Source organism: Eutrigla gurnardus (assembly GCF_963514095.1).
Source record: "Eutrigla gurnardus genome assembly, chromosome: 13".
NCBI lineage: Eukaryota > Metazoa > Chordata > Actinopteri > Perciformes > Triglidae > Eutrigla > Eutrigla gurnardus.
The window spans coordinates 23765730-23903894 of NC_139936.1; the positions used below are offsets into that span (position 1 = coordinate 23765730).

At 41.9% G+C, this 138165-nt stretch overlaps 3 protein-coding genes across 3 annotated transcripts in view; 2 read left to right on the plus strand and 1 right to left on the minus strand.

The window, feature by feature from the left end:
* Positions 1–9384: 9384 nt before the first annotated feature.
* tacr1a (tachykinin receptor 1a) lies at positions 9385–63049 on the minus strand. The gene is made up of 5 exons (XM_084025939.1): positions 62390–63049; positions 40504–40698; positions 19918–20068; positions 16555–16751; positions 9385–11127 (listed from the first exon to the last, which is right to left on the minus strand). The coding sequence occupies exons 1-5, from the start codon at positions 62791–62793 to the stop codon at positions 10782–10784; spliced, it is 1293 nt and encodes a 430-aa protein (XP_083882065.1). The 5' UTR covers positions 62794–63049; the 3' UTR covers positions 9385–10781.
* Positions 63050–77659: 14610 nt separating this feature from the next.
* LOC311023050 (tetraspanin-15) lies at positions 77660–88599 on the plus strand. Its single transcript, XM_084024706.1, has 8 exons — positions 77660–77972; positions 80355–80540; positions 81272–81346; positions 81508–81603; positions 83035–83151; positions 84282–84332; positions 84887–85003; positions 87410–88599. Exons 1-8 carry the CDS (start codon positions 77874–77876, stop codon positions 87743–87745), a joined length of 1077 nt encoding a protein of 358 aa, XP_083880832.1. The 5' UTR covers positions 77660–77873; the 3' UTR covers positions 87746–88599.
* Positions 88600–117599: 29000 nt separating this feature from the next.
* The window catches only part of slc4a5a (solute carrier family 4 member 5a), a 33715-nt gene continuing 13149 nt past the window's right edge, over positions 117600–138165 (plus strand). The window contains exons 1-16 of the mRNA XM_084024850.1: positions 117600–117641; positions 117680–117865; positions 123593–123651; positions 124437–124649; positions 126240–126369; positions 126991–127151; positions 129371–129523; positions 130472–130567; positions 132274–132329; positions 133823–133980; positions 134072–134159; positions 134634–134788; positions 134989–135117; positions 135375–135549; positions 136838–136971; positions 137630–137901. Coding sequence (XP_083880976.1) covers positions 123594–123651; positions 124437–124649; positions 126240–126369; positions 126991–127151; positions 129371–129523; positions 130472–130567; positions 132274–132329; positions 133823–133980; positions 134072–134159; positions 134634–134788; positions 134989–135117; positions 135375–135549; positions 136838–136971; positions 137630–137901 — 1978 coding nt within the window. The 5' untranslated portion in view covers positions 117600–117641; positions 117680–117865; position 123593. The remainder of the gene's footprint in view (positions 117642–117679; positions 117866–123592; positions 123652–124436; positions 124650–126239; positions 126370–126990; positions 127152–129370; positions 129524–130471; positions 130568–132273; positions 132330–133822; positions 133981–134071; positions 134160–134633; positions 134789–134988; positions 135118–135374; positions 135550–136837; positions 136972–137629; positions 137902–138165) is intronic.

The window sequence follows — 138165 nt, forward strand, 5'->3', positions numbered from 1 at the left end:
AGTTTGTGATGTGTTTTATATTAATTTCTAAATCAATTAGACTTGATGTGTTTGAGCTGTCTAATCCATCACAGTGAACATTTACTCTGCATTCATTTTTGTCAAAGTTAAATAACATAAAACAGTGAGGATTTTTCATATTGATCGGCTCTTTTTGGGAAATACGCTAATTTGCCTTGATTTAGATGGGATCAATACCACTCTCATGTCTGTGTGGTAAATCGCTGAAGCCAACAGCTAGTTAGCTTAGTTTAGCATATTTCCAAAAAAAAGGAAGAATATTTGCTTTAAAATGCATCATAAGACAATTATGATAATTCAATTAATAAATTCATGCAGATTTGATGTTCCGTGTTGGAAAATTAATCTGCAGAATGATTTTTATACTGTAGCTCTACAGAGGTTTCTTGAAACCATACACAATCTGAAAACAGTCACAAAACATGTTAATTTGATGATAAATGAAAAGTGAAAAGTTGATTGATGTTGAAGACTGATACTACTTCTGTTTCATACAGCAAATATGAAGCTAGAGCCAGAAGATGGTTAGCTTAGCTTAGCATAAAGACTGCTGCCATCTTGGCATTCTTTTCAACCAGTGAAAGGAAGCCAGGCGGCAACCTCCTTTCTGAAAAGTGAAACCAATGCTCACCTGCCTTAAACTTGCATTATCTCTACTGGCCATCAGGGGGCGACCGCGGGCATCGCTACCACACTACCAATGCAGTTCGCTAGTTAGATGACACTTTTATCAGACATCAGCAACACACACAGCCTCTTGTTGTTTTTAGTCCATTTACACACACACACACTGAGGCTCCTCTCATCTCGGTGCACTCGTGCCACAGGTCAGGCTTCACAAAGACAGAGAGTGAGCCGCAGACACATCTACAAAGTGAATTGTTGTTTGTTCTGTTCTCTGAACATTATGCCTGTGCCAGATGTTTGCTTCCATTCCAGTGCAACTGTTGTTTGATGTGGAGAAGAAAAACACACACACCTTGTGTTACTTTAAATTAATACTGTAATATTCATTTTCTTTAATAGAAGACATTAAAATTGATTTTGGCAAAGATCACAGATAAAAAACACCCATTGTACAGGAAAAGTGACATCACAAATAGTCATTAACAATGGAGGCAATAACCATCACCAAACAGCAGCGAAAAGATACACAAGATTAACAATGTTTTTCTTTTCAAATAGCAAAAGCATGATTTTGGAGAAACAGAGACATTTAAAATGCTACCTCAACATAAATCACGTTCTGGAATAAGTAAGAAACAAGCAAAACAGATACAGCACAATAACAGCATAGAACTCAGACTGGCACACATGGCTGTGTCTTAAAAGTGCCTGATAACTAGTGTACATTTCACATTTCTATTTGTCATCCATGTACAGTATTCAGTCACATATATGATCAGAAATATAGCTTCACAGACTGCACAGTATCAGTTAGCTCCATATTCCAGCACACTGAACCTCGAATGAAAGTTTAAGTGCTGATTTACAGCTTTCAGGGTATTTGAGGGATTTAAAAGAAAGTCTTGGGGAAACTCTAACTCCATACCCATGGGGGATATGCATCCAAAGCCATTCACGGTTGAATGGATGTCAGTGTAATCACCCTGAAAATAAAGCTGAGAGTCAGCACTTTAAAGGATGAGGCTGTATTGTAGTTTTCTTATTGTCAACAAATGTCGACCATATGAGACCAAAATCAACAATGCATTAATCCTTGTTGCATTACTCTCTGCCTTCCCGAACCTGTGAGGAGACTCAGTCAGCCGTGAGCCTATTTGTTCTGACAGCAGACACAAATTAAAAATACATGGTTTCATTTATTAAAAGGGCTTTTTAAATGTATGAAAACAGCTGGACACTAGGGTTCAGGGAATGTTACTCAGGCAGGAGGAATTTGTTTGTTGGGGACTATATTCAACTTCCAATTAAGACACACTTGCACTAATATATATTTGTATATTATTAGTAGAGTATTACCAACCCAGTTACCAGAATACAATGCTGGCATTTTGGTTTTCTGCAAACTACAGATATGTTGAACCTTGACGTTTCTTAACTACAAATATGCATTATATCATCATTTGTAGATGTGTTAATCAACGTCATGGTGTTTTAACCACTCTTGCTTGACCCATCCACCGACCCTGACCTCCTCTCTAAACGGATTTACTTGGACTTTGATTAGAAATGGATTTGTGATACGTCAAAAGCAAACAACAAGACCTTGTGATGGACAGGTTGCCCTCACAGTCTTGCTGTCATCGCTTCGAATGCAATGTTTTTCACAGTACCACAGACTTATTCTTTTTATTATAGAAATTTGATCAATTAAGTTGAGTAAAATGTAAGCCTGGAACGTGATTTCAGGTTGAATGATATGAAACAAAATAGTAATCGGGCTAGAGATTTGTTGACAATAAGAACAATATACAATATTTACAGCCTCACTCGTTAACTTGATGATTCAATTGAATGCACAGAGCCAATATAAAACTCTCTGGATATTTAATTAAAACCAGACTCTCAACCTTCAGGTTAAAGTTAGGAAGTCATTGTCAATAAAGTTGTAGACAACATGTCCCTTATGTGACAGGTTCAATCAAAGTGGTGGAATCCAGTTTTCAGATGCAGCCAAAAACATGGACAAAGAGAGGTATAAGAACATTTGTTTTTGGAACAGGCACTAGAACTGTAAGAAGATGTCTCTTCATGGCACAGTTGGTGTCCAATCACTTTTCCCTCAAGGATATACACTATATTGTACTGCACATCTCTCCTTGTGTTAATTCATTTTACAACACAACACATACAGATATTTGTATATCATGATTCAAAGTGTCAAAATGTCACATTCAAAGCACAGTAGATTCACAAAAGAGACCACTGAAAAGGTTGGATTCTGTCCAAGGTAAGAGATTATTTTCACAAAGCAATGATACTGAGCAATCTTTACATAGATCATGATGCAGATGCTCTTTTTCACTTCAATCTACTTAGCTGATATTTGCAGGGTGCTGTGGTTTTGACGCTGGAAACAAACAATTAATATATATATAACACATAAGATGCAATTTTCTCTGGGCAAAGCCTAATCCATATTCTTATAAATAGCGTATGTTTTTCTCAATGAAGTGCGCTGAGAGAAATGCACCAGTGAATGTAAGGACACTGAATGACTACCTGTGTGTGTGGCACTCTCAACTCTAGCTAAGTCCCTGTAGGTAATAAGTGAACTCATCTGTTCTCTATCCGTTCACATATATGCTTGAGCACCCAAGACACATGTGGCAATCTTTATATGTAAATCAAAATAAATCAACTTTTTGTTATTGTGAGCATTGGGAAGCTACTAGACTTGGTCCGTGTGGAGACTTGAGCCAGCAACTAGGGATGGGACGATATAGGATTTTATCACGAATTGCAATCAAATACACTCACAATATGTTGATCGTTGTGAATTTGCATTATCGGGATAAACATAAATGGTCAGGACTGACTCAGAAAAGCTGTCTAGCTCGCTATCATGGTAGACGAGTGGAAAGCCTGATTAAAAAAAAACATAGGAGACGAAATGATTTATAATTCATGATCATGTGTGTGTGTGTGTGTGTGTGTGTTTGTTTGTGTGTGTACGAGGTATGCTTCTGTGTGTCTCTGTGCACTTTGTTGCTGTAATTTGCATGATTGGAGAGTGAAGGATGGATCGAAACACAGGATGAGTCGGTGCTGATGAGGCTATTCACCCTGCTGTGCAGCCTGGCCGGCGCCTCTCCTCAGCAACAAGCTGGCATCTTCTGTGTCCATCCCTGCAGCCCTCGCCAGCCACGGCCGTGTGCGTGTTTGTGTGTTGTGTTAGAGAGGGAGACGCTGCGCTCATTTGAAGAGCACTCCAACAAAGTTGATTACACATTCATTAAAGCCCCGGCTTCGCGTTCACTGCTCCACTTGACCTGTCCAAGTGATGGGCGGATGAGGGAACGTGCTGCATTCAGGACACAAAAGGTGGTTTATTACCTACTTGGTGGCTATGATTAGAGTGCCGTGGTCAATTGAAAAATAAACACGGTGAGATGATATTGGAGTATACATTCATAGTGCTCACTCCTCTTCTACATCCCTCTCAATAACTCGGACAGCCGACGCTACATTATAATGGATACTATGGCTATGTCATGTCATACCAGGTCTGTCATTTGTCCCTGTGATTACATTTGATGGGCTTGGTTGGGATTTAAATTCAAGATGATTTTGAAACATTGCACTGACAAAATCCCATCAAGGTTCATTTGACTTTAAAGTGACGGTTCGGAGTAAAATGCACCCGAGGTAATTTCCACCAAGACATCCAGCCAAATACCCCCTCGGAAGCATTTTTAGCGATGGTCAGCATTGGTCAAGATAGCCGCTATCAGCCGAATGGCTTAGTACTAGCGCTATGGTACAGGGGGTATATCTCGTAAATTACCCCACTAATAATGCATGGAATGTACCCAAACTTCTGCAGTAGTACACATAGGGTCTGTACTCACAAAACGAGGCATTTGAAAGTTTGTAAGTACACCAGGACTTTATTTAAAAGAACACTTGCCTGATAGCTTCTATCCTCGGCTGCTATGCTACCGCGGCGTAGACGCCACTTCTGTGTTTACCCAGCCCAGAGTATGAAAAGGTTTTGCTAAATGTTTATAAATGCTTGTATTATCAGGTCACTTGTCAACACTTGTTGACCTGATAATACAAGCATTTATAAAAACTCAGTGAAACGTTTTCATACTCTGGCGTGAAACCGCGTCACGGCATCAGCTGGGTAAACACGGAAGTGGCGTCTACGCTGCGGTAGCATAGCAGCTGAGGATAGAAGCTATCAGGCAAGTGTTCTTTTAATTTACCTCCTGGGGCCCATTTCACAAAGCAGGTTCAACAAACTCTGAACCTAACCCTGAACTCTGAGTTGACCAACTCTGAGATGGGCAACTCTGAGTTTTCAGTTTCAGAACAGCGGTTTTGAATTAGTTCATTCAACTCTGAGTATGTAAACTCTGAGTTACGCGCGTGCCTGCCGACTCTATAAAGCCATCATCAATGGAGCTCCGATACTACGATTCACCATGGCAACGGGGAGAGCGTCATTAGATATTACTGAGTGTTTATGTAGAAAACGAGCTCATCCTGAGAAAGCGGAGCAACGTAACTGCAGCAAAGTAGCGATAGTTGGCGTGGCAGACAATTACTGCCGGATCTAATGTGTATAACTGAATGAAACAGTCGATTGATCTAAAGGTAATAAGTCTTAAATAAGTTCCGGCCTTGCACAGCGACACTGTGGTGTAACGGTTAGCAACACCTCCCACGGCGCAGACGACAGGGGTTCAACTCCCGTAGTTCAACTCCCGTAGTTCACAACGTAGCGCAATTAATAAATTATAATTTTCATTGGGTGTAATCCCCCCAGGCACAGAAAGAAAGTGGTGTCAGTTGAAAATTAAGCATAAGAATATTGCGCAAATACGTTGACTAAGGCATATGATTTTAATCATATTTCACATATTAAACAGTAAATATAAGCAGGTATGTCAACACAGAAATGTACTTAAACATTTCATAAATCTCCCGTTCGCAAAAACACTACCTCCGCAAAGAATCTGGTTGCGGATTATGTCCGCGATATGAAATGTTGAAAATGTCGGAGAATATTGTTTAGATCATATCTAATGTGATTGGAAGGAAAGGTAATCAAAATTGTCTCCCAACGCAAAGCTGCTAGAATCACTTTTATTTAGATTAGGTTGACGATGAAAGGACGGCACAATTTTTTCAGAGTTGGTTCAGATTCCGGAAAAAGGCAGAGATATGTAGGGAGAAACTCAGGGTTTGTTGAAGCAAACCTGCTAGCGAGCAGGTTAGGTTCACGGAGTATGTTACCCGGGTAACTGACTCAGATTTATGCTGAACTGGTTTTGTAAAACTGAAAAAACAGAGTTTCCCTCATCTCAGGGTTAACTAACTCAAGGTTTTCACTAAACCTGCTTTGTGAAACGGACCCCTGGTGTACTTACAAACTTTCAAATGCCTCGTTTTGTGAGTACAGACCCTATGTGTACTACTGCAGAAGTTTGGTAACATTCCATGCATTATTAGTGGGGTAATTTACGAGATATACCCTCTGTACCATAGCGCTAGTACTAAGCCATTCGGCTGATCGCCCTATCTTGACCAATGCTGACCATCGCTAAAAATGCTTCCGAGGGGGTATTTGGCTGGATGTCATGGTGGAAATAACCTAGTGTGCATTTTACTCCGAACCATCACTTTAACAAGGTTGGTTTGCGTGACTGGATCTTCCTCTGCCTGCAGGTTAGAAGACAACTGTTGCTACACACTTACAGGAAGTACACACGCATGCACATCATTTGTATTACTCTACTTGTGAGGAGCTTCCATCAATTACAGCAGTGAAGGCCTCAGGGGCCGCTTCACATGCCAGGTTTTTTGTGTTGCGCAAATCTATTATTGTCAACAATGGTTCATGAAGAAGTTAATAATACAGTGCCGGAGCGTTCCAATCCGTCCCGCAGACTATTTGACTTCTTCCTTTCTGTCCAAGGAATGAACTTTGTTTAGTTTAATCAGTGAGGCTTACATGGTGGACATGGATATGAGCATTGCTGGTAATTTTACATGTTACACATGCTGGTGAAGTGAATTAAAATTGGCCGAGTGCTGAAGGTTTTTTAAACTCCTGTGATGTATTGGTAAAACCATCTGTCATTTCTGAAAGTAGCCAGATTCAGATTCTGGCATGAACCTCTGGCTTTACAGCTGGCTTGGTCAATGGAACTATTTTAGAAAAAAACACAGTTCTAGTGACACACAGGAGTTAAAGTGGGGTCTGGCAGGTGGGATAACTTGGTTAGGGGGTGCAGGGTTAATATTATGGGGACACTGGGTCCCCCTTAGAACTGTCATTCAGAGCCTGTTATCCATGGAGAATTATATCTGCAGAGACACACAACCATCCCGCTGTATGTTTTGAGTTATTTACTGTATCTTCATTGATTGATCAAGGCTCCCAGTCTGATTTGTTGGGTGAGTCTCTCACTGGCTGAAAACTGTCAATAAAATGAATTTACTTATTAATATCAGGTGCCCGCTATAACCCCTAGTGATACAGCCATAGCCATAGTGATTTTTGCACTGTGATATAGTGTAGTATAGTTTTAATAAATAGTGACAGATACAAATAGTACCTGTCCCACCCTGTGCAGGATCTGACACAAATTCAAACCAGGTCGTAACCTTGGATGTGAGCCAGTACAGAGGAAGATGGAGGATGGTCTTCATCTCACTGTCCTTGACAGGCTTGTTGGTTCCGATACAGAAACCACAAACAAACTCATTTGTACTTTTGGACATTTACTGTATGAGCTCATTTACTTGCAGACAAGGAACATTTTCTCCAGCTGACTGTCTGCAAATCATCCAATCAGAACGGGAGGCCTCAAGGATCCAGGTCTCGTTCATACTCTAATCAAATAAAGTTATGTTCTAATAACATCAACATCAACCGCTATGCTCTCGTTCTTTCCCTGCTCACTCTCTTTGTGGTTGAACCCGGATACCCAGAAGGTCTGCTTCCTTTGCTACTTTGGATGCTTCTGGCCAAAAAACACAAACAAAAGAAAGCTATTGCTTGAAGGTCGAGTGCTCGGCTGTCACTGCTGTTGCCAGGAGAAGCAGGTTTCCATGCTTTTAAATAAATTGGTCGTTTGGCTGGATTTGGGATATTTGAAAGTGATCCAGGGGATATCGTTCATCATTCATGTCTAAGGAAAACCCACCATGTTTATTACAATTGTAGTAAACGTTCTACTTCCCTAAATCTTGTCTTTAAATGGATGTCCACACACTATCACTCAATATGGTGTTTGTTAATGCGTTAGCAAGCAGCGCCAGAGCCAGAGATCTAGGATTTTGATGTTCACATCACTGAACTGATGACGTGGCCAAGACATTAATCACCTGAAAGCTCTGGAAGATGTCTCACTCTTATATTCTAGCCTCTAGAGTGGAATGTCATGATGACAGGACAATTTCAAAACACCGTCTGTTGTATGTCCTTTTTTTTGTCCCTGCACCGTGTTCCTACAGTCATGTTAGATATGTGTCCGTTTCACCAATAAAACCTTTGTTAGGTTTATACTTCATATCGTATACTGATTTCATTATGATTCCAATAAAGTGTTGCTTCACGGTTTCATGTCAGCAGACACTGGAATTTAAAACAATAGAATTTGTGTGCTGAGAATAGACCAGGAGTCAGGGGGTGACTGTGTGTGTGTGTGTGTGTGTGTGTGTGTGTGTGTGTGTGTGTGTGTGGGAGCAGAATGATGGGTGACAACAGGTGATCCCTCTCTGCTTGTGTCTGTGTACGTGTTGTGAATGCACACTGCAAAGAATATCAGTCTTGATACAAGGATTGATTCCTATTTTGCACACATGTTTCAGTAAAATATTTGATTTTTCATCTTCACTCAGACTGGGTTGCACTAAAAAGGATACATATTTTTTTTAATATAAATTACATATAATTATAAATAATAAAGAAAGGTTACATTTATAGCTTTCTTTAAAGGCAGGTTTGTTTTTATTCTAAACCTAGATTGAATTGAATTCTGTTGCTCCAGAACTGTTCACACCCATTTAAAATGCAAACCAGTATTTACCTTAAACTTTAAGCATTTTTTAAAATATTTTTGATCAAAAATCATTTCCTCGAGGGTCATCAAAGAAAAACTGTTCTGAAAGATTGGCCAACAGGTACTCTTATTTAATTCCTTTGATTTTTACCTCACTTTTTAATCTTCTGTTATTTGGCCATACGCTCCATTAATTAATTAAGACAATAAGTTTTACTCAAAGGAGGAGAAATTAGAGCTTCTCTGCTGAGTCATCATGATTAACACTAGGCTAAACTACTACTCTGCCAGCAAAGATATGTATCTATTTATTTAAATTTGGGTAAGCAAGGATCATATATATATATATATATATATATGATCCTTGCTTACCCAAATTTTAAAACAATTTAATTTTGGTTTTAACTTGGATTTACTTAATGGATATTAGTTTTTTAATAGTGCAACAAAGCATTGTTTAAACCCAATGTAGGTATTTTCTGATTAGAATCCTCGGCCTAAGATTTATTATAATGCATTGTGTTTGTTTCTTGCATTGTGGATGTGGATTCTACAGCTTCACTATTTGTCAGATGTGAGTGGTTAAAGCCTGTGCAACACATCAAAAATATGTACATGTACGGGTCCATTTACCATTGACATCTTGGGGAGATATTAGTAGTAAAGAATATTCTGCCTTCCATTAAACCGTTGCAAACATGAAATCATGAAAGTTTGATAATCATGAAATCTGTTGAAAGTAATAAAGCTATCTGCCACTGTTAGCAGTTTGACTGATAATATTGTGTGACAAGCTTCACACATGCCAAACCTGTCATTTTTTACAGCGGTCGTATGTGTGTGTATTGAGGTTAAGACAGTTTGTCCCTGTGGGCTTCCGTAGCTCCAGTTACCTAACCAACCTTTTCCTGGACCCCAGCAGAGAGAGTGGCGTCTCTGCTCCCCTCGCCCTTTTACAGACATTATGCTACGCAGCAAGGCACACCGCTGCACATTACAGAGCTACTGAGCACATTCTAGACGCGACGTCCGGCCAGAGTGCACGCTGCTGCCAGGTGGAAGAATGCGACACCTAATGAGAGTCATGGAAACATTTCCCAGTTTGAAAGTGGTGCCTTGCATTCACATCACATCTCAGTTTCACGTGTGTTATAAAGGCGGAGTGAGTTACAGACAGGAGCCGAGGCCACGTTATTACAGTGAAACTGTATTGATCCTGTAGGGACCTCCGTTGGGGATCGATCCCTCTCGTCTACGCACCACTGTTGCTCGGGCTTAGCGGCGTCACAGAGGACTGAATCTGGGATTGAGGTGAATGCGTCAGCAGTCGAAGCACCTCTCCGGTGCAGAGATGCTCCCAGCTGATGTTTAGACAGATGAAAGCTGAGCCGGGGCGCGTTTCAGGTGATTGCTCCAACTATTCAGCACGTCTGCAGGGGATCGTTCGAGCGGCCCTTCAGCCAGACAGGCACGCATCTCGCACACTGGATTGCTCAGGAAGTCCTGCTCGGGGAGATGGAGGAGCAGGTTTTCTCCATTAGAGGCGTTGAGGTCTCCACACCCAGTCTCGTCGCAAAGAACACTCTGTCAAAACGGTGGAGCTGCTGTGTTTACAGTGTTGTCATAACTCCGCTCCGAAATAGATATGTGAAGTCACGCAGCATGTGTGATTGAGGATGTGCGAATCTTCACTCCGCACCGAGAGAAGGCTGGTGTGACAAGCAGTGGCTCTGAAGATTGGAGGCGCTGGAGTCTGCTTCGGTTTAGCCTTTGAACTGGAATGCTCTTATATATGAAGAAGCTTTCTAATGGGAGTTGATCATTAAGTGTGAGCGGCATGAGTACTGTACACGACGGCGTTGGGCGGTAGGACGGCGCTCAGTGAACAGAGAGTTATGAGCAACACGACATTCCAGTGAACACACTAGAAATGTCTTCATTAAAAACTCACTGGCGGACACACATTCAGGCTGGACTTTCACATGAACACAGACGATGTGATCAATCAACTCACTATCTCTCTCTCTCTCTCTGACTCTCCCTGTCTGTGTTTGAGGTCTATTCCTGCAGGTTGTTACTGGAGTAGAAACTGGACGTCTCTGATACGGTTTTGGAGACGCTCCGGGATGACGATCCATTGGAGGTGAGGTCCAGGGAGGAGCTGTACGGTCTGGCCCCGGCCACGGTCACACCGGGCCGTGGACCCGCCGGCGCCTTGATCTTGGGCTGCTCTATGTCATCCCCAACCTGGAGAACAGTGGACACGGTGGTCTCCATCCGGCTGGCCTTGTAAACGCTTGTATGGGTCTGAAGGTAGCGAGTGGACTTGAGTTCCAGGCCCTCGTAAGAGCCTTGAGGGACGCAGGGACAGAAGCGGAAGGCTTGTTTAAAACCAGCCCGGAACCTGTTCAAGAAAAGCAAAGATTAGTCCCATCTAGTTTGGTTCATGTGCACATAATGTAAAAGAGGTGTCAGTTTAGAGGCTCAACTATACCCAGCAAGGAAAGAGTCTTGTGTAACTTTTGCTAAACAGCCATTGTGGCTATGTCAGTAACATAGCAATTGTTATCTTAAGTTTGCTAACATTAGCCATCATAAGCTTCTGGCATTACCGGAGCAAGGAAGCCTTCATTTAAAGGTGTTTTGTTGCAAGATAATTAAACTCATTCACTTGAAGAAGAATGTGGCATTTTGTCTGTGTACTTGAAAGCTGCAGTAATTCATATCTTTGTATTAATAATAGATCAAATGCCTACAAGTAATGTGAAGGGGGTCGCTTGTACTGACAAACCCACAAAGAGTTATCACTGGATTCGGCAGTTCCCCCTCAGCTCTCAGGGTGTTTTTCAGCCAATTGTTTCGGTTTTGTGGCGTGGAATATTCCTCTCCACATGCAGCAGGCAGCTCTCTTCAGGGTAAAAACGCCCATAACACCCCTGTACGCTACCTGGCCAGCACAAACAGCACACCCTTGGAGATGAGCTGGTGAACATAGTGGAGCATGTAGCAGCTAGGTAGTCTGGTGTGATTAAAACACAGCGATTACTTATGCTTGGGTGCATACAGTGGAAGGCTTCTTTGAAATCACTCCTGCGTTATGATTCACATTTTAATTATGATTCATGACGTACTGGTTATCATCTTGCATTAGTACACAACCAGTCATGATGGTATTTTAACGGACTGACGAGTCGATGATTCACTCTCCTCAGCCAAATTATTGACAGCTTCTGCAGGATGCAAACATTGTGAACATTTCATCCAGTGCCATCGCTGCAGCGCTATTATATGGGTTTATTTTTCCCAGTTCACTTTGAAAAGCAGCCGCTGCCTCTGTCAGACCATTACTGATCTGTTACTATGAATAAGCCACACAATTTCCATTCATAACACCTTATAGGTTTTCTCATGTATACTGTCCTCATGTTGTGCTAACATTAGCACATTTAGCCAATGATCTTGGCAAACTCACAAGGTTAGTATAAGTGATATGTTGCTTAACGTTAACTTACTTTATACATTCATACGTTACATAAATTATTAGTGATATCGAAATATTAAGGTAGTAAATGTATAATATTATTTTGTTTTCATCCTTAAAGAACATGTTATAGAGTAGTTTGCCAATATGGATCCAATTTGAGACTACCTGGCATATTGTGTGTGTGTATATATATATATATACACTCAACAAAAATATAAACGCAACACTTTTGTTTTTGCTCCCATTTTTCATGAGATGGACTTAAAGATCTAAAATTCATTCCAGATACACAATATTACCATTTCTCTCAAACATTGTTCACAAATCTGTCTAAATGTGTGATAGTGAGCACTTCTGCTTTGCTGAGATAATCCATCCCACCTCACAGGTCTGCCACATCAAGATGCTGATCTGACATCATGATTAGTGCACAGGTGTACCTTATACTGCCCACAATAAAAGGCCACTCTGAAATGTGCAGTTTTGTCTCACAGCAAAATGCCACAGATGCCACAAGCATTGAGGGAGCGTGCAATTGGCATGCTGACAGCAGGAATGTACACCAGATCTGTTGCTCGTGCATTGAATGTTCATTTCTCCACCATAAGCCGTCTCCAAAGGCGTTTCAGAGAATATGGCAGTACATCCAACCGGCCTCACAACCGCAGACCACGTGTAACCACACCAGCCCAGGACCTCCACATCCAGCAGGTTCACCTCCAAGATCGTCTGAGACCAGCCACTCAGACAGCTGCTGAAACAATTGGTTTGCATAACCAAACAATTTCTGCACAAACTGTCAGAAACCGTCTCAGGGAAGCTCAACTGCATGCTCGTCGTCCTCATCGGGGTCTTGACCTGACTCCAGCTCGTCGCCGTAACAGACTTGAGTGGGCAAATGCTCACATTCGATGGCGTCTGGCACGTTGGAGAGGTATTCTCTTCATGGATGAATCTCGGTTTACATTGTTCAGGGCAGATGGCAGACAGCGTGTGTGGCGTCGTGTGGGTGAGCGCTTTGCTGATCAATGTTGTGGATCGAGTGGCCCATGGTGGTGGTGGGGTTATGGTATGGGCAGGCATCTGTTATGGACGAAGAACACAGGTGCATTTTATTGATGGCATTTTGAATGCACAGAGATACCGTGATGAGATCCTGAGGCCCATTGTTGTGCCATACATCCATGAACATCACCTCATGTTTCAGCAAGATAATGCATGGCCCCATGTTGCAAGGATCTGTACACAATTCTTGGAAGCTGAAAATGTCCCAGTTCTTGCATGGCCAGCATACTCACCGGACATGTCACCCATTGAGCATGTTTGGGATGTGCTTGACCGGCGTATACGACAGCGTGTACCGGTTCCCACTAATATCCAGCAACTTCGCACAGCCATTGAAGAGGAGTGGACCAACATTCCACAGGAAACAATTGACAATCTGATAAACTCTATGCGAAGATGATGTGTTGCACTGCATGAGGCAAATGGTGGTCACACCAGATACTGACTGGTTCTGAGTCCCCAGACCCCCAATAAAGCAAAAAAATGCACATTTCAGGGTGGCCTTTTATTGTGGACAGTCTAAGGCACACCTGTGCACTAATCATGATGTCAGATCAGCATCTTGATGTGGCACACCTGTGAGGTGGGATGGATTATCTCAGCAAAGCAGAAGTGCTCACTATCACACATTTAGACTGATTTGTGAACAATGTTTGAGAGAAATGGTAATATTGTGTATCTGGAATGAATTTTAGATCTTTAAGTCCATCTCATGAAAAATGGGAGCAAAAACAAAAGTGTTGCGTTTATATTTTTGTTGAGTGTATATACATACACATGATGTGTCCGAGTCTGCTTCTCATTCTGACAAGATAATTTATTATGCTCCAGCTTGATGTTAGAACCAGAGTAACAGACAGTTTGACAGAAGACTGATACAGTCGGTCTACAGGGGCTAACAGAGATGTAATGTAAAAAAGGCAAAGGGCAAAGACTGTGTATAATTCTGTTAATTAACACTAAATGTTGCATGTGATATTTACTGCTGACCTTCATTGAAACACTAATTTTACCAGCAGCGTGATATTTAGCATGACATTAACCAAAACAGCAAGAGATGACAAAATGATCAAAAGCACTGGGCGGTTGAAAAAAAGGAAATCAATCAAGTGGCTTGCTTTTTTTCAAGAGCCCATCTCAGGAAATACGCAGACAGAGGAGCGAAGGAAGTGCGAAAAGGAAAAATCCTTAACCGCTGAGAGCAGAAGAGAGATGAGAAGAGATTGCTTGAAAATCAAAGAGGGCCATCGTCAGTCACACATTTGAATTTAAATCTGCGGGGCTGATAGAGACAAAAGCCTGCCGGCATCCTGTCGAGAATAATGACTCAACCTCAACCCACCTATCTTCATTTCTAGGACTATTATAGGAGGCAAAACACCCAAATGTGAACCTCAATACAAAGTAAAAGTACAAAATAGAAAAGTAACAAGTAACAGGTTGCCATCATGTGAGACAATGGGAGATAATTGAGTCCACCATCTGCCTTTATTTTTTAACCAACTTTATTTTAATATTTGTTGACAAAACGCCACAGTTTTGATGGTGTTCACTGTGGGATTTCGGCAGTTTCAGAGATGGTTTTTAAAGTTTGTTCTAACTTCGGTTGTCTTTGAGGTGCAGAGAGTTTCTCTCCAGAGAATAGTTGTCAACTGCTTGTCACTAAGGCAGTAGTGGGATGTTGTTGTTTGATTAGTGTACCTAAGCTGGTAAACAAGTAATACATGTTTTCCCAAGAACATAATGCAGCAGCTCTCAGTCATTCAGTATTTAAGACTGAAACTAATTAAAAACACCTCTGATCAGATTAAATCTCACTATTGTCCAGAGGTGACAAATACTTCGTTACTGTACTTTAGTCGATTTTTCAGGTATCTGTACTTTACTTGAGTATTTATTTTTCTGGTGACTTTTTACTTTTACTCCCTACATTTATACACAAAAATATGTACTTTCTACTCCTTACATCGTAAAAACAGACTCGTTACAGCATATGTAAAAGACGTGACGAACACAAGAGGTAAAGAGGGAGAAGAAGAGGGGGGGGACAGGTTACCGCGGGAAGAAGTCGAATGAGTGAGGGGACGGTAGAGAACTTGCACTGTAGCAGTGACATGGAGGAAGGAAGCAAAGCGGGGTCCGGGAGTATTGCCGACGGCGACGCTTCAGAAGATTCAGAGAAGCAAGACATTCCCCGTCCATGACCCTATTTAGTTATTCGTTGTTGTCAGCTCCAAAAAGGACTCATGGCGTATGCGCTGTGTCCTGTGTCAACCGAAAAACCACGAGCTGCTGGCATTCAAAAATTCATTTTTACTTTTTACTTTTACTTTGAAAGTACATTTCGGAGCCTGTACTTTCTTACTTTTACTTGAGTAAAGGAGTTGAATCAGTACTTCTACTTTTACCAGAGTATTCTTTTACACATGAATCTGTACTTCTACTTAAGTACAGAATATGAGTACTTTTGCCACCTCTGCTATTGTCCATCTTGTTTGTCTACACAAATGTTTACTTCAAGTGCCGGCTAGATCCACTTTTCATCCAAACTAGTGCCAAGATGCAAGTATTTTGTCCCTGCTGCCATTGGTCTTGTAAAAAAAGTTGTAGTATCATGGACGAAAGTCCTGTGTCCATCTAAACCGTCCACTAATGCTGCAGGAGGGTTTAGTTGAAGTACTTACAGTACGTTTTGTGATTAGAATACACAGCTCTTTAAATGACCTCAGTATCAAAATGCTCTGCCTCCTCAATATATTTCAACATCTTTTATCCCTGTATGACCCCACTCATGCTGGGATCCTCTAGCAGGGGCCTCATATCTATTCTCTCGAATGAAGACTAATGTTGGCAGAGCTTTGAGATAACACCCTGCCCGAGGAAACAAGGCAGGTTGAGTGGTGGCTTCTTTTACATTTAAATTCAAAATATACTTTTATCGCACTGCCTTCCTTCAGTTTAGCTTTCATTCAATTTTATGAAGGTTATGCAATTTTAATGTGTACGTTGCTCTTTCAGTACTTTTATTTAGTATTTTTTTTCCGTAAAGCACTTTGTAACTTGGTTTCGATGAGTGCTATATAAATAAGGATATTAACAAATGTCGAAATTAAGTAATTCGTGAGAACAGTATTTCTGCTAAAACAACACAGTGATTATAAATGTACATATTCCAATTGGAGTAGAAAGTATACTGTAAGTGGATGCCTGCTAGTAAATCTTTGAAAATACACAGTTAGTGTATTACACGGTGTATATTTGTGGGCGTGGGTGCTGACTGACCTGTCGTTGAGGCAGCAGTAGATGATGGGGTTGTACATGGTGGAGCTCATAGCCAGCCACATGATAGCCAGGTAAACCTGCTGGATGAACCTTTCCTCAAACATGTCAGGGAAGAACTGGTGCAGCAGGAAGAAGACGTGGTAGGGCAGCCAGCAGATGGCAAACGTACACACCACCACGATCATCATCTTCACCACCTGTTGGACACATGACAGCACCGTCTTCAGTTGTGCTTCCCTGTACATTCTGGATTTCACCAGTGGCGATGGATCAGAACGGCTGACGGGTCTGGGAATTACAAATGAGCCCCTCCGGTGTTTTTTTTTAATATTACAAAAAGCCTTCAGGCTGTAGGAAATGTTACAGGTTGTCATAACACCAGCGACCTCAGTAGAAGGATCCTGTTGTAAAAAAGTTCAACAGAATACGTGCATCATAATTCATTTATAATACATAGAAAAGCCTGTGCAGGAAAACCATCTATCTCCCTCGACAATGTTGAAGCAGGAATTGTCCATTATCTGCTTGGTGTTGATTTTACCAAGAGTTTGGACCAAAGACAAAGACAAACTTTGTTTTGTATGAAACAGGAAGTGATTTATTTTTTCGAAGCATAGGGATGTTGGGGTTTTCGAGGCGTCCAGGGGTTCCAGCTGAGATGTCGGAGGAAGGGACGTTGCCGAGTCTGTGGATGGAGACGGGATCTGTAGACGAACGGAGCACAGGTCATTATCAAAACAGAGGCAAGCAACAACCAAGATCATCAAAAGTGAGTCAGAACTTGCACAGAGAGAGAGAGAGAGAGAGAGAGAGAGAGTGCACTGTACCACTGAGTGGACGGTTAGTCCAGCGAAGAGTGATTGCAGCAACCGGAGCTCAGAAACTGAGGCTGATGAGTCGCAGGTGAGTCTCATTAGGCGGCGAACAGGGGAAGAAGAGAGAGAGAGGGAGTAGCCACGCCCACAAGACTGACAGCAAGGAGAGCAGTGGGGGGGGACAAAGCTCTGGGGGAAATGACCACTGTCATAGAGGATCATAAAGCCTGGTTCTGTGGTCTTTTGATGATGAGGTATGCTGCACTCCATTGATTGTCTCCCCTGAGGACTTCTCCTTTATTTAACGAGCCACAGCTCAGCAGCTTTGACCATTCTGTCCAAATGGAAATTTAATACTCCCAGGCACATCATTGGTGCTGTCAATAAAAGGCAGAGCGTACTGGCAATGGATTGAAAATGATGGACACGGCTGGATGTTTCAGGTCCGTGCGGCTGCCTCACCAGGAGGTCGACTGGTGTCCTGCAATGTAACACGATCATGAGATTTGTACAGTCAATAAGGACGACTGAAAGTTTTTGTGTTTGCAGTTTATTCATTTTAAAATGCTAAGATTTCTGTTCTCCATAGCTAACAAGAAATGTCACGAATTCAGTTTTCTCCCATACAAGTCTCCATCATGAGTAATGAGTAATTTGTGTGTGTGTAGGTGCTGACCGACCTGTTGTTGAGACAGCGGTCGATGCCTCAACAACAGTGATCATCAACTGTCTGCCCGCGGGACACACGACCTGCCAAAGCTTGCCTGGCCACAAAATCACTGTATAGTCCTATAGTGTTGTAAAGTAGTGTACAACTGATGGTCACTAACCAAGCATTATAGACCATCATGCATTGCACTGAAGGAAACATGTCAGGAGACGAGAGCAGAGTGATTGAGACACATGTATGAAAATAGTATATTTACACTAGCCCTGCGATAGACTGGCGTCCTGTCCAGGGTGAACCCTGCCTTCGCCTAATGATAGCAGCCCCCCCCCCCCCCCGCGACCCTGAAGACAGGATAAGCGGTAGACAATGGATGGATGGATGGATGGATGGTATATTTACACTAATTGCCTCCATATTGACAACAGCAGTGAGTACCGTTCCTTTCATTCTTACATAATGTATATCTGCCATCACCGCTTACCAGAGGTGATTAACTTCCCTCACCCTTTTCTGTCAATACACTTTTAACAGCAAAAAAACATTTAATTCATGACATCATCACCCGAATGAGTTGATGAACAGAAACAAAAGTAAAAAAACAACCGGACAGTTCACTGCTGTGTTTGTAACGACATTAAATTGTAGATGATACTGAATAAAAAACGTATTGTGCTTCAGCTACACTACAGTGTGCCTTGACGTGTGTATTTTAGTCCGTCCATTGTGCCTGCCCTGTATAAATGAGTACAAGCTGTAATTCATGAATTATTCTCAATTCTGCAATTATATTTCCATGACTACAGATTCTAACCATCGCTCCTCATCTTCACATGCTTCCTTGGCAGAGGGCTGAGAATATTATAATGAATTTCCCATGTGTTTAAGAGTCTGTATTCACACTGATATAGGCTCATGCAAGTAGGAATAATTGTGATGAACAGTGAAAATATTAAACAATTATAGGCTAATTAGGCCTAAATAAATTCTGGCCAAATGCAGTAGATGACCCCTGGTATATGGTGACAGGAGAAGACACATGGCATACTAACATTTGCTAATTAACACTAAACACGCAATATACAGCAGAGGGTGATTGGATTGTCGTTGATATCGCAGTTATTTGATCCTAGAGGTTGAAGTTTTGACCAGACGATGCCAGTCAATGACAAATCAGAGGATCACAGAAATGACAATATAATTCATCATGACGGAGCCACGATATCTACCACATTTCATGACAATGCCTTGAGATATTTCACTCAAAGCCATAAATGTCAACTTCATTATCAAAGTCATTTCAATACATTTCCTGGTGGAACACACTGATCGACCCACATTGTCATGCATAGAACACCGTCACCACCGGATGGGTTATTAAAATGATTAATCAAAGCAAGACATGAAGTGAATGAGAAGTCTAAAATATAGAGAGCTTAAATTAAATAGAATTTAATGCAGTACTTGAAAATAATCTATCCAATATGTTCATAGACAAAGCTGCAGGGAGCGATCACATCGGTGCAGAAACACCTTCGTAAATATGCCGTGTGTAGGATACTCATTTTATGATGTGGGGTAGGAAAAGCAAGTCTTTCATTTGGAGTGTATTGTCTAAGAAGCTGCTTCACTGAACAGAGAGTGAACAAACCTGACAGGTGTCAGAAGATTAAGAGACTGTGGTGGGTTGAAGAGACAACAGGTAGGCTGGGAAACCACGAGAGGATGAAAGGAGAGAGGTGCTGTGATGATACTTTCATCACTGGTGGAATAATGCAGGCAGACATGAACATTGCTGCCCCATCCTGTTCAGGGCTGCATAATGTCGATGAATCTAGTCTCTAATCCAAAAACTGTAGGTAGGTCTAAAGTGCAGGTTACCTTGCGTTTGGCGGTCAGCTGCTCCTTGTAGCGGTCAGAAGAGTCTCCGGGGATTTCGCTGGCCCAGAGGGTCATTCCCACCACCAGATAAGCACAACCCATCACCAAGAGAGGAAGGAAGTAGATCAGGATGGCGACGCACACGTGGTACCTACAACAAGACATACATCTTAATCACATTTAAATCATATTAAATGAAGAAACAAGTTAAACCCCGATCCATCTGGATTCTGGAGTGAAGCTGTTAACTAAGTGAGCTTCAATAATTCAAGGTGAACTGTACAGCTAAGCATTAAAGTCATCTTAGTAGCTAACTGTATTAGTAGCATGGTAGGGACAAGCGAGGCCATTTTTTCAGCTCTATCCCATTTCGGTTTTTCTCCTTTGTACATTTGTTACCTCCTTATCTCCTTCATTTCTTTTGACTCAACTGTCACTGGTGATACCATTTGGCTCAACGGCTCTCTTGGCTCTGTTGTGATCGACAGCTCAGAGGGCGGAACTAAAGTATAGAGGAGGTAGACGATTGGCTCAAAGTTCCACCTGACTTGTGTAAATACATATGTTGTTTTTTTTTTGTTGTTTTTTTTTACCGCTTACTGGTTACAAAGTTCAATCAGAGTCAGCCAGAGAACATTTGACCAATGGGATGCAGCCAAGGGAAAGGTGTTCCTTGTGAAGAGAGAGTGTGCTTGTTTTTGAGGTTGGCGTACGCCGAAATGAGACTCTCTAGAACTTGATACCCGTCAATCAGTTATCTCTCTTGACTCTGGTATGAAACTCCAGTGATGTTGAGATGTATCAGATTAGTCTGATCAGCTGCAGTGTCCAATCAATTATTGACATCTAATGAGGGGAGAGAGAATCATTGTTTTTATGCCTCCTAATTCACCCTAACTCTGAAACACTGAGGCAGTAAAGCAGTAAAAGTTACTTATTGATATTGAGTGGTGAATCAATCATCATTAGTATGTTTGCCAGAAGACTGATATATAGTTTGGCTTTATAACAAAATTAAAGACATGAGGGGCATAAGTTAGACTTCTGCTCCAATAACTGTCCAAAGAGTTTAAACCCTTAATGAAATAATACATTATGACAGTTTCAGTATTTAGCTAATGATTTGGTAATTGATCACAGCCGCACTGTTTGATCCTGTTGATTCCCTGTTAAGCGTGTGTGCAGGTTAATGGAGGTTGTTATGTAAGTGTGTGTGTGTGTGTGTGTGTGTGTGTGTGTGTGTGCATTTATGTCCATTAAAATGTGGCAAATTGTATTATATCCCTATCAGCCGTGTGGAACGAGTTCGATGTGGCATTTAAATATGTTCAGTGAGGGGAGACCCCTGACTCCAGCATCCACACAGTCCGTGAAGACTGCAGATGAGACTCACAGGCCATTTTATTAGCAATTACCTACAATTATGTTAATCCCACTGAATACCTTCTGATCACAGGAGCTTTCATCGGAGTATAAGTGACCACACATTGACACCCACACATACAGATACACTGCAAAAGATGTGTTACCCAGTCAATGGAGAACACAGCTGAGATAGCTGATATTTCAGGCAGGTTTAATCTTTGGCCTGAGGACTTTTGAGATTTAGATTTTTGCAGACTAGCCTGCCTAACTGAGCCGTACATTTTTAAATGCAATTCAATGCAATGACAGCCAAAATTCAAATTAGGTCTGCAATATTTTTGCATTAATATGCATAGTTTGGTTTGTGCTGGTTACAAATTGTGAGCCTCATAGCATAATTGCCTAAGTAATTTTTTGGCCAAATTGTTATATCTGCCTAACTTTATTCTCCTACCACTGCTGCATCATCCTGGATTTCTGCCTATATCCTTGGCCAATCACAACACTTATTAGAATTCAAAAACACTACCTGCCTAAGTCATCTCAAGGGTAGAGCTATGCAGGGATTTCATAATGCATAGACATTATGTATTATGATAAAGGTGTAAGTAGGCCTGCCCTGGAGGCTTTAGAAAGTGCAACAACAATTGGGTAAAACTATTACACTGTAAAAATTCACAAATAAACACATTTTATTTTGAGGTTTAATTTAACACCATCTGTCCTGAGCTGTCTCTTCACCTTCTGCAATTAGTTTGAATGTTTTCAGCTGTGGGCTAGTATCATACATCAAAACACAAAATGCAACTTTTATTTTAAACACGCACGCTCGTGAGTATTCTTCGTTTTGTCACAGTTCGGCCACATACTCAGTCTGCTTCAAACGGCCATGTAATTGCGGTTTTGCTCTGATCATGGCTGTGCCTGTCGGCTCACTGGCAAGGGACATGGTTCATGTTAATAGTAACACCTGTGCTTCTCCCACCCTCTCTTTTCATGTGCACTCTGGAAAGGTCCATATGAGTAAAAATGAGCCAGTGTACCATCTTAATATGATGGCATTTTCTGTATTTTGATATCTTACAGGTTTACCCATATTTTTTAATTACACATTAAATTGTGGGAGCATAACCTTGACTAGCCCTATGAAAACTTTTAATTGGTTTTCAGACTTGAAGAAACTTTCCTCACACTTCAGTAGAATTGAAAAAAGAATGCTCATCTTAAGTGATTTATGTTATGGATTTAACTTTAGCTCAGTATCGTTTTAGTTGGAAACAGATGTTCAGCTTTTGTTAACCTGTGTGAACCCTTGACGTTCTAATATGCCAGGACTATTTTGCAGATCCATTTTTTAACTCTAAAGTTTGAAAGTGTAATTGAGAGTGTAACTTATCTTAAGTGTCTGTGAACGGTACAGATGCAGTTTTAGGGTTAAAAGACATGTCTGTAAACTTTCTTACAGTGTGAGTGAAGAACAGAAACACGGCAAAATCTAAACTTGTCTTTAATTAAACCAAGACGCCAGGCATTTTGCCACACTGATGCGATGTAACACTATTTAAAGTATACTAACTAAAGACAACACCTGCAGCAGGTTACACGTGGCGTGTTAACGTTAACCATGAGGCAGAGGAAAATCAAATCTGAGAAAATGGAAGCTGCTATAATCCAATTACTAGCAGGAAAGGTATTTGTATGCACATGGTAGACAACATACTGTGCATTACATCTGTTGTTTGCTGAACACAAGCTCCATTTTTGGAAAATGTGGTAACCAGATTAAATTTATCCTTCACCAGATTTGTTGTCGGAGTGGTGTGAAATTGGCTTTAACAGTTGTAGCGACCTGAAGACAGTGGAGGAGGAGAAGGAAGGTGTCTTAATACCTAAAAGAAGGCGATGACGCTTCAAACGTGCATGCTATTCTCAGCTCTCTCCGTCTTGTTTTTATTTAAAGACGTTGTCATAAGCAACCTTCCTTTCTTCCTTTGAGAGTCAGCCATGTCATGTGACTGTGAGATCGGGCCCTGCTCCCCAACATTTACAGTATTTTGTGTTTGTTTAATTGTTTAATTAAGGCCATGTCCACACGTACCAAAACAACCTTTCAACAAATCTGCGTCCTAATGAATCCATTGTAAACAACTCAGCATGCTGTAGTAATGCTGTAGTACATATTCAAGGCTGTGGTGCTGTTTCTGCTACAAAAATACACCCAAAACGGAGAAGAAGAGACAGAGAATGCGCATACAGCTTGAACATTGTATACAAACATCGACAGTAGAAGAAGAAACCGAACACAACAAGAACAACACCACGGCAAAAGGGTCGGGGGGTGGGGCGATGACATCATCACACTGGGACCTGGTCTCAAAAATGTGCGTTTACAGGCACCAAAAACACGGTCGGCCCAAACATGCAAGACGTCTGCATTTACACACAAACATTGCCTTGTGGACAGGGCCTAAGTGTGTTGGTTAATTTAACACCTTATCTGTTGGGTGTGATGGGAATTTTTCATTTAGTAGTTCATTATAGTATAATTAGTAGTTTGAGTAGTTTTAACTCATACTATTCCAAGTGTCATGGGGTAACCTGTATTCTGCACTTATGTCATGTCATGTGTTACATGAGTTGTAAAATGCATCTTGTGACATCAGCACAGCTGGCAAGTCAATATGGATCTATGGACACTGATGAGTGGTTCAAACACCACATTCTGGACAAAGTTCTCCGTCTACACAAACAACGGAACAATGCTTTTCTGATGACACATCACAAACAACTGTATAAAAAGGCCTTCTCAAGACTGAAGACTTGGTCAGACTCTTAAGGAGTCTGCCCCTATCTGGCCAGATAGTTTGCTCTGAAGCTGTATGTCGGTGATGCGGTCCGCTTGGACACCCTGTTTGCGAGGGCTTTGACTTATTAGACTTTGTCTGTTTACAGTCTGTCTGTAGCGACTGCTAGCCTGTTTTGGACTCTTTATAGAATAAATGACTAAAAGTGCTGTTAGGAGTTGTATTCTTATTTCTCATCAGGTGATCATAAACTGATTTCCACCACATTGGGCTGTGTTGTTGATTGGTCTATGGGTACATGGGGTTTTTACTGTTGATGTTCTGCCTGAGATGATGGGGTGGTTCAGCAGAAAATTACATTCTACAGTATTTTGGTGTGTTCATTTGATAAATGAGTTCTATATTGCAATGTCAGCTGTAATGTAGGGCGCACTCACACGAAGGCCAGTTGCTCCATAACGCGCCGAAGCATGATTGCATGGCTTTATAAATGCTGAAAATGACAGACTGGCCCCAGATGTCGTGTCCATGTCCACTCTTTCTGAAGTGCTCCTTCTCATAGGTCCTCCAGACAGTGAATCATGAAAGTGTAAACCATGCAGTGACAAATGATGGATTAATTTACTGATCCTACTGATTTGCATGATTTAAGTGTCTTTGTAGGCATTCAAATCTCTGGTACCACATCCAACATCACTGTGTTGTTAAAACAGTTGTTGATAGAGTTTTGGCCCTATTGCCAATAGTAAAATAAGAAAAATGAATCCAGGAAGCAAAATGTGTTGTTGAAGTGAGGTCAGAGAGGTTGGCAAGCTCCTGTAACAGATGAGCTACAACTAAAATTTAAATAAGCTTTTTAAAAACAAATTACCTCAGAATGAAAACAGTTTTCAGTACCCCCTTTGGGAGCTGAGCACCAGCTGAAGAAGAGTCTGATGAGACCAAAATGGAGCCTTTAGCCCATTCAGACATGATCGGTGTACATACCACAAAAATACACTAAAGTCAATGCAGAGCACAGGATCTTAAAACAAAGCCATATTATATCTACTTCAAGTCAATGTTGCATGACAATAAAATACAAAACATTATATACGAATAATTTTTCTCTCCTTTTGATGGGTGTGACAAAAAAAGCCAGCGTTCAAACAGTATATCTGGATAATAACAATTCCATGAGCACAAAATGCTGGAAGTATGGCGGTATTTTGAGAATCACTTCATTGTTTGGAAAATATAATAATGATGTTAGAGGTTGCTGAGTATGCATTCAACAGCAGAAAACAAGTAAGACAAGGATACCAGTGTCTTTTGATTTTCCTGCGATTGGCTTCAAATGCTTACTGTTGACCAGTTCGTCGAAAAAATGAAAGATGTGCCTGTGCCAACATTTCTTGTCACACAGACGTTTCCTGTGCTGATGCCCACATCACATGACATGACATAACACACATTATTATGGAAATCATCTAAAGCTATTTGGTGATATAAATTGCTGTTATTATGACAGCAGGTAGGCCTATGTATTGTTAAGGATCAAAGTTGTGGTTAGTGGTTAAAATCTTGGTGCAGCAAGCTGCCACGGCAACAGTCTGCAAAGATAAAGTGATGCTTTTCAGAATGGTTAAGCAAAAGCTCCTTTTATATTATAATGACTGAGTCATCTTGCTTCTTTCTCATCTCTGTTGAGAGTTATACATGATGTCTACATCATTTGAACACAAAATACCATTTTGAGAAGACAAAGCATTGTTTTGAAAGCAAAGTGTATGACATACGTTGCTCTCAGAGGGGTCATTCCTTTGTTCCATCATCCCTATGTTCCCTCAACCTTATGTTCGCACAGCCCTATGTTCCCTCATCCCTATGTTCCATCAACCCTATGTTCCCTCAACCTTATGCTCCCTCAACCTAGGTTTAGCCAGGTTCAGGTCTGAGTCCATGACTACACCAACGTTTTGGGCTTTGTTTGTGTTTTTTAGCATTAGCGCTTGAAGCTGGGTGCTAACTTTTGACAGTTCTTCCTTGGCTCCATTCAGTTTTGTCTTTGTTTAATTGGAGAAAATTCTGCTCCATCCAATTATTGATTTGCTCAATGCATCTAATTAGTGCTGGTAGTGATATTGTTATGTAAACTTGTGTATCGTCTGCATAGTTATGGTAACATATTTTGTTGTTTTTCATGATCTGAGCCAGTGGAAGCATGTAGATATTGAACAGAAGAGGCCCCAGAATGGAGCCTTGGGGAACTCCACATGTAATTTTGCCCGCTCAGATGTGTAATTATCTATAAACACAAAGTAGGCCCTGTCCTTCAAATAGGATTCAAACCAATTTAATACTGTGCCAGAAAGTCTCATCCAATATCCCCGACGATCTAGGAGCATGTTGTGATCGACTGTGTTGAATGCAGCACTGAGAGCCAGTAATACTAAGACTTAGATTCTACCACTGTCTGTGTTTAAGTAGATGTCACTGAAGGCCTTAACATGAGCCATCTTGGTGCTGTGTCTAAGTCCTGACTGGAAGACATCAAAATACTTGTTCAGTACCATGAAGTTGTTCAGCTGCTTAAAAACTGCTTTTTCAATGAATTTGAATGGGAGGTTTGATATTGGTCTATAATTGTTCATTAGTGAAGTGTCTAAATTGTTCTTTTTTAAGAGAGGCTTCATAACAGCCGTTTTCAAGGCCTGTGGGAAGACACCTAACAGAAGCGACGTGTTTACAATCTGTAAAAGATCTGGGGTCATGCAGTTTGATGCATTTTTTAAAAGGCCTGTTGGCAGAATATCAAGGCGGCAGGAGGAGGATTTCAGATGTTGTATGATGTCCTTCAAGGTTTTATGGTTAATCACATGAAATTGTGCTATGGTTTTTGAATTGACTTTGAGTGGACACATGGACAAGAAAATATCCTGCCCCTGATGTGGAGGTGCTGACTGCTTGCCTAATTTTCAGATTTTTTTCTGTGAAGAAGGAGGCAAAGTCATTGCAGGCCCTGGTGGAAAGCAGCTCAGGGGCTACTGACACAGGAGGGTTTGTTAGCCTGTCGACAGTAGCAAACAAGGTTTGGCGTTATTATTGTTTTTGGAAATGATGTCAGGGAAAAGGATTGTCTTGCATTTCTCAGTTCGAAGTCTTTCTTTATAGATATTATACTGAACCTGGAGATTTGTTTTCTGACAGTCTCTTTTTTTGTTATTACCAGCATGGTATTTCTCCATGGAGACCTTTTTTGCCAGGGACCACTTTCAGCTTAATGGGCGCAATGCAATCAATAATATTTGTGATTTTCACATTGAAATAGTCAACAAGCTCATTTACTGAGACCCAAGGGAGGGTGGGTGTGGTAAATGGCCTCATTTATATAGCGCTTTTCTCCAAAGCGCTTTACAGCAATGACTGACATTCACCCACACATTCACACACCGACGGCGGAGTCAACCACGCAGGGCAACAGCCAGCTCGTCAGGAGCAATTAGGGTGTCTTGCTCAGGGACACCAGGCACTCAGCTAGGAGGAGCCGGGGATCGAACCGGCAATCTTGCGGTTACCAGCCAACCCGCTCTACCTCCTGAGCTAAACCCCCCGGTGTGGAGGAGAACACCTGAATAAATGTTTCTCAGGTGTTTTCTGTGATATACCGTTTTGTGATTCTTTGAACATTTGTCCGCACAGAGATAGCACTCTCAAAGAAAACACAGGAACACACAAACTGAGGAAGCTACCAACATATTGGGCCCCGACTTAACCTGGAAAAAGTCATGAGTGCGATCCGTCCTGTAGCTTGAGCCCAGCACATATCAGTTAGAGCTTGCTGCATTTTGTGCGCAAGTAACTGGACATGCTGTACTGTTATCAGCCTGTGGAGACAGAAGATAATCCTACCATTGTTGTAGAGGTGGGGGTGGTGTAGGTCGTGCCTTTGGTGATTTTGCCAGAACTGGATGAGGACTTAGTACCAGTGGTGGAAGAGGAGGTGGGGGAGGATGCAGTGGGGCATTTGAGGGATAGAACCTTGGAGTAGGGCGGGGTGTGAACCTGGTCCCAGCAGTGACCAGCTCTTTCATTTGGTCAGTGAACTCCATGAGAGGGGAGGAGGGGGAAAGGGTGGCTGTAGAGAAGGGTGACCTGGAAGGGGTTTGGGGAGGGGAGGAAGGTGAATTTGTTGGTGAGGTGGGGACACTTCCTCTCGGCACTGATGACTGACATGGTCAAAGCTCTCTTCACGCGGGGGGCGAACAGGCTCTCTTTCAGGGCTTGTGTCATGTTTTGTTTTCACTTCTTCATGTTTAGATTTAAGTTGCGATAGACTGGCGTCCTGTCCAGGGTGTACCCTGCCTTCGCCCAATGATAGCTGGGATCGCCCCCAGCCCCCCGTGACCCTGAATACAGGATAAGCGGTAGACAATGGATGGATGGATGGATGTTTCGATTTAAATTCCTCCTGTCTCGTGTCCTTGGCAGATGGAACAGATGGGTGACACAGGAGATAAAATAGGTTAGAGATGAAAAATGTTATTCCCAGCCTATTAAGGCACAGTCCATCTGCTTTAAAAAGATGTCGGCAATCCAAGAAAAAGTTGAAATTGTCAATAAAATGAACTGAACTGACAGCACATGCAGTTGAAAGCCATGTGTTGAGACTCAAAAGTCTCGAGAATTTCTCGACTCCTTTTCCGACTGGTGGCAGAGGCCCACTGATGGACACGCTGACTGTGTTTAGCAGATCAGTAAAGTCTTGCTTCAGTACTTCAGACTGCTGTTTCACAATATCATTTGACCCTATGTGCAGCATGATGTATTTCACCCTTGGATGCTCAGTCACAATATCCATGGGTTTTTCTCTCATGTCAGACACCATGTCCTGCATAAAACTTTGGTGTTTTCACTACAAAAGTTTCTCACATCTTTAACAGCAGAGTCACCCACAATCATCATCAGTCATTAGTTTTTCCTGTAGCCTTTTACTCAGTAAACTTGTAGATTTATTACCTTGCACACGGCCCTCCTATTTATCTGTAGTGCTAACTAGCAGTGTGTTAGCATTATCCTGTCCACTGTTTTGGATCCATGGTAAAGTGATGTCGTTCCCACAATGTCCATTTACTTCCACATTCACTTCTAACCATTTTAGTTTCCAGTACTGCAATCTTCTGTAGAAATTAGTGGTAGTCGTCTGCAGAGGAGGGAGGCATCTTGCTACTAATTAGCTTTAGCTTGTCACGTCTCCCCACGTCTCAGTGCAGGCTTGTGCTATCGGTAAGCCAAGTTTGCACAATACCAAGCTGTAAAAATGAAGGTTGTAAAATGTTAAATTTTGGCAACTATCTACAAAAATGTATAGTTCCAGTAACGTAAGTGTCCAGGAGCCGCTACTCGTAATTTATCACAAAAGAAAAGCAAAAATATCAGCATAAAATTGCAAGCAGAGGTGAGAGCAAAGAGGAAAATGTCTGCAATGTAAGAAAGCCGGAAGCACATACATATTATGTCTATTTGTTCCCTCAACCCTATATGTTCACTTAGACCTGTGTTCCCTCGGCTCTTTGTACCCTCAACCCTTTCTTCCCCCAGACCTATGTTCCCTAAACCCTATATGTTCCCTCAACCCTTTCTTCCCCCAGACCTATGTTCCCTAAACCCTATATGTTCCCTCAACCCTTTGTTCCCCCAACCATTTGTTCCCTCAGCCCTATATTCCCCCAGCACTATGTTCCTTCAGCCCTATGCCACTATACCTTGTTTGGTTTGCATGCAAATACTTGTAAATCATTCATCATTCTCCCTCCCTCCAATAAACCTTTCTCTCCCCTCCTCCCCCTTGGAGTTCCAAGAGCTACCCCCACCTACCCCCCGCCCTTCTCAGATTATCAACAACGTCGAAGGAGGACTGAATGTGGATCCCTCCCCCACCCCTCCCAAATCCCAATCCAGGTCTTCGTCATTCTCCCTCCCTCCAATAAACCTTTCTCTCCCCTCCTCCCCCTTGGAATTCCAGGAGCTACCCCCACCTACCCCCCGCCCTACTCAGACCCCCTCTCCCAAGGCTGCAACTAAGTCACCAAAACCCAAGACCCCCTCTTCCAAGGCTGCAACGAAGTCACCAAAATCCAAGACCCCCTCTTCCAAAGCTGCAACTAAGTCACTAAAACCCAAGACCCCCTCTTCCAAAGCTGCAACTAAGTCACTAAAATCCAAGACCCCCTCCTCCAAAACTCTTCCCTTATGGCCACCTCTTCCCTTTTGGCCACCCCCTCCCCACCCTGACAGCAGCCCTGAATATTACTGAGACAGAAAAGGGTTCAGCAGTAGACCGCATTATCAGCTGGACCCAAGGTCGCCTACATCAAAACATGGCACCTTCTGCATTCCTGTTGTGACTACTAAGAGAGTAAACATTGGGAAACTTGAACACACTGCTAACCTAAACAATCTCATTCCTGTTCTCTCAAAATCAAAGTCAACCTCAAAGCCTGTCAATAACACCATCAGGATGGGTCTGCTAAATGTAAGGTCTCTTAATAACAAATCATTTTTAGTCAATGATTTTATTACCACTTCTAAACTTGATTTTATGCTTTTAACTGAAACATGGCTAGAACAAAATAACAGTGCAAGCATTCTGATCGAGACAGCACCCCCCAACTATAATTTTATTGATGTCTGTAGATCTGGGAAAAGAGGTGGAGGGGTTGCTGCTATATTTAAAAATACATTTCAGGGGAAACAGATGTCACTTGGTGTTTTTCCATCATTCGAATATCTTTGTGCTGTGTTGAAATGCTCTCCCAGAGTTCTCCTGTTAATTATTTACAGGCCACCTAAATATTCGTCAAATTTTTTCGATGATTTTACTGAATTATTGTCTAGCATCTCCACTGATTTTGACTGCCTAGTTATAACTGGTGACTTTAATTTTCATATTGATGATTTGAATGACAAGGGTGCAAAAGAACTTTTTAATATTCTAGACACATTTGACCTTTCTCAACATGTGAAAGAGGCTACTGATTGTAAGGGACACACCCTGGACCTGATTATCACAAAAGGTCTCCATGTTTCTGATGTTTTTGTGACTGATCCTTCATTGTCTGATCACTTCTGTGTTTTCTTTAATATTTCTTTCATTCCTGACACACAAACAGAATCAAATAAGGTCAAAAAGTGGTACATCAATGAACATGCCAATGTACTCTTTAAAAATGCCATCTCCTCGTTACCACCTCTAAACCCATGTCATGCTGATGATCTTGTAAACATCTTTAATTCCAAAATTCTGAATGTCATAGATGTCATTGCACCTGCTACGGTTAAAACAATTTCTGGTAAGCAAAAGGCACCCTGGAGAAAAGCTGCTGTTGTGACAGCCCAGAGAAGAGAGTGCAGGAAGGCTGAACGAATCTGGCGGAGTACTAAACTTCATATTCACCATGACATCTATAAAGAGAGCCTCCGGGCCTACAATTTAGTCTTAAAAAGTGCGAGAGAAACATACTTCTCCAATATCATAAACAACAACACTAATAAGGCGAAAACCCTATTTGCAACTGTTGACAGACTGACCAACCCCCCAACACAAATACCAGCTAAACTCCACTCCACGCAGAAATGCAATGAGTTTGCATTCTTTTATACTAATAAAATTGAAGGCATCAGACGCGCCATCAATATCTCAAACAAAAAAGTTGGATCACCACCCTGTTCAGGCAAAAGTAACACAGCAATGATGGCAAGCTTTAATGCCATAGACTCTAAAACTCTAGTGGAAACGGTGACAAATCTAAAATCATCCACCTGCTGCCTTGATGCTTTACCTACCAACTTTTTTAAGAATGTTTTTGACTGCCTATTCAATAGACGTATTGCAAATAGTTAATAACTCCATTGAATCAGGCAATTTCCCAAAGGCCTTCAAAACTGCAGTCATTAAACCTCTTCTAAAAAAGCGGAGCCTAGATGCCTCTATTATCAACAACTACAGACCAATTTCAAATCTACCCTTCATAAGTAAAATAATTGAGAAAGTTGTCCTCCAACAACTAAATCACTTCCTGGCTTCAACTGGCTGCCAGAACAACTTCCAGTCAGGATTTCGACCTTTTCATAGCACCGAGACGGCCCTTATTAAAGTTGTAAATGACATCCGTCTTAACACAGACTCTGGCAAAACTTCAATATTAATGCTATTAGACCTCAGTGCTGCATTTGACACTGTCGACCACTCAATACTCCTGGACAGGTTGGAAAACTGGGTGGGGCTCTCAGGCACAGTCTTAAACTGGTTCAAGTCATATCTACAAGATAGGAACTATTTTGTTTCCATTGGCGACTTTGTATCAGAACCTACCAATGTAACGTGTGGAGTCCCCCAAGGTTCAATCTTGGGGCCGACTTTATTCAACATCTACATGCTCCCACTAGGACAAATCATGCAAAATAATAACATTGACCACCATTGCTATGCCGATGACACCCAAATCTATGTAGCACTATCACCAAACGACTATCGCCCCATAGATCTTCTGTGCCAGTGCATTGAGCAAGTCAAAGACTGGATGTGCCAAAACTTCCTACAACTAAATGAGGTTAAAACTGAGATAATTGTTTTTGGTGCTAAAAAAGAAAGGTTTAAAGTAATTCAACACCTTCACTCTCTGTCCCTGAAAACCTCAAACAAAGCCAGAAATCTTGGGGTTATTATGGATTCTGATTTACATTTCGACAGTCACGTTAAATCAGTAACAAAATCAGCCTACTATTACCTAAAAAATGTAGCAAGACTTAGAGGGCTCATGTCAGCTCAAGACTTAGAAAAACTTGTACATGCCTTTATTACTAGTAGGCTAGACTACTGTAATGGTCTCCTTGCAGGTCTTCCGAAAAAAACTGTCAGGCAGCTACAGCTTGTTCAGAACGCTGCTGCTAGAGTTCTTACAAAGACCAAAAAATGTGAGCACATTACACCAATTCTTAAATCCTTACATTGGCTCCCTGTATGTCAGAGGATTGATTTCAAAATCCTCCTGCTCACATATAAATCACTACATGGTCTAGGACCGAAGTATATCACTGATATGCTCCCACTACATAAGACTTCTAGACCACTAAGATCTTCTGAGACCAATCTGTTAGTGATTCCCAGAGTAAACAACAATCACGGGAGAGCATCATTTAGTCACTATGCAACAAATGGCTGGAATAAACTTCCTGAAGATGTAAGACTTGCCCCAACTCTGACCACTTTTAAAACTAGACTGAAAACTTTTATGTTCACCATAGCTTTCTGCTAAATCTTTTAATGTCTGCACTGTTTTTAATTATTGCAAATATGTTTTTATTCTCTTTTCTTTCTGTAATGCATTTTTTAATTTTTTTATTATTTTCTTTTTAATTCTTCAATTTTTTTGTTCTTTTTTTCTCACTTTGTTTTATGATGTGAAGCACTTTGAGTCTGCCTTGTGTATGAAATGTGCTATACAAATAAAGTTGCCTTGCCTTGCCTTGCCTTGCCTAAAGTGACTAGTATACATGAATATATATATTGGATTAAAAAGTAAAATATTTCTCTCTGAATTGTAGTGAAGTCAAAGTATAAAGTGGTATGAAGTGGCAATAGTCAACTAGCATTCCACCACTGTTACTATTACCAGAGGTGGATCTTGGCCCACACGCAATGGAAAACTGCACAGGTCTATGCATTCATTTTTTCAATGTTTCTTCATTTAGAACAAATACACTGTAGTCACAAAAGTATTACCATGTAAGAGCAGAGGCACTGCCTGACCAAGGACGTCTCCCTAGAGGGCCCCAGTAGACCCTTAGCTCCCACTGATGGATGATGCTTTAGGGAATAGAAGCTGTACTATGTCACCTTGCTGTCTTACAAGCTGAATCAATAAACCACCTTCAACGGAGGCCACATGCACACTGACAAATTATACACACAGTAACTTATGTATATATTTTTAATTGCTGGTCCTCTTCTCTCCCCCAGCGGACTGATATGCTTCAGATGTCTTTATTTCCTGGCTGTTGGTGTGTGTGTGTGTGTGTGTGTGTGTGTGTGGATGCAATAGCAGTGGCTGGCTGAGCCCATAAAACAAACTATATCTACATCAATTCTACAGTATGAGCCTTTGTGCGGGTTGTTTGAATGAAAAGCATGCTTACATGCATAATTAAATTGCTACTGCTTATTTAAGCATGTGGATGTTTGTATCAGGATACATAATTCATGAATGTGTGTGTTGGGAGGAAGGGCAGCTGTTATTTTGACTTTGCCTGCCAGCAGAGGAATACTGGAGGTAACAGGACGCCTCGCTCCACGCTGCCTTCCCGTCACTAAGCCCAGGTTCATGTTGCGTGAAGCCCAATTTAGTGGAGAGAGATCACAGAGGACAAGGTATGCTCAGACTGTTTTCCACTCTGTGTGTGTGTTGTACTTTGTGTCTAATAACATGTAAGTGTGTCCAATTAGTGTGTCTGTGTGTGTTTCTTCCAGGTAACATCAATCTATTTTGAATTTTTGTATTTCTTTTCTTATGAGAAGCAAATATTTGAGGAAGTGATGAGGAAGATTCTACCTAATGAGCACATTAAGCTAATTCTCACTTTCACAAGGTAATGTGGCATGAAAATGCTGTTAACAATAGGACCAATGACTGTATATAACAAGCTGACTTAGCCATGAGGTCACACATTGGTTTGTGGACTATTGGTTAGTAGCATCTTGCAAGCAATCTTATTTTTTTACAACCAGTGAAGGAGGTGACCATATTTGGACTGCAGAGGAGCGACGGGTGGATTTGACGAACACAGGCAGCAGAGCGGCACCCTGAGCAGCAACCTTACTGGATCTGGATCCTTCTGGATTCTGGTGTGAAGCCGCTAACAAAGTCAGCTTCATAAGTCAAGGTCAACTTTACAGCTAAGTGTTAAAATCTTCTTGGCTACACTGGTAGCGTACTTCGTACAAACCCACTTCAAAACATTCAAACTATTCCTTTAAGAGAACTTTTACATTATTACGATTATGCCATTTTTAATTGTTCTTTACATTAACGTTTTAGTAATGAGTTTACAGACAAAGCAAGTGTGGAAATTAAGTTACGTTGCAGGTGCAAATGTAAAAGGAGGACATGGGAGCTCATGATGCAGAAGAGGATGTGTCTGTTTGTGTAGGTGTGAGCGGTTTGTGTGGCGGTGTGCAACAGTTATCTACGTGCACTCACAAACAAAGGCATCTATTAATACTTCCATATAAGACCTCACTCATTCCCACTGACTGCACAGGCAGCAGGCAGGGCGACTGCGATAGCGGCAACGCCCACAAAGAATGTGGGATCTGACCCAGGGTCCGTCTTAATCCGATGTGTCATTTACAGCTTCAGTAACTGAGACGAATGACAACTGCGTTCTCACTCAGCTACTTTGTGTCACTAATTACAGTTTCATTAAAAAAAAAAGTGATAAGTGCAGCTGGCTCCCCTTAATGAACAATGAAATTGCTGTTGCACTGTTCATAACAAACTATATTTCCATGGAGGCTGGCAGCAGGCGGGGAAAACACTGCTGCTGATGAGTTGAGATGGCGCCATCAGTGGAGCCGTGATCAGAGCCGCGTTGCTGAGTGCTTGCATATGTGCGTCATTGCGTGGGTGTTTTTCTCTATGCTCACTGAACTACTCTGGTGTGCCATTTGTAGGACTGTACCTGTGTGTGTGTGTGTGCCTTTGTGTGTGTGTTGGCCACTTATTCCAGGGGGATTACAAAAAGACACACAGAAGAAATTGGAGTTACTGGGGTGGTGCAAACTGTGAATAAATCACTTTCAGGCATGCTGCATTTATCCTGCTTTTTAAAGCAGCTTCCGGAGTTTGTCTGGCACAGCAAGGTTTCAGTGTGTGCAAGGGGAAGATTAACACCAGCGTTTGCACCACGATACATTTCTCCGCTTTATGTTCGAGCGTAAATCCTGGGGAGAGGGGACATGGAATTGGTATGTTTCATCAGCAATGACAGCTTTTACTATTTCTAGTACTGTTTAAATAATTCCCATGTATGTTTAATCACTGGTATGATGTGCACGGCCTTTGGTTCTATTTTAGCAGCCCAAAGAAAGGTGATATCTGGAGGAAAGGTGACTTGCTAGCCAGACCGGGGTCATGCAGTCCTTTTAAATCTTTCTTCATGCTTGTTTTAACCTTCTCCAACCTGCTGCATCACAGTGATTTAAATGGTCTATCACAAAGCAGGGTCAGGGTGCACAGCAGTAGACATAATAGCAAGCCGGCCGGGCCATACATCATCATCATCACCGTCTTCATCATCTGCGCTCCACAGCTGCACCGGATTCCCCGTCCAACACCAGAACGGCGGGACACCGGGACCTCGCGTGCCGCTCAGACCAGCTGCAGCCCCAAATCCGGTTACAGCTCACGGCAAAGTTGCGCGTCTCTCCACGGACAACAGGCTGCCGAGGCGTGAGACCAGGCATGAGCTGCTGTATTTTTTTTTAAAGATTTTTTTAGACGCATTTTATTAGCAGTGGATAGATATGAAAAACAGGAGAGAGAGAGGGAGATGTTTTGGTCCGAGACGCTGAGTTTCCGTTATGCATGCAATCCGCCTTTGATCTGACGTCAGATGTGACGGGACAATCTATATAGATATAAATTCACGTGTTGATTCAATTAGTTGCATTAAATAGTGTTTGTTGTGATTATTTATTGCATTTAAATGTGCCTGGAACTGTGGAAACCTGCCTGTGAGGTCTTGATGACGTGTACACACTGCGCGCCGGTCAGCCAAACTGCCACTCCGCCATCTGTAATTCGCCTTACGCCAAGAGTAGACCAGGTTGGAGCTGGCGAGCTTTCGGCGCAGTCTCGGCGAAGCTTTTTGCCACGAAACTTCCGCTGCACCAAGCTGAATCTGTGACACCTCCCCCTGCTGCGCCGCCACACCCATCTTGGCGCAGGCGATCCACCAAACTGCCAAATTGACCGTGCGCAAGGCTGCGCTGGTCGAAACTTGCATTACGCCGGCTCCGCCACCCTGCGCCACCCTGCACTGCGCCACGAAAGAGTGCCCACAGTGTCTAAAATGACATGCAAATTCTCTGGGATAGACAATACTAAACGTGCATGTATTTGGCCTTGCAGAGTTCCCTTTCTGGCGGTAACTGCCTGGCTAAAGCCAATAGATCGATAGATATCCTTTACTATCCACAAGGGAGATTAATTTTGTTCAGGTCAGTATCATTCATGTCAGACAAACAAAACAGCACATAATTAAAATGAGTCTCACAATACAAATAAGATTTTCAAAAGAACAGCAATTCCTGCTACTGATTCTGTGCATAAATGTGTGTGCATGTGTGCCTGCATGGGGTCCAGTTCAGTCAAGTGGAGAGGGGGGGTTATGTTTGTTGAGGAGCCTAACAACTGAGGGGATGAGATTGTTCCTGCCTGATTATTTTTTAATACAGGGGCCACATATCTCCAGGATCTGGATTTGGCTGTAACAGTGTGAAAGTGATAGGATCCTCAAAGATTTGCCCCATTAGCACTATCCTGCTCCCATGTGCAGTGGTGGACAGTAACGGAGTAAATTTACTTAAGTACTGTACTTAAGTACATATCCAGAGGATTTGTACTTTACTTGAGTATTATATTTCTTTGGTACTTATTACTCTTACTTGAATACATTTCCAAGACAAATACTTTTACTTTTACTCAAGTTAATTTCTAGAAAGGCTGAAAAGTACTCGTTACTTTCAGGACTGCTCTTTTTTTTTCTTTCTTTTTAAAAAAAAAATACTATTGGACACAAGCTCTTTACTTTCAGAAAATGTTAGAGCTATGTTCGATGCAGCATCGGTGCACATAGCACTCCGTCTAGGAATATTATATCTTTTCTAAGAAAGCACTCACCAGAGCAGGTAGGCACCCGTATCCACCCGGGAACGATCCCAGAGGGGTTTTTTTATAATTCGGCATGAGTTCGGCTATAGTTTGGTGCAGTAGTTTCCACTGTTAGAATTAGTTTATGTTTATGCGTAACCGCCGCGGCGAGCGCGCCCGTCCTGTTGGCTGGTGCGCAAGCACGTTAATTGTGCACCTGTGTCAAATTAAGCAGGACAGGAGGAAACGCCAACGGAGAGCAGATCAGGTCAGTTCGGGTTTCTCATTGAGCTATCGACAGAGCTGTGCGTGTACCAAAAATCCAAGAGCTGAACGGACAGCCCGTAGGATCACGCTTATTTCTTTGCGTCTGTGCTGGTGAGGCGGTGAGACATGGGGGAGAAATGTTTGTGATTGTGCTGGATCCCTGGCTGCTAGTGAGGACATGGGAGAAAATGGGCATTTTTCTACCTGCATACAGCACGGTTAAACTGTGTAGGCCCTATTTCACTGCTAACACAGTAATGTGGTTTTATAGTGAATATTGCTTTGTAAATATGTATATTTAGAATTGTTGGATAATTGGTTAGTTGTCTGGTAATTTGTGGATTGGATTTAGAAACTGCTTAAACAATCATGCCTCCTGTAGTTAAAAATGTAACTTATATTTTGACTGAAACAATCCATTTAAAACCTCGTTTAACTTAAAGGTAAAAAGTTAGTTTATTTTCATACACATATTTGATGGTTAAGGCTTTTGATTATAAATTGTGGTATGGTAATTATATTTATTATTAGTGTTAAGGGTTTGATAATAATTAATTGTGTTATAATAATTATTAAGGGTTTAATAATTTGATTTGTGAGTACCTGGTTTTACAGAATGGTAATGGTGTTTGTTTGTCTTTAAGGTTTTCACCTGTAAAAAGAGGCTGTAAAAAGAGGCTGTAAAAAAGGAAAAAAGGCTGTTTCACCTGTTCCCAAGGACTTCTGCAAAATTCTGGGCAACAAATGGAGAAAAAATAAAAGGGAAAAGAAGGAACAATGGTCCGGTCTTTTGAGTGAAAACCTGTTTAATGTTCAGCGTTGGTGCACCTGTCAAGTGTGGGATTAAGCACAGCAAAGAAGCAAAACACTTGACAATGTTAATCTAGTCATACTAGTTAAAGGTATATGTATTGTATTATATTTTACTTATCTTGTGTGACTGTATAGCGCATAGCAGTGGTTGGTATTTCCTGGTGGTGCAGGAAGACATGAACCCCCAAAGACTTTTTTACACAAATATTTATTAACTATGTTAAGCCTAGAACCATTCATTTTATTTGAAATTTACTCTTACTCTTACTTTTACTTAAAGTAAATTTAAAAGCATGTACTTTTGGATACTTAAGTACATTTAAAAGCAAGTACTTTTTTACTCTTACTCGAGTACCATGTCGACTGAGCTACTTTTACTTGTAACGGAGTAAATTTTGACCAGTAGTATTTGTACTCTTACTACTAGTACTGGGGTCGAGTACTCTGTCCATCTCTGCCCATGTGTGACACGACACAATCAAGGGGTCCGAACTCATCTCGTAAAATATCTCAGCAATAGGACTTGCTTTCTTTGCTGTCTGGTAAGCAGCGTTATGAGCGGTGTATACAGCGGCTGCAATAAGCTTTCTGACCAATGAGTCACTTAGCAGTTACTATTACCACGGCAACCTTTGATTGCTGCTAGACGGACCCAGGTGATTAAGATGAGACACAAAGGCAGAAACGCACTCAGGACTTGCACAATTTCTCCACAAAAACTCAATTTAAACCTCACAATGTTCCACATCTTTCAGTTTTTCTTCTCATTATTAGTATTTTAAAACTTTTTAAGTAAGCAATAGCATTTAAAGTCTTCAAAGTCAGAATGATGATACTAGAATCTTAACTTATGTGTTTATACCTAAAGTAAAGTGCACTAAACCTAAACCGGCATGAATTTGAGTCTATTTGTGTATTTGCAATTGCATTACACAAAAGTAAAACTTTTTATAAAGGATTTCTTATAAAGAAGTTAAAAACAAGATAATTTCTTTACCTGCATATAATGCCTTTTCATTCCTTAAAATTGCTTTTTTAATTCTCAATTTTCCATCAAGGTTTTATGTCATGAAATGTTTTGCTGTGTAAAGCACCTGGTACCTGTCCCTGCCATTCATTCATGTAGTTGCAGTAGTAAAAATTACGAACTGAAAATGATTGATGGAGTAGGGTTTCAATCCCATTTAATTGTTCTTTTCTTCTGTCCGACTCGACTCGCTTGCCTTTCAGCAGAGGGAGAGCACAAATCCACTGATGATGTGCCTTCAATTTCGTCCCTACAAAGCACACAAAGCTTCCGTGCGTTTGTGCAGCCCTCTCTCATTTGCACTTAATACAAACAACATCCTCCCACATTTGCCGTGAATTCAAATGTAATTAACGGCGCTTGTTGACGATGTGAATAGATGTTCCAGAGCGAGACTCACATCTTTTTGAAGTCGCAGACGGCGTACTCGGGCCAGTCGATGTAACACACCACCCGGCCGGGAAGCTGGTCCGTGTTGGAGTAGTAGTACTGAGGGAAGGCCAAGAGCAGAGCCAGCACCCAGATGACTCCCACCACCACCTTGGTCTCTGTGGAGGACATGCGCTGCTGCAGAGGGTGGATGATGGCCATGTACCTGCAGGGGTGAAGCAGAGGAGATACAGTGAAGCTGAGCACCTGAGCCTCCTTGACCCCGGCTGAAGTCATACAGTATATTTATCACTCTGACATGTGCATGTTTGGATGATCACCTTTGCTCTATGATTACTTCACTTAAAATATGGAAAGTAATAAGCTGAACCGGTGCTAATGAAAATGTATCAATAGCATCTAAAATAATCAGATGAATAAAGCAATACTTTAAATGTTTTGTCATAGATTTGTTATATTCAATGCACATGACATGAAAGTAGTATCGATCTTCTCTTCTAATTGTCAGCTAAGGATTTCCTGAAACGTTGAATCAAAAGTTATGTGATATTATTTTGAGTTTGAAATTTACATCGATTGTACAGTTAACGTAATGTCTTTCAACTTTTTTTTTTAAATATGATTTATTTATTGAGTTTTCAATAAAAAGAACAGACACAGACCCTTACATCCATCTGAGTGAGTAAGATACAGCAGACCATTGAATGAGGTGAGGTAAGCACTAATAACAGAAAGTGCACTTATTAAAACAAGAGGAGAACACTCACACAGAATCACAAACCTGGAAACAAAATACCAATAGGGAAAAAAACGAAAACAAAACAGGACAAAAACAACAAGACAAAGGGGAAAGGAGAAGAAAATAACTGAATGTGAGACGTGTTTCAACTTTAAGGGTGGTTTGAAGGTTTTCACATCCATATTTGGTGAACAAACTTAAGACAATGCAGCAGGAGCTAATCTGACCTTCATTCAAAGTGCTTGACCTGCTGAAGACCAGACTAAAAACACAAATCCCTTAAAACAAGCACGCAGGGAGGCTGTCTGGGTCAGCTGAAACATTACCAGTAGAGTTATCCAGTGTCTGCTGCCTGGCTGTGACTCAGACCCTCATCGACTACAAAGGATTTGACACCATTAAATATGATGACATATGAAGTTATAATTATCCAATAGCTTTCTGTTGACTAAATGCAGGGACTGTATATAAAAGGGCTATGAATGTCACATCAGACACCGACGTAAACCATAAATCAAATTCATCCACATTGTCACACATTTTAATTCTGCCGTACAAATCCAACGTGACATATACATTAAGCTCCTTGTAATAATTGTAAGTTAATAGGTAAGAGTGCCTTATACGTACTTACATGCTGCTTATTTACAGTATTCTGTGTTAATAAGACTATGAAGCATCATAGACATGTTTATTGATAGAAGACATTCACAAGCACTTACAAGATACATTTACTGTGTTTTAATTGACCTTTATTGTTAGTCAGTTAACTATAAACTTATTAACAGTTATGTGTGCTTTTGCAGTTTATCTGGAGTGATCACAAATGCTCAGAAATCTATTAAATGGAAATATGAGAAATGTGATCCAGGGCTGCACATTGCAAACCAAAATAAATTAGATTTGTATGCAAGTGTGATTAGTTGTTTGGATACAGACTCGTCACTTTATTCCATGTATGAAAACAAGTTATTCAGGCCCTTGATGTGGGCAAAGTGTGAAAACTGCTCATTTGTGTAAGCTTTGAACTATAGTGTTCTTGAAGGGTAAATCACACTTCACACTGAAACATAACCTGTAGGAAACACACACACACACACACACGCCTGATCATAGACTGTATAAGAAGTGGACGTAGTCATCATGCCACATCCATTGGTCTGGAAGTGACCATATTTGGACTACGAAGAAGGGACGGGTGGATCTGACGAACACAAGCGGCAGAGCGGCACCCTGGGCGGGGACCTTACGATCCCAATCTGCTTTCTGGTGCAAAGCAGTGCGCACACGTCACCAAGACCTCACAGGCAGGTTTCCACAGTTCCAGGCACATTTAAATGCAATAAATAATCACGACAAACACTATTTAATGCAACTAATTGAATCAACACGTTAATTTATATCTATATAGATTGTCCCGTCACATCTGACGTCAGATCAAAGGCGGATGGCATGCGTAACGGAAACTCAGCCTGACTGAATTAACACAGCTGAAACTTGGACCTCTCGGACCAAAACATCTCCCTCTATCTCTCCTGTTTTTCATATCTATCCACTGCTAATAAAATGTGTCTATGCCTGAAAAAATGCCACGCGAGGTCCCAGTGTCCCGCCGTTCTGGTGTTGGACGGGGAATCCGGTGCAGCTGTGGAGCACAGATGATGAAGACGGTGATGATGATGATGAATGGCCCGGCGGCTCATGCAATCACTGGGTTCTCGCCACCATTATGTCTACTGCTGTGCCCCCTGACCCTGTTTTGTGATAGACATGCCTAAAATGTGCCTACAATTTCTATAGCGATATAATATCGGCATTATAATTATTATGACTATACGCACGAACAGCGTGTGATGCGCGTGGTGGGAGCGCCGGCGCTGCTTCTGTCATTGGGTTGTCAAGTGACGAAACTTGCACTGCACCTCGCCTGGTGCATTAAAGGTGAAGAGAGGAGCTCATTTGATTGGTGAAGATCTGAATCGGCTGTGTTAATCCCAGTCCACGCCTCGTCTCCTCCTCGTCTCTCACTCACGCCTTCTTCTCCTCCCTCTTTCCCACTTGCCTGCGCGAGCCTGCACGGTGCACGAAACTTGCAAAGTCCAGGCGGACACACCCCGTAAGTGTGGCGCAGGTGCGCTGCACGCTGATAGCGCCTGGTCTACGAAACTAGGGCCCTAAATGTTCTTAGTAGGTAATTGCACTGGTAGCTCAGGTAACGACGGCCTGGTAGCGACCTGTCAATCACAAGATAGCCACACCCTAAAGCATACCCTGTTTTATGGTCTATTTGACTCTAAATGGACCAACATTATTAAATGAAGGAGGGTGATTTTCTCATAGACTACCATGCAATCAGAATTTATTTTTTTTACCAGAGGCGCCCCCTGATGGCCAGCAGAGAGAATGAAAGTTTAAGGCATTTCAGCCTTGGCTTTTGCCAACCAGAGTAAGCTTTGATTTCTCAACGGCAAAATCCATTTTTTCTGTATACAATTTTTGTTGTTGTTTTTGATGGGGATGAGAAAACAAATGTGTGCTTCTGGAAAGAGAGTCTCATTAGAAAGAGTGTATGCTGTGTTACGGTTCTGTGTTTGTGTCACTCGGGTGGTTGTTGTATTGTGTTTTCTGGCTCTGGTGTTGTGGGTTGGGCACTGTGTTTTTCCCTGCAGGGCTGTTCAGGCTGTAGGCGTGGTCACTCTCCTCTCACTCTCTCGTGATACTATTTTGGATTACTTGCTACTCACCAGTCTCTCCTCCTTTACAGTTTCCTAGTGTGCCGCCAGCTTCCCACATTTTTTAACTTTGTCTCGTGAGAGAATAAACATTGTTACTTCCTTCCTAACCTGGACTTGTGTCAGTCTCTGCTCTGGGGTCCGAACTCACTTCGCCCACCATAACATGCTATGATGTACAATTCAAGTCAAATGATTTCCACCTGCATTTGAGTAATAACATTGTATTGTCCTAATCAGGCTACTAATCAGAGAGATGGTGGAGTCCATGATTAACTTTAACATGACATAGAATAAAATTAGCACTTAGCCTCATCAGGACTTTAAACACTTTTGCTGGCAGAACCATTTCCTCAATAAAAATATAGCACTTCAGGGTGCGAGGGGGACATTTTAACTAATTAACTGTTTTTATCCTCTGCATTGATTTGACTTTCTCCAAGATTTAGTCAAACCAGCTTACTTTCATTAAAATCCCTAAAACATGCTGAGCTCTTCTTAATTATTCAAGAATGTGGAAGCTATATTTATCCATTAAAGTGCTGATTTAAAATTTCTCGGGGACACACAGTTTTATTTCTATACTTCGTCCTGAACTTAAATATTGTTATACTGGGCATACTGTATATTAATGTCTACAGAGTATTAACCTCAGTGTTATTATTTATTTGGCCCCGTTTTAAGTAAAGCTCTCCAGTGAAATGCCAGTTCTAATTAAAAGCTTAATCCCACTAATAACCCAAATGAATCCGCTAAATGGACGTTAACTTCTCTCTCTAATTATATCAGCGACAAGAGGCGGCCTTTGAAATCAAACGCTCCCAGCGGTCTGCTGAAAATGGGAGATCACAGCCGTTGTTTTACTTTGGCTCGGTCTCAAACGCCGGCAGCCATGTGGCTTTTCTTCATAGGCGTGTTGTTGATAACAGAATCAAACACACACCTGCAGCGGCCTGCTCGCTTCACAGCCCACCATCATCATCATCCCTGCTGGTGACCAGCGCTGAGATCTAATGCATCCCAGAAAACCTGACCAGACAACACTCGGGTGAAGACTGAAGTTCATCACGAATGACAGAAGAATGCTCTTCACATGTAGACAAATTCACAAATAGAGATACAAACATAAATGTTCCTAGAAGAAAGTGAGAACTCTAACCTTATTACCAACTAAAATAAGTTTTGCACCAGCAAAACGTGTTCGGGTTGGGAATTTGATAGATTTTCAGCAAAATTGGATCCACTACCAATCTGCTTATTGAATCCAAATCCTTTAAAATCCCTTATGAAGCTAATTAGGTTCAGCTTTTTGAGATTTGCAGCTAGTTAAACATAACAAGAACTCAAAGATTTGAAATAATTACATAATCAAATGTTGGCGGGAAGCCAAAAGCACTGCAGAGTTAAATTGAAGATTGCAACCACTATTATTGTACAGTACTGTAAATAATACTAGCAGGAACCAGCAACCGGTTAGCTTAGCTTAGCAAAAAGACTAGAAATGGGGAACAATTCTCTGTCCAAAGGAAACAATTCATGTATAAAATGCAACACAAAGTACTTAATGTAAAAGCAAACACCCATAGAATAAAAAAAATTAAAACAAAGAAATTCAAATACATTTGAATTAAAACAACAGAGTAAGACAAGATAAAACAACCATCAGACAGAAACATTTAAGCAGAAACCAAGCATACCAGTATCCATGTGTGTGTGTGGCATTAAGTCATAGGCTTTCTTGTAAACAATCCAGGCTGTGTCTGGTCTCTTACCTGTAGCTGGTATTTGGAACCTTTCTGAGCCCAGCTCATGTATTGATCCATGTACCTATACTCATCTTAGTCACATGATGCCTGCATGACAATTCCCCCCTCCTCCAGGGGTCTTTCATTTCATCAGGACTGACTGACCTTGAGTTAAGGGTTGGTCCCATCCAGCAGCAGCTGGTTAATTTGTGCTAGGCTTAATATATATATACTGTATATACACTCAACAAAAATATAAACGCAACACTTTTGTTTTTGCTCCCATTTTTCATGAGATGGACTTAAAGATCTAAAATTCATTCCAGATACACAATATTACCATTTCTCTCAAACATTGTTCACAAATCTGTCTAAATGTGTGATAGTGAGCACTTCTGCTTTGCTGAGATAATCCATCCCACCTCACAGGTGTGCCACATCAAGATGCTGATCTGACATCATGATTAGTGCACAGGTGTACCTTATACTGCCCACAATAAAAGGCCACTCTGAAATGTGAAGTTTTGTCTCACAGCAAAATGCCACAGATGCCACAAGCATTGAGGGAGCGTGCAATTGGCATGCTGACAGCAGGAATGTCAACCAGATCTGTTGCTCGTGCATTGAATGTTCATTTCTCCACCATAAGCCGTCTCCAAAGGCGTTTCAGAGAATATGGCAGTTAGGGGTGGGCGATACACCGAAAATGTACCGATACCGAAATTTACGACGACAACCGACGTCATTTTGCCCATGTCGGTATATTCGGTTTAAAAAAAAAAAAAAGAAAAGTCGTTTTTTTCTTGTTTGGCTGTGTGTGTAGGTAGGCTACCAGTATGTTCATGTCCCTTTAAGACGCTCGGCTGTACTGTACTACGTATACAGCGTGTGCAGTCACGTGACTCCACCCCATCCAGTCTGTAACAAGAAGGGAAAGTGTGGGTGAAGGTGCGTGTCCACAGGCAGCGGTGTTTCCCCGCGTCCCATTCATTGGGCGCGTTTCGGATAGCATGCATTTGCGCCGATGCATGCACGAGACTTGAGAGGATCCGCCGGAACTCATCATAAACACGCCAAGTTCCCACCACGTCAAGTCGGACACAGGTGCACTTCACGGACTTTTTTTTATTTTTTTTTTATTAAAACTTTATTAATAATTGTATACATAACACAAACTTTCGCGCCAGGGGAAACTTCACGGACTTTGCACAAAGAATATGGCCTGCCCAGTGGCGCTGGCTTTCTTCGTCGCTGACGAACTCGAGCCGAGGCATTTGAACTCCCCTTGTTGATGGAGGCTGAGGAATTTTCTCACGTGGGAAATACCACGTGATAATTCTAACCAACTAGGGCATTGAGGGGAGTGTCTTATGTCCGCACTTATTTCAGACCATCTGCAGAGAAAAGCATGCGAAGGGAGGTACCCTGGAGATACCGCAAGTTTTTAAAGTCATGTGACATGTCGCAAAGGGAAGTTATCACCAGCATTTGTGACGTTTTTTTCCCAGAATGCCTTGTTTTGCGAGGCAAATGCATGCGCATGCTTGATTCGAAACAAGCCTAAAGTCTATGTGAAAAGCTGTGCAATGCATTCTGGTAGCGTCGCGGCGAATGTCGAGAGACGGCGCGCGAGTTGGCCGCTCCTCATTTGCCTAAAGTTGAAGTCGAATCTACTTTATGCTAATCAGAGGCGCCGGGCTCGACTCGCCGCCTCGCGAACGCTCGCAAAAATTTGTTGTTTAAAGGAGAGCGCCTGTCAATCATCCTCTGGTGGCAGCCTGCCAAGCGTGCAATACTGGGAAGCGGCGCGTCCACACGCGTTTAAAATCCCCCCTGTGGACACGTACCTTGAGACGAAAATGGAGCCCGCCGGTTTAAACGATGAAGTGGCTGCTGCCGCGGCAGCCGAAGTAAATCTGGCCGAGGAGGAAGAGCACCTCGTTCCCAAAAGAAATGCGTCATCGATCGTTTGGCAACATTTTGGGTTCAGCGAGGACGATGTCGATCAGAAAAATGTGAAATGTAAACTTGTTTCTCCCGTTATAGAGAACCTGATTACTTGACAACTCCATATTTTGAATTTGTTTATAGAGACTGTATTTTTAATACTTTGTTATTTTATACTACCAAATAAATAATATAAATCTTAACTACAGTTTAGTTTTACAGTCCTTTAAAGTGGCATTTTTTTTAGGCGCGGGGGGGGGGGGTTACTTATCGTTCATTTATCGTTATCGAGGTGAGTTCCTCAATATATCGTGATATTGATTTGAGGTCATATCGCCCAGCCCTAATGGCAGTACATCCAACCGGCCTCACAACCGCAGACCACGTGTAACCACACCAGCCCAGGACCTCCACATCCAGCAGGTTCACCTCCAAGATCGTCTGAGACCAGCCACTCAGACAGCTGCTGAAACAATTGGTTTGCATAACCAAACAATTTCTGCACAAACTGTCAGAAACCGTCTCAGGGAAGCTCAACTGCATGCTCGTCGTCCTCATCGGGGTCTTGACCTGACTCCAGCTCGTCGCCGTAACAGACTTGAGTGGGCAAATGCTCACATTCGATGGCGTCTGGCACGTTGGAGAGGTGTTCTCTTCACGGATAAATCTCGGTTTACATTGTTCAGGGCAGATGGCAGACAGCGTGTGTGGCATCGTGTGGGTGAGCGCTTTGCTGATGTCAATGTTGTGGATCGAGTGGCCCATGGTGGTGGTGGGGTTATGGTATGGGCAGGCATCTGTTATGGACGAAGAACACAGGTGCATTTTATTGATGGCATTTTGAATGCACAGAGATACCATGATGAGATCCTGAGGCCCATTGTTGTGCCATAACATCCATGAACATCACCTCATGTTTCAGCAAGATAATGCACGGCCCCATGTTGCAAGGATCTGTACACAATTCTTGGAAGCTGAAAATGTCCCAGTTCTTGCATGGCCAGCATACTCACCGGACATGTCACCCATTGAGCATGTTTGGGATGTGCTTGACCGGCGTATACGACAGCGTGTACCAGTTCCCACTAATATCCAGCAACTTCGCACAGCCATTGAAGAGGAGTGGACCAACATTCCACAGGCCACAATTGACAATCTGATAAACTCTATGCGAAGAAGATGTGTTGCACTGCATGAGGCAAATGGTGGTCACACCAGATACTGACTGGTTCTGAGTCCCCAGACCCCCAATAAAGCAAAAAAATGCACATTTCAGGGTGGCCTTTTATTGTGGACAGTCTAAGGCACACCTGTGCACTAATCATGATGTCAGATCAGCATCTTGATGTGGCACACCTGTGAGGTGGGATGGATTATCTCAGCAAAGCAGAAGTGCTCACTATCACACATTTAGACTGATTTGTGAACAATGTTTGAGAGAAATGGTAATATTGTGTATCTGGAATGAATTTTAGATCTTTATGTCCATCTCATGAAAAATGGGAGCAAAAACAAAATTGTTGCGTTTATATTTTTGTTGAGTGTATATATATATATTCTTAACCTAATGTAAAATGATACCAGAATGTTTAAGTGTCATTTTTAAGCATATTTTGATGATTATGAGTATAATATTGTGAATCGCAATTATTTTGGCAATTTTGGTCTTCAAATGGTGTGCAGCTGCTGATTTGGGATGCACCAATTGTGTGTGTGTGTGTGTGAGTGTGTGTGTGTGTGTGTGTGTCCGGACGGACGTGGATTCCTGAGCTCTGCTTATTGCTGGCACACCTGTGACTCATCCTCCTCATCAACCTCAGCTGTATAGAAACCCGGCTTTTCGCTCCACTCGTCACCAGATGGTCCCGTCGTTCTGAGTAGAATCTTGTTGGTGCAATACTGCCTCTTCGGTTCGCTCGTATCAGCTTGGGTTTTGTTTGCTCCATTTACCTGCCTGGGTCTGTGTCTCACGATCTCTACCTGGCACCACCTGCTGTCCGGCCTCAGCGAGCCCACACAGAAAATCCTTTTCCACCTTGAACATTCTCAACCAGGTGTTTAAAATAAACTGTTAAACATCCCTCTGTCTCCAGCGTGTAAGTGACTTTGAATATTCAAATCGTACACCCCTTTTCATCCGATTTCAATCTGTTTCAGTTTGTGCAGTTCTTCTCCCAGCAAATAGAGAATAATCTAATGCACTGCCACGACACAGATAAGCAGATGAAAATGGATGGCTGTATTCTAATGTCCCACAGCTCAGAGGTATTCAATATTTGTCTATAGAGAGTACTGCTCCTCCTGTTTTCTCCTGCCTTATATTTCGCATCTTGGAAAGCACACCTTGGAGACTTGATGTTCCAACTATCCGTCTGGGGGCAATATCTGATTTCCACAATAGGACACCTTCTCACGAGGTGGCAGGCAGCATGGGCAGCCTGTGTTAGATTGTGAGGGTGACATACACCTCCAATTATCCACAAATAGCACCTAAACTGCCATGGCAATGCAACAGTTCGATATAAACACCATGAGGCTGCAGCACTGTTTTCCTGAAGAAAAGGAAGTGATTAAGAAGGAAGTTGCTAAAGCGACAGATGAAATTACCTGCCTTCAAGCCTGCCAGTGATTTTTATCCTTTTTTTTTTCAAATTACATTTGAAAGTAGGCTGTGGTAATTTAATCATTGATTTGCTTCCTCTATTGGCCTTTCATGGGGTTATTGTTGTTTTGCAGAAGGTTACGTAAAACAGAGGGTGAAGGTGGCCGAGCCTTGGCTGTCTGTCTGTGTGTGCATGTGTGTGTGTGTGTGCGTTGGGTAATTTGAAAGATTGTCACTGTTGTTTCCGTCATTGTCCACATGCATATGAATCTTATGGCCTCATAAATAACCAGCACACTCCCGTGTCCTGTAAAAAAAAACAATATCCATCTGCACACCACAGCATCCCCTTTTCCCCAGTGGAGTGTGGAGCCAATGTGTGTGTGTGTGTAGAAAAGCAGTGTGTGTCTACTGAGGGAGAAGATGAGCTTGCTTGTTGAGGTCAACCTAATCTAGAAAATCCAATTCTCTCAGCATTTAGAAAACATGCTGCACAAATACAGAATGCAAAAAATACAACACTGCATCATGCACAGTACACAAGAGAGAATTACAAACTAAAATGAATTAAATATGATTAATTTATAAAACATTTTGAGTTCTAACCAGGCGGCAACCTCCAGCTCTCAAAAGTGAAGGCCATGCTGCCCTAAACTTTTATCTCTCTTCTGGCCATCAGGGGGCGATGTCAATGATATTGTAAACATGAGTTTATGGTCTGGGCTGCACTGTCACGTCACAGCGAGAGGGTCCTGGGTTCGATTCCCGGGTCGGGTTCGGGTTCCTTTCGGGTTTGCATGTTCTCCCCGTGTGAGTGGGTTCTCTCTGGGTTCTCCAGCTTCCTCCCACAGTCCAAAGACATGCAGGATGGGGATAGGTTAATTGATGACTCTAAATTGCCCGTAGGTGTGAATGTGAGTGTGAATGGTTGTCTGTCTCTACATGTCGGCCCTGTGATAGACTGGTTATCTGTCCAGGTGTACCCTGCCGTAACCCAATGACAGCTGGGATCGGCTCCAGCCCCCCCGCGACCCTGAATACAGGATAAGAGGTATGGATGGATGGATGGATGGATGGAGTTTTTGGGCTTTCTAGTTTCAAGTCTTCTTCAATACAGCATGATGGTCATTTAGTCAATGATGGGCCATTTAGAGTGAAATAGACCATAAAACTGAAGATGCTTTAGGGCGGGGCTACCTTGTGATTGACAGGTCTCTACTATCGCTGCTATTGCTGCCGCTTACCAATGCAATAAGCTACTAAGACACACTTTTGGTATGTCTTATCCAACACATTTATTCAGCATATTTAGTTTTCAGGATCAGCCTACTACACAACTTAACAGGTTCAAATAAGAACAAATGATCCAAATCCAGCATCCGCCCATTGCCATTAAGCCAGGCATTTCAAACCTCAAGGCCAATTTTTCAAGCTGTAATCAGAGTGGATTTTTTTCGTGACAGGAGATGACAAGTGTTGGATTGAAGTGTGACTGGAGTGTTGTTTATTCACTCAGAGGCGACACAGCTTCATGGCAGCTGTTCAGAGTAAGTAAATGTGTGACACTGACTGGGAAAGGGCCTCAGCCAGGGTTCAATAAGAAAAACATAGGAAATCGTAGGATTTGGGAATCAATGTCAGCAAGAATTGAGGCAAATCCGTATACACATTGACATTTTCTAGTATTTCATACCTTTGTTATATTATTTCCTGTTAGTCGTCATGTCACATAGTTCTTTCGTGGAGGGAAAACACACTGTTCCCACATTTCATGGACAGAAAACCAGAAAGAGAAGGTTGAGCTGAATCACTTCCCATGATGAGCCCTCAGTGGACAAACTACAGCAGAGGGAGAGGAGGGACAGGAAATTGGAGGACGAAGGTGAACGCACTGGAGAGGAGGCTGTCATTGGTATGCTTTGCAGAAAGTCAGCAGTCAGCTGCTGCTGTGACCAGGGTCTGTCTGGGACCAGCTGGCTGTGTGCTGCAGCTTGGTGATTGTAAAAGTTCCAGCACGGTCCATCCTCAGACAATCACTCTTTAATGTGTTAATGTATTAGCTCCTCAGCTGTGTGAAGGGCAGAATGGAGGAGTTTGGCATTCAGAAAGGAAGGCGCAAAGTGGTCACAAAGCTGGCAGGTTGTGAATGGAAAACACTCTTTAACAAAACAACTCCCACTGAAGTTGTAACTAACGCCATTGTCAAAAAAACAAACAAAAAACGAATAACTAACTAATGCTTCATAGATGAAGTATTAACCATGAACATGTGCGGGTAGGACTTTGTCTGTTTAGCTCTTGAATTCATCAGGTAGAGCCTCCAATGGCACATAACAAAAGCTTTAACCTCTCGTTACGTCAGCGACCCGTATGCGGGCCGTTTTGCACTAGTTTCGCTTCATTCCCTTTAATCGCATATTATTTTAAATGCGTCTGCGTCATATTACACATCATTTGAAAGCTACGAGTCTCGCAAATCGAACAAAGTAAGCTGTGTGCAAGGAGTGCACAGAAACAAGACCAGCGTTCCCTACCTTTCGAGCTGTCTGGAAGTCCAAAATCAACATATAGCATGCTAATCCTTATATCCAGAGAACGGTAAGAGTCCAACGAACAAAAGTAGCCACTTAATTTAGTCCCACGAGCACGCTAACTCCGGTAGTCATCCATAACACGCCATGTGTTGACGTTGTGAGTTTCTGAACAAAATATTGTTTATAGCTAGTTATCGCTCTTCGATGACGGGCGAACAACAAAGCTTCAATTTCCGCATTCGCTAGCTTCTTGGCGACAAAACAAGCCCCCTTCCACGATGCTGCGATCCGAATTGGCTGAAAAATCTGTCCATCAAGAGAGCCAGTGCTTCACTGGCTCTCGGCTGACCAACCACGAGAATCCCCAGCAGAGAGCCAATAGGCAGAGGAGTACATTTTTGACTGACAGGTCTTATAGCCAATGAGCTTACGATTCCAGCGGTATGTTACATGGGGGGAGGGGGCTTGAGGGTGAGAGTGCAGCAGCTCAGAAAGGTCAGACTGTGACCTGCAGATATGATAGTTATGCAGCGTCTCATTACAGAAGGCTGTTATGTAAAAAAACATTAAAAAAATGTTGGTTTTATTAGTAGTAGTTGTAGAACTGGTGAAATAAACAAAAAAAAGTAGAATTATATACCTAAAAATACCCATAATCTCATCTGGAACACTTGTTCCAGATGCAGCTCCGTCTGACATTGCCCTACAACACTGCACTTGCAAAGCTCATTTTTGGGTGTCTTTTTATCTACTTTCTACCAGTTTTTGGTCAGGCTTGTGACTCTGGCTTCATTCAACTTTTAGGCCTATCTATAACAGCCACAGCGAACTTGTTTCATTCAAAAAGAAAAATAATTTAGGCGAGGCAAAAAAATTGCAATTTCCACTATGTTTGAGCTGCAGTAACTCAGTGTCAGTAACACTTAGAGTAAATCTGACACTTGCAGACGAAAATTCAAAGGGTTATCTTTCAGGAATGCTCAGCTTCGTGCCTGTAGTCATAGGGGTTCAAAAACAGTAACCGTTTTACTTTGGGTATGTCGTTTTCAGCCTTTTCTTCAAAACTAGGACGGCAAAGTAACGGGTTGCATATTATACTGATTTTCATCAATTCCACACAGCTGTAAGAGGTCCAACAACACTGGATTCGATATGCATTCCTATATTCGGCCTATCAGGACACACCAAACTTCACCTCGGTGATGAACGCCCCCTCTCGGATATCTCCTATCATCAGAGGAGTTTGGCCTATGCAAATGACTCCCTTCGTTACGTAACGACGGGAGCTGAATCTGAACAGCCTGTAAGAATTATAATACATTTTATTTAACAGCACCTTTCTAAAGACTCAAGGTCCCTTTACAGTTAAAACAGGCCATGTGTAATGGGATGCTGGCAAGGGTACATTCACAGCATTATCTGCTGAAAACAGCTGTTAAACATGATGAGAGTGAAAAGAAATATAGAGGGCCAAAAAATCAAAACAACATCAATAATATGAGCTAACAGATTAAATCCACCATAAAGATGAGAGGGAGTCTGTTTATAAGAAGTGGACGGCATTTTGGCCATTGTCATTTTGGAATTTTTACAACCAGGAAACAAAAGTCGTATTTGAAGGACTGTGGAGAAGCAACGGGTGGATCTGACGGACGGAAGCAGCATAGAAGAAATAGCGACCATTAATAAAAATGGGGTCTGATTGTATCTGAAGGATTATAATGTATTGAGTTGGTTTGAATAAACGTTTAAAGCTTGGGGCCAGACTTTATGTGTGTTAGATTATTTTGCACCCTGCTGTCATTTTGAGTAGACTTGTGCAGAGCAGGCTGCCAGACTGCATGGTGCAGCTTTCTGTTGCTGTGATTATATCGGTGCGTTTCATTTGGGTTGTCTTCATTGCTGAAACACAACAATGTAAAATCAGGCGTTGTGTTAGTAGTTGTACGAGGTGCGATAACCTTCGCTTTTATGTTGTCACAACTGCAGCACTCTACGCATTTTAGCGCCACTATAGGACCTTTGAAATGAAATAAAAGATGCCACCATTGTTTCTGACATGTCAAAACAAAAATATCCTCAGAGGAGCTACAATCTGATAGTTTTTGTGTTTTTTTATTTATTCAAAACTCACTGTGTCTGCATAGTAGTAGCTGTTTTTTACACTTCAGGTAACCTAATACAATCTTACAATGTCTCCTACAAAATATCATTCACATAAACAAATAAATACTATGATTACATTTTGAGGGAAAACTTTTTTTCCTGGATTATGCTCACAATTTCAAACAAAAGCTTACCAATGCAACTTGAAACCAACCAGAACAGAACAACAGCTAAGCTACATGGTTTGGTTTTGTTAAGCATCATGGTTTGGCTTAAATGTGTATGTTTGTTATGTAATTTAAGTAAATTCCAATAAAAAAAAAACATTGGCTTTTTGTTTCACATGGGAGTCGGGACACAAACAGTGGCCTCCTGGGTGAAAAAGTCTAATTGCATGGAAGTCTGTGAGAAAATGACGGTACTTCTCACTTGATTTATTACCTCACTGCGCATTGTGAAGATTTGTTGGTCTCAATCTATAGTTTCATGAATTATTCAATAGATAATGATGTTCATTTAGTACATTATGGTCCATTTAGAGTCAAATAGACCATAAAGCAGGGGATGTTTTAGGGCTGGGCTACATTGTGATTGACAGGTCACTAAAACGGCCTTGATACCGTGACCTTGCTACCGTCGATACAAATTAAATGATCTACTAAGATGACTTCAACACTTAGCTGAAAAGTTGACCTTGAACTATGAAGCTAACTTTGTTAACAGCTTCACTCCAGATGGATCCAGATCCAGTAAGGGTGCTGTTTGGGGTGCTGCTCTGCCGCTTGTGTTCATCAAATCCACTCATCGCTCCATCGCTGTACATGACATATACTAATTTGCATATATGTCTCACTCATCCTGTCTAATCAAGAGTAGCATTACTCAGATGTGTACTTGAATAAGCAGACTCTCTGCTTCCCTGTCTGCAATTTCAATCTCTCCTTGCCGAGGAAACCAGGGATTAATCAAGTCAAGCATTGACTAAACATGGGTGAAAGTGATCATCAGTTGCACAAAGGGCCAAGAGCAGCTATCGGTAGTTGCATTTCTATCAAACTGTTTTTGCACATTTTCCATTTGTGCATGAACAAATCTGGGCCCGGTTTCCCGATAACGTCCACTCTTAGCGCGCTACGAAGACTCCTACGTTATGACTTACCAAAGTTGTTTAGCTCTATAGTCGTGGTTCCCGAATGGTCTCTTAGGAGTCTTCTTAAGGACCACTCCTTACGTCGTTCGTACTAGGGTTGTCACAAGAACCGATACTTCGGTACCAATTCGATGCCGACACGAAAAAAATAATTTGATACTTGCTTTTTTCTGGTAACGTCAGAACCGAATATACAACTTTTCACTCGGCGAGCCTGACGGGGGCAGTATACGCGTGTGAGCAGCACAGAGCAGTAAGCGGCGCTGAAGAAGAAAACTTGCCGTCTTCGAAAAAAATGGCTTCAGCAGGTGGGAGCGGAAGCACAACACGTCGGCTCGTCGACAAGACAGGTGCGAAGAGTCGCGTGTGGAAATATTTTGCATTCGAGGCGGATGAATCCGGAGCAATTCTTGATTCAAACAAGCCGACATGCAAAAAGTGCCTCAGAAGTTTTCAGACCAAAGGAGGAAGCACGTCAAACCTGGCTATAGGCCACTGCTGTTCTTTTTTTAATGTAAAATAGTTGACTATTGTTATTTATGACCATATTTATAAGCACAGTATTGTTTGTTTTTATACTGGATGGCTATAGGTCTGTTGGCAGCTGGTACTGCAATTTAAATTCTGTGCAAAAAGATCTTAAAGCACAGTGGTGTTAAATACTTGACAGTTTGAAGCAGTTTTCAATAAATTAGTGACTTAAAAGTACATGGGTCCTGTTGTTTGTTTTTTTAAATTGTGGTATCGAATTAGTATCGAGAATCGTGGAAATTCACAGGTATTGGTATCGACTACTGAAATTCTGGTATCGTGACAACCCTAGTTCGTACACGGCGCTGTCCATAAAGAAAGTGCTGAAATCGATTGCTCAGAGTTCGATTTTCCATTTCATGCGCAGGTGCATGACAGCAGTATATTATAAAATGTAGGCTATTGCAGTGTTTGCGAATAAAAAATGGCTAGACATTCTTCTAGGACTAAACATTTATTTAACCATGGTCGAACATACTACCATATACTGATTTTAAAAAAGATATAGAAAATATAGAAACAGCGGAGGAGATTGAGCCAATTACAGCCTTAATTACATGCGTATTTGTTGCCGTTGTAGTCGAAACTTATGCAATATAGCCGCGTCGGTCAATATATCCATGGGATTGAAGTTGATCCTTATGAAATTATGTATTCCAACGGCTCCGAGGACGGCGACGTCTTTGGTTCAGCACAAGGATACGTTGTATCGCTGCCACAGTTTTGCCACCGTTCACAACCGTCACCGGCGTCCATTTATGACATTTTTTAATTGTTTGACGATGTGCCAATTTCCCAAATTGCTTGCAGGATTGTGCATGCCTTGACTTTGACACTGTAATATACCTAGGCTACTTTTGAGGTTGAGGTAAAGCTTAGCCTTGTGATGAAATGCATGCGTATTTTATTTTTATTTTCTTCATGAATGACTTAAAACCACTGGTGAAACACAACACTGGCAATGTGCAGTTCCATGCGCAGCGGGGATTTCTGGGTTACTGTACAGTGGCGGAGACTAGCGTCAGGAGCTGAAACATCACTACGGTAGAGCTAAGAAGGCTCTAAGAGCGCTCCAGACCACTCTTACCAACGTATGACGTAGGAAAGAGATTCGTAGCAAAGAACGTTTCGGGAAACACGCAAAATGTTAAGTAGGAACTCTAAGTAGGGGTTACGAATGACGTAGCGTTAGGAAGGCTTTAAGAAGGCTTCGGGAAACCGGGCCCAGAGCAGAAATGGTACAAGTGAATTTCTGTTTTAAATATTGCAGTGAAGCATGTGAAAAGAAACAACGTCCACTGAAGCTTCTGCAGAAGAGACGAAGAATAGATGTCCACACAGATCTGATGTTACCTTCCTCACATTAATACAATAAGAGGTATACACACAGTATATACACCACTTCCCTGCCAGATGGTTAAAGAACTTAATGTCGAGCTTTCCAGCCTTCTTTCCTCGTGTAGTTATCCCGTCTAAGACCACTGCCTGTTTCTGAGACTGCTACGGCCCTTCAAGGTTTCCTGTCCTGTTTACACGTTTTGCTTGTTTTGGGATTTTGTGATTTTTGCTGTGGATTCCCTGTTACCCTTTTATTGCTGACTGGCTTCCTGTGTATGAACTTTGCCTACATTAAACCTGTGGCTGTTGGTTTGAACTTTGGGCTTTGCCAGATTCCTGCACATGAGCCTCAGTCCAGTTATCACAGTGTGGTTAAGCATCTATTTTACTCTAAACGGGACAATATAGAACATCATGCGGTATCGAAGAAACTGGCCATGAGTGAGTCCATAAACTGTTAATAATGTTTACAATGTGTACTGAGATAATAAATCGAATGTGAAGTAGGGTTATTTTTTCATAGACTTCCATGCAGTGTCACATTCCTTCTGGTGATCTATGGATACTGTAGTGCAAGAACACCACATGAATGACAATTGTAATGTAGATTAAATAAGTCTTATCAACTGCAGCAAAGGGCTCCATCCCCTCTGTTAAGATGCTGCAGAGTTGCTCTATTTGCTAAAAATGATTTCATGTTCAGCAACTAATGGGAGCTTTTCAGCTCACACAGGAAGTGGGGAATGAACATTAAGGAGTGAAATATTAACTGAAACAGCAGTGGGAGATGTCTGACACATGGCAGAATGATGGGTCACAGCGGGTGAACTGCCTTGAATTTTTCAGATATTCCTACAACAACTACAAAAACATAAATGCTTCTCTCTCAGGTTTTAATAACATCTTTGTGTTACATGGTCAAGGGAATGTAACCACATTTCTGCATGTCATCTCCTCATTCTGAATGTGTGTTGCTCGTTGCCGTTTGAATCTGCCTTTTTTGTCCTCACTTCCTCTCGCTCTAAGAGTTCATCTTCATTTTTGAAAAGGTCAAGTTCAAGGCTTTTGTGCTGAAAGAGATCTATACGGAGGAATTACAGGCCACTATCTCGAGAGATGTAGAGGTATGAAAGACACTCATGGAGACTTGATACGCATCAGAAAGGATGTATGCAGCTTTAAGGGTGCACTCACACTACCCCAGCCATACTGCATCCATGCATGCTTGAGTCTAAAGTCTGCATTGTGAGATTCTGTTCCGTACTTAAGAACGGTACGCTTGGAAGAGGTGGATTTGAGTACGGTATGGTTCATGCACGAGCACATGCATGGGTACGCAACATGGACATGATGTATGCTTTAATTGATAGGCCGTCCCTCTCATTATCTCTCAGTGTTCTACTCAGATCTCCCCCCGTTATTTATGACTGAAAATACTGTTGATGACTCTGTCTGACACAGCGGGATTCCGAGTCAGGTTTGGGGCTTCAGACTTGTGGTGTGAACGGTACCGGAGCAGAACTGGACCGGTACTTTTATAATAAAAATGCAGCTCTGCTCTCTGTCCAAAATCTGCTGTCCGCTGAGGCCCGGTTGGTCTTGGAGCAGTGTGAGTGGAAACCGGCGGAGGACAGGGGAGGGAGGACGATTGGGCCGAGGCACAGTACGGATCAAATGGCCCTGGTGTGAGTGCACCCTCAGTGAAGAAATAGTAGCAGTATAGTTGGAGATGAACTGCTCCTCGTCTGGAAAGTTCAGATCATTTTGATAAGTGCTAAATAAAGTACTTTTATCATAGTGATGGTTTTGGTTTTTTATTGTAGGTTTTGTTTTTGTGTTCACCTAAAAGGATCAGCCAAGGTTTGCCCCTGGACTGCCAGATCTCCAGGGCTCCAGTGGGGACACGCATCGTCAATCCCAGTTTTGTTGACTAAAGCTACCAATCTTCATGTGTCACTTCTCAAGCCAGTCTAAACCAGTGCTCTAAGAGCCAATTTCTCTTTGATCAGGTGACAGCCAGGTGTTTTCCACCATGCCTGGGTCTTTGCATTTGGAGGAGAGCAACTGCTGTGACTGGCTCCAAAAACCTTGGCTGCCGCAATCTCGTAATGTGATCGTTGCTTACGTGTCCGTGACGTTGGAGCAAGTTGGGATCTCTGACAAGTCTGACACAAAGCTAACCAGCATGCATTGTGTGGTGATAGCCAGTGATCGATTCTACGCTGGCCAGTCTCATCTCCAATGAGCCCAGTATCAGTACGCCACATGGATGCATACCAACGGGATTACACTTGCATGTGAAGACAAAAACAACATTCACAGACACAGATACACACATATAGTGTGTGCACAGCCACACACACACACTCACATGCATCTAATTTCCACTCTGTCTCATCGTTGCAAGGAGCGTCACCATTGATGAATAGAACCCCCTCACACATCACATCATGTTCATTGAGAGGAAGAGAAGTCTCCCAACCCCCATATTTTCTCAGCACAGTCACTGCAGTTTAAAGCCTGACACGGGCAGATAAAACCTGGCCTACAGCTGGTACAATTATCAGCCGCATTTAACAAAGGCTTTATTTTTACCCTGGCTTCATCCAGAGGGCAATGAACAATCTACCACAACTGTGTTGCTGAGCTTCTCCACACAATGAGCTGCACACAGCTTGCTTCCACATATGACAATAAGAAGGGGTCCTCTGATAAAATAAGAAGGCTCCCCAATGCTTTTTTTTGTAATAAAAGTGACACGCATTTCTCAGCACTGAGGTCACTTCATCATGTCTCCATGCAAACTGTGGATGACTTTTCATTTATTTCACACATATTGCATTCAAATTAAAATCTGTCTGTCTCTGTCCTTCTGTCTCTCTGTCCATCTGTCTGTCTCTCTGTCCGTCTGTCCGCAATGTTTAATAATAATAAACTTTGAATACACCAGATGGTTAAGGTAATAACAATACACTGCTTCACTTCCCTGGAATCACGGAGGACAAGCGGATACAGGACTGCCATCGCAACTCAAATTGTGTAAGTTTTTGCCATAATAACTGCTAACGTTATCACTAGAAAATGCCTCCACTCTCTAAATCCATGCTATAACTGCTGTGGTTATATGAAAGGACGTTTATGCCTGTTTGGAAATGAATACCTCTAGTTTTTCACCTATGTTGATGCTAGCACTGGTTGCACGACTCGGGTGCATTTTTACCCCATGAGTAAATGTCCCTGCCGTAAAACCCAGGTAAGAAAAGGGGACGTATTGTAATGGTGAAACATGGTGGCATTTCACAGCTCTCTTCCAGTCAGAGTGGTTTCCAGCCCATCTCAGGGTGGAGTCATTTTCCTTTCACCTTATCTCAACATCCCTCAGCACCACAGAGGATTTATTTCCCTTACGGAGGTGGAGACTTTATGACCATCAGATATCCCCCGGATATAATGAACATGTGCAGAAGATTGCCAGGGATGGATCAGACGTGCAAAAAGATTCAAGAGAAGGGTGTACAGTGACGGAACGATGCAGGATCATGGTGAATTTCCATAATCAGCTTTATCATCAATATCATCATGAAAAATAGAGCCTGTTTTAAAAAAAACACAATACTAAAATGTTCCAAGTATGTATCCTTTATTCATAGGGAGAACTTATGATTTATGATAATTTCATTTAAAATGATTTGATTTTTGTTTCTTATCTGTGAAGCAATTCAAATATTTGTTCCTTCACAAAATGTAACGTGACTCCAGTATGTTTAAGTGCCATTTTAATTTGGATGATTATCCATCCACTATTATTGTGAATTTACATTCTTTTGGCAGGATAATCACGACATGAAATCTCCATAATGTCCGATGCCTCGTAAAGTGGAATGTGGAAGGGAACACTTGCAAAATATGACAAACAGCAAAAAGCATAATGCAGCATTTCTGATTCATTTCATCATCATCATCATCATCATCATTGTGCTTTCAACTTGTCAGCTGAAGCACAATCCATGCCCCTTTTGTTATAATGGTTTATGCTAAATAAATAAACAATTAACAGATTCCCTCCCTGCTGTTAGGGGATTGTGTTGATTTACAATGCTTTACTCTTGAGACAAATGTTTTCATTGTTCATAGTAGATCCTGGGATGTGTTTTTTTTTTTTTTTTTGGCATTAGTGCATTCTGCTGTGAGATTAATTTTTGTGCTGAGCTGCATTTTGGTAAAAGCAAAAACTCTAAATATAGGTATTTTTATTCAAAGAGCGCTCAGCCTTAACAACCTCTTACTTGAGAAGTAAATCATGTTCTCTACCATCTGGTCTGATGAGAATGAAGGATAAACTAAAAAAATATCAAGTAAATATTGAAATAGGAAATCATGAGAGGGGTTGAAGGAGAATTCAACAAGCAATGAATGCATGTTTTCTGTCAACTATTGACATCTCCACGGTGCGCCTTCCCCACAGAGCTTACCTGTCCAACGCGATGGCGGTCATCGAGTAGATGCTGGCGAAGACCGCCGCGATGGGGAAGAAGTTGTGGAAGCGGCAGTAGACCAGCCCGAAGTACCACTCGTTGTGCACGGCGTACGTGAAGTTGACGACCGTGTTGAAGGCGGACATGGAGGCTTCGGCGAACGCCAGGTTCAGCAGGAAATAATTGGTGACGGTCCTCATGCGTTTGTGCGCCATGATAATCCAGATGACCGTCAGATTGCCCACCACGGACACGACAACTATACAGCTGTACGCGATGGCCCAGAGGACGATTCTCCAGACCGGCTGCACGAACTGGTTCCAGTACGCGGTGCCGTTACCGGTGTCGTTGGAGCCGCCGGTCCAATTTTGCGCATCGGTGAAATTGAATAAAGGATCCATTTTTTTTCTTTCCGTTTAACACCACTAGAGATGAAGCCAACTCACTTGCATGGAAAAGTGGCGAACGCAAAGTGAAGAATAGAAAGTTTGAGACCGCCGCGGTTCTGTTGGAATGTTCACTTAAAGGCTGGAAACAATCAACTCAAGTCATTCTAACAGTCAGAACTCATTTCTGCCTGCCTACTCTTCAACATGTGCCGCTATGCAGGACCAGAACAAGTCTGTGATTCTGGTCTGACATATCTGAGCGCGCTCTCTCTCTCTCTCTCTCTCTCTCTCTCTCTCTCTCTCTCTCTCTCTCTCTCTCTCTGTCTCTGTCTCTCTCTGTCTCTCTGTCTCTCTCTCTATTTCTCTCTCCACCGCCTCTCTGCTCAAACTGAGCGGCTGTACAGCAATTTATGCAGCGAGTCGCCGCGCACCCGTCCAGAAGGCGGTCTCTATAATAATAATGATAATGGTATTTATTCCGCACGGGTACTGCAGCGGGATTATTATGCCTAAATACCTCTCATCCGATTATATTTGCTCATAATTGATTTGTAGGCAATAACATACAGCACACGCAGGAGAATGGAGGAGCGAGTTTAGGTACATCATGGTCATATGCTAATGTTTCTTCTGAATGAGTGTGTATTGTGGTGAGGTACTGTCCCCGTCGTCCCACTCACTGCCCCCTCTTGTGGACTCACAGTCTGGACTGTGGATTTGGGGATCAGCTGCTTCATAGTATGTGAAACATACTGAAGGCAGAGATCAATCGCAGTAATAGATCATGCTTTGGAAGGCTTCTACACATTTTCACAGTAAACGTAAAAGTCCAATTAACTGATAAACACGAACAGCAATTATTTATAATAAATGGGGGTCGTCCAGGATATTTTTAACTGCAGATATCACTTTTTTTTATTGCTCACGATATCAAGGTTTATATTTGATCATAGCCTTATTCCCAGCTGAGACGTTGAATGAACCCAACTCGTCCTTCTCTGTGTGACTGTGGAGTAGAAGAGCTTTTACGGCCACAGGTTTTAATGCTGTGCATCTGAAAGGTGTGCTTTCATTGATATTTTTGTTGGATATATGCTATTAATATACTAGAATATGAATAGCCATGCCGCTAGAATTTTAAGGCATGATCAGCGTTAGTCTGATGGTCCCTTGTATGGGACCATCAGACTGTGTTCCACACCAAAATAATGCATTGCAATGAACATTCATGGTTCCAGAGGATGAATCCCCTGAGGTTTCCTCTTGCGTCACCATGAGGTTGACGCTTGTGGTTTTGAGTGAAAAGTGTCATCAACTATTTAAAGGATTTCTTTGAAATTTGGTAGACATGCATGTCACCCGAAGGATGAACTATAATCCACAGTGATCCTCTGATTCTCTCCTTTTCAATTTAGTATCAATATTGCTTTTTTATCTCATGCTTTGGTTTACAACTTATTTAGTGCTAATAAACAAATATCTTCAAAATATCTGCATGTTAGGTCATTGTGAGCATGTTGGCTTGCTAGACTAGCTACTAGAATTTAGCTCAACGCACCACCACAGCAATGTGACATTGCTTTAAATGTACCGTTGGAAATACAGAAAATCAGACAAACTGTACGGCTCTATTGGAATAATATTAGGAAAAGAACAGGCAGGTTCTTTGTTATGCACTGAGGCCATAATTTACTACGTCAAAGAGCGCAGACAATCATGCAGTTCCCATCTTTGACACTCCCCTTTCTTCACAGCTCTCATTTCCATTGCACTGCAGGCTATTGCTTTCATGCAGGCTTGTTCTGCGTTAAATGGCAGAGCACCCAGAACCTTGCGTACCTCTTACATGATCCCTTTGTGGGTTGCCATCTTGAAGCTTCACTGGAAAAAAAAGAGGAAGCAACGCTATGAGTGCTGTGATTAAATGAAAAAAAGGCAGACATGCAGTCGGTTAGTCCATTTCTCCATCAGTTTTTCAAACACTTTGGCCCGCAGAAACCACTCTTGACCAGGTTGCTATGACATTTTGCATGATTTTGTGCTTCTTCTTTTTCTCCCTAGTGTTATTAAGTCAAAATTACCCCTTGACAGTCTGTGACATCTCTAACAGATTAAAGTCCATGGATGTTTCTGTGAAGTATAGTCCCCAGTGTAACCGCCAAACATTTCTTAGTGTCAGGCTACAGGATTTCTAACCCCTACTAACATAGTTGTTTAAAAAAATGAATTTGCTGATGTGTGATAGAGATGTCTTAATGCTTATGAATCATGTGGGGGGTTGTGACAGTACCCTCTGATATGAAGCGCTGGCTGGTCTCCTCTCCTGTAATTTACTGCAAATGTCAGCTTTTCACATAATGCCTGATGTATGCCCTACCAGGTCAACCGTTTCCCAATGACCCCAAGCAACGTACAAACCAAAAAAAAGATCTCCTCCAAAGATAATTCCTTTCCTTGGTTCCCAGTCATGGCAATTCTGTTCCTCTAGCACAAGGACATTTCTTTTCTCCTGGGAGAAGCTTCGATCCACTCTGGACCATCCTGTCCATCACTGTCAGTGCTCCATGGTGGAGTCTAAGCTGATTGGAAGGAATTGGTGAGTATGCACACACACACACACACACACACACACACACACACACACACAGACACACACACACACACACAAACACACACACACACACACACACACACACACACACACACACACTGCTAAGATATTTCTCCTCATTTCACAGTGTTTACTGCTGCATCCCGGTTGAGCTGCACAGCTTTAGCAATGAAAATATCACGTCAGTCACAATAACCTGTACGTCGATGCCATCCATGCTATACAAAGATATTTCCTCTTATTTTGTTTGCATCCAAGATGTGTTCGTATTTTGTCATTACCCACTGATTTCTGAGATTCTTATTATTTCTTGTTTTAGAATAATAATAATAATAATAATTGTATTTGTACAATTTATGGGCTAAAAAATACTATTAATCCACTTATCCCTATTAAAGCAACACTAAAGACTATTTAGTGCCTTAAAATAATGTTTCCAAAATAGTTTCAGTGGTTCATCACCTCAAAACCGGGTGAACAGCACTTCAGCATTCGCTCTGCAGCCTTCTATGGGCTGTAACCGCACTATGTAACTTTGCCTCGTCGGGTAGCGGTTTTGTAGTTCTAATGAGACTACGAATTTGACCTGCTTTACGGCAAGTGTTACAAAGGCCGGTAGGTGGAGGCTCTGCATGGAGATCAGTGGGAGAACACCCGGCAGGTACGTGGAAGATACTTTGCAGGTAGGTAGTTTTTAAATTGGCGTCATGGCAGAGCCTGCAAAGAAAAGGTGGAGTATAATGTCCAATGAGGCGAAGAAAAGAAAACGGGAGCATGACAAAGAAAGAGCTCGTACAAGAGTCTACCGGTAGGCTGCGGTAGGCTAAATTATTAACGACGGCAGTAATGAACAATTCCCTTCCAACCTGTAGGGGGGCCAAAGAGGAAAAGTTCTTAAGTGTTGCTTTAAGAGATAAAAAACCATTAGATGATATTTCTTTGATTTTAGCTTCAGAATTGCTCTTTGATGCTATGTGATTTTCCTGTAATGTCAGTAGTGGAAAATCACACAAGTTCATCCAACGGCAACTCAATTGCCTCTGAAATTCCTCTTGTTTCAGCCTTTTTAGTGGCACCTCTCCCATTCTTGGGCATGTGCCAGTATTTGCATGCAGCACACCTTCCTCATATAGGCAGTGTTTATGGGCACTACATATGCAAATAATAAACAATCAGCCGCATGCCTTCAATTTATGATACATTGGAATTCAGCATTCAGCACACCTGGGTAAGAGCAGATTTGGATGGTTCAAATGTTCAGTCACCTGGAGTTGATTATTTTTCTCTGAACAGCAAATGAAGGGATAATATAGGAGACATTTAAGGGAATGTTACGGCATAGTGATGTCACAGTTATAGAGCCCTGGAATCTCTTAATTAGGCTGTAAATGAACAAAACCTGTTATTGTATAAAATTGAATATACATTTCATTAGCACGTTAGTTAGTTCTCTAATCCAGATCACTTCTGCACATTTTCCCTACAGAGATTCAGTTTGTATTGTTTTATTACTGTATGTATAAATAAATAAAAATGACTTCAATTCAAGGAATTGTTCAAATCCAAAAGTCTACAGCCACGCTAACAGTGATGATGCATAACACTGACTAGCAGTAGAACTTTATGCTAAATGCCACCAACTTCTTCCAAACATTTTTACATTGACGGTGCACGCTGATGTTTAGCAGATATAATGTTTGCAGCTGTGAAAAGGCTGCTTGTTCCCCCTTTTCCCCTAGTCAGTGTTTAGTATCTATTTAATCATTGTGTTCAGTACAATGTTTCAGTTTAGTATATAAATGATTGATTTGGATAAATTATACAGGCCTGTATTTATTTATGGGTTGATAGTTTTTGTATTTTGGTACCTGTGATTGGGGTTTAGAACCGCTGCTCACCAGCAACATCAAGGAGAGTGCCTGCAGGTTTGCCTAATTAGATCATCTCAGCAGGGAAGAGCTGGGAATTTCCAATGTGAATGGGAAGAGGTAAGATAGTTCTGCAGTGAATGACATTTTGTTATATTTGGGTTCATTTTTGTTCGGTGTGTCCATAAATATATATATTAAGATAGTAATGTCAGCAGTAATTTATCTTTGTGCATAACCTGTTTCCCAAATCAAATATCAAATTACTACTAAATGTTTCATCAGAATAAACTAAACTAAGCTTCTAGTTAGCGATGTTCAACCTACATAGCAGTCCAATTCTGAAACAGGTGCTACCAAGTTCTTATGTATGAAAGAATTTTGTTAATAGCTTTTTAAGACAGGATTGTGAGTTTTATTTTATTTTCACAGATGATTTATTAATGAAGTGAATGTCCAAATTAAAATGTACAGATAAAAACAAACTTCCCTTCTCTTGGGGTTCTGGTACTTATCCATCCATCGTCTACCACTTATCCTGTATTCAGGGTCGCGGGGGGGGGGAGCCGATCTCAGCTGTCATTGGGTGAAGGCAGGGTTCACCTGGACAGGACGCCAGTCTATCACAGGGCCGACATGTAGAGACAGACAGGTAACCAGTCTATCACAGGGCCGACATGTAGAGACAGACAGGTAACCAGTCTATCACAGGGCCGACATGTAGAGACAGACAGGTAACCAGTCTATCACAGGGCTGACATGTAGAGACAGACAGGTAACCAGTCTATCACAGGGAGACATGTAGAGACAGACAGGTAACCAGTCTATCACAGGGCTGACATGTAGAGACAGACAGGTAACCAGTCTATCACAGGGCCGACATGTAGAGACAGACAGGTAACCAGTCTATCACAGGCATACATGTAGAGACAGACAGGTAACCAGTCTATCACAGGGCCGACATGTAGAGACAGACAGGTAACCAGTCTATCACAGGCATACATGTAGAGACAGACAGGTAACCAGTCTATCACAGGGCTGACGTGTAGAGACAGACAGGTAACCAGTCTATCACAGGGCCGACATGTAGAGACAGACAGGTAACCAGTCTATCACAGCGCTGACGTGTAGAGACAGACAGGTAACCAGTCTATCACAGGGCTGACATGTAGAGACAGACAGGTAACCAGTCTATCACAGGGTCGACGTGTAGAGACAGACAGGTAACCAGTCTATCACAGGGAGACGTGTAGAGACGGACAGGTAACCAGTCTCTCACAGGGAGACATGTAGAGACAGACAGGTAACAAGTCTATCACAGGGAGACATGTAGAGACAGACAGGTAACCAGTCCATCACAGGGCTGACATGTAGAGACAGACAGGTAACCAGTCTATCACAGGGAGACATGTAGAGACAGACAGGTAACCAGTCTATCACAGGGAGACATGTAGAGACAGACAGGTAACCAGTCTATCACAGGGCTGACGTGTAGAGACAGACAGGTAACCAGTCTATCACAGGGAGACATGTAGAGACAGACAGGTAACCAGTCTCTCACAGGGAGACATGTAGAGACAGACAGGTAACCAGTCTATCAAAGGGCTGACATGTAGAGACAGACAGGTAACCAGTCTATCACAGGGAGACATGTAGAGACAGACAGGTAACCAGTCTATCACAGGGCTGACACGTAGAGACAGACAGGTAACCAGTCTATCACAGGGCTGACATGTAGAGACAGACAGGTAACCAGTCTATCACAGGGCTGACATGTAGAGACAGACAGGTAACCAGTCTATCACAGGGAGACATGTAGATACAGACAGGTAACCAGTCTATCACAGGGAGACATGTAGAGACAGACAGGTAACCAGTCTATCACAGGGCCGACGTGTAGAGACAGACAGGTAACCAGTCTATCACAGGGTCGACGTGTAGAGACAGACAGGTAACCAGTCTATCACAGGGAGACGTGTAGAGACGGACAGGTAACCAGTCTCTCACATGGAGACATGTAGAGACAGACAGGTAACCAGTCTATCACAGGGCTGACGTGTAGAGACAGACAGGTAACCAGTCTATCACAGGGAGACATGTAGAGACAGACAGGTAACCAGTCTCTCACAGGGAGACATGTAGAGACAGACAGGTAACCAGTCTATCACAGGGAGACATGTAGAGACAGACAGGTAACCAGTCTATCACAGGGCTGACATGTAGAGACAGACAGGTAACCAGTCTATCACAGGGCTGACATGTAGAGACAGACAGGTAACCAGTCTATCACAGGGCTGACATGTAGAGACAGACAGGTAACCAGTCTATCACAGGGAGACATGTAGAGACAGACAGAAAACAACCATTCACGCTCACATTCACACCTACGGGCAATTTAGAGTTACCGCTTACACAGGGAGAACATGCAAACTCCACACAGAAGGAACCCGACCCAGGAATCGAACCCGGGACCCTCTGGCTGTGAGGCAACAGTGCTACCCACTACACCACCGTGCAGCCTCTAATACTTATGTTCTCTTCACTACAACGTTCAAGATTAAAGACACCAGCAAGAGCCAACTGATTCTCATGGATGTCAATGATTCTGCCCCACTGAATCTTGCTGGAATGAACCTGTGAGTCTGCAGGAGACATACACACCTCACACCAAAGCCTGGCACATATTATATAATTTATATCAATAGGTTTCAATGAAGTTCAATGAGAGTCAGAGCAACTACGATGATAAAGCCCTTTCAGGCATGACGGGAGGGCATCCAAGAAAGAGATTCAGTAAAAGTGATGACTTTCAGAATGTCTATAGCTATATACATTCATTATTTGGCAGATAATTGCACCACTTTTAAATAAGTCAGGTGTCTATTCTCATTGTGAGTTGATTAACTGAAATCAGTTTGCTACTGAAGAATGTGAAAGATGATGGACAAGCTTTAACAGTTAGACCCACCTCTGTAGTGGGTAGAGGCTTCAACAATGTCAAAGAATCTCAGCTAGAAATTAAGGCATTAGTCAACATATTCCACTTAAAATGTGTGAACAAGCTAAGTCTACCCACAACAGTGCTGTTGCTGTTATTATTCCATATTATCAAGTGTAATGAATAGGACAAATCTGATCTCAGTAACAGCAACAGAAAGAAAAGAAAGCACCATAGCTTTGAGACAATGATTGCCTTGAAGGAATCTCAGTGAAGGGACATGGAACGACATTAGTCATACATTTAGGCACACAGACTACACACAAAAACCTAAAGTCAACACATATGGATCAAAATAGATGCAGCAGAGCTCTTTTTTGCCACCACTGCTGCAGACCAACAGGGCCTCTTCTCAGTGGCAGCGCCAGAGTATTTTTTCTGGTTCAACTACGGTGGGGCTAACTCATACAGCGGTGGGGCTCAAATCAATGCCAGAATTTCAGCCCATGCCTCCATGGCGAACTTGTGTGCCGCACTTGCGTTATGTTTTTTGAAGGCTGCTGTTGCGTGTTTCCAGTTCTTATATCCATTAGAAAAGGCCGGCTCTGAATGGAACCGGTGCCCACCACCACCCAAAAAATGTCGGCAGGCGAAGCAGAAAGTTGCGTCCATCTCAACCGAATATTCAAGCCAGCTGTATGTGTCAAACCAGGCAGCATTGAAAGATCTCTGCTGGTTACCTATTAGCCTTGAAGGGTAATTTTTCCTGATGGGGCGCCACGGTCCATCCCCGGGTCGTGGGCTAATGTCAGCGGTAGCATTAGCATCATGGCCAGTGTCCGTGCCCGCAGTGGTTGGCTGTGGCTGGCCAGCCCCTTTCCTCGTCCTCCTGCTCCTGCTGCTGCTCCATCTCCTCCTCTTCTTGCTCACCTTTGTCCGGCCGAGCCTTGCACAGGAAAGACGCGGGACCCGAGTGGTCATCTTCCCCTGCAGGTGTCAACGGTGCGGCCGTAGTTTTATCCAACACGCCTGTCACCGCCATCTGTTGTTCCGTCCGACGACGTTTAAAAACAAATTTATCCATGATAAATTTTGACCAGCTTACTAACGTTAACTTAATGTGAGTGACTATAAGCTGCTAACGCTAACTGCTAGAGCCAGGTAGCTTACAAACTAGTAGCCTGCTGTCTCTGTGTCGAGCGTACACTAAAAGCGGGCTCACATGAGTGACGTTGACGTACGGACAGTACAGTCTGTTAATGAACCCAGATCAGTGACAGTTGTCATCGCAGCTGCCTGAATGCCGTTACGACGTGGTGGTGCTGTTGGACTCCGCACTTTTCTTCTCCATCACTGAGGCTGAAGTTCACCTGAGGCAGGTCATTAAGCTGAAGGATCTGGTCAGGTCTGAATGCAGCACTGTGTTGAGAGTAACACCGCACCTCCTCACCGCTGACCCTCAGCTCTGGAGCACCACAGGGCTGTGTCCTCCTCAGCCCCCTCGTGTATTCTCTCTACACCCAAGACTGCATGTATACACAGGCTTCAGACACATTCGTGAGATTTATGGATGGCACAGTAGTTGTGGGGCTGATCTCCCACAGCGACGAGACAGCCTACAGGGAGCCGGTGACCACCCTGGAACAGTAGAACCAGGACAGCCTCTTATACTGTCCACACAAACTTTTTGCATGCATTAACCCAATGCCTGCTTGAACGCTATTAGTGATTACACTGGAAAAAAGCCACTTAAAATAAAAATGTGCCAGTAAGCTTGGTAAGCTTTCTTGAAATTAGATGTAATATTTAGTCATAAAAATAAAAAGCTTTCCCAGAAGATGCAACGCATTTTCAGCTGTCATGTTGTTTGTCCCAAAATATGCCTCTAATGCTTTACTTTGTTCCCTGAAGTTATTTAAGATGCATTGTAAAAACGAGTCCCATATCTCACTGAAATATTACATTTAGGTGACTGCTGTGTCTATGATACCCACGTTGGACTAAATGGGATTAACGCTGGATTAGAGCAGAATATAGTCAAGCGAACTGAGAAAGGGTGCAAAGGCCCTATTTGAGCATGTAACGGGAAACAGCAGCAACGTGCGCTGGAGTGTAGCTGTTGTAATATGACATCTGGCAGGCAGAATCGCAGCTCTTCAAATTCAATGATTGCCTGCCGTGACAGCGTGTCGCTTTTCACTTTAAGAATCTCTCTCTCTGTGTGTGTGTGTGTGTGTCATCATGGCAAAATGTGGTCCAGGAATAGCCACAGAAGTGGTTTTGAGCCAGGATGCAGCATGAAACTTCACAAGTGTGTTGTTGAGATAAAAGATGTGGTCGTAGAGGCCGTCCTCAAACTATCTTTTTTTCTCCTTGATGTCATTTCATCAACACAAATCCACTGTAAACGACTCAGCGCCCTGTAGTGCATATTCCAGGCCCCTATGTGGTGCTGTTTCTGCTACAAAGATACACCAAAATCAGAGGAGAAGATACACAGCATGTCCATAAAGCTTGCATGCTGTATACAAGCTGTCCGTAATCCTTTTTAGTTCAGCGTAGTGGCGGAGGTACAACGGTGTATTAGGGCCACTGTAGTAAAAAAAAAAAACGGAGCCGAGAGAGGTGCGCAATATTCAGAGAGAAAAAGTTGCAAATTTATAAAGTCGCAGATTTGAGTTGCTTGACCGGATGTTTGCCGTTGCTATGACAACAAGTGAAAGCTACAGCTACTATCTTAGCCCAAACACCCGATCAATAAACACCCATAAGATGATTTGAAGATAATTTGGCATCATATAAAATAAAACCAACAATAACCATCAACAGTCATCACCCTAAGGACCTTAACGAGGTGTTGTCACACGTTGTGATGAATTAATTAGAAAAATAAATTCAACATTCATGGGAAGTTAGCTGGCATAAATGCCGGTTGTTTGTTAGCATCGTAATATTCAGTATATTGCCCCCCTCTCTCGGCTCTGTTTTTTCGGGTGTTTTTATGTGTTTTTTTTTCATACAGTGGCCCTAATACACCGTCGTACAAAGGAGCAGAATATCTGCTGCAGCACGATCACAAGCACGTAGTCGTGATGAGACGTCACGGGGAAAAAGTCAGGCTAGATGACATCCGTATTTGCCGTCTACACGAACACCAAACGTTTTTTTCTTTTTCACCCTGGGGCCTGGTTTCAAAAAAGTTTTCAGGCACCAAAAAGGCCGGATCCGTGTGGACGGTCGGGCCAAACGTGCAAGACTACTGCGTTTACACACAAACATGTTTTCCGTGTGGACACGTGACACGTCGAGGCTTTGATGACTGCTCCCTCGGCAGGCATTCATGCTGGTGAGCATTATGACTGCTGTGATTTAGGACATGCCTGCAAAGAGTAAAGTCACAAATGCCATGGATCTGAAAAAGCAGTCCGTCAAGTCAGGGCCTGGTCAAACTAAAATATAATTATTATAAATTATAGATGTGATTTAGGATATATTTATTCATTGGGATAAATGTTGCAGAGTGTCTAGTTGAGTCATATTGCAGCGATTCGACTATTTGCACCACATGCCAAGTTGAATATATCACCTCAATTTAACAAGCCGAAAGGCTTTCTGCCAGGAAGATTTCGGAGTACTAGTAACAGTGATATCGTTGTAGTATACAGAGTGACAAAGAGCAGGCTGTGGGGGATGAGGGGATTGAATTTTGAATTTGACATTACACAGAGACTGGGGATTGAAGCTTGTGAGAAGCCGATTTTTACACTTAGTTGACGTATTATTTTCTGTTTTTGTAGTAGCAGTTTGATTTAGGTTTAGTAGGGTTGAGTTGGGTTTACAGGCCACCTGTACACATACAATACCCTAATGTTAACAACCAGGTGTAAATAGCTACATATTCTGCCCAGGTGCAAATATTTATATTTATATTATATTATTGATTTATGACACCTGAGGGGTATTCCATCAAACTCGCTAAGCGCAAAGCTGGGCTAATATTGATAAGCCTCGCTACCTTTAGCCAGAGTTGCGTTCCTTCAACGTGACTTGAGGCACTCTCCGCTAAGTAACCATGGGAATTTATTATCCGACCAAACTAGCCTGCCCCAGGGCAGGCTAACCATCAGGCTTACTTGAGCGGGTTTCAGAGAAGTCTGTCTGTCGGAAACAACTGTACCAGCAGAAGGTTCCGCCAAGCCTAGTCCTCGTGATTTCATCACGTGAAAGACCAAAAATGACCAAAATGACACAAACAGACTATATTTTCATCAAGTGTCTAAGAATACATGCTTGCAATTAAAAAAATGTGAATTAATCGTTTATTTCCTGAACACCGACTGGCCATATTATTATTATCTAATGTATCTCACATGTTGTTCATCCCCAGTTGGGTGTTGGTGATGCACCTGCCCCCAAACACGGGCAGCCTGGGTTCACAACCTGGTGAGGATGTCTTATGTTTTTTTTTTTGCTTGCATAATTGTCTTTAGATCAGAGAATTAGACCAACATTTTACTTTAACTATGATAAATATGTCATACAATTTCCCCAGAACCCAAATATAACTTGAAAAAACATGATAGGCATATAGATGTTATTATTAATAGCATGTTATAGATCCCAATGACAAAGGCATTGCTGCATGCAATTGTCAGAGAGAGAGAGAGAGAGAGACTTCATACTAAAACTCAGTTCCGGCTATAGAAAGAAATTTCACAAACTTTCATGGTCAGAAATTGAACCCTGGCCGTCCGCGTGCGAAGCCGACACGTTACCTCTACACTATCTTTACATTAAGGAAATCCTTGTCAGTATTATATTAGAACATGTTACTCTTTACGGGACACATTTAATGGCCCGGCAATTCTTGCCCAAGCAGCCTCGCGATTTTTATTTATCACTACAGTATTCCCTTTATTGGTTATGATGGGTTTGTACTCCTCGTACAGTTCCATCAATCATTTTTGCTCTGGTCTTTTCGGACATTTTCTCGATGATTCGACATTCACGGTTCTGGTCTGGCTTCATATCCCGTGAACGTGCGTAACACACGATAACGTTAACCTGGCTTGAATAAGCCTCAACAAGGCGCGGCTGAAATGCGTTAATGGAATGGGTTTAGCTGCAAGTGGAAGTTGGTGTTAGTTCTAACCAGGCTTAACTAGGTAAGCGCCGCCTTAATTAGCGAGTTTGGTGGAATACCCCTCTGGGTGCAAAAAGCATCAGTCAACATGTTTTTAACCATATGTGGCTGTCCTATGATCTGTTAATAATTCCCTATTGGGCTGAAAATTGTCCCTTTTTTTTAGTAAACAGTGAAATTACTCTCAACTGAGTAAATGACAGAAATGAGTCATCAAAGAAATACAGTAGTTTTGTCAAATTAGACCATTGATATGCATCATTGTGTGTAACTGCTTAAATCTTAACATAATGGCAAATATCTATTTTTAAGTGAAAATTATATATGCCCCTCACAGTTTGTCGCGGTCACAAAATGCTCTGTGTGTTGGAGTGTGGAAAGGATGCTGGCAGAGGAAGTGGATTCAGATGACTTGACACTTGAAATGGGGTGGGTTTCTAAATTTAATTCGGTCCTTAAAACTGTCTCCCGGGCTGGTCGGTGATCCCCAGGGAATGAGAGACATGAAGACAATTCTGAATGCCAAATGTTATATCTGACCTTTTGATTGATTGGCTTTCAGTAGCGGGGCAGAAATGTTTCCCAACTTTCCACTGGACATTTCAACTTTAAATAACTTTGAAAAATGTGAGATGCTTTGATGAACTGCTGTCAACCAATGACCCTCACATATGAGGTGACAAATGTAATTCCTGCAACAAAGAACAATGAATATGCTGGAGCTGGTCATTCCGAAAGATGAGGTTTGTGGATTTTGCTGAGCAGTGCATGATCATTCATTCTTCCAAACAATCGCAGCATGCATTGTAGGTACACTTCCCTTCCATATCAGGATGGCGTAGTCCAGTATAAGGTCAGAGGTCACTGGGTCAGCCACGGAACTGATGACAGGAGACAAGTGATAGTGTTTAAAAGGATACTGTTGGTTGAAGGGCTTGTGACTCATAGCTCATGCTTCTCTGTGCAACAATCACAATGGAGAGTACACAGCAGATGAGGTTGTCATCCCCTGAAATTTAAACAATACTCCACAGCTATGGAAATGTACCTTTCTCCAGGACTGACTGAGCAAATCAGGAGGAAGTGAAACAACTGAAAATAAGAAAACAAACATACTTCAAAAGATGCATCTCTGAAGAATAGAAGAACAGTTGTGCTGATATCGGTACTCACCTGGGTGAACACGGGGCCAGCTTTGCAGTATGTAAACCTATTTGTGAGTGTCACAAGCAGGCCAAATATATCCAACAAGTGGTGGCAACAACTGATGCAACCTGAAGCAAGAGGGATTAACTGCGCACTGAATCTATAAGTAATGCATTACTGCTACTCTTAGTAACTACTTTATCTAGAATAGAATGCATTAATTATGATTGCATGTTGTACAATAAGGTTTGCTGTTCACCTCCAAAACATTTACTCTATAAATAATACAAACAGACAAAGAAAGATTTAATATATGTGCATAGTGAAAATGTACGACAGTATTGCACAGCATTGTTGGAAGCTATGCTTAAAACAGAATTCATGTAATCAGGTGTAAACGTTATTGTACATTAAGACAACGGAGACAGGAGTTCAGTTCAATGATGGATCTGGGATAAAAACGTGCCTACCAGAGGGCAGAGGGCAGCAGAGAGAGGAGTTGGTGATGGGGGTGGGATGCATGGGAGTCCTGAAGATGTCCTCCAGTGACAGGAGAGGAACTCCAATTATATCCTGAGCTGTGTTTGTGACCCTCTGGACAGCTGTCCCGTTTGTTTTCTTCACTTCTGAAGGAGGTGAAGCCGCTGTTGAGCCTTTTTTTTAGCAGGGCCTTCTCAAAGGCATGTGTCCTGGAAGTATGTCTTGACTTTTGCTACTACTGTAATCATCAGAGAAAAGTAATGCAGTACGGATTTAATTGTTTGACTTAAGTAATAATAATAATAATAATAATACAACAATTATATATAACTGCAGGTTTGATGACCCTGAATACAGGATAAGCTGTAGATAATGGACTTTTAAATATACTTTTACTTTAAAAGGTCCTCTGTACCCAAGTTACACACCTGTTTTGCTGCTGCAGGGACTGATAGGATTTCTGACCTGAATGTCAAACTACAGTCTATTTGTAAACGTTTAATTGGTTTATCTCACTAAAGTATTTAATGTTTCACAAACAGTAAACATTAAATAATTAAATTTAACTAGTTTGAAACACAACATTATGATGCAAATGTTAGTGAACTGTAGCAGCGAAATCCAATTAAAACAATGTAGATGTGTTTACTGGCCCTTTAAGAATGTAGCCAAAACAAAGCGTGGACTGGCCCGGCCGTACGGAAGTGGTTTTGTCTCGGTGTCGGTGGCTCCCCACAATAGAATACGAGAGATGAGGGTTGCTAAATATTTAAAATTCAGTTAGCTGTCTTAAAAACGCTTTTCATTTAATTTAGGATATTTTATGCCCAATAATAATTTATTTGATATTGCCTGAACTGAACGACGGATAGCTAACGTTAGCTAGCTTGTTAGCTAGCTTTATTCATGTCAGCAGCCATGCCTTCCTACTCTGAACTGAGGAAAACCAACCACTTCTACTACTTCATCAAATTTACCTTGAATATCTATTCAATGCTCTTCTCGGTAAGTTTCTGCTCCATTTATTGACATCGCCATAGTGGGTCTGAGTTGCATCAGTCTGCTGCTTGTAGTAGACGCGATCCACCCAATAGCATGTTAGTCATCCCTCCAAACCTCATTAAAAACACCGACGTTTAAATGTTATATCTGCTCCAGCCACATAAAATACGTGTTAGGACTTAACCTCGGGCACATTGCGAGTCTATGCGGTCTATTGTACAAGTCGGCGTACACCTCGAACAACGAACACGACTTTAATTATTACAATTTAAATTTAAAACACGGATTCGCCACACATTCTGTCCAACTTCCACCTACATAGCGTTACAGCGCGAGACGGGTAATACGTGGGATTTTATTAAAATGTATTTGTGCTTGTTAGCTAGGACGCATTCCGTATTAACCAGGATACTGTAATGCTTAGAAAATGAGTCATCATTTATGATAAGAACGTTGTTTTTGCTGTTGAGCAATGCAATATTAAGTTGCCATATTTTGTAATGGGATTTGGTATGGAATTCTCTAGATACTGGCTAGCTGGTGAATGATTAGCTTGAAAAGACGAGAGACATTAGCACTTCAGAGACCGTGCATCCTCCTACGTTTTAAGCACAATCATTTCGGCCAATCTAATAATAAAACAATGCCCTGAGATAGTAATTGCATTTGGTATCTAGACGACACACATCGATCACTTGCTAGCAAACAGCACGATGGTGCAGGGCGTTGTATCCAGTTAAAGGGACGATAATATGAGGGAAATACTGCTGCCGACAGAAAATAGGAGCAAGCTGAAAGGCGCTTTTGTTGCTCTTTCAACTCATCCATGTTCTTATTATGATTAAAATGAACCCTATAATTGCACTAATTGCATATTTAAAAAAACAATTAATACACATGTTAATCGTTGTAAACAAGTTTTTTTTGTGATTCTGGTTATTTTGGAATACAGTGAGCCAACAAATAGGAAAGTATTCAGTAAAGTTTCACTGCTCACCACTGTCCCCACTGTAATGGTTGATGGTAACATAACTCTGAGGCAGAATCATATTTCGGTTTCATTCAAATAAACAAAGATGTGTTAAGGTCATTTCTAATGTGATTGCTAATGAGAGGCACATATTCAAGTAAGGGTCCCATTAACCTATAGGATTTAATTATGTCCCACACCTCATAACACATTTTTCTTTTATCAAGTCAAACTTAAATTAGAAAACACAAGTAAATCAATTTGGTAAACTTTGGTTTAACTCTGCGTTTTATCTCTCCCCTGTATAACGTATATAGTGTACAAAGTTGGAATAATGTTTGATTTGCACCACCATAAATCTTCCATAAGTCTTTGTCAAATACATACACCCTGAAGCACATTATTGAACAAATCAGTAGTTTGATTCCATTAGCACTCCAGAGTCCTTTTATATGATCTGTTGTCCCTCTACTCTCGCTCCCTCTTACTGCTGTGATTTAGGACATCAAAGTGTAGCTCAGTCCAACAGAGAAACACTCATATGTTTGGTTTTTTTCTCTGCATAGAGGGATCCAGACCCAGTTATAGTAGCAGGTAGAAGACTATCAATAGTGCATTAAATATTTAGATATACTAATAGATCAACCAACATTCAAAACTCAAATGGGATCAGTGTGCTTTCATTCTCTGCACATAAATCCCCTACATCTGTATAGCATCTGGTTGTTTGCTGAAACATGAATGCTCTGAATATCAAATTTAGCACCTTTAACTACCAGGGCCTCTAAGTAGCCATGATACTCTCACACATTAGCTGTCTTAACCAGCTGGACCCAGACAAGTGGACCAGATTAAGATGAGTAGAAACTATTTAAAAGCATTAAATAAAAAGTAAAAATCCATATCACCATTGTAGAAATGGCTAAATTTCCTCATTTAAGTTTTATCCTCTGATGCCACCATTTGTTGTTTTCTTCTTGCATAATCCATTGTAGGTTAATTGCAGCTCCAATCAGGCGTCTTCGACTTATCTTGTCTGAGTCTCCTTCCACGAGAGGGCACGTCCCATCCTCTTCATTCGCTGCATAATTCTACTAAGTGGATATAGTTGCAGTTGCAGTGAGCGTATGCCGTATGCAAACAGGAATTCTGTTTGGTGGGAATTCGAACGGAATTCTTCATGCGTCGCAATTGCATACAAAGTCAATTCTGTTCATTTTCATCTGAAACCTGCAGTTATATATTTTTTAGCATTTATTAGCCCACAATGGCCTCTTGACTTTAAAATCCACACTAATACTAGGCCTACACATTAATATATAGTTCAAAAAGCTCAACACTATTTCTTGACATCCTGAGGATTGTCGAGTGTTTTTGTCTTATCTTATCATGAACCCCTCTGTCTCTCCCTCCAGCTGATGGGTCTCTGTGTGCTCTGTGTGGGGGTGTATGCCGAAGTGGAGAGGCAGAAGAATCGAACCCTGGAGGGCCTTTTCCTGGCCCCTGCTGTGGTGCTCATCCTATTGGGCCTGGTGATGTTTACAGTGTCAGTGGTGGGCATGGTTGGATCCCTCAGGGACAACAAGACACTGCTGCACATGGTAGGGGTTGATGGGGGAGGAGGACGGGGCTGGGAATGAGTGCATGATTTTAGTGTTTGTTCAGAGCTCAAAGGTAGCACCAATACATTATTGTTGTTATTATTGTAAACTGTAAAATAAAAAGGAAGTCAGTGATGCTTCTACTTATACTTTGTGAGGACGAGGAGCTCAGCTAATACAGAGGAAACAATGCGGTCACATGTAACTGTTGTTGTTATTATTATTATTATTATTATTGCTATTAATAGCTTCTTTCAGCACTGGTAGTTTGGTTATACCAAGCTTTTAAGTCAGCTTGCTAGCATTTTAAAATCCTGTCAGCAAATATTACATGAATCATAGCAGTTTGATCTTAGAATGTCTCTTGTCTGGCCCCAACTCTATCAATATTGTTCCAATCCAATATTGAAATTACACGCAAATGCACACTCAAACTACAAACTGAAACTGTAACTTGATAGAACTTCATCCTGAAATACATTTTGCCTGCCAAAGATTCATGGCAAATATGCTCCCTATACATAGTAAAAATAATTCCATGAAAATATAAACTTATCAGAACTATCCTAAGCATTCGGAGCAGTGGAGTGAAGCCAAGGCGGAAGTGCCTAAAGTTGGGATGTACCCTTTGACATGTGGATAGTAGGAATCAGATATGAAACTCACTCAGCCTGTTGAGCCATACTTATCTGAATGTTTCCCCTGAAGCTGTCCTCTTTCTCCCCCCACAGTTCCTCTGTGTTCTCTGTGTGTTGCTGCTTCTGCAGGCAGTTGGGCTCACCATGGCGCTCATCTTTGAAAACAAGGTATTTGTGTCGCATGTTCACGCGTGTACATTTTCATATATTATAAGCCTAATGAGGGCCTCTTGGCACAGTCGGGTCACTACTTTTTCCTGTACTGTCCAACTGTCTTCACAACAATGAGCAGCTTTCCTCTGTGTTTCTGCATCTCTCCAACTATCTAGACGTCTGCCTTGTTTCAGAGCAGTATAAGAGAAGGAATCAAACACTACTACGACGATCTGGACTTCAAAAACATCTTGGACTATATGCAGCAAAAGGTTGTTTGATATTTTCACATCTACATATGTAAAGACAGGACATATATTGGGGAGATCGACTTATATTTATGGACAGTAGTAATGATTAAAATTGTATTATAAAACAGTGGTTTCATTTTGTCATGATACGTAGATGTGGGATAAAAAGATGTTGATTGTACCAGATGGAGGTTATCTAATTATCAGTTTAGCTCTCAATTGGTAATTTCATAATTTCCCTATTTCTATTTCTTTATTTACAGTTAGACTGTTGGAATAGTCAGTCTGCTTTTGCACACTTTGTTTCCTTTGTGACATGGTTCTTAAATATAAAAGATACAATCACCAAACTAGGGATGGGACTATATATAGGATTTTGTCATGGATATTCTGAATGGATTGACTTGAAAAAGCTGCGAGAGAAAAATAGAGCCTGATTTAAAAAATACAAGAATGCTTTTTTTTTTTATTGATATTTTATTGAAGATTATTTGTTTTCACTAAAAGAAGATGTGCTTCTTATCTGTGACTAAATACAAATATTTGTTCCTTAAAAATGTTAGCTTTGTTTCTAGTGATAAGGCTTGGCAGTTCTTTTATTGAGTCAACAAGTAACATAAACCCTCTCTACATCATTTTGCTTTTGCCAGGACATCTAATGGCATCTTTTAGAACAGAAAAATGATAACGTGGTGAAACAATGCTGGGGAAAATCTTAGCGACAATTTGGTTGTGGCAGTCTGCGGCTACTAACTTAATGAAGTGAATAAATTAATAAAAGGAAAATGCTACAAGAGGTAATTTTGGAAATGTTTAGTGTGCTCTCTGTTTGAGATGCATATTTAATCTGAGCTGTATTACATTAATTCAGTATTGGCTCCACTGAAGCGTATACTGTAAGTGCTCCGTTTCCTTGAACTTCAATTAATTGTCTGTAATGAGTATTTATCCTTTTGGCTATGAACCCACACAATAGTCTCTTGTCTCTCAACTGCCATTCTCACAGTTTCGAGCCTTTCCATCAAGGGATACTTACTGTTTTTTCATCACCTACGTCAATAGAGAGGGCAATACATCCTTAAGTCCTTAAAAATCATAACCTTTAATTGATTGTCAGAAACTGCAGTCTTCACATGAGCGCCTGTCTCCACCGCAGACATTTCCACATTGACTTGAGTGTGATGTAGGAAGTGGATGTACAGAAGGATAATTTGCCTGTGTTGGGTGGTGGGGTAAGAAGGTGGCATGGTGCGTGCTCTCCAGTGAACCAGAGGTGTGGACTGCTCGTCAAGAGCTGTAACTCAGTGGATTCTTTTGTTTGTCGTCTCTTTTTAGAGATTTGCAGCTGAGTTGAGTTTGTTCTTGTTTCACATTTTAATTTGAGATGAGCAACTGTTTTGATAGCATGCTTGGCTGCTAATTGCCTTGTCCTCATACTGTTTTGTCTTTCAGTTCTCGTGTTGTGGAGGTGATGAGTATAAGGACTGGGGAGTCAACCAGTACCATTTCTGCAATGGTACTGGTCCACTAGCCTGTGGGGTTCCATATACCTGTTGTGTTCGCCGCAAGGTGAGTGCTGGCAACACACGGAGAACAAACAGGGCATCACATAAAAGGCGACTGTTACCTCCTATAAATGCTTTCACATCTATATCTCAGTTCAGTTGGTCCTAATGAAGGAAGACACACACCTTCTAGTTCTGCTCTAGCCTGGTTTGTGGTCACACGGACTTATTACAGATAAGCCACGGACTGAATATACAGTCACATGAACTGAACGTTAACTCACTACTGTTTATAGTAAAAAAATAAATAAACTACAGTCAGGTTTTAAACTACAGTTTACCCCATCGGGAAATCAACTCCCGGTGGCTGACTGGAAGTCATGTAACACATTAAGGCACCATATGTGTCTATTTGTCTTCTTCTGTGTCGCAAGGTGGGTGCCAATAAATGGTTGAGGAAGAGCATGGGAAACCAGATTGACTACATTTCATTGAGAGCTTTCACGCCAGTCTAATTGAAGTGAACCGAGTGTGTGTGTGTGTGTGTGTGTGTGTGTGTGTGTGTGTGTGTGTGTGTGTGTGTGTGTGTGTGTGTGTGTGTGTGTGTGTGTGTGTGTGTGTGTGTGTGTGTGTGTGTGTGTGTGTGTGTGTGTGTGTGTGTGTGTGTGTGTGTGTGTGTGTGTGTGTGTGTGTGTGTGTGTGTGTGTGTGTGTGTGTGTGTGTGTGTGTGTGTGTGTGTGTGTGTGTCTTAGATATCTAACAAATGTGTTATAAATCTTAAAGTCAATTTGAAATATAGCATTGCTTCCATCCATGTGTTCTAACCTGGAGTCTTCCCTAACATTGCATTGCTAAGAGAGAGAGAGAGAGAGAGACCCTCTCCCTCCACCTCTCTATACAGCCGGTATCACTCCTGTCCCTTGGCTCAAAACGCAGATACTGTCTCTTGAAAAAGCAGCGCTGTGCTGGAGAAATGTAATGACGTTGGCGAGATTTCTGCTGTTATCAGTTCCTTCTGTCAGGGCTGCAGCCATTTTGAAAGCGCTTAAGTTCACGCTCTGGTTGGTAGTGGACAGGAACACCCTTTTTGTGAGGAGCATCACTCCCCCTTATGTCCCCATGGTGTTGTCTCTGGTCAGCGTGGCTGAGTTAAAGTCTTGTCTCTGACTTTCTAAATCTTAACTCTTTGCACAGGTAGGAGAGGTCGTCAACACTCTGTGTGGATACAAGACTCTGGAACAACAGGTAAAAGGAACAACTGACTATTATATCCCTTGCTTTTAGTGTTTATAACCCCTAACATGGTATGACTTTTTTGTTGGAAACCCCTAAGTCACACCTGAAGAGGTGCAATGCATTTTGGGCCAGCTGAGTATGTCCAATAAGCTCGCATCTCACACTCATAAATTCTTGCTAATTTATCAGACTATTCTGCCGTACTTAAAATCCATACTATACAGTTGGAACACACTACATAGTCATTGTACTTCATACCTGGTAAATGAATAGTATGTCAGTATGCGATTCTGAACAGATCCCACGCTGATAATCCAGACTGTTGGGCAAAGTTGCTACTCACAGGTTCAGTTTTGCTAACTTATTGTCATCTCAAAAGCATTCGCAGCAGCTCTGATGTCACATTATGATGTACTTGTATTCCTCTCAGAACCTTAGAGGAAGGTTTGTTTATTTATGAACTAAATAATGCCAGTTTCTTCTCTTTTTAAGGTAGTTACTGTTCGGAGTGAATTTGAAATTGAAACTTTCCTCTTGTTGTCTTCCTCTGGTCTGTGCATCAGCGTGAAACCCTGCATGAGATGATCCATGTGCGAGGCTGCATCCATGCAGTCAACCTCTGGATGAGTGACAACATTGGAATAACTGTTGCACTCTGCTGCGCCATTGGGCTGCCCCAGGTAATTTAAACTCACAGCACCAACTCACTGACACTGAAGTGGGTTTGATGCCCTCTTTCCAACCTAATGCATCTCTGCAAATTAACTTTGATATCTGAACTGTAAACTCCCCACTTCTTGTGAAAACTTCTGACATTTTAAACACTGCCTGGGAAATGATTTCCTAAACTGGCTTCAGTGGCTCATTAGTTTTGGTAAATCTGAATTTGAATTACAATGTCTACAAAATCTTCCCATGCATACATTAAGACTTGCAGTGGCCTCCTCGGAGAGGAGTAATCACAATAATTACTCTTCTTAAACTGCATGAATAAATAGCATTGGTCCTTTCCATCTTACTGCTCCAGAATACATTTTAGCTCATACATTTTGTCGAATCGGGGTAAATACCTACTTTAGTAGTAAATAAAGCCCTCACACCCTGTTTTCTGGGAGAAAAATCAACTTTTTGTTGAATCCTAACTTGGTTAGTACCCACGATGTTCCATTTCTTTGAATTCCCGTGGCTTGTGTACTCCTGAGATAGCATTTGAGCCAGTGTATCCTGCCTGTTTTGTTTTGGACCTGCTCAATCCAAAGCTTGCTCAAACATGATTTTACTACTCAGACTGCAAACAGAGACCAGAACTCTTCCTATTCCCATATCTTGCCTCATTGGTCACAGATTCTGCATTCATATGCAGGAATCTGTTTATAGAGATTAGATCCAGAAGCCACTCACAGGCGTGAATCACAGTAGTAGCTGTAGTAGTTAAATATCCAATAATTCATCCAATTTTACCCAATTCAAAAGTAAATTAATTCAAGCTGTAGATTATGTTTTCAGTTTTCTCCACATTAGTCTTGAACTTCCACATGACACACTGGCTCACGTATGGTACATGGCATGATTCAATTCAATTCAATTCAACTTTATTTATAAAGCGCATTTCATGCACAAGGCAGACTCAATGTGCTTCACAACAGGTATACATAGTTATATAGAAATCAGTTAGAAATCAAATAGAAAACAAGAAGAGTGCAAGTAAACAATCATATGTCATCTTCAGCACATACACACTTAGACTCACACATGCGCACCCACTGACACAATCACATATGGGCACATGCACACACACACACACATACACACACAGTTCAGCAGAATGCTGTTGAGAAAAGATATGTTTTTAGTCTGTTTTTAAAGATGGCTACTGACGTGGCATGTCTAACTGTATCAGGCAAGGTGTTCCATTTTCGTGGCGCATATACACTAAAAGCTGCCTCGCCTTCTTTGGATCTGGTGCGAGGAATGAGTAAGTTGCCACTGCCTGTTGACCGAAGTGTTCTTGCTGGGGTGTAAGTGGTGAGCATATCTGTGATGTATTGAGGTGCAAGGCCATGTAGTGCTTTGTAAACCAGGAGTAGTATTTTGAAATCGATTCTTGTACTAACAGGTAACCAGTGCAAAGATTTAAGAACGGGTGTGATGTGTTGATATTTCTTGGTACCAGTGAGAATGCGTGCAGCCGCATTTTGAATTAGTTGTAACCTCTGAGTACTTGATTTTGAGAGTCCAGTGAATAAACCATTACAGTAATCTAATCTACTTGTTATAAAAGCGTGGATTAATTTTTCTGAGTCTGATTTTGACAGAAAGCCCCTCAATTTGGAGATATTTTTGAGATGATAGAAAGATGATCTGGTAATGTGATTGATATGATTTCTGAAATTTAGATCGCTGTCAATGATTACACCCAGATTCCTTGCTTCAGTTTTGCTGTTTAGAGAGAGAGTATTGAGATGTGCTGCAATTTTCTGTCTCTGAGCCTGTGCACCAAAGATGAGTATTTCTGTTTTGTCTTTGTTTAGTTGTAAAAAAAATTCTGACATCCAATGATTGATATCTTTGATACACTGAGTGAGGGATATTATGGGTGATAGGTCATCTGGGTGTAGTGAAATATAAAGTTGCGAATCATCTGCATAATTATGGTAACTAAGATTATGTTTGCGTATGACATGTGAGAGTGGAAGCATGTAGAGATTGAATAGCAGTGGTCCAAGAATTGACCCTAGTGGTACCCCACATGTAATCTTTGTTGTGTTGGAGGTAAATTCACCAATGGAGACATAAAACTGCCTATCATGAAGGTAGGTTCTGAACCAGTTTAGAACTGGATGATGCCATGGTGTAAAGACTAGTAATTGGTTTCTCTGCTGAAATACATTGGGAGTTGTAGTTCCTCTTACCAGATATTTTCTAATGCAATTGTTCATCTTTTGAACTGATGGATCAACTAGGAGAGTTGCATGCACCTAGACACCTAAATGAATCGATTAATGAACGAATCACTTCAAATTACTTAGTTTTTGTCAACTGCATTGAGAGTATTTGTATGAACAAGATCCCATGTCACCCTGCAGCTGCTGGGCATCATCCTGAGCTGCGCCTTCTGGAACCTGCTGGTGGACATGAGCGAGTCTGCCGACATGGTGGACTTCAGGCTGAAGAAGGCAGAGGTTGAGTACAGTGAGCTCGACCTCGCTGGTGCCGGCTGGTGTATGTGTCTGCCGAGGGATGGCGGCTACCTTCCCATCCCCGTTGCTGAGCCGGATCTTGACCCCATTGATGTTCACCTGCAAAAGCTCAAGAAGCAGGCGCCTCGCACTCACTCTCAGCTCCGAGAACTGCAGCAGTCGAGATCGACCACCGGGCTGGACGAGGTAGATGTTGGCCGGAAGCAGAAGAGGGAACACTGATTGGTCTAGTTGCCCTTTTGGGTTTTTGCCTTTTTTCTGTCATTATAATCATTGCATTTGTTGGAGTTGTGCTGCACTACTTAATCGTTGAACCTGTCAGTAACTGGATCAAGAGAAATGTGATCAGCTAAATGGATAAGAAGTACTTTGGCACTTTGTTGATGAATTTGTTTACAACAAAAATTGAAGGAACAACACGCAACATTGGCTTTTAAAAAAGATTATTTTGTCTTGTTTGTGGCAGTTGATATTCAAAGATTTATGGCATTATATCACATTTAATTGATTTACTTGTTTTATCCTTAGAAATTGAGCTTGTCTCATGTGCTAAAGCTTACCTCAGGCTGTTTTGAGAAATAGCCCAGTAGTCAGAGGACAGTATTATTTGGTGTATACATTAATGGTAGCTTGAAAAGATGTTTTTCTGTGTCGGAGATATAGGGATAGCCAAGTATGTCTTGCGTGTAGCGTCTGTGACGAATGTGTACAGTTTGTGTATAATTTATTTTATTATGATTTGAATTTGATTTTGTGCAATTGGTGTCGATGTAAGACTGGTAGTTGTGGAATAACTGGATGCATGTTTTGTACTGTATATAAAGTAAGTTACAAAAAAATCAAACTCATACATGTTAGGCTCTCATCAGGGGGGGCTTCAATCTATTCCATTTTTAAACTAAACTTTTTATTCCATCTTTTAATGGAGCAACTAAAGGGATCACCCAGACGACAAATCCAGTGAAAAGCTACTCTGATAGTTTTTTGTATCTGAGTTATGCACTGTTTTGAGCTTTCCCCTAGCTCCTGCCTTGTATCAGCACAATTGTTCTTGTCAATAAAACGGAATTTGTCTACTGACTTTTGTGCTGAGTTGCTTTGCATATTATCATAATGAAGATGCCATAAATGTAAATGTCTAACTGGAACATGTTTCCTGTCTCCAGAGAGTTTTATTTGCCACTTTGTAGCTCACACTAAACTTCAAGGTAATATAGCATTGCTTCCATGTGTTCTAACCTGGAGTCTTCCCTAACATTGCATTGCATCTTGGCTTGCTTGCTTACAATGCCGGCCCAAATTGATCACTATAAGTGGATGATTATAACCAAACTTCTTGTCTTTATTTCTCATGCAGATTACCATCTAATTGACATTTGTATATTCATTACATGAATTCATTACATGAGTATAGAGTATAGAAACATAATTTCCAATTTACTGAGTTTTATTGACTGTTAAAAAATGTGTTGCAGCTGTTTCAAATGCTTTTCAAATTACAGTACACATACAATTAGTGTGTATCTAGTGTATATGAAATATAGTTTAATGTAGTTGAAATTCATAAATATTAATATGGCTATAGCCTTGAACAGTATTGCGCTGGATACAAATATAGCAACATTAGCAGTGCAGCTACTAAGCCACAGATTGGCGCTGGTAGGTAGGTATACCTTGGTAATGATGAATACTTACATAAACATGAAAAAATAATGCATGATACTCAAAACAACCCTCACTGACCACGGTAAAGTAATTGTAGGCTAAAGTACGTTGAGAAAGAAGGGGTGAAATGTGGTGAACATTCAAACTGCAGTCTTCACACATGGATATCACAGATTATTATTTCTTGTTCAAATGTGGTATAAACAGTTTATTGGTGACTACCCTAATAATAGCACTACAGATCCAATGTGTACAAGCAAGGAAGGGAATGCACGGAGACTGCTTTTGTATAGGGCCCAGAGTTTTGGGCTACACCCCCCCCCCCCCCCCCCCCCCCCCCAAAACACCCCAGAGGTCAAATGACCACCGTCACACTTAAAACAGCAACAAAAAGAGCAATCGAAACACACAAAATGACAAAAATTAAAACAGTGGACTTGCAGGTAAGTATACCGGGATTCCAAGGACCTGACGCATCTGGAAAACAAAGGTTCACCAACTTTGGGCAATCATGAAGCCAAGTGCATTGCTGAATCAGATTCAAACAGGTGGTTTGCATGCTTGAGCAGGCTCAGACTACTTCCTGCAGGGCACACTGCCAGGATGTGATCCAGCCTCAGACTGAATTGGGAGAGGTTCAACGATCGATGTTGAGAAATATGCGTATTTCTATTCTTGCCAGTAGTCAGATGAGAAGATTGTTATTGTTATATTTCTTAGCCAGGACTTGTTGCTGGGCAACCAGTGGAGAAAGAGCTGTGGTCGTCAGCTCTTTCTCCACTTTTCCTAGCTTCTTTTCCTTGACCTCGGTGGAAAACGTCATGATCAAGGAATGATGATCAAAGATGTGAAGACGAACTCATAAGGACTTAGGAAAAGGCAACTGCAGTGCTAAAAGAATCCCACTGCACTTTAATTAGGTAATTAGTCCAGTGCCATTGAAAGAGAGAGTTATGACTCTCCTTGATCTCGCCTCCATGATCACATGGTTCAAGTAGCTCTCTATAGTTACAAACACACCATTATTGTCCATCTGATTGAAGGGTTTCAGGTGGGAAATTACACTTTTCGGAAAATAATAATGGATAATGCGCATTGATTACTATGCTGACTACATTTATATCCAATATATGACAGATGTTTATTTCTAGGAAGTGGCAGAAAAAACATTCATCAGTTCTTCTATAAAAATGTAATTTTGGAGGGAAGAGCTATACAGCTAGCATAACATAGCCTAAAGTATGTATGCATTAATCTCATGCTTCTATAGTCATAACCTCTGTCAAAACACGTACAACAATTGATGGGGTTTAATGCTGGAACGATCCAGTGTTTGGAACCATTCGTGGAACACGTTGCTTCCACCTTTTCTGATCACAACGGACGTGTCATAACTCTGTTTCAACAGCATTGGGTCTGCCATAGTGCTACTGCAAGGAATTGTGGGACAATCTTCCCGTTCCATTAGTTTGTTTGACAAAGGTTTATCTCCCCCTAGAGTGGTATCTCCCTCTCCACTGTTTCACACCCTGCCTCCTTAAAGCCCCCTATCTGGATCAGATACACAAACCATGTTAATGCACACAGCTCCCTCTCCCCCTGCAGGTAATTTCTCCGCATTTACTCTTCACCTTTCATGCTCCCTCCTCATGATAATCAAGAGACAGCAGGTGGAATCATTATGGCAAACACTCCTGAGAACAGGATGTGCACACATCCAAACCAACCATGATTATGACAATATGGACATGACATCACAATCAGGAGGAGAAAGAAAAACATATCCAGGGTTCTTGCTGTGTGCTGCAATGACAATGCGTAATTGTAGCACACAGCAGCACATAGTGTCACCAACCTACAACAACCTACAGCTGATGCACAGCAGAGAGAAATTATAATCATTACAAATTTGTTGAAGAAATGTGGTCAGGACAGTTTCAATGTAATTTAGGACTTGTAAATGATGCATTAGAAATTACTTCATGAGTCAAGTCATGAAGCTGTAAGGACATTTAAAGTGCTTGAGAAAACGGTGACACCGTGTAAGTATAAAAAATAAAAGTTTTGACACGTATTGGTGTTGTATTATTACATTAGTATGTAGTATTTTCCTGTTTTGTTACAAACTCTAATTTAAAGGATTTTTATTTGATACCTGTACCTCAACGACTGTCTTTATACAGTACTTGATTGAATTGTCTTAATTTGTTTCTACCACAGCTTGAAACAGTATAATGCTTCATGCCACAATGCTCCTTAGTTCAGACTGTGGGCAAGAGAATACATAGATGAAAAGTAAATCAATGATGGCCTTACATGGTGACACCCATTAGATGGCTCTATAATTTCTTTAATCTCAATCCTCTTCTCAATCTCTCTCACACATGTGTGAGGTCACTCCAACTATCTTTCTTAACATTTGAAGGATGGACAAGTCCACGCCTGTGTGCATCCTTGATTGAATTACCTTCGTATCTGGCAACAGTTACAGGGAATGGAAAGCTTGACCAAGCAGTCAATTTCACACTAAGTGCTCCATGTGCTGAGGGGTGAAAACACAGATATAAGACATTTACCAGAAGCTTCTCCCTCAAGGCTCTCAAGGCTTTAGATTTCTTACAGTATATCATTACTGTAGAGTAAATGTGTACCTGTTGTATGGGGAACATATAAGGTGATGGACATACAGGAAGTATGCAGGTTGAGTTGGAACACAGTTAATAAAGTGTGCTGCAGACTAATAGTTGTCTCCCATCTGGAGCAATATATTACGGCATGAACAGTACATGTTACATGGTGTCAGAAGTTTGCTGAATCCCGCCTCTGACAGTCGTTTGGGAGGAATTTCCCATCGCGGTAAAGTTGCTGTAAATAAATTAATAATCAACGCACAAATCGCGGTAGGTTCTAAGCTAGTCTAACGCTGGTCAGCAGTTAGAAACTGTATGCAGCAAGCTAGCTGGACGGACGACGAGGGAGCGTGTCGGCACGGGACGTTAAGGGACGACACGCCAGCTCAACGATAAAGAGGAAACAATGGATTCCCTTTTCTCCATAAGCCCACCAGGAAACTTTGACTTTTCGGACTTTGCTAACTGGCCCAATTGGATCCGTCGGTTTGAAAGGTTTCGAGTGGCAGCTGGACTGGACAAGAAAGATGAAGAATGTCAGGTGAATTTATAATGTGATCTATGAGAGGGCTTGTTTCAATAAGGGAAGCCAAGAGCTGGGAGAATCGGCTGAAGCCTTCATCTCAGCAGTTTATAAATTATCTGAGCACTGTCAATATGGCCCACTGCAGGATGAAATGATCAGAGACAGACTAGTGGTAGGAATGAGACATCACACCCTGTCTGAAAAGCTACAACTGGACAGTGAATTAACAATGGAAAAAGCAGTTACCAAAATTAGGCAACATGAAGAAATTAAAAAACAGCAACCAACAGTGAGAGAAACAAAAACTACAGAACAAAGAGAGGCAAATGTGGACTTATTGAAATTCAAGAAAACCTAAAACAGAGAGTACCAGTCAGGAAAGACGTCCTACGGAAGGGGACAAAAGGATTTTCAAAAAGGACACAAAAACTGTGGACGATGTGGAAAAGGACCAACACACTCTCTGAATAACTGTGCAGCACATGATGCAGAATGCCTAAAATGTCAGAAGAGAGGACATTTCGCAGTTGTTTTTAGATCAGGTAGAGTAGGGGCAGTTCTTGAGGCAGAAGAAGAAGATACTTTTTTCTTGGGAGAAAAAGGAAAGAAACCTGAAACATGAAAAAAAAAAAAAAAACGCTAAAAGTGATGGTCAAGACATTACCTTCAAGCTGGATACAGGAGCGGACGCAACAGTCATCCCAGGTAACGCCTACTCCGAAAACTGCCACGGCCCACTTACCAATACGTCAATACCATTGTGTGGACCCAGCAATGAACCTCTAAAGGCGAGAGGTCAGTTTAATGGTGTCATGAAATATAAAGACAGAACAACAACACAACCAGTGTATGTAGTACAAAAGTTGGCTACTCCTCTACTGGGTCTGCCAGCAATCTCAGATCTAAAACTACTGCATTTAGTTGATAGTGTAATAGAGCTGGAGGCTGACATACAGAAACAATACCCCAAGGTCTTCACAGGACTGGGCTGCCTAACGGGGGAGCACAGAATCAAGTTGAAGGACGATGCCAAACCCTACGCATTATCACTGACACAACGTGTACCCCTACAGTTGCATGACAAGGTCAAAGAGGAGCTCCAAAGGATGGAGAAAATGGGTGTGATTGTGCCCATTGAACAGCCTACAGATTGGTGTGCAGGCCTGGTGGTGGCACCAAAACCCAAAGGAAAAATCAGAATCTGCTCCGATATGACCCATCTGAATGAGTTTATCTGCAGAGAAAGGCACATCTTGCCGGCCGTTGACGAAACCGGATTCTGGCAGGTACCCCTACATCAAAAGTCAGTCCCGCTGACCACATTTATCACCCCGTTTGGGCAATACTGCTACAAGAGACTCCCATTTGGGATTTCATCAGCTCCTGAGCACTTTCAAAAGCAGCTCACACAGATGCTGACAGGGTTAGAAGGGACTGTGTGTCATGCTGATGATATTCTCGTTTTTGGATCAACACGTGAACAACATGACCACAGGCTGCACAGAGTGTTGGAGCGGCTCCAGGAAGAGGGCCTGACGCTCAACAACGACAAGTGTCAGTTTGCTGTCAACAAGGTCATGTTCCTGGGTCACATCGTCAGTGCAGGGGGCATTGAAGCAGATCCCGGAAAAATTAAGGCAATCACGGAGATGCCCACACCCAAAGACGCGCGGATGTGAAAAGGTTTGTGGGCATGGTCAACTACGTCGGCAAGTTCTCTCCACGGATAGCAGAGCTCACGCAACCGCTAAGAAAACTGCTCAAAACAGACACTGACTGGGTGTGGGGGAGTGCGCAGCAGAGAGCGTTTGACGAGCTGCGTAAGGAACTGAGCTCACCAACAGTACTGGCACAGTACTGCCTGCACAGAGAGACAATATTTGCAGCAGACGTTTTGTCCTTTGGGCTAGGGGGGAGTATTATCTCAGAAGCAGCTGTCTGAAGAGTGGAGGCCAGTCGCCTTCATATTACGCAGCATGACAAACAAGGAGCGTAGATATGCCCAGATAGAAAAGGAAGCTCTGGCGCTGACCTGGCCGTGTGAGCGTTTTCAGTCTTACCTGATAGGGATGGACTTTTTGATACGGACTGATCACAAACCTCTCATTGCACTGCTAGGCAGTAGAGCACTAGACAACTTACCACATGTACTTGCTTCATGTACAAAATTGAACATGTGCCGGGGAAGAAATTGATCACAGCGGTTGCACTGTCCAGGGCACCGATTCAAGCCCCGCCTACACCAGAGGACAAGCAGCTGGAAGAGGATGTGTGTGTCTCCATCAACTTAATAATGGAGCACTTCCCAGCGTCAGAGCAGAGGTTGGTGCGGATCAGGACAACACAGGATGCAGATGATGTCTGCAAGAGACTAAAAGGCGTGGCGCAAACAGGTTGGCCTCTGAGAAGAAAAGCTCTTCCGCCACAACTGCAGCTGTACTGGCAGTATCAACAGGACCTGCTTGTTGTAGACGGACTACTAATGAAAGGCGAAAGACTCGTCACCCCAGTCACAATGCAAGAGGACATGCTCAATAAAATACATGAAGGTCACCAGGGCATGACAAATTGTGTTGCCAGAGCGCAGCAGTCCATGTGGTGGCTAGGTCTGACCAAACAGCTCAAACAGAGAGTGGAAAACTGTGCCACCTGTGCATGTGAGGCTCACAACGCACCAGAGCCACTGCTGACAACAACGTTGCCGGAAAGGCCATGGCAGCGCGTGGCAGTGGATCTTTTCCAGTGGGACAATGCCATTGTGGTTATTGACTACTACTCGTGCTATATAGAAGTGGCTAACCTTACCTCCAACACCACATGACAGGAAAGCTGAAGTCTATATTTGCCCGTCATGGAGTCCCAGAGACTGTCATCTCGGACAATGGCACCCAGTTCTCTGCAGCGGAGTTTGCAGCCTTTGCCAGAGACTATGGGCCCTAGTTTCGTAGACCAGGTGCTGTCAGCGCGCAGCGCACCTGCGACACGCCGACGGGGTCCTGGACTTTGCAAGTTTCGTGCACCGCGCAGGCTCGCGCAGGCACGCCTCCCGTCACTCCCACCCGTGCAAGTGGGAAAGAGGGAGGAGAAGAAGGCGTGAGTGGGAGACGAGGAGGAGACAAGGTGTGGAGTGGGAGTAACACAGCCGATTCAGATCTTCACCAATCAAATGAGCTCCTCTCCTCACCTTTAATGCGCCAGGCGAGGTTCAGTGCAAGTTTCGTCACTTGACAACCCAATGACAGAAGCAGTGCCACTGCTCCCACCACGCGTATGCTGTTCATGCGTATAGTCATAATAATTATAATGCCGATATTATATCACTATAGAAATTGTAGGCACATTTTAGGCATGTCTATCACAAACAGTGTTGGGCAAGTTACTTCAAAAGCGTAATGCATTATTTATTACTTGTTACTGTCATTTCAAAGTAATTAGTTACATTACAATATTACTGTCTTTGAATTGTAAGGCATTACACTACTTTTACATTACTTTTGCATTACATTTCGCCAAAATAAAAGGAAATATGGATTTTTTGTTCTCAATAGATCTTCTTGTGTTCAATGCAGCTCATTACACAGCAGGATGTGATGTTATTCGCTTCAAAATAAAAGAACGAAAAACGGAAAATGACCCGTATCCCGTTATTCGTTTTAAAAACGGAAAATGAGAAACAGAAAACGACTCGTTAACTGATATTAGATATTGTGTTCATGAATGGGATTCGGGGATGAAATAACAGTGCCATTTTTCATTCCAGATTTGCCGTAGGTCTTTTTTAAGGACCTTGAAGGCGCTGTATGCTGCGAAATTACCTGAAAGCCTACCTGAGACATTTAGGGGAGCTCTAAAACACTGTTCATAACCGCTCTGACAGCGTCTGACGCTCGCGTTTTGAAGTAAACCTACTGTTTTAAACTTGCACCAAAAGCGTTATGACGCGGACATAAAAGCGGTTCAAAACCGACGGGAGAATCGGAGCCTCCGCCTCTTCGCCGCCGCCCCTCAGCTGTTGATCCACGGTGTGCCGGGTCAGCTGCACTCTGACTGACCGGGAGCCGCTCCGTGAGTCGGTGTCCAGCTCATGGAGCCTGCTAACAACAGCGCTTAATTAACATAGTGTAGAGTCACACGGACCGGCGTTCACACTTTTCCAAAAGTGGAGCGTATTCCCATCTCGCGGTCGCGAATGTAGAGTCAATTGATTTCGGGTTTAAAATGCATTGTAACGCGCGTTACTGAGATTTGTACAGAGTAAAATATTACCAGTTTTTTTTTTGTAATGCCTTACATTACCGCGTTACAGCAAAACGTAATGCATTACAGTAATGCATTACTTTTGTAACGTGTTACTCCCAACACTGATCACAAAACAGGGTCAGGTCGCACAGCAGTAGACATAATAGTGGCGAGAACCCGGTGCCTGCACGAGCCCGCTGGGCCATTCATCATCATCATCACCGTCTTCATCATCTGCGCTCCACAGCTGCACCGGATACCCCGTCCAACATCACAATGGCGGGACACCGGGACATCGCCTGCCGCTCAGACCAGCTGCAGCCCCAACTCCGGTTCTGGCTCACGGCAAAGTTTCCACGGACACGGACAACAGGCTGCCGAGGCGCGAGACCGGGCGAGCTGCTGTATTTTTTTTTTGATTTTTTCAGGCATAGACGCATTATATTAGCAGTGGATAGATATGAAAAACAGGAGAGAGAGAGGGAGATGTTTTGGTCCGAGAGGTCCAAGTTTCAGCTGTGTTAATTGAGTCAGGCTGAGTTTCCGTTACGCGTGCCATCCGCCTTTGATCTGACGTCAGATGTGACAATCTAAAAGACAATCTAATAGACAATCTATATAGATATAAATTCACGTGTTGATTCAATTAGTTGCATTAAATAGTGCTTGTTGTGATTATTTATTGCATTTTAATGTGCCTGGAACTGTGGAAACCTGCCTGTGAGGTCTTGGTGACGTGTGCACACTGCGCGCCGGTCAGCCAAACTGCCACTCCACCAGCTGTAATTCGCCTTACACCAAGAGTAGACCAGGTTGGAGCTGGCGGGCTTTTGGCGCAGTCTCGGCGAGGCTTTTTGCCACGAAACTGCGCCAAGCTGAATCTGCGACGCCTCCCCCTGCTGCGCCGCCACACCCATCTTGGCGCAGGCGATCCACCAAACTGCCAAACTGACCGTGCACAAGGCTGTGCTGGTCGAAACTTGTATTGCGCCGGCTCCGCCACCCTGCGCCACGAAATTAGCCCTATATGTCCCGTTCACGAGACAGGAGATTTGACCATTAATTATGATGACTAGTCATATGCTTCTCCTCTTTTGTAAAGGCCGCAGTCACATCCATCATATCAAATAGTGTTCCAGAATATGATCACAGGAGCAATATTTCTCCAAATCCCATAGCTACCAAATTTATGATGAGAGCAGTCTTCCCTTGCCATTACCTCAGTCTTTTTGCTTCCTACATGGAGAACTTACACAGATAAATATAACACACTTTTTGTTTAAATAGTTCTGTAACAACAAGGTACTGCTGGGACTTGAACCCAGGATCTCCTGTTTACGAGACAGGCGCTTCACCAGCTAAGCCACAGTACCTTGTCAAGGACACCACTTTGTAACTCTTTTATGGAAGGATATGTATCTGACATGTTTTGTTTTCAACCTCAAAACTCAAAAACAAATCTTTCATTCTCTAATGTGTGATTTGAAAAAGTGAATCATGAACTTTGAATTAGCCAGCGAAAGCGCCCTGCGTAGAAGCAGGTTCAGGAGTTTAGTGTTCTGTAGAGCGAGTAAAGGATGTCATCTGCAACTGACCTGTACAGGCTAAGGGCGGGTACACACTACACCTTTCCATTGAAGGATCTCATTGAATTTGCATGGGCTTGCGTCAGATGATGCTGAAATGAATTGTGGGTCCGCTCCGTTGCATTGTTTGTGTCACTCGCGTCGGACAAGTTGAGAAAAATTCTACTTTCCGGTGAAGACGGATCCCTCAGCCAATCAGATCACGTTATGCAACACCAGACATGCCTTCCCTCGTCCGGCAACAGTCCGTCAACGCAGGTGTGTAGTGTGAATGTGACATTAAGGCTGCAGTTCACTAATGCTGCTGGGTGATGACATAGAATGCCACAGTGTCTAGAATTATGCTCATGAACCAGATCCAACAAGGGATTTGAACTCTGAATGTCGTGTTTAAGAGAGAGGCAGTTTGACCTTTAATTATGATGTCAAATTATGCTTCTCCTCTTTTGTCAAGGCTACAGTCACATCCATCACATCAAAAAGAGTTCAAGAAGATGATCACGGGAGCAATGTTTCTCCAAATCCAATAATTAGCTGATTAAGCATGTGAGCAAATTGTGTTTGGTCGCAACAAATCTCATGTGGTGTGATTTGGAAAAGTCGAGGTTGCAGTCACATCCATGATATCAAATAGAGTTGAAGACAATGATCACAGGAACAATGTTTCTCCAAATCCCATAGTCAGTTAATTGATCATGACAACAATCTTTGCCTTCCATTAACTCAGTTGTTTCCCTCCTAACAAGAAGCACTTACTATAGAGCTAGATATACCATTGTTTGTTTTGAAATTGTTATTCTGTAGCAACAAGGTACTGCTGGGACTTGAACCCAGGAGCTCCTATTTACAAGACAGGCGCTTTACCAGCTTAGCCACAGTACCTTGTTAATTTTTACATATTTCATGAAATGTCCTTCCGATGTCAATTACTGAATTGAAAAGACCTAAATACTTGAATAAGCGACTGTTTTATAGAATAATATGGATTCAAAATTTTGTTTTCAACCTCAAGAGTTCACAAAAAACTTTTGTGAGTCTAACAAAATGTGACCACAACTTTGTTTGGTCACAACAAAACACAAAAAGGAACCTTTTATTGTCTAATGTGTGATTTGGAAAAGTGAATCATGAACTTTGAATTAGCCAGTGTAAGCACCCTGTGTAGAAGCAGGTTAAGGGGTTGAGGGTTCCGTTGACTGAGTCATTGATGTCATCGTCAACTGATGTAGCCTAGAGGCTAAGGCTGCAGTTCACTATTGCTGCTGGGTGGTAACATGATTCACCAGTGCCTGGTATTATGTTGATGAACCAGACCATCCACCAAGGGATTTGAATTCTGAATGTCCTGTTCACGAAAAAGGAGCTTTGAACATTTATTATGTTGACTAGTATTATGCTTCTCCTCTTTTGTCAAAGGTGCAGTCACATCCATCATGTCAAAAAAAGTTCCAGAAGATGACCACAGGAACAATGTTTCTGCAAATCAAATGCTTACCTAATTGATGATGACACCAATCTTTCCTTACCATTAACTCAGTCTCTTTGCTGCCTATGTGAAGCACTTACTCAAGAGGCAGCAGAGATGAACATGAGCCACTTTGTTTTGAGATATTTCTGTAACAATCAGGTACTGCTGGGACTTGAACCCAGGATCTCCTGTTTACTAGACAGGAACTTTACCAGCTAAACCACGGTACATTGTCTAAATCTCCACTTTGCAACTGTTTTATGGAAGAATATGGATTTGACATGTTTTTTCTTTCAACCTCAAGAGTTGACAAAAACTTTAGTGAGTCAAGCAAAACATAACCAAAACTTTTGTTTGGTCACAACAAAACTCAATAAGGAACCTTTTATTGTCTAATGTGTGATTTGTAAAAGTGAATCATGCACTTTGAATTAGCCAGCAAAAGCACCCTGTGTAGAAGCAGGTTAAGGGGTTCAGTGTTCCGTAGACTGAGTCATTCATGTCATCTGTCACTGACCTGTAGCCTACAGGCTAAGGCTGCAGTTCACTTTTGCTACTGGGTGTTGACATAGGGTTCCACAGTGCCTGGTATTATGTTCATGAACAAAAGCATCCACCTTGGCATTTGGACCCTGAATGTCGTGTTTTGGACACAGGTGCTTTAATCTTTAACTGAGATGACTAGTATTATGCTTCTCCTCTTTTGTCAAGGGTGCAGTCACATCCATCGTGTCAAATAGAGTTCCAGAAGATGACCACAGGAGCAATGTTTCTGCAAATCCAATACTTCACTAATTGATGATTACACCAATCTTTCCTTACCATTAACTCAGTCTCTTTGCTGCCTACGTGAAGCACTTACTCGAGAGGCAGCAGAGATAAGCATAAGACACTGTGTTTTGAGACAGTTCTGTAACAATCAGGTACTGCTGGGACTTGAACCCAGGATCTCCTGTTTATTAGACAGGCCCTTTACCAGCTAAGCCACAGGACCTAGTCTGCATTTTCACTTTGCAACTGATTTATGGAAGGATATGGATTTGAAATGTTTTTTTTTCAACCTCAAGAGTTCACGAAAAACATTCATGAGTCAAACAAAACATCACCACAACTTTATTTTGGTCACAACAAAACTCAAAAAGGAACCTTTTATTATCTAATGTGTGATTTGGAAACGTGAATCATGAACTTTGAATTAGCCAGCGAAAGCACCCTCTGTAGAAGCAGGTTAAGTGGTTCTGTGTTCCGTAGACTGAGTCATTGATGTCATCTGCAACTGACCTGTCCAGGCTAAGGCTGCAGTTCACTATTGCTACTGGGTGTTGACATAGGATTCCACAGTGCCTGGTATTATGTTTACGAACCAAACCATCCACCATGGCATTTGGACCCTGAATGTCGTGTTTCGGACACACATACTTTGATCTTTAACTGTGATGACTAGTATTACGGTTCTCCTCTTTAGTCGAGGCTGCAGTCACGTCCATCATATCAAATAGAGTTGAAGACGACGATCACAGGAGCAATGTTTCTCCAAATCTCATAGTCAGCTAGTTGATCATGACACCAATCTTTTAAAATTTTTATTCTGTAACAACAAGGTACTGCTGGGACTTGAACCCAGGATCTCCGGTTTACAAGACAGGTGCTTTACCAGCTTATCCACAGTACCTTGTTATTTAAACATATTTCATGAAATGTGCTTCCGATGTCAATTACTGTATTCAAAAGACCTAATACTTGAATCAGCAACTGTTTTATGGAATAATATGGATTTGAAATGTTGTTTTCAACCTCAAGAGTTCACAAAAAACTTAAGTGAGTCAAACATAATATAACCACAAATTGTGTTTGGTCACAACAAAACTCAAAAAGGAACCTTTATTTTTCTAATTGGGTGTGATTTGGAAAAGTAAATCATAAACTTTGAATTGGCCTGCAAAATCGCCCTGTGCACAAGTGTTCAGTGTTCCGTAGACTGAGTCATTGACGTCATCTGCAACTGACCTGTAGCCTACAGGTTAAGGGTGCAGTTCACTATTGCTGCTGGGTGCTAACATGATTCCACAGTGCCTGGTATTATGTTAATGAACCAGACAATCCACCAAGGGATTTGAACTCTGTATGTCCTGTTCACGAAAAAGGAGCTTTGAACATTTATTATGTTGACTAGTATTAAGCTTCTCCTCTTTTGTCAAGGGTGTAGTCACATCCATCGTGTCAAATAGAGTTCCAGAAGATGATCACAGGAGCAATGTTTGTGCAAATCCAATACTTACCTAATTGATGATGACACCAATCTTTCCTTACCATTAACTCAGTCTCTTTGCTGCCTACGTGAAGCACTCACTCGAGAGGCAGCAGAGATAAGCGTAAGACACTGTGTTCTGAGATAGTTCTGTAACAATCAGGAACTGCTGGGACTTGAACCCAGGATCTCCTGTTTACTAGACAGGCGCTTTACCAGCTAAGCCACAGTACCTTATCTAAATCACCACTTTGCAACTGTTTTATGGAAGAATATGGATTTGACATGTTTTTTCTTTCAACCTCAAGAGTTGACAAAAACTTTAGTGAGTCAAGCAAAACATAACCAAAACTTTTGTTTGGTCACAACAGCACTCAATAAGGAACGTTTTATTGTCTAATGTGTGATTTGTAAAAGTGAATCATGAACTTTGAATTAGCCAGCAAAAGCACCCTGTGTAGAAGCAGGTTAAGGGGTTCAGTGTTCCGTAGACTGAGTCATTCATGTCATCTGTCACTGACCTGTAGCCTACAGGCTAAGGCTGCAGTTCACTTTTGCTACTGGGTGTTGACATAGGATTCCACAGTGCCTGGTATTATGTTCATGAACAAAAGCATCCACCATGGCATTTGGACCCTGAATGTCGTGTTTTGGTCACAGGTGCTTTAATCTTTAACTGAGATGACTAGTATTATGCTTCTCCTCTTTTGTCAAGGGTGCAGTCACATCCATCGTGTCAAATAGAGTTCCAGAAGATGACCACAGGAGCAATGTTTGTGCAAATCCAATACTTACCTAATTGATGATGACACCAATCTTTCCTTACCATTAACTCAGTCTCTTTGCTGCCTACGTGAAGCACTTACTCAAGAGGCAGCAGAAACAAGCATGAGACACTTTGTTTTGAGATAGTTCTGTAACAATCAGGTACTGCTGGGACTTGAACCCAGGATCTCCTGTTTACTAGACAGGCGCTTTACCAGCTAAACCACGGTACATTGTCTAAATTTCCACTTTGCAACTGTTTTATGAAAGAATATGGATTTGACATGCTTTTTTTTTTCAACCTCAAGAGTTGACAAAAACTTTAGCGAGTCCAAAATAATCTAACCACAAATTGTGTTTGGTCACAACAAAACTCAAAAAGGAACCTTTATTTTTTCTAATTTGCTGTGATTTGGAAAAGTAAATCATAAACTTGGAATTGGCCTGCAAAATCACCCTGTGCACAAGTGTTCAGTGTTCTGTAGACTGAGTCATTGACGTCATCTGCCACTGACATGTAGCCTACAGGCTAAGGCTGCAGTTCACTATTGCTGCTGTGTGGTAACATGATTCCACAGTGCCTGGTATTATGTTAATGAATCAGACCATCCACCAAGGAATTTGAACTCTGAATATCCTGTTCACGAAAAAGGAGCTTTGAACATTGAGTAGATTGACTAGTATTAAGCCGAGTTCACACCGGACCGAAAATCGGCTTCTTTGAGAGAGTCGGCGTCCGTGACATGAGTCTACTTGGTGTGGTCGCTCGAATCGGCCACGTCGGCGTTCATTTCAGCCGACTCAAATGTATAATCCGCCATTCGAGTCGGTCATTCTTTTACCATTCTGATTGGTGGAGGCTAGCAGCTTGACTAGCGAATCAGTGAAGCCCGGAAGTGACGATGGTAAACAAACCAGATAAACAGTGGAATCGAATAAGAATTCCACTTCCATAAGAATAAGTGCGAGAGCTGACAAGGCCAGTGTCTCCGTATCGACATCATCCAACTTTTTAGATTTTTCTGTTCAGAGAGTAATCACAACTACAGTCTACAACCTCACTCTGCTGACAACAGTGACTGGTGAGGACAGCGTGCTCTGAGTTATGGTCTAGAGAGGACCGGCTACTGCCGGTTTTCGTGTTTTTTGGCCCACAATACAGATTAGCACCGCCTGTTGTTTTGGAGACATTACATCTCATGCAAGCGCGGAACGTATGGCGTCGGCTGTAATTCCGTAGGTGTGAACCGCCCATGCCGTTGTTCGAGTCGGCCATATTAAGTAGCCTGACTTCATTTACCGACGCGAGTCGGGCAGTTCTTCCGGTGTGGACTCGCCTTTAAGCTGCTCCTCTTTTGTCAAGGGTGCAGTCACATCCATCGTGTCAAATAGAGTTCCAGAAGATGACCACAGGAGCAACTAACTCAGTCTCTTTGCTGCCTATGTGAAGCACTTACTCGAGAGGCAGCAGAGATAAGCATAAGACACTGTGTTTTGAGATAGTTCTGTAAGATTCAGGTACTGCTGGGACTTGAACCGAGGATCTCCTGTTTACTAGACAGGCGCTTTACCAGCTAAGCCACAGTACCTTGTCTTAAGTTCCCTTTGCAACTGATTTATGGAAGGATATGGATTTGAAATGTTTTTTTTTCAACCTCAAGAGTTCGCAAAAAACATTCATGAGTCAAACAAAACATCACCACAACTTTATTTTGGTCACAACAAAACTCAAAAAGGAACCTTTTATTGTCTAATGTGTGATTTGGAAAAGTGAATCATGAACTTTGAATTAGCCAGCGAAAGCACCCTCTGTAGAAGCAGGTTAAGGGGTTCTGTGTTCCGTAGTCATTGATTTCATCTGCAACTGACCTGTCCAGGCTAAGGTTGCAGTTCACTATTGCTACTGGGTGTTGACATAGGATTCCACAGTGCCTGGTATTATGTTTACGAACCAAACCATCCACCATGGCATTTGGACCCTGAATGTTGTGTTTCGGACACAGATACTTTGATCTTTAACTGTGATGACTAGTATTACGGTTCTCCTCTTTAGTCGAGGCTGCAGTCACGTCCATCATATCAAATAGAGTTGAAGACGACGATCACAGGAGCAATGTTTCTCCAAATCCCATAGTCAGCTAGTTGATCATGACACCAATCTTTTGAAATTATTATTCTGTAACAACAAGGTACTGCTGGGACTTGAACGCAGGATCTCCTGTTTACAAGACAGGTGCTTTACCAGCTTAGCCACAGTACCTTGTTATTTTTTACATATTTCATGAAATGTCCTTCCGATGTCAATTACTGTATTCAAAAGACCTAATACTTGAATCAGCAACTGTATTATGGAATAATATGGATTTGAAATTTTGTTTTCAACCTCAAGAGTTCACAAAAAACTTTAGTGAGTCAAACATAATATAACCACAAATTGTGTTTGGTCACAACAAAACTCAAAAAGGAACCTTTATTTTTCTAATTGGGTGTGATTTGGAAAAGTAAATCATAAACTTTGAATTGGCCTGCAAAATCGCCCTGTGCACAAGTGTTCAGTGTTCCGTAGATTGAGTCAATGACGTCATCTGCAACTGACCTGTAGCCTACAGGTTAAGGCTGTGTTGTGGAAAAATGAATCTGCCCAATAAAGATCAACAACCAGGATCAGCTTTTTCTCCGAGGTTTATTCCACTAAGTATTCTCATCTGCAGAAGAAAGTACTGTTCACCCCTGCCTTCTGATGCAAAGGTTCAGAATCAGCAGGAACGACCCTGAGTCTAACAACAATCTCCCTTTTAAGGAGGAGGAACCATGGACAAAGGACGGATCATGTCCTATGTTACAAAGACAAGATGTACAGGCAAGGTCAAGATTTACAGAACACAGGCGTCATAGTCCTGAAATTATCTTATGTCAATGTGGCACTCATGTTCATATCATCTACAAACAGGCATTCATTTTCGTCATAGCATAACAGTCAGATGAGGAGATGCGGATCGACGTCTGGCCTGACAAATATTCTGATTATAAATTACAAACATCCAAAATTCCCATTACAGTCCCCCCTTTGAACATTTTATGTTCACTAGAAAAGGTAATTTATAATTGTCTATGTCTTTAATTCACGGCAAGGTTTAACAGGGCATGCATTTAACCTGGAGAAAAAGCCTTTTATATTATGAAAGAATAAAACATAAGCTGTTCTTAATTGCATTCTTCATTACACATGAATGGGAAATAGTGAACAAGCAATATTGATCAAACAAGAAAATCATACTATTAAAAGCACAAGCTAAACAATTTCATATCAGGAGTTGCCATCATGGTACCAGGAACAGAACCTCTTTCCCAGGAGTATACAACCTTCTATACTCTACTGATAACATGTCTGCTATGAGCACAATAATCACAAATATACCAAATAATAAGGAAAAAGAAATGGATAATTATAAAAAAAAGAAACCTCCAACCCTGCTTTCTCTTTCTGATACAGACCACCCTTCCCTCAAACATACAGGTCATGTGTAGTGACCTGGTGCTTTGAAACCTTCACCTTACAGGGAAAATGATGCGCAAAATATGATTAGCAGGTGGAGTGAGGATATAACATACATGTATCTGAACGAATTTCTACCTCAGGGCCCCATAACCTACCATCGTAGCTCAGCTGCTTTCTAAAATCTACAGCCCCCTGACAAAGTCGTTTGCCATTCTTCACCGGGTTGAGACGAAGGGCTTCTAAACCACCCTCCCCCTTTGTAGTGGACTGGTTGAGCTGTAGAAGGTAAAGGAACTAAGTTCGGACAGGTAGACAGGCGGTTCCTGAGTGAGACAATTCGCACACAATTACATTTCAAGGTTCACACAAAAAGGGTTTTATTATTAAGCATGAAGTTGTAGTGTGATCCCCTTCTAACATCTATGTGTGAGTTAACATATCAGATTGACTCAATATCTGAATCCAAAAAGGGCGGTACCCACAGATCTTCATCTGGAACAATGGTGATTTTCGGGTACTGTCCTACGGCAGAGCTCACCGCTGAACCCACGAGAGCTCGGCAGCAGGGCAGTACGCAACAAACGACCAGCAACATTACAACCACAACCATCAACACAGGTGATAGGAATCTGATGGCGGTGGCTTTCCACCCCCCCTCTGTGAGCCAGGACCAAATGTCCCAGCCCTCAAAAGCCTCAGAGTCTTTGCTTTTCTCTCTGTGTAACAGTTCGTTCAGGTGTGCAACAACATGGGTCATGTTGTCATCTATTGCAGGCACGAAGGTACAGCATTTTGTCCCTATGACATGGCACACGCCTCCCTGTGAGGCTAGGGTCAAGTCGAGGGCGACTCTATTTTGCAGAGCCACGTTTCTGATGCCCTGGACAACAGGGGACAATGCTGCAAAGCCGGCAGCTGTGAGTTCAGTCAGATTTTCGAGTTCCAGGGATATTTCATCAATCTCATGTGCATTGTTGACAGTCCCCCACCAGGGGAGGATTCCCGAGAGCCCCTTCTCGGGTTGTGAAACACGTGTTGCCGTGCGGGATTTGTTGTCATTATTGAATGGTGCACCTCACTCAGAGCAGTTGTAACATTTCTGAATCTCACCGCGGATCCTTCGTAGCTGACGACGCTGATGTTCAAATCCTCCAACCAAGGAGCAAGGTTTGTGATGATTCGTTCTGGTGATTCCACAGGCTTGGTGAGGGCCACCATGACCCCCATGGTCTCAGAGATGTTCAGTGGCCAGGGTGCCACAGGCAGTGCTGTGCCCACGCCATTGGGGAGTTGGGCGCAGACATAACAACTCTCATTCGTCACCAATCTGGCGGCCAGAGCGACGGCTCGGTACCAGGCGTTCTGTTCCGGCCGGGTGACCGGGGCGACGTCCACCGTGGGTAGTTCTGGTCGGTCCAGGCCTGCGAGGCCGAAGTAGGGCTCGATCTGCAGCAGGAGAAGCAGGAGGAGATGCGTAGTCAGCAGGTGCAGCTGACGTCGCCCCCCGTTCTGGAGTGGCGGGCTGCTGAAGGTCGATGCCATCTGGCTCTCTCTGATCGACCTGTGTAGGAGCGTCGGCTGATGGCTCTGGGATCCTTCTGCAGTGGCTGGCGTGGATCCAGTGTGTGGGTGTTGGCAGTGCGTCTTTCACCTGTTTGTGAATATCAGAGAGAACAGAGGTTATGTGTGCGCAATACCGCAACATTTCATCCTCACAATGCCCTGTCTCAGGGAGTTGTCTTAGCTCAGGCCCAATCCCGGTTCGCAAAGGCCGGCTGAACAGGATTTCAAATGGGCTGAGGTTATTTCTGGACCTGATTCTCCCCCTCATGTACATCAACACAATGGGGAGGGCCTTAGTCCAGGGTAGTTTTGTTTCCTCGCAACATTTGGCAAGTTTGTTCTTTAGGGTCCCATTTTCGCGTTCTACCGCCCCACTGCTACCTGGGTGATAGCTACAATGTCGCCTCAGGTCGAACCCAAGGTACTGGCTGATGCTTTTAAGCGCGGCATTTACAAAAGGGGTCCCGTTGTCACTCGAAATCCGTGAGGGCACTCCCCATCTGGGAAGAATTTGTGAGGCTTTTGCCACTGCCGACGCGTCTTGTTTGGAAGTGGGAAAAACCTCAACATATTTTGAAAACATATCGACCATCACAAGGCAGAATTTCTTTCCCTCACTTGGTGTTAGTTCTATGAAATCCATTTGTAGGTGATCAAACGGTCTGCTTGCTGGGGGATGGGCGCTCTGTCTGACCCTGATGCCTCTGCCCACATTGTTTGTTGCACAGATCACGCATCTTTTGCAAAAATTTTGGGAGTAAAGTGAGAAGCCTTTAGTGAACCAATGTCTCTGGATGTCACGTGTCATCCCCTCTTTTGATGCGTGGTCTTGACCATGCGTCAATTTAGCGTAATAGTGAAACAAATAGCCTGGTAGACAGGGCTTATCGTTGGGACCATACCAGACATTTTGTTTCACCACCCCGCCTGCCCGTCTCCAAGCATGTTTCTCCCCCTGTGTTGCTCTGCTCTGTAGTTCTTGTAAGTCTGCATCGGGTGTTACAGCTGGGCTGGAAGTGATAGCGAGCTGTGTTATCAAAGGTTGCTTAGCAGCGACCTTGGCTGCAGAATCAGCACAGGCGTTTCCTTGTGAAACGTAGTCTGTTTTGTGTGTGTGTGCTTCGCATTTGCATATGGCGATGTGACGTGGCAACAGCAAAGCATCAAGGAGAGAAGCAACCAGTCTGTGGTGAGCGTTGGGTTTGCCCGATGCAGTCAGAAAGTCCCGGTTGGCCCAAATTTGTCCAAAAGAGTGGCAAACCCCCCACGCGTATCTGCTGTCTGTGAAAATAGTGACAGTCTTACCTCTAGCCAGTTTGCATGCCTCAGTCAGAGCCACCAGCTCTGCAGCCTGTGCTGAATAGTTAGATGGGAGAGGCTCAGCCAAAAGTGTCTCATGTTATGTGGTGACTGCAAACCCTGATTGTTTGAGGCCTGTTTCCAGGTTCCTTGATGCTGAGCCGTCCACAAAGAGCTCCATGTCGGGGTTGTCAAGTGGTGTTTCCCGGAGGTCAGGTCTGGGGGAACAGATTTCGTTAATGACAGCCACACAATCATGGGGCTCCCCATCTTCAGCTGTGGGGAGCAAAGTCGCAGGATTTAGTATGGTGCAGCGTTGTACAGTGATGTTAGGCAGCTCCAGTAAAATGGTATTGTATCTTAGCCACCGCGCAGGGGACAGGTGTGAAGTTTTCTTCTCTAAAAGGATCATAGAGACTGCATGTGGTACTAATAAGGTTAGTGGAGAGTAACCTACAATGTCACGTGAAGCTACGACCGCTTTCTCAGCTGCGGCCACAGCTCTGAGGCAAGCCGGAAGGCCGGCTGCCACGGGATCAAGTTTGGATGAGAAATAGGCAACAGGCCTTTTTTGCCCCCCATAGTCCTGCAGTAACACGGAAGTCATGTAGTGCCCCTTCTCGTCAACAGTTTGTGTAAAAGGTCGGCTGCAATCAGGGAGCCCCAGAGTGGGGGGTGTCTGTAGAGCTAGTTTTAGGTCAACAAATGCTTTTCCCGCATCAGGTGTCCAAGTGACTTTGTCCTGTGCCACGAGACCCTGCCCATGAGCGATCGCTGCCAACGGTGCCTCGATGCTTGCATAGTCAGGAATCCACTGTCTGCAGTATGATGTCATACCAAGAAAGCTCATAACCTGTTTCTTTGTGACTGGTTTTGGGATTTCTTGGATGGCAGAGATGCGTGATTGGGAGAGTGTTTTCCCCTCTTCTGATATGATGTGCCCCAGAAAGGTGACCTGATTACAGGCGAACTGTAATTTGGATGAGCTGACCTTGTGGCCGTTGTCGGCCAGGTGTTTTAGCAGGGCCAGCGTGTCAGCCACGCAGGCTTCTCGTGTGGGAGAACAAATCATTAGATCATCCACATATGTCAGCAAGGCGCTGTTTTGTGGCAGACTTAAGGATTCTAAATTGTCGCGCAGAGCGGCGTTGAAAATGGTGGGAGATTCGGACAGGCCCTGGCACAAACAGGTGAATGTGTACGTTTTACCTTCAAATGTGAATGCGAACCAGTACTGGCTGTCGGGATGTATGGGGACGCTGAAGAAGGCATTAGCCAAATCAACAACAGAAAACCATTTACTTTCAGGTGGGACCTGTGAGAGGATTGTGTGAGGATTTGGTACCGTAGGGGCGCGCGCGTGGATTGCTGCATTTACTGCCTGCAGATCCTGGACAAACCTCCATTCATCTGGCGTGCCTGGAGGCCGAATCTTTCTCACCGGGCATATCGGCGTGCGGACGGGTGAATTTTCGCAGGGGACGATGACGCCTGCTTTGAGGAGGGCCTCAAACACCGGTTTGATGCCCTCCACAGCCTCTTTCCTTAGTGGATACTGCCGCTGGCAGGGCCTGTAGGAGGATTTTGGAGTGATTACAATTGGTTCAGCATTCTTTATCAACCCTACATCATGTTTGTGTCGTGCCCATACCTCTGGTGGTACCTGTTTTAGCTCTGGGATGTCACTGACATTATTGACCATCATCCCCGTGTGTGGAGGTGTGAGGTGTGGTGCGTGAGATACCTTTGGGTTTTGAAGTTTAATTTCGACGGTTCTTCGAGCAGCGATCGCCTTTTGAATTTTAACTCGGTGCACCTTTAACCCCTGATGATACTCGGTGTTGGGGTCATATCCAATGCTTAGCTAATTGATGATGACAGCAACCTTTCCTTACCATTAAGTGAGTCTTTTTGCTGCCTACGTGAAGCACTTACTCGAGAGGCTAGAGATAAACATAAGACATTTTCTTTTGAGATAGTTCTGTAAGAATCAGGTACTGCTCGGACTTGAACCTAAGATCTCCTGTTTACTAGACAGGCGCTTTACCAGCTAAGCCACAGTACCTTGTCTTAAGTTCCCCTTTGCAACTGTATTATGGAAGGATATGGATTTGAAATGTTATTTTTTTCAACCTCAAGAGTTCACAAAAAACATTCGTGAGTCAAACAAAACATAACCACAACTTTATTTTGGTCACAACAAAACTCAAAAAGGAACCTTTTATTGTCTAATTTGTGTTTTGGAAAAGTGAATCATGAACTTTGAATCTACCAGCGAAAGCACCGTCTGTAGAAGCAGGTTAAGGGGTTCAGTGTTCCGTAGACTGAGTCATTGATGTCATTGTAATGGTGTCATTTTATTTGTATTCCAGCTAACTTTAAATCAATGCACAGCGTTTTATAGTATTTTTGTAATCTCTTTTTATATTATTTTATACATTGCTTTTAGTCATTCCTTACATTGCTGTATGATTGTTTCAGCCAGTGGCGCCGCCAGGATTCAATTTCAATGTACGCACAGAAACGGCAAATACAACAACAAATGGAAAAATACTTTTTTAAGACAAAATCTAATGTTTTCAGTATCAGTGAAATCAGTAGTGTATATCATGGCGATAGGCCCCGGTGCAAACATTTTTTTGTTCCCTCCATCCCCGCCCTAAACACAAGTGCACGCTTGTGAGCACTCCACGCACGCACACACACGCTTGGACACACACGCACAGTACGGTATGATAACTCTCCCGGCCAGGGGAGAGAGACATGCATCGGCTCGGCCCACAGTGTTCAGCAGCAGAGAGGTGACGAGACAAGAGCCGAGCTGTATTGTGTAGTGGAGAGGGGCCAACACACGCTATGCGCAATTGCGCACACACGCGCAATCGTCCTCTCAAATGTGGCTGCGTCTCTCCAGGTCACTGTGTGAGAGAAAGAAAGCTCTGACTTGCTTGGGCAGACGTTGTTTGGTGTCACCCGCTGATTTGCATAATTTAAATATCTAGCCCGCTGAAAAAAAAAATTGCTTCAAATGACTAATATTTTATGTACATTAATTTTAATCAGAAGTATTTTGGTCTGAGAACTCCCCTGTGGCGCTGTGGTGCATGCGCACTGGAGATTCTTTTTCAGTCTGCGTTCACGGCTGAATGAGACAGGTGAGGTTACGGACGGTTCATCAAATATATGAATATGTGTGCGAATATGTTCCGAGAGCAATATGGGAGGGTTATAATGTGTAGAGGTTATTTTATTTTAATGTAAGGTGTTGTAAAGTTCTTTTGAAAGTTGTATCGTTTTGTGCTCAGCAACATTCCTTTGTAATGCCGCTACCCGCACGCGCCTGGCGACTTTTAGTAGGCTGCGGCATTATGGGGGATGTTGTCTTTTATGTGGGACTTGTAGAAAATGAATGTAGAATATTTTATAGTTGATTGTTTACACACGATGTTAATGTGCGAGTTAATGTGCTACTCTGTGATGGTTGGAATTGTGATACAGGGCATATTTATTATTTCCACAGTTATTTTGTATTTGTTTCTTATTATTATTATTATTATTACATGCATCCTTTGCAGTTGCCTGATGAGGGTGATGTGAACTTATTCCTGTCCCTGTCATGTTTGTGCCATTACAGGTATGATTATAATGATTACCCACTGTACGATCACTTCAATGAATGTCTTTCTTTGTTTTTTCAGTCTGCATTCACGGCTGAATGAGACAGTTGCCTGATGAGGGTGATGTGAACTTATTCCTGTTCATGTCATGTTTGTGCCATTACAGGCATACTGAATAAAGGAAACACAAAGAAAGCTGTGGTGTCGTGGTGAGCTTTGTGGCATTGCAGACTCGCTACATCATCTGCAACTGACCTGTAGCCTACAGGCTAAGGCTGCAGATCACTATTGCTACTGGGTGTTGACATAGGATTCCACAGTGCCTGGTATTATGTTTATGAACCAAACCATCCACCATGGCATTTGGACCCTGAATGTTGTGTTTCGGACACAGATACTTTGATCTTTAACTGTGATGAATTACGCTTCTCCTCTTTTGTCGAGGCTGCAGTCACGTCCATCATATCAAATAGAGTTGAAGACGACGATCACAGGAGCAATGTTTCTCCAAATCCCATAGTCAGCTAGTTGATCATGACACCAATCTTTTGAAATTATTATTCTGTAACAACAAGGTACTGCTGGGACTTGAACGCAGGATCTCCTGTTTACAAGACAGGTGCTTTACCAGCTTAGCCACAGTACCTTGTTATTTTTTACATATTTCATGAAATGTCCTTCCGATGTCAATTACTGTATTCAAAAGACCTAATACTTGAATCAGCAACTGTATTATGGAATAATATGGATTTGAAATTTTGTTTTCAACCTCAAGAGTTCACAAAAAACTTTAGTGAGTCAAACATAATATAACCACAAATTGTGTTTGGTCACAACAAAACTCAAAAAGGAACCTTTATTTTTCTAATGTGGTTTGATTTGGAAACACTACAGGCTAAGGCTGCAGTTCACTATTGCTGCTGGGTGGTAACATGATTCCACAGTGCCTGGTACTATGTTAATGAACCAGAAAATCCACCAAGGAATTTGAATTCCTGTTCACGAAAAAGGAGCTTTGAACTTTGAGTAGGTTGACTAGTATTAAGCTTCTCCTCTTTTGTCAAGGGTGCAGTCACATCCATCGTGTAAAATAGAGTTCCAGAAGATGACCACAGGAGTAATGTTTCTGCAAATCCAATACTTACCTAATTGATGATGACACCAGTCTTTCCTTACCATTAACTCAGTCTCTTTGCTGCCTACGTGAAGCACTCACTCGAGAGGCAGCAGAGATAAGTGTAACACACTGTGTTTTGAGATAGTGCCGTAACAATAAGGTACTGCTGGGACTTGAACCCAGGATCTCCTGTTTACTAGACAGGCGCTTTACCAGCTAAGCCACAATACCTTGCCTGAATTTACACTTTGCAACTCATTTATGGAAGGATATGGATTCAACATGTTTTTTTTTTCAACCTCAAGAGTTCACAAAAAACATTCATGAGTCAAACAAAACATCACCACAACTTTATTTTGGTCACAACAAAACTCAAAAAGGAACCTTTTATTGTCTAATGTGTGATTTGGAAAAGTGAATCATGAACTTTGAATTAGCCAGCGAAAGCACCCTCTGTAGAAGCAGGTTAAGGGGTTTAACGTTCCGTAGACTGAGTCATTGATGTCATCTGCAACTGACCTGTCCAGGCTAAGGCTGCAGTTCACTATTGCTACTGGGTGTTTACATAGGATTCCACAGTGCCTGGTATTATGTTTACGAACCAAACCATCCACCATGGCATTTGGACCCTGAATGTCGTGTTTCGGACACAGATACTTTGATCTTTAACTGTGATCACTAGTATTATGGTTCTCCTCTTTTGTCGAGGCTGCAGTCACGTCCATCATATCAAATAGAATTGAAGACGACGATCAAATAAGTAATGTTTCTCCAAATCCCATAGTCAGCTTATTGATCATGACAATAATCTTTGCCTTCCATTAACGCAGTTGTTTCCCTCCTAACAAGAAGCACATACTCTAGAGATAGATATACCATTGTTTGTTTTGAAATTGTTATTTTGTAAGAATCAGGGACCTGTTCCAGAAAGTAGGTTATCCTGAAACTCTGAGTTTGTTAACCCTGAGAAGAGGGTTTCCAGAAAGAGAGGTAACTCAACCTTTAGGTCAGTTACCATAGTAACTGACTCTGTGAACCTAACCTGCTCGCTGGCAGGTTTGCTTCAACATACCCTGAGTTTCTCCCTACATGTCTCCGCCTTTTTCCGGAATCTGAACCAACTCTGAAGAAAATGTGCCATCCTTTCCTCGTCAACCTAATCGGTACGGAAATAAAAGTGATTCTAACAGCTTTACGTCGGGAAAGGATTTTGATTACTTAGAAGGAAATTACCGTTTTTTCCTACCAATCACATATCTAAACAATATTCTCCAACATTTTCGACATTTCATATCGCGGACAATAATGCAGTTCTTTGCAGAGCTCTTAAGATTTTTTTGCGAACGGGAGTTTTCTGAAAAAGTACATTTCTTTATTGAAATAGCCGCTTATATTTACTTTTTAATATGTGAAATATGATTAAAATCATATGCCTTAATGCTTATTTATGCTCTACACTAGACACGCATACGGATACGGACGGAGCCTTCTGTCCGTTCTCTGCGTACATTTCGTCCGTATTTCTGTCCGTATCCTGCAAGCTTGCGGATGCGTACAGATACGGACCAAACATTGCAGTTGCAACGGAAATCGTGGGGGCAGTGTCGGGCATTGTACACAGAAAGTGCCGTGAATAGCATACACAAATTAAAAAACGTTTTAGAAATGACTGATCTCTGACACGAGGAAGCGAATGGTGACCGCTAGCCACTCAGCCGGCGTCACCGGTGAATTGTGCGAGTTCCCATGCTTAATGTGAGCAGCCACCCAGCGAAGCCAGTTGTCGAAAGCCCCGACGTCATCCTGATATACTGAAAATGACGTTCGTCGTCAATTTCTCTCATCGGTAAAACCAATGACTGGAAGTCTCCGTCCACACTCGGGATGTAATCAGTGGTCTCACAGACCACCTCCGTCTACAACGCTGCCTGCGATTTTGCCTCCTTCTCAATAGATGCAGGATCGTTATCTCCCCTACATTGTCCAGTCGCCATGTTTGTTGTTGTGATAAACTTATTTTATAAGTTTATCACAACACTTAAACACTACATTTTTTTTTAAACTTTATTGGAGTAGGCCTAACTTTTTGATGTGAATGACGCCCTCTAGAAGATGTTTTGCTCAACGTCCATTCCAACGTAGAGGACGCATGAAAGCATGAGGGCAGCGACGTTTAGAACGTTGATAACGTACATCTCTATTTACGCACGAAATGGAAGCATAAATGAGCCTTTAGTCTACGTATTTGTGCAATATTTTTATGCTTAATTTTCAGCTGAAGCCAGTTTCTTTTTGTGCCTGGGGGATTACCTACATAAAAAAAACATATTATTTGTTCGTTGTGCTACTTTGAGGTCTACGGGAGTCAAACCACTGTCGCCTATAACGTAAGCAGTTTTGCTAACCGTTACACCACAGTGTCGCTCTGCATGGCTGAAAATAAAGAGTTATCACCTTTAGACCAATCGACTGTTTTATTCAGTTATACACATTAAGTCGGGCCGTAAATGTCCACCACGACAACTGTCTCTACTTTGCTGCAGTTACGTTGCTCCGCTTTCTAAGGATGAGCTCGTTTTCTACATAAACACTCAGTAATATCTAATAACGCTCTCCCGGTTGCCATGGTGAATCGTAGTATTGGAGCTCCATTGATGATGGCTTTGTAGAGTTGGCAGGCACGCACGTAACTCACGATTGTCATACTGAGAGTTGATTAAACTAACCCAGAACTGCTGTTCTGGAACAGAAAACTCAGAGTTGCCCATCTTAGAAGATGAAGATGACTCAGAGTTCAGGGTTTGGTTCAGAGTTTGTTGAACCTGCTTTCTGGAACAGGCCCCAGGTACTGCTGGGACTTGAACCCAGGATCTCCTGTTTACTAGACAGGCGCTTTACCAGCTAAGCCACAGTACCTTGTCTGATTTTCCACTTTGCAACTGTTTTATCAAGGCTCCTCAAGAGTTGACAAAAAACTTTAGTGAGTCAAGCAAAACATAACCACAACTTTTGTTTGGTCACAACAAAACTCAATAAGGAACCTTTTATTGTCAAATGTGTGTTTTCGAAAAGTGAATCATGAACTTTGAATTAGCTGGAAAAGCACCCTGTGTAGAAGCAGGTTAAGGGGTTCAGTGTTCCATAGACTGAGTCATTGACGTCATCTGCAACTGACATGTAGCCTACAGGCTAAGGCTGCAGTTGCAGTCAACGTTAATTTTTGTCGGGTTTTTTGCTTCTGAAAAGTCGAGATGACCATGGGGACAACGACAATGGGTGAAAAATGACTGGAATTCTCCTTTAACTCAGTTATTTCCCTACTAACAAGAAGCACTTACTCTAGAGATAGATATAACATTGTTTGTTTCTAAATTATTCTGTAACAACAAGGTACGGCTGGGATTTGAACCCAGGATCTCCTATTCACAAGACAGGTGCTTTACCATCTAAGCCACAGTACCTTGTTATCTTAGACATATTTCAAGAAATGTCTACTACTTCAATAGCAGATACATTACTTTACTGTATAGTGTTTTATATACATACATTATTTTATACATTCCTGATATTTATTGTCATTTTTATAGTCACGTTCAAAAAACGAAAACTAAGATTAGATATCAAAAATGGTGATCTTTGCTGTTCAGAACCGATCTGTAACCATTAATCCCCCCCCCCCCCCCAAATGCATGCATTTTCAATCCACAATTCACATTTTCATGAGCAGCATCTCGTAACATTCTTTTCTTTATCACTTTTTCCACAATGCTATATATCGACCTGCTGGTACAGTATATTGAGAGATTTTCTATCGGTGGTTGGTGTCAAAACATATTCTGAAACAACTTTGTGCCTGGAGCTCTCTCCTGAGTCCTAGTTTGTTCATTATTGAACCAGTCATGAGAGAGAGAGAGAGAGAGAGAGAGAGAGAGAGAGAGAGAGAGAGAGAGAGAGAGAGAGGCAGACAGGCAGATACAAATAGAAAGGAGCTTTCCTCTTTGCTGAGTTTGTACCATTCAATAGTTTGTTGGAGCTCCAGTGGCATGTTTTCATTGATGCCAAACTACGAGCAGCAAAGGCATTTTCTGCTTTCACTCATTCCCGCTGACAACTAATCCAGGTAAGTTGTTTTATCCTTATCTTATTATCTCATCCGGTTTATTTGTTTTCCTCCCTGTGCACCATTGATTTCTTTCTCTGTCTTTCTGAACTCTCTTGTTTGAAAACTGCCATTTCATATTCTCAGCCTCTTGAGAAATGGCATTTAGCTCCTCTGCTCTTCCTTCCTTAACTCTAAATGACAGTAAGTAACCTATTCAGCGGTGTGTGGGGACAAGCTGGCACTTTGGAGAGTTGTAACCTCTCGATAGTTCACTTAGAGACATATGTCTATGGAAGTCTCTAGTGATATCTTTTGACTGAAACTACTAAGGTAGTAGTAGTATAGAAGTATGGAGTTGAGTTTTGAAGTTTAAAGGTGCATAAATTCGGGTTTGCATTTCGATGGCCTCTCAATGGCTCTCAACATGGCGACGCCTGAGTCGGTGGCTTGTAGCTAACCTATTAACAGCACCAACAATACAAACTACAATCATGAAAATTGCATGCAAGAACATTCAATAAAAGCATGCACAGCTGACCTGTCAACAAAGCAAGCAGAAGCTTGGATAACAACAGAGACAGAGGGAGAGCAACGTCCTTCTCTGCTCAGTTACTCGATATAGGAAATAGTTGTTTAGTTAGTGTGAGAAGTTCATATGTTAATGCTTGTTTAGTGTGCATGATTTGCAAAAGCTGGAAATTATTGATCAACACGATCGAATAAGATCAGCAGTAAAAAAGTTATAAACGTCACAAAGTGTCCCTCGTAGTTTTCCTTTTCCTTGATTGTTTACAAATGAGGCTGAAAGTGCTACTTAAAAAAAATAGCTTAATCAGGGCTGCCAACTTTTCAAAAAACCTTGGATTGAGATTTGGTGTGGCCAACCAAAATGTTGCTGCATATATGGCAATTTTTTGTTTGGCCCATTCAGCATCATTACCATAGAGCAAACATGTTTTACTGCCATTTAGCAGTGGTTGTCAATGTATTCGCCGAACTCACAGTGTACAAATAGAACCTATTGACACAGCATGGCTCATTTTGTGCACATTTACTTTGGGATTCTGTATACAAAATAAAGTAATCAAATACTAAACAGATATACAACATGTTGCAAGAAACATTTAAATAAAAATAAAAAAACAAAAGTTAGGTAACTTTATTTTCAAATGTAAAAGATTTCTTGTTTGTAGCTTCTCTTCCGAGCTCAAAGTCCTTAAGACCTGTGTGCTCATGATGATTTCTCTCGTTCTGACCGTAGACAGTAGGTTCCCACCAAAGAGTAGGCTATACGGCACCATATCCGAGCTCCACCCCCTTGTTGGCTCTGAAAGCTTAACTAATCCATCACGGTGGTGTTTGTCAATAACTAGGGCCCTATGAAATCCGTTTAAATATTTTTTCCGTGTTTTCAGTACGCATTCTTTCCATCAAATGTCTAATCATGTGGTTGGTGACTTAAAATTAAATAAATTAATAAGAAAATATGAGAAATGTATTGAAGAAACATTCTAGTAGTTCTAATTCTAATCCCTTGTCATTCGGAGACAAATGTGCATAAAATATGTAAGTGTATGTGCACATAAATAAATACACTTTCACCATGTCTAAAGCGCGTCTGTGGATCCACTCACCACTATTTAAGTTTCAGTTTCAGTTGTGAATCAGTTCATTTCTGGGCGTTTCTGATGTGAGCTTCTATTTGTAGCTGCCCATCACACGGATTATTGTGGGACGAGTGTTTCTTATGTTTAAAATGTATTCGTGTCTCAGCCCCGTCCCTCGACGCTGGATGAAGCGGTGTGCTCGTTAGTAACACTAAATCACAGTAGAGACTCTCGAAAAAGTTTTTCTTTTCTTTTCTTTTCTTTTCCTTCAGCTGAGGTGTGGTGACAAACACTTATAACGTTAGAGAAAACACGATGCTCTCGGCCCGAGATAACAGATAACAGAATAGATTTGTTTTGTTGCTGGATGGACACTCACAAATCACAAAAATGAAAATAAAATGAGTATATATGTATATATATATATATATATATATATATTCATTTCATTTTCCCTTTTGGTGCTTGTGTACATTTGCATATACCGGCAAAGCACATGAACACATTATCCGATGTGCACGTGTGCATGTTTACATGTGAGTGTGTTAGGGTGCACACCAATTGATCGGCTGTGAGGGGGGGGGGGGGGGGGGGGGGGGGGTGCTGCCTACAGCTCCCGCTCCAGCTGCCCACTGGGTGTGAAGGACACTGATGTGACAGCACTAATTACAGAGGCAGGAAGCCAGAGCTACAAACATTCGCAGCAGTTCAATGGGGCTGCTGGGCTTAACCCATCCTCCACCAACCACTTTACACCTCACATCCCTCCAGGGTGGATCGCATTTCAAGAGTGTCAGTCCACATGAGATATTATCCACAGAGATTCGAATAAAAACACAGATTTCTCTTATAGGATGTGGAGAGCAGAAATGCTTGGAAGACAGAGCAAACTGTGTAGAGAAGTAGAAATAAAAAATAAAATACAACACAGCACCTCTAAATACTTAAACTGCGATTTCAAAAAAGTAACTGGAGTAATAAATACAAAATGGACTTAATCTTATTTTGTGGCGTTACTTCTAAGACTGGTGACAGTCAAGTGGTAGGATTAATTTGTTTAGGTATAAAAGAAACTGGATATTTGTTTTTTTACGGACATATGTTTGTGCTCTCTGGGTACTTTCTAGTTTAGTAAATAACCAAGAACACCACTTCACTTTGCATCGTCATAGCTTGCTTAACAGCTTTGTTTTTCTTGTTGTTTTTCTTGATGATGACAATTCATGTATTATTATTTCTGTCCGTACTAAACTTGATGTGTAGTGTAGTTTTTCTGGCTACCTGACACATTTTCAAAATTTACTCGTTTTAGGTGTCTCCACATTCTACAGCAAACAGCTATAATAAAATAAAATAAAATAGAGAAGGAACTATTTACAATGATTGATATGATATGCTGTCCTTTAGGTGGGACTGTTTCAGGGTCCTGGTGTTGTGCATGCTACTTAAATAGCATGGCTTACTATGACCAAGGAGAACAGAAACAATAGTGAATCATGGCCTCAGACTTGGAGGAACCAACAGAACCACATCATCTATAAAAAGTAGAGACACAATGTTGAGGTCCCAAATCCAGACACTGTGCAGTGTGATACCCCAATAACTGGAGCACACTCTCCGGTCCCCCATTTTAAAAATGGGAACTACCAACCCGTTCTGCCACTCTGCAGGCACTGTCCTCCATGCAATAATGAAGAAGCATGTCAACCAAGAACTTTCAGCCTCTCAGAGCGAATCTCATCCACCCCTCATGCCTGCCCACCGAGGAGCCATTTGATCACCTCAGCTACCTCTGCCAGGGATATGGCAAACCTATATTTTCAAACATTGGAGGATGTGTTGGTGAGATTCAGGAGTTCCTCAAAGTGTTCATTCAACTCCTCAACACTATCTCCAGACCAAGTCCACAGTTCTCCTCCCAGCTGAACACAGCCCAAGCCTTATTTTCCCCTTCTGAGTGATCTAATGGTTTGCCAGAACCAAAAGTCCTTCACCACAGTCTCCCTGATGTCCTCCCACATCTGGGTTTTTGCTTTTGCAACCCCCACAGCTGCAGCCCTTCTTGCCAAACGGTACCTTTCTGATGTTTTTGGAGACTACTGAGCCAGCCAAGCCTGAAAGCACGATCTTTGGCCAAGTGTGTTATGGCACCAAGAACCTTGTGAACCTCTCTATGCTGAACATGGTGTTTGTTATGGCAAATCCATGATTAGCACAGAAGTCTGGGAGATTCTACCAGAACTAATGCTCTTTATCATACGCTTTATCATCAGCGAAACATCTCCAAAACCAAGTCCAGGTGCGTACGATACAGCTTTCAAGGAAGATAAGCCAAGTTTATAACACTAAACGGAGAATGAATGATGGACTTCATTCACTTGGTAGGCACAAAAACCTCCACATTAATACTAATGCTCCCTGGTGTCTTTAGGCAAGTGAATGAGAGCATGTTGGCCTTCACAGCTTTACAAGCTTGTTTTGACGTTCTTCCCACTCACAGGAAAAAACGATAATGATCCTTTGAATATTTTATATTGAAACATATGTCCACACACAGATTAAAAACCTATTTGTGATACGGTGAAGGAAATTTATTGCGGAAAAAACATGTTTCCTTCAGAATGAAATCGACAATGCAGTTTCATGTATGGGAATGCAAATATTTAGGAGAGCAAAGCTGGCCTTCCAGACATGGTGTTTGAATAAATGCTGAAACTGAACAATAGTATCCATGTGTGTTGGAGTCTCACAACATCTTTCCTTTGTCCACTTCTGATCTATCCTTTTGTGGAATGGTATCAATGAAGTCTGGACATAACAGTTAGTGTTGTCCCTGATAAACAAAACAAAAATACCAATCCTCATTCTCATCTCATAGACATACAGGCAAATTCAAATTCCAAGTAGCATCTTGCTTCCAATTACCATAGCCTTCTGTACATAATGCTGCAAATGTGTATGCTCTCTAATCTGTCACCAGCAGGAACAGGGTGGCCTTAAACTGCTGGTGGCATTCAATGTGTGAATTTGTACCACGTGCGATAAGTTATCCTAACATTCCATCGACTTGGCCTCCCTTTTAATTATTTTCCTATTGATCTGCACTGTAACCCAACATGCAGGTCAGTAAATACGGCTGCTGCTGGAGTCTTATATGCCATAAATAAAGCTATGATACACACACATACATACATGCACATGTTTGTACAGACATGACAGTGTACAATTACACAATTGTATCGGTAAACACAGACATATACACATACCAATGTATGTGTATATGTCTGTGTTTACCCTTGTGCACAATACAGCATACACCAGAGGTTCTCACAAGGTTTGTGTCAAGGATCCCTAAATTGATACATAGTAGGTCGTGGCCCCCACTTGGAACCAGAATTCTACAGGCAGAGAAACCTATGATTAGAAAAGACATTCTTACGCCGCGTTCACACTACACCTTTCCGTTGACGGATCTCATTTGCATGGGCTTGTGTTACATTATGCCGAAATTAATTGTGGGTCCAATCCGTGGAGAAGTTGAGAAAAATTTAATATTTTGGCCGGCGATGGATCCGTCAGCCAATCAGATCGAGATCAGAGCTGGCTGTGTCTGCAAATGCATCTCCCCATGCGCCAGACACGCCTTCCCTCGTCCGGCAACGGTCCATCAACGTACGCCTGTAGTGTGAACGCATCCTTACTCGCATTGGTCTCACTTCTACACTCAGCATTATCTGTCTTGATTTTTCAGGTGTTTTATTCATATTTTCAATCACACATTGAATTGTGAAAGCAAGAAGCGACCATCACCCAGGAAAATGGTCATTTGATTTTTGGATTTAAAAAACTTCCTCACACTTCTGTGGTAAAAATAAAAAATACAACGCTTATCTAAAATAATTTATGTTATATAATAATATGGTAATATTTATGTATTTGACGTTAGCTCAGTATAGTTTTCATTGGAAAGAGTTCAGACACACAGAGACATATACACACACACACACACACACACACACGCACACACATAACCATATCACCATCCACACAGACTAATGTTATGCACTCATATTCATAGATTTGTTACTTTCACAGTTTGAAACAATGCTCCAAAATTGTGTCTCTTCCTTTCTACCAGGATGGACCATGACGATCGAGGGATGGGCCTCTCTCACCATCGATATGAACAGGAGGAAGGTGAGTGTGTGTTCACACATACTCTACTTGTGTGGTTCATATCTATGGTAGATCCATCTCGGAGTGTCCCTCTGCAAATAGAAACAGGGCATTTTGTCATTACATGCATTTTGTATCTTAGTATTATCGCAACATCATCACACGTCAAGTATCTGATTTGTTCTGAGAATTTGTGTGGCTGAATGCATCAAATGGAGGGCAAATGAGATTTTTGGTGTCTTTTTGTATGGATCTGTGTTTTGTGAGGCTGGGGAGTTGCAGATGCATGTTTGAGTGAGTTTGTGTGTATTCTATGATCATGTGGAGCGGCAGGTTCTGTTTTTTTCCTATATTGGTTTGTGTCCACATGGATTTTAGTGTGCAATTAAAATTAAATTGAAACCCTAATTGCTAGAAGATGATACAACTCACACCATTAGTGTATGTGTTGCAACACAGGGAATATACAAGCCAAATGTTAACACACAGGAAAGCTACAGCACTGAAGCATTGTGAATATTAATTTATTGTTTTCTGTAATAGGCAGATATGGTGTGAAACATAATGTATTCAGGGTTGTGGTTAAAAACAAACCTCTGATCATGAGAAATGAATGAAAAATCTCATTCAACAATCTGCCATTGTTGGTTGGCTGTCAGTCAACAATTTTTTGCTGTTTCATGAAACATTCATTTAAATAATATGTATGTAACTATTCAAAAGGAACATATATATGGGCACTTCAGGTGCAACCATTTGTATATTATTCATGAAAGCATCCAGAAACCCTCCATATTTGTCTCCAGACCATCAGTCCATCTACATTGGTGTCCCAGTGCCTCGAGGATATCGACGCAAACGCAGACGAAGGCGCTCTAGTCGTGAGGCTGCCGACGTGGACAGGGACAGACTCTATAACCACCACAGACACCAAGAGCACGACCGCTACCGAGACATAGACATAGAGGAAGGACTTATGGATTGCAACGAACAGAGTCTCCAAGACATCAACCGCACTAGTGAGTAAGCGGCCAGAGAGCCATGACATGCGATGGTATAGGACAGCAGGAACTTACTTACACAGCTTTCACACTAGTCTCACACGATGGCTTCCAGGGAGGCTTTACTTTGCAAGACCAACCGTTAATGTAGTGTCTGAATCTCAGCTCATGAGTACGACCTCAAAGCTAGTCTTTTTTTTTTCTTTTCAATATGATCTAATACTTGCATCGATAGGGCACTCCTTCGATTTTACAGGTCAAAGGCAATTTACTCTTCCTGGTTAGTACAACTATGAAAACACTTGTATAATGTCTTCTGTGACTCTGAAGCTTCAATAAATGTAGTACTGGCAGAGTGCTGCTATGCACCTCTTTTACAGTTATGCATTTTTTATACACACATTTGTGAATAGAATATAATTAAGTAAAAATAATGACAGCCAGTGCTGTAAATATGGCAAAGAAAGGCTTCTTATAGAAAAGCTCCCGTGAATTCTGGTATATATTAATAAGTGTTCTGCACAGAGCTTCCAGGGAGGCTTTATTTAAAGGTTAAAACCCCTTCCAAAGGATTGGTACAGACATGAATCAGACTGTGTCATTTATTACAACTTTGTTGCACTCTTCTTCTACTTCATGCTTTTGCTTCCTTCCAGCAGTTTTAACACTGGACAGCAGGCGTCTCAGACACATTCTGGGAATTTGTAGCCTCTGTTTCAGGTTGGAGTAATGACTCGCCCTGCAGAACATTGCTGCTTTGGCTTTTAAAGACTTTGGCTGGGAAGGTTGTCAACCTTACTGAATCGATTTTCAATTGCAAGTGCAGCAGAGGTGTTAACTTTATCTGAGCTGACTCAATGGCAAAGTTTACATCAAACATGTTGTTTGATAGGTGTAGATGGTCATGAACGCCATTCAGATAAAACCACATCAACATCAAGTGGAACTCACTGTTCATTCAATATCATTGACTCATCCCATGTACAGAAATTACCATACAGCTCAGTCTATAGGTCAGAAGCAGCTGACATGGTCCCCTAATAGATCAGTACCCTGCAGCACCACTCATGAACATTGGGTCCAATTCAACATCCATACAATAATGACATGGATGGTAACTACAAGGCTTGTGATTGGAAACCTATAATCAGTTACAAATGTGGGATCTGAAAGTATGCTTCATTACTGCCATCATGACTGCTGGTGCAGTTGTAAATGACATACAATAGCCTTCAGCTGGTTGAAGAGAAGGTGTTAAAGAAGGAGTGAAAATATGAATAGTTATAGAGTCTATCAAGTCAATTGATCGATATTGGAGATCACTATTTACATTCATAAGTGGTTATTCATAGGTTCATTTCTAGGTTATAACCATTAAGCTATAAAGGTTTTTACAACTATAACATGTCAACAAAACACTTCTATGTTCTTAGCACTTTGGTCATAGCACTGTTTTTCTTAAGGTATACTTGCTGAACAGCTACTTTACTCAGATGAGGGCCTAATGTTGTGGTTTCTTTCTTTTGACAAAAGTCGCTTTGGACAAAAGGGTCTGCTAAATGACCTAAATGTAAATGTAATGTAAATATAAATCTTCTTTCCATGAAGTGTCCCCAGCGGCGGAACGGCTACGTTACATCCTGAGTGAAGAGGATGACATGCCCACGCCGACACTCTTCACAGAGATGGACACTCTACAGCGAGAAGGAGACGAGCTGGAGTGGAAGGAGTCTGCCAGGTGATTTACTACACTCACAAACACATGCATACTCAGATTCAGGCACAGTCAAGCTTCTGCCACTCGAAAAATAGAATTGCTCTTGTATTATGTTGCTTTGCTTTTGGTTAAAGAGTCTACCCATTTGACAAATGTTTCTGCATGTCCAAAATACACTTTAATGTCCAGCAAACTGTGTTTAATGTATGACCTGACTCGACACTGCCACAATGAATGCAAACACAAAACAAAATGAAAAATGAACGCTGAGACCACAGAAAGCAAATTGAAAATTGGGCATTGTCAGACTGCGGCATGTTAGATGATCAAACTGAGTTCAAAAGTTGGTAAAAGTCATAAAAGTGATTATTGTCATGCATAGCAGCAATACAAGCCTCACCACTGAACAACACTGAGCCGTACTGAGTGTTGCTCCTCTGTGAGCGAACTCTCCTGCTTCTTTCCAACACCCTGCTGCTTCACATTATACGGTGTGATGCCTGGGAGCTGCGAGCTCAAACCACAGACATCTACTGAGTAATGGGCACCACCAGCAGAGCTGAGACACCAAGCTCGACAACATCTCAACATTTGCATTTTCCTCACGTCTTTTTTCTCTCTTGGTCGTCTTGCTGCTTTCAGGTGGGTGAAGTTCGAAGAGAAGGTGGAAGAGGGAGGAGAGAGGTGGAGTAAACCCCACGTGTCCACACTCTCCCTGCATAGTCTTTTTGAGCTTAGGACATGTCTCCAGACGGGAACGGTACTGTTGGACCTGGAAGGCTACTCACTGCCTCAGATAATTGGTAAGTAACGAAGTACAAATACTTTGTTATTGTACCTAAGTAGAATTTTCAGGTATCTGTACTTTACATGAGTGTTTATTATTCTGACAATTCCCCCCCTACATTTTAAAACAAGTATCTGAATGTACTTCTTACATTTTCCTAAACGGCTAAATACTTTTGCATTTGAGCTGAATTGAGTTTTTTTTTTCTTATTGATATGATGCAAGATTCAGTTAGCCTTGAAAAAGAAAACAGCCAGTAGAAATGTCCTTCATAGGGATGCTTTTTATTTTATACTATATTTCAGAGCCTGTACCTTTTCAATTTTACTTGACGAAAGAAGTTGAATCAGTGCTTGGTTGTTTTGTGATGGAATTGAGTTGCGTTTTGGTAAAAAGTAAAACAATCATCATGAGCTTTTAGCCGAGCTTCTGCCTATTATGTGGATATGCAAGATAAATGAGTTGCTACATGGTTCACATGTCCTCATCTAATATTTGCTGAGACCTGAGGAAACGTAGGGGTTCAGGTTCAAGAGGTGAGTCGTGACACACCTGTAACATTGCTTCATAAAATGTTGCCTGGGTTTGCTAACTGACAATGCATTCAAAATGACACAGCTAGTGGATTAGCTTTAAATGCATTTTCCAGGCTGTGACACTTTTCTATGAGCTCATTTTTTTAGCACAAACCAGGAGAGAAATTACAGAACAAACTTCATTCACAAATGTAAGGAATTGCAGCTCCAGAAGTTAAACTTTTATTCCTCGTGCAATATTAGTCTAAAGCCGAGCTGAAGGTAATGCTGTTAAAGTCTCATTGTGGCCATCTTTAAATGATGTTGCATGCTTTTGACTTTGTGTGTATCCCTTTGTTTATTTATTTCTATGAAATATGAATGTGTGTTACGTTACACCGACAAAACAGGGATCAATATGAGACTAACCCTCAAAACCGTTGATAATGGAATCTAAATAGCAGTTTCAGAATGAAACATTTCATGATTCCTTACCAAGCTAAATAGCCAGTTTTAAACTTTCCTCCCAGCTGCCAACTCATGCGTTCCCCATTTTCCCTTTGCTACCACTCACCACGTGTCAAAGCGGAAGCTGCAGATGCATTAGTATGGAGCGGTCAAGTAAATCAATTAGATAATCAAAAGCACAATAATCAATGGCAACAGCTTCTGTGCAAAATAAAAAAAACTGCTAGATTGCTGCATATAGCACAATACAGTTTTTATATGCGTATACCTCAATGTTGTTGCTTATCCCAATTTCCCCGTTAACGTTAGTTGGTCAAGGGACTGGCACAAGACTTTAACACTAACATCCCTTGTTGCTGTTAGTTTATGTAATCTTGGACGTTGTCATGAGCACACATCTGTGAACATTTTGAGTAATTAAAATTACACTGTGCCACTCTAGCATACTCTAGGTGCTTGAAGAGTTTGGTTTGATTCATTTCATTTTCAATTATTCTGACTTTATTTAATACAATCTGTGTCATTTGTCACTGATTCTCTTACAAAACCTGATTTTAATGGAGCTGTTGTTAGTGTTAAATTCTTGGTTATTGTCTGTTTGCTGTGGGAATTCTCCAGCAAAACATGATGATGGTTATAATTCAAAAGATAATCTAAGTTCCTTCATATGAGACGAAGCCTTGGGGATCAGCATTACCCAATGTTCAGGATGGAAATCAACAATCAAGCAGTGCTCCTCCTGTAACTCTTGTGGACTGACACTGCGGGGTGCTGTATTATGTGGTTTGTATATACAGGGAATGAAGTTGGAATAATTTGCAAATGTTTTTTCTTTTATAGCGCCAAACAAATGGTATGCATGAATACATTTTCACCTGGGTAACTCTGACACAGCACAGTGGTGCAGTGGTTAGTGCAGCCGCCCCATGTACAGAGGCTCAACATCCTCGACGCAGGGATCCCGGGTCGACTCCCGGCCAGGGATCACTTTCCTGCAATGTCTTCTCCCTCTCTCTCGGTGCTCTAGCAGAAAAAATAATCTTTAAAAAACAAATGATTAGAATACAAAATATTCCAAATTTATGGGCAACAGTGTATATCATCAATATTATGAAGGCCCTATGCTCTTTATTTAACTGATGTTAATAACTACCCCTAGCCATGTGCTAATGCATAACATGGTAACACATTGTATGACTGGATCCGTTTGCAAAAATCTCCTCATGTGAAATATGAATGTGTCCTTTTCCAGATGACATCATTGAGAGACAGATAGAGGAAGGCATGATATCTCCTGAACTAAGAGATCAGATCAGTTTTGTCCTGCTGAGGAAACATCGACACCAGACCAAGAAACCAATCCACCGCTCGCTAGCCGACATTGGCAAGACCAGCTCTTCCACCAGTGAGTGTCCAGCTGTGTAGCTATTGGAAATAATCATCTAGCGTTATCTAAAATATATTATGGGATCAGCATTTCCATGAGTAATAATATACAATGGTGGACCGTGTATATTGTGACATGCCATTACATGAAATAACACTCAATGAGTCAATTCTGGTCCCACATATAATTTTGCAGCCTGTGAGAAATTCATTATGCATTTATATATATATATATATATATATATATATATATCATTATGCATAAATAAGGCTCATAACATCCAAAGGGGATGTATGAATGTTTGATGAGTTAATTACCGCTGTAGCATTTCCTCACCTCATCCAGGCAGGACACTGTAGTGGTTAATAGTAGTATTATACTTTAGTCTGAGAGTATCTAGGTCACCAAGTCAGGCCGAGACTGTTATCGCAAAGTGTCCTTGAAGAACACAAAAGCCACTGGAAAAATCTGCTTAAAATTAAAACTAGAAAGACCTGTATTACTGGAGAGATCTATGTAACGCTTGCCTAACAAAGAGTCAGGCAAGGGAGGAGTGAGTGAAGCATCTATGAGTTTTTAGAGAGAAGAAGACTCATGAGTTGAAAAAGAGACATGGAAGTGTGGAGCTGACCACCTGATCAGGGGCGTGGAACCCCTTGGACCAACAGCATATAAATTGAGGACTCACAGTGTAATCCTCAGTTCACCCCGGGGTAACTCACGATGCTTGTGTCCTGTATTGGCTATTAGACATCAGTTGGCTTGAAGACTGGCTGGCTCTCCTCTCATCTGTGACTCCAACTCTGAGCGTATCTGATAGATAGTTAATGTATCAAATATGGACCTAGGAATAAAGTGGTTGAAGTTTTTGCTACAACAACACCTACTGCTGGATAAATCCTAAAACATCACCTCTGACCGCCCTGTTACTGTGGGTGTCTGTCACCATTTCCCTTCCATTTGCAGATCGTGTCGGACCCCGAGGTGGTCCAGTGGGCAACTGTAACCGATCCACAGAGGACCTGCGAATGAAACAGCAGTCTGCCAGCTATGGTCGCCTGCGTGAGTGCCGCTCTGCGGGTCCACAGTTTGCGGGTTCATCTTGCATGTGTGGTGCATTATAGATAGACACATCTCTGTCGTTTTTAAGGTGTAATACTATTTAAATGGCTATTGATTTGTGTAAAACACAAGGGATGTTTAGCTATTTGAAGGCGGATTTATTTACCATAAAATAAAATCAAAAATCATGAGAAAAACATTTAAAATGGCATTTAATCATCACAGAACCCTCAAACTAATTACAGAGACAGAGGGCGTCTTCACAGAGACTTGCTTTGTCATCATTCTTTGGTGGAAATTGAATATAAACATTGTACAGTTATATTGACTAACTGTAGTCAAGAACAAACCTCCATCTTGTCAGCAGGGACTCAAAGGGCTGGCACGGCCTGGTCCAGCTCTCCCTGAAACATGAGTGACACCCCCCTGGTGACACCAGAGGATTCCTGGTGCACGGTGCCCTAAATGTCAATGTAATGCAAACAAACATTTGTTTACTGACCCCAAATTATACGGTTTATTAAAGTCATCAAAATGCAAATAGTTGCTCACTTCCTTCAGAGGTGGGAAGTAACAAAATAATACTTTTGTAAAACTTTCAGGTTATATGTACTTTCTACTCCTTACATTTTCAGCAGGCTCATTACTTTAGTTGTAATGCATTTGATGGTAATTATCAATTTTATTCTTGTTAATATGATGCAAGATTCAGTTAGCCTTGCAAAATGACATGCAATAAAAATGTGAGGGGGACAATATTCAGAGAAAGAAAGTTGCAAATTTGTGAGTTTATAAAGTCATAGAATGTAAACATTTATTTTTCTAATTAATACATCACAACGTGTGATAATGCCTCGTTAAGGCCCTTAGGCTGATGGCAGTTGATAGTTATTGTTATTATTTCATTTATATGGGCCAAATTGTCATCTTATAGGTGTTTATTGATCGGGCGGTTGGGCTAAGATGCTAGGTAGTTTTCACTTGTTAGCATAGCAACGGCAAACATCTGGTCTTAGCGGAACCAAGCAACTTGTTTATATTGGCTATATATACACGTTCGACATTAGACATTATTTTTTAGTAAGCCTATACATAAAGTCCCACTTTTTTTTCTCTGAATATTGCCCCCTTCTCTCGGGGAAGGGGGCATACGCTGTCGTATGGATCATACGCTGTCGTATGGATCAGTACTTTTTGAACACAAGTATGTGTACTTCTACTTCAGTATAGAATGACCTTTTACCCCTCCGCTACCTTCTGGGGTGAAATAATACATTTTAGGTCATGAATTGGCATCTCAACTGTTTAGTGTAATAAGACTGTTTGCATTGAACTGGATTTCCTTTCATCTTCAACTAGCATAGCAGGTCATATGTGAGACAGCCTGTTCCACATCAGAGGGACCAATTTCACTCCAGTTGCTTTTCTGTTGGATTGTTAAGTTTCCCTCTGGGGGCATTGCTCCCTACACTGCTAAGTCACACATTGTCTTAGATATCATGTTTAAGATTTTTTTTTAAATGGGGCAAATTGTACAAAAATGACTTTATACCTTTGTTTTAATGCTTTACCTTGCTATTATTGTCACACATGGTGTTTATTTTATATTTTACAATGTTGGATCATAAATTATCCTAAATATACAGCATATAATTAAGTGTATAACTGTTATTGTTGTTGTTTTGTTTTATTGTTGTTTTTTTCAGGTCACGCCCAGAGTAGGAGTATGAATGATATTGCAGATACTCCCAGCACAGACCAGGTGACAGTGTTTATCTTCTGCACATTCTTAAGCATTATATACCTACACATTTACAAACGTATTTAATTGACTGAGATAGTAAAATATTACTTGACTTAACAACCTCAACATCCACATTTACCCAAAATGTGCTTTATATTTACAGGGTTTTAACTTTATCATTAAACTCATGTTTTTATCTTTTATAATAGAAAAATGTCTATTTATCTGCATGGACAGCCACTATCTCTGGAGCCATGCTCATTTTCCACTTTGTGGCTTTCGATTATAGCAGAGATTACCTATCTCATGTCTCAGGAAGGCGTAATGCTGTGTTGAATTGTTCCACCGGAGTGGTGAGAGCCAGCTCTGTCCTAAGTGTCATCAATCTTTCATTACTGTTGCTAGTGAAAGTGACAGCTAGTGATAGAGGAAGCATGCAAACACATAACTCACCCATTTGTGGGGCCGATTCGATAATGTGGCTTAAACCCAGTGACACATGCGTGGATCGATGCGAGGGCGTGCTTTTGTTGCTTGGATTAGACGACACATAGGTCAGGATTAAGTGTCACTCACAGCGATGACTAATGTACGAACATGAATGAATGCAATTCTTTTTTCTTTTTTTTTTTTTGTGCAGCTATGAGGACGAGCACTGGTTGTCCAGTTCCAAGTACTCCGCCTATGGGTGGCTGACTGGCTGCACAAAATGTATTGATAGGCCTACAGTAGGTCACATGTGACAATGGACAAGTGATAGTTTGTTGTGTGCGTGGGTGTGTCAATATTGAACTGGCTGGGGAAAAACATGGATCTCGTTGTGCAGTCCGCGTGCTTGGCCCTCACATGTAGCCGCAGATTCGGGCTGTGGGTTAAATTGGCAAGGCTCTCCATCACTGAGTGTTATTGTGCTGATCAGCTGACTCATTTCCTGCCACACCTTTACATGCAATCAGACAGGTCAGGTTAGCTTGCCATCCCTCTGTCAGTCACAGCTTGGGCCTGTCTGATTGCTATGTCTTGAGGTGTAATGCTCTGGAACAACGCAGGGTTGGTAGCTTGAAAATGTCTGCCGATTTCAAAATACCCTACATATCTGCCAGGTTTAGAGAGACTGTTGGTAACAAATAATGAGAAGATGGCACTTTAATGATCACTGTAGAGAGATCCAGTCATCCAGCCTGCAAGAAATTATTTATTGGCCAATTAGTTTCTCGCCTTTTTCTCTAGAAAAATCAGTGCATTCACTTTACTGTCACACACAAATAAATGTAGAAAATCCTCACATTTGAGAAGGTTGAGAATTGCCCTTTCTGCTTCCAATAAATACTGCAACTATTGATTGATTATCTAAATCGTTTTCATTAAAGCCTGTGACTAATTGTTTCAGAAAAAGTATAAGTGAGAAAATAATGGAGGTTGCAAAGGACAAAAGAGGGGCAAAAGCAACATCAAATATGACGGTACCAAAGGTGATAACATATTTCTTACCATGTTCTCTCTTTATGCAGCTAAAAAATAAATTCATGAAGAAAATCCCTAGAGATGCAGAGGCATCCAATGTCTTGGTGGGTGAAGTGGATTTCCTAAACAAACCTTTTGTAGCCTTTGTCCGCCTGGCCCAGGCTACAACACTAGGAGGTCTGACTGAGGTCCCTGTTCCTACCAGGTAAAATGACCTGCCATGTATTTTACAAAGCCCCTTTCACAGACACCTGCTATCCCAGCACATAACTCACATTCTTATTGTTACGATACAGATTCCTCTTTATTCTCTTGGGACCCCAAGGAAAGGCTAAGTCATATAATGAGATCGGCCGAGCCATAGCAACCCTAATGGTGGATGATGTAAGTGTCATTGTGTTTTAAAAATGTTTTTTCCATGACAAGCCATGTCTGTCTTCCCCAGGCTGAAGAAACATCCTGGTTTTCATGTTTTTCATATTTAGTTTGTGCTTATTTTTTATTTTTTTTGGTTTAAAGTCCTAATGACCTGCTGTCTGCTGTCTCGTTAGGGGTCTCGTTAACTTGGACCAATGCGCAAAGTCATTGCCAATTAGAATCAACCCTTTGATTACGATGCTGTGCACTTAACTCACAGTGGGCATTATTAGTTACCGACAGTGTTTTTGACTGAGGTCAAAATGTCGATATAGTTTCCACAGCTCACGTTAAACAAGTCTCCAGAGGCCATCAGAGAGAATGTGAAAGAGGGAAATCCCTTTTATTAGAGCAGTACATAGACTGATCACTATCAGACCGATAGAAGCCAGTTGAAAAGGTGAAATCCTCTCTGCTTATCTCTCTCCCTCCATCTCACAGCTCTTCAGTGATGTAGCCTATAAGGCCAGAGATCGTGAGGACCTCATCGCAGGCATAGATGAATTTTTGGATGAGGTGATTGTGCTGCCGCCTGGAGAATGGGATCCTAAAATCCGCATTGAGCCCCCCAAGAAAGTCCCCTCGGCGGAAAAAAGGTTGGAGTTTTACACCACAGCAGTGCACATTGAGCTCTCAGCTTTCTTGTCTGTGTCACAATGAGTAATAAGCCTACAACAATTGCAGACCTCAGTCTTAAATCAATTTGATTTGTCAAGATTTCGACTGCAGCTAAATAAATTGTGTCCTGAATGAAGCTTTAGCCATACCATATGTACCGTATGTATCGTCTCTGCAGGAAGTCAGTGTTTTCCTTAAATGAACTGGGGCAGATGAACGGCACAGCCGGAGGAGGAGGAGGCCTGGCAGAGGACGAGGAGATGCCACCGCAGCATGAGCTGGGAGAGGAGCTGGCATTCACTGGACGGTAAGGTAGTCCAAACCAGATCAGACCAACCCTGGCTTATGGCAACCACATTTTAATATTAATTCATTAAAATTTGGCAAACTGATATGTGAACCTCCTTTTAATGAGCACTTTAGCCAAGGATGCAAAGATTCTTGGGTCGGTGCAGTTTAAGTGATGTAGCTAAAATCACACAACCAATAAACCCAACGTGATTTTATCCTGATCTCTCTTTTTTTTAAAGCATCCTAACCAATGAGTGTGTCTGTGTACAACAGTTTCTGTGGCGGTCTGTACCTGGACATAAAGCGGAAATTGCCATGGGTCCCCAGTGATTTCTATGAGGGTTTCCACATTCAGTCCATCTCCGCAGTGCTCTTCATCTACTTGGGCTGCATCACCAATGCCATCACCTTTGGTGGTCTACTGGGAGACGCTACCGACAACTACCAGGTAAACAAGAGGAATAACTTGTATTTATTGGGGGGGTAGAGTGGGTTGGCTGGCAACCGTAAGATTGTCGGTTCGATCCCCGGCTCCTCCTAGCTGAGTGCCTGGTGTCCCTGAGCAAGACACCTCACTCCAATTGCTCCTGACGAGCTGGCTGTCGCTCTGCGTGGTTGACTCCGCCGTCAGTGTGTGAATGTGTGTATGAATGGGTGAAAGACAGTCATTCCTGTAAAGCGCTTTGGAAAAAAGCACTATATAAATGAGGCCATTTACCATTTATTATCTCTACAGCGTAGCAGAACAGTTTATGGCATTTTCACAATTATCATTTATTATTATCATTTAAAGAAGTGTTTGACATGACAACTAAGTGGTTTAATTAAACATTTCCCAAAAGATACAAACACGTGGCTTTATTTTCTTGGTTGCCATTTATCAAGCTTGGAAGTGCAAAGAATATGTCATTTGAGATTGTTAGATTGTTGTTTAATGATATCATTTGGATTCAAACATGGAGGTGACTGATTTTGTTTCATATAAATCCACAATTCATATAAAACAAGATACTGAACATTATACTTAAGGAATAGTTTGTCATTTTGGGAAAATACTTATTTCCTTATCTCTCCAAGTGTTACAGTAAGATGGATACGACTCCTGTGAGAGAGATCTTCTCATCTAACTGTCAAAAAGCAAATTGGCATATTTCACAAAATGTCAACCTCTTCCATTAAGCAAAAACAAGGAAATATAGCAACACCAGCAATGATTGGGGATGTCACAATTTTAGGATTTCATGCATATCAGTTACACATGCATGATCCTGGATGCTATGTTTGGGTGTACATGATGTGGCACACAGGCAAGTAGGCACTAGGAGATTAAAACCAACTGATTTCTCGGGTAGACAGTGTTTTTCTGTTTTTCATTTTATTTTCGTTGAATAAGCAATATCTACTTCAGTGCGCCACTCGTCTAAATGTGTTTGCACATTGGAACAGCTGAGAAAAACTGCAAGACATCATTATTAATTGTATTATATTGCTCAGTAACACAATATAGTGGTGCCATTGATTCTCTAATATGAACCTCCCCTTGCCAGAAAGTGTCTTCATAAATAGGTGTCTGGTCACGCTGCACTTTGTTTTATTGTTATATCGATTCCTCTTATGTGATTTTCTGACTTTATCAACACCATCAACTTGGTCTGGGAGCCGCTTTCCTCTCTGTCACCTTGCTCTTCCTTTTTGCATAATAACCTCCCCCCCCCTCCCTCTTCCTTGTCCAACAGGGTGTGATGGAGAGTTTCCTGGGTACAGCTCTGGCTGGTACTGTCTTCTGTCTCTTCAGCGGGCAGCCCCTCATCATCCTCAGCTCTACTGGACCCATCCTCATCTTTGAAAAGCTTCTGTTTGAATTCAGCAGGTGAGCTTCTTTAGAGCCAAATGATCTCTCAGTACACAGATATAGTCAGAACACTGAGTACTGTAGACACCCTCTTATGTGTCATTTGGAGGATTATTGCAGAATCCCATTGTAGAGAAAAACACAACCTAATAACCTGCTCTGCAGTGTTCATGATAAATGTATACAAACCTCTATCAGTGTCCATACACAGCAGCCTGTATACCTTTGATTTCCTTTGGGCTTACATAAAGCACTTTCACTGGTGGTCTGTATTGCTAGGTGAACAAATAAACAAAGTTAATTTCACCTGACATTTCTGGCTACTTTCAGGGGGTTCACACACACACACACACACACACACACACACACACACACACACACACACACACACACACACGACTCACTCCACCTGTTAGCCACAGGTACATAACCTCAAACTAGGTGACTGTATAAGTTCATATGTCCATTATAACTTCAAATTATTAACTCGAATAGCATTTTGATTAGTTAAAGGTCAATTTTGTTGAAACTAGTTACCACATTTGTGATTTTGTGTTACCTTTTCCATCCAAGTTATAAATACAAATAATATATGTGCAGAAGAGCAGCGTAGGATAAATTTGTGTTGGTACTTTCCATTTCTTTCATTAATGCATTCACCATGCATCTCCCAAAGGAACAATGGCATAGACTACATGGAGCTGCGTCTGTGGATCGGCATGCACTCCTGCCTGCAGTGTTTCATCCTGGTAGCTACAGATGCCAGCTACATCATTAAATACATGACCCGCTTCACCGAGGAGGGCTTCTCCAGCCTCATCTCCTTCATCTTCATTTCTGATGCCATCAAGAAGATGGTGGGCTCCTTCAAATATTACCCCATCGACACCGACTTTAAGCCCGACTACATCACCACCTACAAGTGTGAATGCCTGGCTCCAGACACGGGTGAGTTTATCCCTTGGCTCAGGGAGATGCAGGGGGATTATCCACAAGGAGGCAGTGTGGCTACAAAGGCTTCTGAGTAGCCTTTACAAAGGCTATTCAGTTGACCAAAGTCTTGATTGGAGAGAAGATTGGAGAGAGAATGTGTTGTTATGTTCTTCATCGGAGGCTAAAGGAAATTACATTTGAAGTGTTTTTTCAAGATGCACCTTTCTCTTATCAGTCTAAGTACCAATGTAGTGCTGCAACTGAGAAGAGAGTCCAGTT

Coding starts and splice junctions, on each gene's coding strand:
- tacr1a (XM_084025939.1), bottom strand. CDS start 62,793: ATGGATCCTTTATTCAATTTCACCGATGCGCAAAATTGGACCGGCGGC. Junction 20,069..40,503: donor GTCTGCGACTTCAAAAAGAT/GTGAGTCTCGCT, acceptor GTCTTGTTGTAG/GTACCACGTGTGCGTCGCCA. Junction 16,752..19,917: donor AGCTGACCGCCAAACGCAAG/GTAACCTGCACT, acceptor TGTGTCCAACAG/GTGGTGAAGATGATGATCGT.
- LOC311023050 (XM_084024706.1), top strand. CDS start 77,874: ATGTCAGCAGCCATGCCTTCCTACTCTGAACTGAGGAAAACCAACCAC. Junction 80,541..81,271: donor ACAAGACACTGCTGCACATG/GTAGGGGTTGAT, acceptor CTCCCCCCACAG/TTCCTCTGTGTTCTCTGTGT. Junction 85,004..87,409: donor GCGCCATTGGGCTGCCCCAG/GTAATTTAAACT, acceptor GTCACCCTGCAG/CTGCTGGGCATCATCCTGAG.